Source organism: Hevea brasiliensis, chromosome 13 (assembly GCF_030052815.1).
Source record: "Hevea brasiliensis isolate MT/VB/25A 57/8 chromosome 13, ASM3005281v1, whole genome shotgun sequence".
Lineage (NCBI taxonomy): Eukaryota > Viridiplantae > Streptophyta > Magnoliopsida > Malpighiales > Euphorbiaceae > Hevea > Hevea brasiliensis.
In genome coordinates this window covers 90956443-91100621 of record NC_079505.1, presented here as the reverse complement: position 1 = coordinate 91100621, position 144179 = coordinate 90956443, and the positions used below count along the sequence as shown (strand labels likewise).

Below are 144179 nucleotides of genomic sequence, written 5' to 3'. Positions count from 1 at the left end.
GTGGCAGGAGAGGCTCTCCGAACATTTGTTTATCATGAAATTTTGGTTAGTTGGAAGTATATGTTCATCTTACTTTCTGTTACGAGTATACCAATGTTTAATTTGGTACTCTTACTGTCATTATTGACCTTTATGCCTGTTTCTGTTTTTAGATTGGATACCTTGAATACTGCAAGAAGAGAGGTTTTACAAGCTGTTATATATGGGCTTGCCCTCCATTAAAGGGTGAAGACTATATATTATATTGTCATCCAGAAATCCAGAAAACACCAAAATCTGACAAACTCCGGGAGTGGTGAGCCTAACATCTTTAAGCAGAGATCCATGTATTGTTTTACTATTGAAATTTTGTTTCTTTTCGTATCTGACTCTCTGTGGCTTGCCCTTTTTTTTTTTTTCAGGTATTTGTCAATGCTGAGAAAAGCTACTAAGGAAAATATTGTGGTTGAGCTAACTAATTTATATGATCATTTCTTTGTATCTACTGGTGAATGTAAAGCAAAGGTAACGGCAGCAAGGTTACCATACTTTGATGGTGACTATTGGCCTGGTGCTGCGGAGGATTTAATTTATCAGCTTAACCAAGAAGAAGATGGCAGAAAACAGAACAAGAAGGGAACTACCAAAAAGACCATAACAAAAAGGGCTCTAAAAGCATCTGGTCAGTCAGATCTTTCTGGCAACGCATCGAAGGATCTGCTGCTAATGCATAAAGTAATTTTTACCTCCTTTGTCTTGCAGTTTACAGTATTTCTTCCCCATCAATTTCTTTTAATAGCAATATTAGCATCATGCAATTTTTGCCTTCAGATCATTGGAGCTCTATCACACTAGTTCCTTTTGAAATTTGCATGATTATATTTATTTATTCTTATAAGTTACCTTTTTCTTCAGCTTGGTGAGACAATCTGCCCAATGAAGGAAGATTTTATCATGGTTCATTTACAGCATTGCTGCACCCACTGTTGTATTTTAATGGTATCTGGAAACCGCTGGGTTTGCAACCAGTGCAAAAATTTTCAGATTTGTGATAAGTAAGAATTCTAAAATCTTTACGTACAATATCTTTTAGTAAAGACGGTATGTATGCTATCAGATGAGATATTATATGCATGTTGGGTTTGTGTCATTTTTAAAATATTTTAGTAAAGCATTTTTTATGCTAGTGGACATGTTTTCAGTTGATGTTTAGAACTGAGACTTTTTGTCCTTTCTTTTTTCTACTTTAATGTGTCCAAACCATACTTATCTTAAACAAACTCTGCACAATCTTATCTTAATTCGTGTCACTTCCACAATTTTTTTTTTCTGGTTGTACTTTAATACATCCATTTCCCCTCCTCATTTTAAATAATTTTTTTTCATGGATACGTTATTTCTTTGTTTTCCAACTTCTGTGCCATGAAACATTGTTTACCTTGTCATTGACACTTGAAGGCTATTAAGATCAAATGATGCAATAACATTACCCTTTTCTTTGTGGCCATAATCTGTGTTGTATAAGTTTGTAGAGTATTATCATTCTCTTAGATTAAATAATAATAATAATAATAATAATAATAATAATAATAATAATAATAATAATAATAACCAACTAGACACTATTGTGTTGGTGAGAAAATTTGTTTGACAGTTATTCTTAATTGATACCAGGCAAAGCCACATCTAATGGTTCTGATGTCTTTGCTTCTATTTCTGAAGGTGTTACGAGGTTGAGCAGAAGCGTGAAGAAAGGGAGCAACATCCTGTCAATCAAAGGGAGAAACACGTACTGTATCCAGTAAGTTTTTCATCCTTGGATTATCTTGCAGAATCCCAGTTTCTACAATAAGTGTTGCTTTGAAACATTTTTTGTGATCTATCTTTTTCCCCTCCCTTCTCCCTTAAATGTAATAACTGAAAACGTCAATGCTAAAATTGAAGGTTGAAATCACTGATGTACCTGCTGATACAAAGGATAAAGATGAAATTCTTGAGAGTGAATTCTTTGACACAAGACAAGCATTTCTGAGTCTTTGTCAAGGAAATCATTATCAGTATGATACTCTACGCCGGGCTAAGCACTCCTCAATGATGGTCCTGTACCATCTCCATAATCCAACTGCTCCTGCTTTTGTTACGACATGCAATATATGTCATCTTGACATTGAAACGGGTCAAGGTTGGCGCTGTGAAGTTTGTCCTGATTATGATGTATGCAATGCTTGTTATCAAAAGGATGGGGGTATTGATCATCCTCATAAGTTGACGAATCATCCATCAATGGCTGATCGTGATGCCCAGAATAAAGAAGCCAGGCAACTAAGGGTCTTACAGGTAATTTTACTCCTATCCAATATGTTTATGGCACAAAGTAAGGGAAAAGAAAAGTCTATTTTTTGGGGTGAGTATCATCAATGATTGCAATTTCTGATTTTCCATATACATTCTAATTGCTTCCCTTGCCCATGAAATTACCTATCGTCAAAGCCAATGAGAAAGTGCCTTATTATGAAAAAGGCAGTTTTTATCTATATCTTTAGTTTGAAAATGTAAATTCAAACTGTTTTTTCATGATGTGTTATTTTCTCACTGGCTTGGTGCATTACATGTGGTGTGGGCAAGTTTTTCTCGGAAAGAATTTATGAAACTGATTAATGTTTAAGAATGAGTAATTGATTAAGATCCTTCATTGAATGTGAATAATTTATACAATATTACTTGTATCCATTTTATTGGGTCAGCACATTGAAGTGGAACTGGTAAAACCGTTTATATGACTACTTGTCATTTCTCCTCCAAAATGATCATTTTGCTGTGGGCCTAATCAAATTGCACATTTGAAATTGCAGCTTAGGAAAATGCTTGATCTTCTGGTGCATGCTTCACAGTGCCGTTCTCCACATTGCCAATATCCAAATTGTCGTAAGGTGAAGGGACTTTTCCGGCATGGGATTCAATGCAGGACACGTGCTTCTGGAGGTTGTGTTCTGTGCAAGAAAATGTGGTATCTCCTGCAACTTCATGCCCGGGCATGCAAAGAATCTGAATGCCACGTACCACGTTGCAGGTAAATGATTGAACCTTTCATGTTAAATCGACAAGTGCTGTTTTAGGCCACACCCGGACCCCCTGAATTTTGGTATTTGTATTTATAAATTATTGACATAAAATTGTATCTTCATGCAGAGATCTAAAAGACCATTTGAGAAGGCTGCAGCAGCAGTCTGATTCACGGCGTAGGGCTGCTGTGATGGAGATGATGAGACAGAGAGCTGCAGAGGTTGCTGGTAACTCTGGGTAACCATTTTTGTACATAATACTATGGTTGTTTTGGATGTAAGGCTTCCAGATAGAGAGGGAGGTAGACAATATGTTTATCTGCTGCTTCATTAGGCACTGCTTGAAATTAAGCAGTTTGGAAAAGTGGCGGGCATAGGTGTTCAGAAGGAGTAGGCATACAATAGTATAGCATATTGGTTTATGATCACGCTTGTTAGGGAACAATTTTTTTTCATTTGTGTCTCCACGGCTTATTTTCCCTACAAAGAAAACAAGTGAAATTCGTTGGCCACAGCAGCAGCTAACTATTTCCCTCAAGAGTATAGGATTACTGATGTGTGCTAGTCAGTGGCTTAATTTGGTGATTCTTTGATTTTATCCTCTTGTATCTGTTTAATGCCATCATTGGTGGCGAGTGTACTGTAATTGTTCTAATTTGTCTAAATGTTTACAAAAGAATGATGGAGGAAGGTTATCGTTGAATCCCTCTTTTTCACTTTAATTTCCTCTTTGCCCCCTTCGAATACCTGACCCATCTTTCGTGTTCTTGTATTTTTATCGATTCTGCGACAGAGGGTTTTTTTTTTTTAATTGAAAATATGCGATTTTGTGGGCAAGGCGGTTGACTGAAAGGGCGCAACTAATCTGCAATGCGGGCTTTAATTACAACTATTTTATCATTTATCCAGGAAGGGGTGACCAATCGCCTGTATTACTGGGTACTGGTGGCTGTCGGATACTTTGGATGAAGAGGTTCATTGGTGGCCTAACCACCACAAGCAAGTCATCAGCTGTAGTGGGCTACTTTTGCTCTTGTAATAATATATTACCAATATATGTATTTGGATTGAGGATGTATATGGGGTCTCCTAAAGTTGAAAAGCCTGCGTTTGTTAATGGCACTACTCGATAGCAAGTCTATAAGCTATTGACGGGAAATCACTGCTGCTCGGCTGGACGGATGAAATATGCGCGGCAGATTTGATGTCGATCACTACTTGTTTTTCTATTTCCATTTTAGTAAAGTAAATTATTTGAGAAAAAATGGTAATTTCAAGAAAATGTTAAAAATAAAATGAAATGATTGAGAACTTGTGGAAGTAATGAGTAGAGGTGAGTTATCGGTTGGTTGGTTGGACCAAATAAAGGATAAATTTGAATTAATTTAATTTGATTTAATTTTATTCTTCGGTTTTATAGCAAAATAAGTTCAGTAATAACAGGGGAAGAAGTACATACATTTCACAGCTTCAAACGTCACACGCTCAGGTAAGACAATTTATGGCAAATGCCGTAAAAAAAAAAATTGAGTCCTGCAGCATAATTTGTCTAATAAGAGGTGAAGTAGAAACAGGTGCAAGTTCATTTCACCAACTAGAGTAGTTGATTAGCAACGGGAGTCCGGCAACATCCTAGTTCTAGATAACATGTTAATGAAATGCTCTTTTCTAAGCTTTCAAACATGCTGCAGAATACTAAACCTTGCAACTGTGGCATACACATAATTTTGCTGATTTTCTTTGATTACGGCTTTTGTAGAATGCTCCAACTGGTTTCTTTCCTGCTTCACTCTTGTGATCGTCAACTTGTAGAACATGCAAATGTTGAGTTCGAAGAAATAAACAGAGAGTTAACAGTGTGAAATTGGGGCTTATTTATGTGTTTTTCTAAAACTTAAGGGCTTAAAGTGGCCCTTAAAAACGCAGTTCGCCAAATAACTATCATACCTCTCATTTTTTGTATATATTTGTCTTTTAAGTATTTTGCCCCACCAATTCCTTTTCATTTCATAAAGAAATGTCTTTCGGCTTTTTCTATTTTTATGTCCAAACGAGAAAATTGAGATTCTCTCTTCGTTTCGGTAAATCTTTTTCCTTTCTTTTCTCTGCTTCTTTCCTCCACCCAGTCAATTGTCTCTTTTTCTCCCTATTTCTCTATTTCTAAGGGCATTACAGGTCTGATATGGAATGGTTACACTCAACATGTATATGATTCTTGGGGTCTGAATGTCCCTTTGTATCACTGGAAGCTAAATTTGTTTGTTTTAGCGTTCATTTTAAGTTCTTACCCGTCTTCCTTGATGAACATTTCTGTGGTTGGATATGAAGGTCTGGTACTCTCTGTTGGAGGAAATGGAAGATCCTAAAGTTTGATTCTTGAAGCTTGGCCTTCGGCTGATATAACTCAAAGCGAATTGTGTTTTGCAAGGATTAGCACAAAAGTAGTATTTTGTAGGGTAAACATTTGTCATGCCTTGCTCAGAAAGCTTTGATTGTTTTGGTGCTACCGTTATAGTTGCCATCATTTTCTTCCATCTTGGGATGAAGATTTGATTGCGATTTTTATTGTTTGCACCTTTTTTCTGTAAATGGCTGGTCAGAGTGGCATTTTCTTCCTTCCGCCCTGTGAAACCAGATGATCCACCATTAGACTCATTCTTGTACACCCATTGACCATAGGCTTTGAGCATCGAAGGCAGGTTTGTCCTTCACTTGATCCTCGTTCTAATTTTGCTTAAATGAGTTGAATTGTTATGCCTGTGTTAGTTACATGAGTGAGATTCCGGTATAAATATAGAATTTGAGTTTTAATATAATCATTCAAGATTAATCAATTTAATTTCTCTCTCCCTCTCAGTCTCTCTCTCTCTCTCTCTCTTCTCCTTCTGCCCGTTCTTCTATTCTTCCCCCTTTCCTCTCTTCTTCTGTTTGGTTGTGACCAGGTCACAACAGATGCGTATCGCGATTAAGATTTCCTGAAACAGGCTTTATGTTGTATAAACATTTAGAATTAGTGGCTATAATTGTTTCAAAACATCTAACAATTATGAGCAAATGACTTTTCTCTTGTCCTCCCTTTCTTTTGACCTTTAAATAGGGGATGGGCTGTAGAATTCCTTTCTTAATAACTTTTTAACTCATTTTATTTATTATAAAAGCAATGGCTAAATGGAATTTCAAATTACTCTCTGAAGTGGAGACGATCTCATTTCAGAAATGTTACTCAGACCAATTATGAGTACAACTATAACAGTTTATGTTGCAGTTCTGCCAAATCACTGTTTATGACTTCTTTTTCAATCTCCTAAGAAACTGTTGATTTGCCTTTACCATTATCTGGGTATTAACATTTAAAGTGAGAATTTTTCTTGTGATAGCTTTCTGGTATATTTCCTTGCATTACTTGGATAATTTGGACTTGTAGAAAAGATGATTATAGAATTTTTAAGTCTAAAATTAAGAACAATTCCTGATGATATGGTTGACAACTTATTAGTTATGCACCTGATTGATTTGCAAATTCTTTTCGTTTAGTTTTGCTGGTTCTATTTGATATTCTTGCTGCAGAGACCTGTTGAAGCACCTGTACGAACAAAGCAAGATCTGAGAAGCTTTAAGCTAATTTTGGAATATATAAAACCTTTGCCTGTAAGTTCTGTTGCTTTTTTGCATAAATAACATTAGTTTTGGCTCTGGCCTAAACTTATGTCCATTGTATGCCAGGTTATACATACATCAAACAGGTTGGGAGAATGTTTTGTTTCTTTTGTCAATTGTCACCTTCACATAGTACACAATGTATGCAAGAGCCTAGCCCTAGATTAACATTCCGAATTCTCAAATGCAAGGTCACCTTGCGCTAATTGCTGTGCTGACTCTGCCAGACAAGTGAAGAACACACCTATCAAATTAGTTGTTTGTCTTGAATTGTTTTCATGTGATTGACTTGAAATATTGATATGAAATCTTTAACAATGTCGAAAACGTGAATTTCCCATGTACAAAAGATAGTATTGCAAAACATTCTGTTGTACTTTTTTTTCTCTTTTCACGTATGCATTACTTTTAAAAGAATGAAAATTATATTGTGCAGACTGGGCAAGAAACAAACTCTGTCTTAGTCTCATGTACAGGTTTAGGAGTAGAACCTACCAGAAGGGAGCAAGTTCTGAAAGCCAAGAGGTTAGTCCTTTATTGCTTTAAATTTTTTTATGAACAGTTAACTATTTGTGATGCTTTTGCTCAGCTAAGCAGTTTCTGTTGTGCAGGCTGGGAAAGACTCATTGAGGAGGTGATGTAGAACAACTCAACTCAACTAAGCCTTTATCCCAAAAATTTGGGGTCAGCTGTATGGATTCGCTTTCTCCACTCTCCACTCTGAACGATTTTGGGTTAAATCCTCAGAAATGTGTAATGCTTCTAGGTCATGTTGTATTACTCTCCTCCAAGTCAATTTAGGTCTATCCCTTTTTTTCTTTCTATCCTCTAACCTAATGTGCTCTACTTGTCTAACTGGAGCCTCCGTATGTCTACGCTTCACATGACCAAACCACCTCAATCTCCCTTCTCTCAACTTATCTTCAATTGGCACCACTCCTACCTTTTCTCTAATACTCTCATTACGGACTTAATCTAGTCTAGTATGGCCACTCATCCACCTAAACATTCTCATCTCTGCAATTCTTATCTTAGATGCATACGACTCTTTCAGTGCCCAACACTCACTACCATATAACATAGCCGGTCGTATGGCTGTATGGTAAAATTTTCCTTTCAATTTATTGGGAATCTTACGATCACATAAAACTCCCGTGTTACGTCTCCACTTCAACCATCCGGCTTTAATCCTATGACTAACATCCTACTCACATCCCCCATCTACTTGAAGGACTGAGCCTAGATATTTAAAGTGATTACTTTGGGGCAGTATCACTCCATTCAAACTAACTCCTTCCCTATCACCAGTTTGGCATTCACTGAACTTGCAATGCATGTATTCTGTCTTCGTTCTACTTAACTTAAAACCCTTTGACTCTAGAGTACTTCTCCAAAGTTCTAGCTTTCTATTGACTCCTTCTCGTGTCTCACCTATCAGAACAATATCATCCGCAAACATCATGCACCAAGGAATACTCTCTTGTATATGTTTCGTCAGTTCATCTAAAACTAATGTAAAAAGGTAAGGGCATATGGCTGATCCTTGGTGTAATCCAATTGAGATCGGAAAATCTCGTGTCCCCTCCCACTGTGCGCATAATAGTAGTTGCTCCTTCATACATATCTTTCAATACTTGTATGTACCTAATAGATACTCTCTTTTGTTCTAACACATTCCATAAGACCTCTCTTGGAACACTATCATAAGCTTTCTTCAAATCAATAAAAACCATGTGTAGATCTTTCTTCACATCTCTATATTTCTTCATCAAGCTTCTAATGAGAAAGATCGCTTCCATAGTTGAACGACCGGGCATGAAACCAAATTGATTGAGAGAGATAGAATTATCATGACGTAGTCGATGCTCCACAACTCTCTCCCACAACTTCATAGTATGGCTCATGAGTTTAATTCCCCTATAGTTTGAGCAACTTTATATGTCTCCCTTATTTTTAAAAATAGGTACTAAAATACTCTTCCTCCATTCATCAGGCATTTTCTTTGAGTTTAGAATCTTATTAAATAATTTAGTTAACCATGCCACTCCTCTCCCAAATACTTCCACACTTCAATTGGTATTTCATCGGGTCCACAGGCTTTACCCACTTTCATTCTCTTAAGTGCTTCCTTTACTTCTAAAGATCTAATCCTTCTACTATAATTCACATTCTTTTCTATTGTTCTATAATCTATATTCACGCTATTACCATTTTGACTATTATTAAAGAGATCATTAAAATAATTTCTCCATCTTTCTTTAATGTCCTCATCTTTCACCAACACTTTTCTTTCTTTATCCTTAATGCACCTAACTTGATTGAGATATTGACATTTCCTTTCTCTTCTCCTTACTAATCTATAAATATCTTTCTCCCCTTTTTTAGTTCCAAGTTTCTCATATAACTTTTCAAAGGCCTGTGCTTTTGCTTGACTAACTGCCTTTTTTGCTTCTTTCTTTGCTATCTTGTACTGTTCATATGCCTCATTATTATCACATTTAGGTAATTTCTTATACCATTCCCTTTTTCTTCATCGCTTTTGTACTTCCTCATTCCACCACCATCTCTCTTTTGAGGGTGGTCCATGTCCTTTAGACTCTCCAAGTACTTTTCTAGCTACTTCTCTAATCTTTGATGCCATCTGTATCCACATATCATTGGCCTCCATATCTAGCTTCCATACTTCGGACTTAAGAAGCTCATTTTTCAACTTCACTTGCTTTACTCCTTTGAACTCCCACCGCTTTGTTCGAGCTACACTATTTCTTCTGACCTTACTTGAATTGTTCCTAAACTTGACATCCAAGACCACCAACCGATGTTGACTTGTTAAAGCCTCTCCTGGAATGACCTTGCAATCCTTGCATAGAGCTCTATTTGTCTTCCTAGTTAAGAGGTAGTCGATTTGGCTTCTATGTTGCCCACTTTTGAAAGTCACTAAATGTGACTCTCTTTTTATAAAGTAGGTATTTGCTAATATTAGGTCGTATGCCATAGTAAAATCCAAGATGCTTTTTCCCTCCTCATTTCGACTGCCAAAATCAAAACCTTCATGAACATTCTCATAACCTTGTCTATCACTTCCTACATGCCCATTCAAATCTCCACCAATGAAAACATTCTCTTCATTTGGTATGCTTTGCATTAAATCGTCCATATCTTCCCAAAACCTCTGTTTACTCTCACTGTCTAGTCCTATTTGTGGGGCATAAGCACTAACTATATTTATTGTTTCTCCTTCTAGTACTAGCTTTACTAGTATAATTTATCTCCTACTCTTTTCATAGCTATTACTGCGTCTTTCAATGTCCTGTCTATGATTATGCCTACTCCGTTCTTGTTTCTCTCCTTTCCAGTAAACTACAGTTTGTACCCTGAATTACCCACTTCCTTACTTTTCTCTCCTACCCATTTAGTCTCCTGAATGCAAGCAATATTCACCCTTCTCCTTTCCAAGGTATCCATAAGCTCCATTAATTTTTTTTGTAAGTGATCCAACATTCCAAGTACCAACCCTGATCCTCCTTCTATCCTGCTCCTTCCTAATTGGTCTCCTTCTATGATATCTTCTATTGTTTTCTATGTCTATCTTGTGTTCTGTTCCACTATTTATTCTACTATCTGTCCTATGGACTAACTTCTTTACCTACACTCGTCCATGATATGGGAACCCTTGCTCACTTAACACCACACCCGGGCGCTGGTATGGCGCGTCGCTTTTGGTGAACGCCCTACACCCTTGCATATTTCTCACTACACCCGGGCTCCAATGTAGCACGTCGTTAGCAGAGGACGCTTTAACGTTTATATCATTTGAATCCATATCATAGGGTGTGACGAAATTTTTACGCTGGTTGTCACCTACCGCAACCCTCCTCCTTTATTCGGACTTGGGACCGGCTAAGCGCAAACTACTTAGGCGGAGTTAGGTGATGTAGAACAAACAAGAATAAATAACAAAATAAGGACCAAATCTTTGGGAAAGATAACTAATTCTCAAAATTTTATTGATATCATAAAATTGTCATAACAAAACTTCTCTAATAACAATAGAAACCGTAGGTTTTATTTATAGAATTAGGAATCCCAATCAGATTAGAATTTTAGAACCCTAGTTCAATCCTAATTAGGAATACTAAATTAAACTAAAATAAACTAGGAAATAATAAAATTTCTAAATAATAGACCTAATAAAATAAAAATTCCTAAATAATAAAACTCTTAAATTTTCTAATTTTACAATGAGAATAATTCCTAAATTCTATCTTTCCACACTGCATTATCCTCCCCTGTTTAGAAAAAGCTCGTTCTTTAGTTTTGAAGTGTTGAAGGATCAAGAACCAAGTAAAGAGAACACACGGTATGATCTTTTTGGATGGTAGCAACAAGAATGACTTGAAGAAGTTTGCACTCTCTTTTGTATTCTTGGAAACATTTAGGCAAATAAAATCAATTAGAATAACAGTTGAGACTTGATTGACTTTTTTCTCTAAAATAGACTCTTCAATAGGTAAAGGCTCAACAACTACAATTTTGGATTCTTCAATTTCTATTATTGGCCTTGTAGGTTGACTGTCTTTAATTTCAAGTTGCTTTTCTTCAATTTCATCTTTAACTTGCTCTTTTTGTTCTTCAATTTCAAGCTGCTTTTCTTGCTCTTCTTGTAGTTTCCTTGCATTTTCAATACTTTTTGCTTTTATATTTTCAATACTTTTTCTTGTATCTAACTATTCTCTCAATTGAAACATATATGCTTCTTTTCATGCTTCAAACTCTTCAAATTCTTTCTTTTTAACTTGTTGATGAGTTTGTTAAACATGGTATTCATCCTTACATTCTTCAAGTGCTTTCTCTCTATATTGTAGGATTATTTGTATATCTTGATAATTATCAAATAAACCATAAGGAGTATAATTAGGATCACCATGTAAATCTATCAAATAAGATATTTCATCAAGCTGTTCATAATATCCATTAGTCTCAGTTTGTATTCCTTGATTCATATCCCATAATTCATCTAGTTGTACCGATGAATCATTAAAGTCTTTCTGTTGTCCATTATTAAACTACATTATGATTTCAATTTAAAGAAGCATATCTCATTGAAGAAAACTGAAATTTTAGCAATTTAGGAGTCATTTTCATTGAAAAAAAAAATTCAATAGATTCCTTGACCTGACCCACGGATTTTTGCAGCTGGGAAGTTAGATAGCAGTTTTGACAACAGAGATGGGCAGATCTGTGATTGGAGAAGGGCTGGAGAGGGTCAGATGCCAGAGAAATCTAGAAAACTTGTAAGTCTAGATTCAGGTCAAGATCTAACCCGGTCAGGTCTTCTTTTCCGAGAAGTTGTAGGCGATTGGAAAGGTGCTGGAAGGGTTGCCTAGATGCCGCTGGTGGATTGACGGTGGCAGTGCTTGGGTTTGATGGCCGGAAGGTGGTGTATGTTGAGGGGTGGGAGTGCGCTGCTAGGTAGGGCTGTTTCTCAAAGCTTTCTATTTTCTATTGGGAAAATTTTGGGAGCACAATGGAAGGATCGAAAGTTTGCGGAAGCTTATGGAAATTTGGATTGAATTTAGGCCATCTTTCCATACTGCATTAGGAGGTCAGGCCTTGGATGCACAATCATTCTCCCTGGTTAGTGTCCTGTCCAAGGTTTTCTGGGTTTGTAAATATAAAGTTCAATGGTCATTCAGTTAGGTGGGAGATAATGAAGCAATAGGAAAGCTGTATGAAAGTTTATTCTTATTACTAAGAAGCTGATATTCTGTGACTGGGTAATGGGAAAATGATTTAGGTGTATAGCATGTATAATATTGTTGTACCTAGAGTGCACCAAGCCTCTTCTCTTTTGGCATGTGGGCTTGCATATAACACTTGAAATATCTTTTTGCCAATGGCGGGCTTCTAGTCAAATACCTCCATGTCCCACATCATTAATAATTAGGAGGTTGTAGACGAAGTTGCCCCGAGTAAAATCTTTAGTGAGAGCTACTTGTTGTAAATAGAAATTAATTGGCAGCTGATAGATGTTTCAACTGTCAAATGTGAATCCATGAACATAATTAAAGATTCCTTGTGCAGGAAGAGCCTTGCGGCCAACGTGCACTCATATTTGACCAAGGAAACAGGATTTCTGAGTTGAAAATTTAATTTTTTTTGGACAGAGAGAGAAAATAATTGTACTTTACTCAAATCCTGATAAATGTTGTTTATTTAGGGCATTAGCTGTATTGGTATAATTGAGAGTTTGTTTGTTCCCGCCAAAAGATTAGTTAAGTTATTGTTAGCTTCTTTTATGTTCATTGACAGCTCATGTGAGCAATACTTTGTTAACTCTAGTTAGCTTCTCCTATAAGATTTGTTCACTCACACGCCAAAATCCATTTGTTTACCTAATGGCCAAGTTACTGAAATTAACCAAACAGGCACTGTTTACTTGCGTAATAGCCTTTCTCTATACAGTGTGCTCTTAGTTCCTTCATTTAAATTGAATTTACTTTCAGTTACCAAGCTTCTTAAAACCTAAACTTATTGTTTTACCCTTTCTGTTGCCTATTTCAGGACCAGAAGACTAAAGTAGTGGTCATGAAGGACTTTACATTCTGGATAAGTCTAGTTTTCTTTCATCCACCATTTAGTTTTATCTTTCTAAAGTGAAACATTTGCTTGATACCCTTGCTTTGAACTCTGTAAATACCAGCTTCTCTAATGTGAATATTTATAAAGAGAATTTTCAGTTGTCCAATTCTGCTCAAACTTTAGACTTTGCTATACTTAATGCTAGATTAGGACATTCATCACTTCAGAAATTACAAAACATTACTCCCTTCAAACTTCACATTGATTGTCATTATAAATGTCCTTTATGTCCTTTAGCTAAACAAGCCAGAATTCCTTTTCCTGATAGTGAGATAAAAACATAATACCCTTTGGAATTGTTACATGTTACGGGGTCCTTATGCCAGACCTTCTATTTGTGGAGATAGATTCTTTGTGACTATTGTAGATGACAAGTCCAAAGCAACTTGGACTTACATGATTAGACATAAAGACCAATGTAGCTATGTTCTTACTATGTTTCTCAATTATGTGGAAACCCAATTCAATGTCAAAGTGAGAATAGTAAGGACAGATAATGGGATGAAGTTTGTGAATCATCAATGTTTACAATTGTTTCAGTCTAGGGGGATTATTCATCAAAAAAGTTGTCCATATACCCCTAAACAGAATGGCATAGTTGAGCGAAAACATAGACATCTCTTGGATATTACTAGAGCTTTGAGATTGCAAGCCCATTAACCAAAAAGATTCTGGTCCGAGTGTATTTTGACTGCTAAATACCTTATTAATAGATTGCCCACCAAATTCCTTTCTTGGAAAACTCCTTATTAATTATTATTTCATAAACCACCCACTTATGACCATTTAAGAGTGTTTGGTTGCCTCTGTTTCACTGTTAACCTTCACCCACATAGAGACAAGTTTGATGATAGATCACATAAGTGTCTGTTTCTTGGGTATCCACCTACACAAAAGGGCTGTAAAGTCATGGATTTGCAAACCAATAAAGTTTATGTAAGCAGGGATGTAATTTTCTTTGACACAAGTTTTCCTTTCAATAATACAACATTATCTTCTGTTGAGTCTTCCACACCAATTCTTCCTTTTCCTATTTCTTCACCTACATCACACCATACTGACACTCTCCTCTCTACTCTAGTTCCTGAACTTCATTCTTGTGAATCTTTCCACACCAATAACTGAACCTTCTCAACCTACATCATTAACACCCCAATTGTCTCTTTCTCTTGCTTCAGTCCTACCACCATTAAGAAGAAGTACTAGACTTCATCAGCAACCTTCACGGTTAAAAGATTTTGTTGTTGCCTCTCTTTCTTATGCTACTACCTCTGTGGCAGTCTTCTATTCCTCACCAGGTACACCTTTTATTTTCTCACCTTGCCACTATACCTTTGTTACTTTAGTATCTAAAACTCAAGAGCCTGTTACTTATCTTCAAGCAATAACTAACACCAATTGGATTGAGGTTATGAATCAAGAATTGCAGGCTTTGGAGAAAAATGGCACTTGGGAACTTTGTGAGTTACCTAAAAGGAAGAAGGCTATTGGTTCAAAGTGGGTTTTTAAAGTCAAATACAAACCAGATGGAGAGGTTGAAAGATATAAGGCCCTCTTAGTTGCTAGAGGGTACGGAGGGACTTGATTTTAAGGAGCGATTTAGTCCTGTGGCCAACATAGTCACTGTTAGAATTTTTATTGCCCTCGCAACTGTTCAGAAATGGCCTATATATCAGTTAGACATTAATAATGCTTTTTTGCATGGTTGCTTGGATGAGGAAGTGTATATGAGGGCACCAGATGGGTACACCAAGGCATTACCAGGGCAGGTCTGTTTACTGAAACGGTGCCTTTATGGTTTAAAACAGGCTTCCAGACAATGGAACCTTGAATTTACTTCCTTTTTGCAATCTTTGGGTTTTAAACAATCAGTACATGATCATTGTCTCTTTACCTGAACAAATTCAGATGCTCTTCTAGCTCTTTTAATCTATGTGGATGAAGTCATCATAACTGGAACCAATTCACAAGCCATTGACTAAGTCAAATCTGCCCTGCATGGTAAATTCACTATCAAAGACCTTAGTTTCATGAAATATTTCCTTGGTTTGGAGGTAGCTCAATCAGAAACTGGTACCCTTATCAGCCAAAAGAAATTTATCTTAGATGTTCTGAAGGAGACTGGCATGACAGCAGCTAAAGCAGTGTCTATGTCTCTTCTTAAGGGTCTTCATTTGGCACCGGATGATGGAGAGTTATTGACAGATCCTGATAAGTTTCGAAGTCTCATTGGGAGACTTTTATATGTGAACATCACCAGGCCTGATATTACTTACTCTGTGCAACATTTGAGTCAGTTCATGGGTGCTCCTGGGAAGCCCCATTGGGATGCAGCATTACATTTGCTTCGTTATTTCAAGTCTTGTCCTTCTAAGGGACTTTATTTCCCTGTGCATTCTGATCTTAAGCTCAGCGCATTTTGCAATGCAGATTGGGTTCCTGTGTTTTTTCTCGCAAATCATTTGTAGGGTTTGCTTTTTTTTTTGGAGATGCTTGGATTAGTTGGAAAACAAAGAAGCAGAACACTGTTTTTAAAAGTTCTGCTGAAGCTGAATACCGCAGCATGGCTGCTACTGTTTGTGAATTGTTGTGGGTTTCTTATATTCTTGATGATTTGCGGGTCATTGTTCAGCTTCCTATCTCCTTGAAGTGTGATAATGAAGCAGCTATTCATAATAACCCTATTTTTCATGAAAGGGCTAAGCATTTGGACATTGATTGTCAGTTGGTTAGGGAACAATTGCAGTGTGGTTTTATTTTGCCTTCTCATGTTTCTTCTGTTCAGCAGCTTGTAGATTTGTTTACAAAGCCTTTACTTGCTGCTTCTTATCATTCTTTAGTATCCAAGTTGGGTCTTGTGAACCTTTCCCATGATCCAACTTGAGGGGGGATATTGGTATAATTGAGAGTTTGTTTGTTCCCCCAAAAGGATTAGTTAAGTTATTGTTAGCTTCTTTTATGTTCATTGACAGCTCATGTGAGCACTACTTTGCTAACTCTAGTTAGCTTTTCCAATAAGATTTGTTTTGTATATAAACTCTTGTACATTTCATTCAAGATAATGAGAAATACAGTTTCTCTTTCAATTCTCTGTTTTGATATTAAAGTTCATAAGCTGTGTGACATTGCACAATCCAACAGTTTTAAGGGAACATTCTGTTTGGCTTTGGTATTAGTTTTAAGTGAGATGCAATTTACTTAATTTTTAATCACATGCAGGTTTGTCGTGAATGCGCTGCTGGGCAAGGGAGGGAGCTCTATAAGCTGGTATGGAACGTAATAAAATCTTTTTAATGTTGAAAGATGAAACACTGTATTGCTTACAAAGGAAGATAATTTTTTATTTTTAAGAAAAAGAAGAATAAATCTTTATTTTGGCTGACCACAGATGTTTTTCCTTTCTTGCAGGTGCCACATCTACCCTGGCAAAGCGAACAAATATTTGACACCTGCATTATCTGTTTTAGAAAAAAACACTTGACCATCCTTCAAGGACCTTCTCTTTCACCAAGAAACACCGCTGAGGCATGGTGGTTGGAAGAAATACAACAAAAAGGAGGGGGTGTGGGTGTTGGTGTGTGGTGGGGTGTTGGGGGTTGTTGTTGTTGGTGTTAAGAAACAAATATTTTGTTCTGTTGTGAATTTGTGATCAGCGGTTATGACTATATATGGCTCAAGGTGTTCTCCTGTTTGTATATTCATATGCAGATGACATGTTGTCAACACTCGTATGGGGATATTTTGAAGTAGAGAACTCTGTCTGTAGGTAAATGGATTTTCTGTTTGCATAAATATAAATCTTGAACATAGGAAGATTTTGTTTACATAAAAAAGTCCAAATTCAAAAATTTTAAAAAACTTTATTGTGATTTGAATTTATTTTTCCTTTTAGCTAAGAATTCATTGATTCAAACAAGAAAGGTTACTATTTGCCAAATCAGAATTGACTGGATGCAGGGGGCAGAACGCTGCACCCAATTTGCAACGCAATTATCTTACATTATGAGGCCCACATCTTCGGTTATTTTTTCTGGTACATGAATAGAATCGACTATGGACATCATATCCTTACGTGTAACAAGTGCATATCCAAAATTCGAGTGGCTGGCAGAACATTATACCGTAAGCAACTAAAAGTCTTTCTTTTTCCTGGCCAAGAATGTGGATGCCACGAAGATATGAAAAAGGATATATATGTAGAATGCACTCTCGACCATTCACCTCTGAATGGTGATGGCCTAATGGGACCACTTTCTTTTATCTGTTTGAATTTTGTAACCCAATAGATGAGGAGGAACTGAATTCTGAAACAAGCTTCTAGCATTTAGCATCAGTTTCCCTTAATTTGGTTGGACTGCTTCTGAAAATGAAGAAAAATAGAATCTGAGGAATATCAGAATATATAAACATTACTCATAATGCTTATCCATTCTCCGGGTAATCCAGCTCGCTTTAGTAAAGGAACAACCTCATCACATGTTGAAGCTGTCAAAACCCATAAAACCATCATAAACAACAAGAGTCGTGCGTATCTTGCCAAAGCCAGCAGCCGCTGCTGCTTGACCATTGCAAGCTTTTTTGCAGCTTATTGCACTTTTGTAGCCTCCGCCGCAGGGGCAATAGATGCACCCCAACAAGCTGCTGAGACTCTACTCAACGTTCCTCAAACACTGTCCGGCGACTGTGCATCATCAGCCAAGGATTGCAAAAAGGCTAGAATCCAACGGCCCAAGTCACGGAAGGCAGAGACATGCACTGTCAAGTGTGTCAACACTTGCATCCGGGGCGGTGAAGGATCACCTGGGGAAGGCCCTCTCAATATTAGAAGGTACAAACTTATAAATTTTACTCTTCTATTCAACATTAGAAGGTACAAACTTATAAATTCCGTTGGACAACATTACTCTTATCTCTTTTATCACATTTTGTCTAGGGTATAGCTAGTTGGCATTCATGGGTACTCTCGAGTTTAACAAGTACATACACTAATTTTAGAGTTTTAGATAGTATATATTAAGAATAACAATGGCTCAGATTTTTTTGCAGGTACCGATTTGATTGAATATTAATAAAATGGATATAGGTAGTATATAATGTTTGGAATGGGTTCTAATTTGAAAAATAATACTAACAACGGATTCAGATTTTACATCCTATAAAATAGAATTTAAATATTTTATAAAATTATTAAATTTTTAAAATGTAAATTATTAATAAAAAATAATTTTTTTATATAAATTATTAAATAAAATATATGAAATTAAATAAATTTAAATATCTTTCGGATAATAATAATAATAATTAAGTTTATAATAAATTCAAATAATTAAAAATAAATTTCAATCATAAATTTAGTTTTAAAAATATTAATTAAATTTGAATATAGTAATTCGATTACCGCACCCATTATCCCTAGTATATGTTCTTTATACACTAATATTGCCTCTTCCAAAATAATTGAAAAAAAAAACTCTCAATATCTTTTTTTTTTTTAAAATTAAAAGTACCTTGTGCTTTACTTCTTTTTAAATTGTCATTGGTTAATAATTCTTCAATTTCATAAGGAAGATTATTTTTTTAAAAATTATATATCATTTTTTATTTATTAATTTACTAATATACTTATTTTTAGAATAAAATAGTTAATACTTTTTAATCTTTTCAAAATTATAAATAATTATGGACAAAACAGTTTTTAAAAAATGACAAATAAAAGTGTATAAAAGAAATAGTTTACTAATATGTTCCTATTTAATATATATTGAAAAAAATAAAATTATTAATTTTAAAAATAATTTAGTAGTATGAGTTATTTAATTTTTACAAAAACAATATAAATAAATAGTATATTAAGAAAAAAAAATTTATTGTTCTAACTATATATATATCAACTACATTTTCTTGTACTATGTAAAAATAAAAATAAATTTATCTTTATAAAATAAAAAATATATTTTTTTTAAAATTATATTAAAAAATAAAAATATGGATATTTTTATGGGACAGAAAGAATAAATGTTATTAAGACCTATGTGATTAGTTTGATGCTATTAATTCTAAATTCACATAATAGTAAGAGTATTAAAAAAAGGTATTAAAAAAAAAAGGAAAGAGAAAGAAGTTCATCCATTTCATTAGAAAGCACCAATTAATTGCGTCCGGTGAATAGGAAATATAGTAAATAGCCAAAAGAACAAGGGTTTTTTATTTTCTGCTTTTTGGGCTAGTAGACGAGGATTGATTTTATTATTATTTTTTCCCTATTTGTCTCATCTTTTGCAGACCTCTAGTGGTTTTCAAGCAAGGATTTCGAAGCCGTCAATACTGGTAAATTTATATTCCTTCTTATTTATGAAGCTTAGACAATTTACCACCAGTTCCGGTAGGCTGAAAGACAAAATGAAGCACTTAATAATCAAATATAATTTAAGACTTCTCGCAACAAGTCATGCCGGACTCTCAATTGCAGACTTATACTATTAAAAAAAGTTAATTAATTAAGTCCTATTTTAATTTAAGACTGTCTCAAACTTTCATTAAATTACAAGAATTTCTAGTAAAATAATTAAAATATTATTTATAATTTTAAATATTTAAAAAGTTAATTTCAAATCAATAAAAAATTAAATAATATTCCGTTTCTAAAATTATAAAATCCCAACCCTAAATTTTAATCAAAATCGGTTATAATATACATTGAACTCATCTTCGTCTATATAAACTCAATAAACTATCGCAGCTCCATCCTCATTCCTGCACTGCATCTTACGAAAATGTGATTCACCAGCATCTATCTCTTTCTCCATTTTTGCCTTACTCAAAAACTCTCGTTAATGGAAAGCCGTAATCCAAAAGCGTGCCCATCTCCATCTTATGGCGCAGCTGCAACCATTATCAACACCTTCCAAGTAACAGCACCACTCTCATTAATGGAAAGCATGCCCGCCCTTTGATCATTGCGATGGCAATACCCTCAAGATCTGTTACACCTCTATCCTTGTTCAGTTTTACGACAGTGGCAAGCCATCTTAGGGTTTATGCAGTTTAATCGTTAGATTTAGTTGATAGCTTATAACTGATAGATAGATGATATAATTATTAGTGGTAGTTGATAGCTTTTTTTAACAACACCTGTAGGAGGTGAAACCCAAAATTCACAACTTCTACTTGAATCAGCTGGGGTAAGCAGAGAATGTTGTTGAAGAAATGCTAAGTGTTGCACCTCTTCAAAATCATTATGAGCTATTCTCATAGATAAAATAGGATCAGGATGCTTACCATAAAAAATAGCTGCCATATTTGCCAACAGATAAAAGCAACCAATCTCAATTGCTGAGGATCATTCTTGAATACAAAATTATGCATCTGAAACCACCAATTTGCGAAAGAACCAAATCCTTGAGAGATAGGCCGAAAGCTCAAAGAAGAAGCAAACCATGTAGCAGTTGCATGAGGACAAAAAAATAAATGATGCTCAAGAGATTCCACATGAGATCCACAAATTCGACAAGAAGGAGAGCTAGAGCAGTTTCTTCTAAATAAATTTTCTCTAGTGGCTAAAGAGTTATTTGCAGCTCCCCAAACAAAGTTTTTAATCTTGGGCAGGACATCCAGTTTCCATATACTTTTCCAGAACACATTAGATAAAGAGAATGAAGTGGAAGGATTTTGGAGGGTGTTACTCGTTTTGAGCCTTTTAAAAATGAAATAAGCAGATTTAACAGTTAATCTCCCATCTTTCGAAAAATGCCAAATTCTTTGAGCTTCTCTGCCAATACCACCCAAAGGGATTTTCAAAATGGCCTTGCAATCTTCAAAATAAAAATTTGACAATAAAAGTGGCGTATTCCATTGATTAGAAGATGCATCAATAAGGTCTGCCACATAGATAATAGGGCTATCTGGTGGTCCTCCCAAACATTAACAAAAGATGGACCAATTATATTCCATTTTAACCCTATTTGTAGAGTTTTCCTCCCTTCCAATAAGTTTTTCCAACCCCAAGAGGGCTTATTACCCAACTTAGCATCCATAAAATCAGAATAAGGAAAGTAAATCCCTTTTAAAATCCTAACCCAAAGAGCTTCTGGATTTGAGACTACCCTCCAAGCTTGCTTTGCTAACAAGGCAATATTAAAAAAATTTAAGTGTTTGAAACCAATACCTCCCTTCTGTTTGCTCTTTGATAAAATGTTCCAATTAATCCAATGGATGTTGCGTTTGTCTATGGAGTGACTCCAGCAAAATTTTTTTATGAGCCTCTGGAAATTAGCTAAAAGACCACATGGCAACTTAAATAAAGACATCACATAAGAGGGAATTGATTGAACGATCAATTTAATGAGAATTTCTTTCTCTGCTTGAGAAAGCAATCTACTCTTCCATCCCTGTAGCTTGCCAATTAGTCTCTCTCTAAGGAAGGACAAAGCTTGAATTTTTTACTTCCCCCATGAAACTGGTAATCCCAAGTATTTTAAGAGAGAACCTGAATTGCGAATATGAAATAAGATAGAAATAGCTTCTTGAAGAGTAGTCAGAGTATTCCTACTAAGAGTGATGTCTGATTTAACAAAATTAATTTGCTGGCCTGAGATGGAGCTATAAGAATCCAGTAACTCCTTAATCCTTGAAGCTTCTTCCATTAATGCTTCTCTAAAAAGAATTATATCATCCGCAAAAAGAAGGTGTGTTAGGGGTGGACAAGCTCTAGAAATTTTGTAACCATGAATAATCCCATCAGATTGAGCTTCAGAGAACATCTTGGATAATAAATCCAAAACTAAGGGAAAGAGGTAAGGGGAAATTGGGTCCCCTTGTCTCAGACCTCTTGATGGAGAGAAGCTAGATGAATTGGAACCATTTATCATAACAGAGTAATTAACAGTGGAAATACATTGCTCTATCCATTTTATCCATCTGTCACAAAAACCCAACCTACACATGATAGACAGCAATAAATTCCAATGGACACTATCATAAGCTTTATTTATGTCTGCTTTTATAGCCATAGTGCCCCCCTTCTTCCTATATTGATGCCGAAGGCCATGGAAGGTTTCATGAGCAATTACCAAGTTATCTTGAATGCTTCTATGGGGAACAAAAGCAGATTGCAAGGGAGAAATGAGATCATTCAGCCAAAGTTTAAGCCTATTTGCAAGTGTCTTTGACATAATTTTATAAGAGAAATTGCACAAGCTTATGGGGTGAAATTCTGCGAAGGAATTAGGACTGCTATTCTTGGGAATTAGAGCAATAGTTGTGTCATTTATATGGGCTGGCACAACACCAGATTGAAAGAAGTCTCGGACCATTTTGATAACAGAATTCTTCACATCAGGCTAGTATTTTTGAAAGAAAAACCCCTGAAAACTGTCTGGCCCTGGTGCCTTATATGCGCCCATACTAAAGACTACAACTTTAATCTCCTCGTCAGTAACTGGGGCACACAAAAAATCATTCATCTCATATGAAACAAGGTGAGGAATAAGATGAAAAAAATTACTGTTATCTGGACTTTGTTCTGCTGTAAACAAAGATTTGAAATAATTAAAAGCTTCTTCTTTAATTGCCCCCTCTTCTTGAATCCAGTTACCATACTTATCGCGGATTTTGACTATCTGGTTTCTTTGTCTTCGCTGAGTTGTGGAAGAATGAAAAAACTGAGTATTTTTATCTCCACATGAAAGCCATTTGATTCTTGATTTTTGAAACCAGTAGACTTCTTCCAACTTATAATGAAAACTCAACTCAGCTTTGATTTGAGAAACTTCTTCTTGTGAAACAGAACAAAAAGGAGAAGATTGAATTATTTCAAGAGTTCTTGATAACTCCTGAATTCTCTTTTGAGAATTTCTGACATTCCTTCTGCTCCAGGACAACAAAGCTTCTTTGCAAGATTCCAAGTTTCCCAACAGATTATCTGAGGTAGGATGGTCTAAATTCCACACATTCTTGATAATATCATCACAATCAGAAAAAGAAGACTACCGCAAATCAAAATTAAAATTACGTCTCACCTTCTTTGGTCTTCGATTAAGAAATAGAATCAAAGAACGATGATCCGAGCCTTTGAATTTTCCATGTATTAGTTGGCTAGAAGGAAACAGAAGATGCCATTATGGATTACTAATAGCCTTGTTGATTCGCTCCATGACTCTAGCTTGTCCCGATTGCATATTAGACCAGGTATACCTATTCCCTTTGAACTCTAATTCTTCTAGCAACCCATCAAACAAGAAATTATGGTATTGATTTGTAATATGCCTGTTAATTGAGTGATGACCCCACTTATCCTCATGCTGACTACAAATATTAATATCCCCAATAATTAACCAAGGTTCTCCATCATGAAGATTCAAGGACCTAAGATCCTTGAGAAAAGAAATTCTTTTTGCTCCACTGGCTCCCCGTAAACAAAAGTAACGTGCCAGGTGGTGGAACGGCTGCGAGATACATCTATCCAACGAGAAGAGGCACCCAAAATCTGCAAAGAAAAAGAATTATCCCACCAAAGAGCTAATCCCCTTAATGACCCTGATGGTTCCACATAGAAAGAGTGAATAAAACCAAACTTCAATTTCCATCGATCCATAAAATTGCGCTTCTTTTTAGTCTCCGAAAGGAAAACTAATCCGGGCTTATTTGTTGTTATTTGCTCTCTTAGAGCTCACATTGTTAGGGGTTGCCCGTCCCCCTGACAATTCCAACACAAGAGACTCATGGCGATTTTGGTGGCTTCTGGCCAGCCACCTTAGCCTCAGAGATGGAAGAACCATTTTCCTTTTCAACGTTGTGTTGCCCTTCCAGGATGAAGGTTGTTAGTTTGATAACTAATAGATGATAATAGTTCATTTACATTAATTGTTTAATAAAATTATGTTTAATTGTTATTATTAATATATAAAATGATTAATAAGAAGATACATGATATAATTTATCTTATTATTAATAATATAAATATATAATAATTAATTTATTAATTCATATTATTTATTTTATTATTAAAATATATTAAAATATATGCGAAGTACTATGCGTTAATAATGTTCAATTGATCCTTAATTGTTGTTTAATAATCACATATACCATAAAATATGCATTTTCCCATGAAAATTTAATCAATCTTGTTAGTTATAACTTAAAAACACTATTGCTATATCACTGTTTGAGGGAATTACGCTCCACTCAACTCTATTTATGCATTTCGAAATAATAGATGAAAGACTAATTAATAAACTATTTTGCGTCATTGCTAGTTATTTTGTACTCCCAAACATTTATTAAATGTATTTAGCAATTTAATAATTATGTTTTAAGAAAAAAAATTAATAATTATTTATTTTCAAGAGTTAATGCATACTTTTTTCTATTTCGGTTTAAAAAAATAAATAATTTACATTTAATCTGAAAATTAAAAATAATATTATATAAAGGAATTAGCAAAATCTCACTACCAAAATTTTTCTTTTCTCAAGGAAATGACACGCAAACTTTTTTGAAAAGTTTGTCACGAGTCACCTTTCATAAATACTCACATTTACACTAATTATTATTTTTTTCTTTTCTAATTATCATTATTATTTACAATAATAACTTAATATTTATGATTTAAATTATTATTTTCTTTAAAATTTAATTTTTAAAAATTAAGATATTTTATAATTAAATATAATATTTAAAAATTATTTATATTATTTTATAAATACTAAATTATTATTTAATTTTTTCTTCTTAAGTCCTTTTATGATTAAATACAATATTTAAAAATTATTTATATTATTTTTTTTTAAAATTCATTTATACAAAAATATTATTTACCACATTTTACCCTTCATAATAATAATAATAATAATAATAATAATAATAATAATAATAATAATAATAAAAGTTATTGATGATCATTAGTTTAAAGAAAATCGATAATTAATTTGTGATCTCATAATCAAAGATAAATACTCTCCTTTATACTAATTATTATTTAATTTTTTTATTTCTCTTTTAATTATCATTATTATTTATAATACCACCTTAACATTTATTATTTAAATTATTATTTTTATTAAAATTTAATTTTTAAAAACTAAGATATTTTATAATTAAATGTAATATTTAAAAATTATTTATATTATTTTATAAATACTAATTATTATTTAATTTTTTAAATTTCTCTTTTAATTATTATTATTATTTACAATTCTACCTTAACATTTATTATTTAAATTACTATTTTGTTTAAAATTTGATTTTTAAAAATTAAGACCTTTTATGATTAAATGTAATTGAAAGATAAATACACCAAGGGGTGCAAAATTGGCAATTTAAAAATTTTCCATTCCTAGTATTTGATGCAACATATAAACTTTTATCCTATTGCAAAACACATGTTTTGATTACAATAAATTGTAACTCAATTACTAACAATCCTAATTGGCATTATGAAACTTAATCCTTAAAATAATAAGATTAAAGTCAAGGAATTTACCCCAAAGACACAGAATCAAATTCAAACATCTAATTTAGGTAGAGTAGATCACCAAGTGTTGATCCTCTAATTTGTGCTCACAAACAAGATGACCAAAGCTTCCTTTCTCAACTCAAAACCCCTTTTGTGCTTCCTCTTGAAGTAGCTAAAGCTTGCACAAAAAATGGAGTTTAGGGTTTTCTAGGTTTTAACTTTATAGAGATACAATTTCTCTACCTTTATTTCAAGAGTTACAACTTTAAGATTCTCTTGAATTAAACACACAAGGAAGAAGATGAAAGTTTTGGCTTGAGAGTAGGGGTGAGTAGATTTCAGTTTAAACTGAAAAATCAAATTGAACCGAATCAATTCGATTTAATCGGTTCGATTTTAAATTTTAATTGGTTCTGTTCGATTTATATTATAAAAATTTTGGTTATCTCGGTTCGATTCATTTTGAAAAGAAAAAAATCGATTAAACCGAACCCAACTGAATAGTAATTTTATATATTCAAATCAAATCGAATCGATTTTGAATTGATTTATTTTTATGGGAAATTTATGAATTATATTTAATTATATATATATATATATATATTGTTTAATTTCATTGATTAATGGTTATTAGGTTCAAACCAAAGTTAAAATTAGATCAAATAACTTGAAAATTAAGTCTAAATTAAAAAATCAATTAAAAATCAAAACTGATCAGTTTGAACTGAACTGAATAGAAATAGAGCAAGTTGGTTCAATTCGATTTTTTATCCATTTCGGTTTGATTTGATTTTTTATCTATTTCAGTTTGATTTGATTTCTAAAATATGTAATTTAGTTTTCATAATTTAATTCGGTTCGGTTTGGTTCGATTCGATTCGATTTGAACCGAATACTCACCCCTACTTGAGAGAGAGAGTTGACGGCAAGAAGAAGAAGAAGAAGATAAAATTATTAATTCATTTCTTTCTCTAACTCCTACAGATATTTTAATTTCCCTAATGATAATTAACCTTTATAAGTGTCCACATCTAATTTCCTAGTTAGATGTGTTTTCTAATTCTTATTAGGCCACTTGTCAGGTTAAGTTAATTAGGGAAATAAAACATTAATTAATTAGTATTATGTAAAATACCAGTTAACCACCACATTCTCTCTTCTTTGACTTCTCAAGTCTAATTAACCAAATTAATATCTCACCTTATAATTAATTAATCAAGTTTACATTTAAATACTTTAAATATTAACTTGATTACTTTCATTGAAAATTTTAGTTTCAAGTCATGCTAGGGACTTTGCAATCTAATTGCAAACTAAAAACATTAATTTGATTAATTTATTAAACTATTTAATCAATCAATCAAATTAATTTTACTTTGATCATGTTGTTCTTTATGTGTGTGACTTCCTAAGTTCATTACTAATTGACAATAAGAATAATATTAACTCTTTAATATTATTGAAAGTATTCCATACTTAAAGTGAAATTCCCTTTTCACTTTTAGTTCTCATAAATTATGTTGACACCTAGCTAGTATAGTGTGTCATAACTACCAAATTAGTTATGAATTAATCCTTAACTCATGAACATTGATCATATATGCCATGCACTAGAATCTCTCCTTTACAAAATTTCGATTATAGCTAGAGTTATGGTTTATGTCAAACTCTTATTGCTTAGAATCATAAATCCTTATTTTAATTCTAATTCTTGATTAATAAAACTTTCCAATCAGAAATACTTTTCTGACTAAGTCTATCTATCTTGACCAATAACTTAACTTATCAAGAATAATTTAAACGGACATAGGATATTATCCCTATTTACTTAGGGTAACGGATCCCATTTTGACTAAACACCTATCTCCATATATAACAAGTCGGAGCTAACATATGCTCGTATACTCATACTTAGTATAAGCATGAAATCAGTATCAAACTCAAATAACTTATATGCAAGATAACTGTGTTATCTCAGGTCAATGAATTATATGTACTATTATGATCAAGATGATTATGTATTGACAAGAGTAAACTCTATATACATGTTATCTTATGTCATTGGTTTGGCCTACTTATTATATAAGTGCCTACTTTGTTTATTACATGGCATGAGACTCACCATTTCATATCATTAGTATCTGATACTAATCAATGGGAACAAACAAATATGACGGTCTATATAGATAAATCTTCTCCTCTCTAGTATCCAAAACTGTAATCTGTAATTTATAGTACTTGTACTAGAATGCTCTGTCACTCATATTCTTAACACTTTAAGAATGAAATATCTAATAAGTTACTAAATGATATTTTCAATTAAATTTAAATAATTTAAAGTTAAAAGAAAAAAAAAATATGCCATTAAAAGGTAATAACCATTTACAAGTTATAAATTTCACTATATGCTATAGGGCATACCACTAACAGTAATATTTAAAAATTATTTATATTATTTTTTATAAAATTATTTATGTAAAATATTATTTGTCACATGTTACCCTCTATAATAATAATAATAATAATAATAAAAGGTCATTGATGGCATTAGTTTAAAAAAAACTGACAATTAGTTTGTGATTTCATAATCAACTACCATATAATTTAATCAACCTTAAATTATTTCATATTTTTAATAAATATTTTTATTACATTATTATATTTTTTATTATTTTTATTATGAAATCTTTGTTAAAAAATTTGAGAGACAAAAATTATAGTGTACATAAAAAGTTATAAAAATAAAATATAAAAATTTGACTTACTTATAATTAGTATGTATTATTTTTTATGTTAATAATTTAATATTTTTTTATTTCACTTTTCTAAAATTAATTAATGCTTAGTATTATTATTATTATGGTAAACTTATGGCTATTTAATTAAAATAATCAAGTAAACATGAAACATTTTACTATTATAAAAATTGAATTTGAATGCTTTTGTTAAAGTTTTTCAATTAAATAATATTTAATTATAAATTAATTTTTATTTAAATGATTTTTTATTTATTTGTCTATATATAGTATGTTATATAAAACATTTGATACTTATCGAATACTCTCCTTTTACCAAGTATTTTCATTTCACATAAATTTTCTCAAATCTTTTTTTGATTTGCACTATTTTTTTATTATTTCTTTTAAAAAATTATTAGTTATCATTCTAAAAAAATTATTCATTTAAAAATATTTAATTAATATTTATTTAATTATTAATTTTTTATAAATTTCTTATTTAATATTTCTTAAACTTTTGAATATTTTATTTCATTATAATTATATATTGGAAGTCTGAACTAAGTCACTCCGACGCAAGTTATTAAATGCCAAGAGATAGCACATACTAGCAAATAGTAAAGAATAGAATAACATACCTTGAATACTGATGTAAACCATATTTATAGAGCAGATGACAATAATTTTTCCGCTTTAATCGGGATTTCATACTAGCTCATTTCCCTTTGCAGAAATATCTCCTAATATGTCATATATTCCAAGCAATAATATAGGACATGCTTTCCTTATGTAACTGACTCATACCCAATTACTCTTCTATCTAGTCGGAATACATCTGTCCTTGACCAAGCACTCATTTTATCTAAACACTTTGTGAACTGTCCGAACACTTGATGTCTTATCTGAACATTTGATATCTTATCCGAACACCTACTATGTCCGAACATCCTCTTTTCAAGGCCTTTTATCTTTTTCCGGACTCGAGATCTGAATCATTTACTATTTGATTTAAAAATCGTGTCATACTATATCAAATATATAGATAGAATATTCCTATACAAATGTTGTTTATGTAACACTAAAATTTAAGTAAATAAAATAAAATTTTATATAAATCTCAATAATTAGTTAAGATTATAATGACTAATTTAAAAATTAAGATGCAAAAAATATTGAAATATAACTCTAAAAATATGATAAAATAATATGAAGACCAAGTCAATCCATTATTGAATTACATCCCAACATATTTTTTCCCCTTAAAAAAAGTTAAATGTGATGAGTACTGCTTGATCTTGATCTAATGTTATGATTCTTCGATTATAAAGCTGTTTAATATTGCACAAGTTTATTTACTGAGAATGATCCCTTTTTGTTTGGTAACAGTTTGGTAGAATGTTCGGATATCTGTAATTTGATTGGAGATGGAGATGATGGACCTTAAATCGTGAATTAATTTTCAATTTATCATTTTAATCAAGCTGATTTGTAAAATTTAATCAACGCTAGCCACTTGATCTTTTTGTTTCTTCCTGTTCTCTTTCGATTTTAATTTATTTCAATTTCACTTAATTTTCATAATTTTAAACATTAAAAAAAATTAATTTTGTGAAATAATTTCTCCAGCATCGTTAAATTTGAGGAAAAACAATTGTGAAAAGTAACGTGGAAATTTGCGTCGTGAATACTTAATAGCATTCATCGAGAAAAAATTGGAAAATGTTACTTGAGAAGGCAGGCATGCATCAAGCCGTAAATTGAGACTTGATGGAGAGCTTTTTGGAAAACCGAAGAATTGAATGTGCTAATGGACTCCAGCCTCCCCACTACAATTTTATATTTTTATTGTATAGCAAATGCAAAGCGGCTGATGATTGCAAGAAGACTGATGCAGTGTAGCAGTAGCACGCTGTTTGCCAGCCTAAGAAAACGCAATAACTCATAAGCCTAAACTTTGACTAATTAATTTGTAAGAATTTTAAATTTACTCAAATATTAAAATTATTTTAAATAATAAAACATAATTATAACTAATTTGAAGAATGGAGGATATTTTTAGCAAAAGCAATATTTTCCCTCTTCTCACATTTATATATAGTATAGATTAAGAAAATAGAAGATAAATCTTTCATTAAATGAAGACAAAAGTGAAAAAATTTCACACTACTAAATTTTGTATAAAAAAAAATATAAATTACTTATACAAAATATAATAACAATTATAATTGTGTTAACAGAATATTGAGCTGGCCATTTGATGGGAAATACACTCTACTTATTACTATTCAACTTCATAATTTTTTTTATGAAAATCTTCAAACTTTTATATCCTCGTAAAGGGACAATTTGTATTCATTATCATTGCACTTCTACCTAAATAATAAAACAAAAAAACCTAACAATTCTATGATAAAAAAAAAAAATCCTTGCAATGGAGATATAGCAAATCCTCGCCAAGGCGGAGATACCAAAACCACTGATGCTGAAATTCAATTTAGAGAGATTCAATTAAAATATAGTTTTAACTTTTATGAACAGTATTAGCTTGTTAAAAATTAAATAGAATTACTATTAATTAAAAAATACAATGAAGGTTTAATAATATGAATTATTAAACTTAAAATATATTAATGACCTAAACTTAAAAGGCTTATCTGATTAATTTGTCTCAAATCTAATTATTTCAGAACAATAATAAAAAATAAATTCAATTAAAAATATGAAGTAAATAAAATAAATAACATGATTCTAACTTCTAACATATTATGGAAGAAAAAACTTTTTTAACCTTAAGTACAAAGAAATTCAAGCAAGAAGAATATTCAATAATAATAATAATAATAATAAAGAGATTACCAAAATCTATGTAATAAAAATATTGGGTGCATCAAAATCTGGTAACTAATAGTAGAAATTATTATTTCCTAAGAAATTATCATTATACCATAAAAAAATTTTAAATCCCCGGGAAGCTTAATGTCCCGCCTTACCTCTTAACCGGATTCATTCCCGTTCTCATATAAGAAAGACGTCAAATCATTCTAAGGAGGAGATAAAAACTTATATCTATTAATAAAAATATATATGAGAATAAACAAATGTATTTAAAAAAGATATAAATCTAGATATTATTAAAAAAACACAATATTTAAAGGTAATAAATAAATTTTAACACAATAGTATTAAAGTTGAATATATATAAAAGATTTAAATGTCCCTATAAAGTAAATATATTTTTAATACGCCCAATATATTAAAAGGAGAAAATTATAAAAAAAGTATTTTGTGATATCAAACCTTTTTTATTTTAGGGTTTAAGGTTTATTTTGTGATAAAATGAATCCTATGATTATGTACTGTTAGCAAATAAAGGTTTGTTTACTCCAACACTGTTAATACTCACAGATGCGGCATTGATTATTTAATTGAAAAAAAATTTAATCATATGCTTGCTAGTTAACTCAAGGTAAGGGCTTAACTCTAGCCGGTGGGTAATGTTGGTTCAGGGTTTTCTAATATGCTTACACTAACTATTGAGAACCCAGAAGCTGCAAGTAGCAACATATTCAATTGTGCAAGCAACCGTATTGTGATAGATGGAATGGCCAAACTATGTGCACAAGCTGCAGGTCTACCTGCTGAATATCATGCACTATGATCCAAAAAGCCGTTGGAATTGATGCAAAGAAAGCTTTTCCTTTCCAATATATATATATATATATATATATATATATAAAGTGTAAATGTATTTTTAAGAAGATGTCATGTGACATTTTTTTTATAGAGCTTGTCACGTGTTACCCTTTATAAATAATTTTTTTTATAATTTAATTTTTTTTAATTTCACTTTTAATTATTATAATTTAAATTATTATTTTTTTAAAATTTAATTTAAAAATTAAGATAATTTGTGATTAAATATAATATTTAAAAAATTATTTATATTATTTTTTTAATAAATTTCATATATCACCCTCCATAATAATAATAATAATAATAATAATAATAATAATAATAATAAAAGGTTACTGATGACCATTAATTTAAAAAACATTATATAATTTAATTAGCCTTAAATTATTTCATATCTTTAATATATATTTTTATTATATTGTTATATTTTTTATTATTTTTATTATGAAATTTTTATTAAAAATATAGTCTATATAAAAGTTATAAAAACAAATTATAGAAATTTAATTTATTTATAATTAGCATGTATTTTTTATATTAATAATTTAATATTCTTTTTATTTTATTTTTTAAGATTAATTATTATTATTATTATTATTATTATTATTATTATTATTATTATTATTACCAACTTATAGCTTTTGAATTGAAACGGTCAAGTAAATAAGAAATATTTTACTATTATAAAAATTGAATTTGAATGCTTTTATTATAATTTTTCAATTAAAATATATTGTAACTTATATTATAATAATAACTATTTATTATAGTATTAAGAGAATAACTATTAAATAATTTGTATCTTACATATACATAATTAAAAAATTAATAACTTAATTATAATTTAAAACAATTGAATAATAATTAATGAAAAATAAAGAAAATTTAATAAAATTAAAGAAGTTGTATTTTATAAGTAAAATGCGAATATATATATATATATATGAACATTAAATAAAAAAATTATTATTTTTACATAAAAAATCTTGCTACAAGTAAAAATATTAAAAAAAAAAATTAAAGTTATAATATTAAAATTACGAGATCTATTTTTTGAAAAATAACATGTAATTTTAGCATTTATTGTATTAATAGAAAATGATGAAATTTTGAAATTTTAATTTTTTTATGAAATTTATTTATTTTATATAATAAATTTAGGTAAAGTAATAACTATTTTTGTGAAAAAATTATTTTATAAAAAAATATATCAGATTAACAAAAAAAATTTGCACTTTATAAAAATTTAGTATTTTTAAAATATAATATAATAAAATATTATTTTTAATTAATAATAATATTATATGTTTTCATTATTATTAAAATTAAATAATTTAATTCATTATTAGTGATTTAATATATTTTTTATTATATTAATAATAAAAATATTATATTTATATATTTTTAAAATAACATATTTTCTTATTAGTCTAATATATTTTTCGTAATCTAAAAAAATAAATATTATAAATTATGAGATAAAATATAAAAATTTCATGAAATCTAAATTACTTTTTGAATAAAGAAATTTTATTACATTTGAAAAGAAATAACTATGGAAACTATTATTAATATATGTATAAAAAGAATTAAATAAATATTTTAATTAATTATACTATAAATTAATTAAAATATATTATTATAAAATGTGAAAAATTTATTTAAATTAAATTAAATAAGAGAGAAATTTTAGTTGAAAATTAATTTAATAGTAATAATTTATGTAATTAAAAATTAAATTAAAAAAAATTATAAATTATCCATGCATAGCATGCGCATTATGCTAATATATATATATAGTTCACAAATGATTTTGAAACACATATATAGTGATTAATGTAGGAGCTTTTTTCTTGTGATAATAAGGTAGTTCCAAATATTATGCTATATCTTGTTTCGAATTAATCTTGAGCTTAACTATAGCTTGAGGAAATTAAGGAGCATTAAAAATTGTAATATTGTAAATACTCAACTCAACTCAATTAAGCTTTTATCCCAAAAATTTAGGGTTGGCTATGTGGATTCTCTTTCTCCACTCTAAACGATTTTGGGTTAAATCCTCGGAAATGTGTAATGCTTCTAGGTCATGCTGTACTACTCTCCTCCAAGTCAGTTTAAGTCAATCTCTTCTTTTCTTTCTATCCTCTAACCTAATGTGCTCTACTTGTCTAACTGGAGCCTCCGTATGTCTACACTTCACATAACCAAACCACCTCAATCTCCATTCTCTCAACTTATCCTCAATTGGCACCACTCCTCTCTTTTCTCTAATACTCTTATTACAGACTTTATCTAGTCTAGTATGGCCACTCATCCACCTTAACATTCTCATCTCTGCAACTCTTATCTTAGACACATACGACTCCTTCAGTGCCCAATACTCACTACCATATAACATGGCCGGTTGTATGGCTGTACGGTAAAATTTTCCTTTTAACTTATTAGGAATCTTGCGATCACATAAAAATCTCGTGGCACGTCTCCACTTCAACCATCTGACTTTAATCCTATGACTAATATCCTCCTCACATCTCCCATCTACTTGAAGGATTGAGTTGAGATATTTAAAGTGATTACTTTGGGGCAGTATAACTCCATCTAAACTAACTCCTTCCCTATCATCAGTTTCGCCTTCACTGAACTTGCAATGCATGTATTTTGTCTTCGTTCTACTTAACTTAAAGCCCTTTAATTTTAGAGTACTTCTCCAAAGCTCTAGCTTTCTATTGACTCCTTCTCGCGTCTCATCTATTAGAACTATATTATCCGCAAACATCATGTACTAAGGGATACTCTCTTGTATATATTTTGTCAATTCATCTAAAATTAATGTAAAAATGTAAAGGCAAACAGTTGAACCTTGGTGCAATCCAACTGAGATAGGAAAATCTCTTGTGTCCCCTCCCACTGTGTGCACAATAGTAGTTGCTCCTTCATACATAGCTTTCAACACTTGTATGTATCTAATAGATACCCTCTTTTGTTCTAACACTCTCCACAAGGCATCTCTTGGAATACTATCATAAGCCTTCTCCAAATCGATAAAAATCATGTGTAGATCTTTCTTCACATCTCTATATTTCTCCACTAAGCTTCTAATGAGAAAGATTGCTTCCATAGTTGAACGACCTGGCATGAAGCCAAATTGATTGAGAGAGATAGAAGTGTCATGACATAATCGATGTTCCACAACTCTTTCCACAACTTTATAGTATGGCTCATGAGTTTAATTCTCCTATAGTTTGAGCAACTCTGTATGTCTCCCTTATTTTTAAAAATAGGTACTAAAATACTCCTTCATTCATCAGGCATTTTCTTTGAGTTTAAAATCTTATTAAACAATTTAGTTAACTATGTGTAACGGCCTGGCCCACTAGTGATATTGTCCGCTCTGGGCTGAACCCTCACGGTTTTAAAATGCGTCACTAGGGGTTACGAACCACCAACTTATAAACCCAGCATCTCTCCCGTGTTTTGCCGATGTGGGATTTGCTTAGGGTGTTACAATCCACCCCCCTTATGGGACTCAGCATCCTCGCTGAGGTTTGCCCCACCATCGCTCAAGGTTGCACGCTGAGTGGCTCTGATACCACAAATGTAATGGCTCGGCTCACTAGTGATATTGTCCGCTCTGGGCCAAAGCCCTCACAGTTTTAAAACGCGTTACTAGGGGTTACGAACTATCAACTTATAAGCCCAGCATCTCTCTCGTGTTTTGCCTATGTGGGATTTGCCTAGGGTGTTACACTATGCCACTCCCATATCTCCTAAACACTTTCACACTTCAATTGGTATTCCATCAGGTCCGCAGGCTTTATCCACTTTCATTCTCTTAAGTGCTTTCTTTACTTCTAAAGATCTAATTCTTTTAGTATAATTCACATTCTTTTCTATTACTCTATAGTCTATATTCACGTTATTGCCATTTTGACTATTATTAAAGAGATCATCAAAATAATTTCTCCATCTTTCTTTAATGTACTCATCTTTTACCAATACTTTTCCTTCTTTATCCTTAATGCGCCTAACTTGATTGAGATCTTGACATTTCTTTTCTCTCGTCCTTGCTAATCTGTAAATATCTTTCTTCCCTTATTTAGTTTCAAGTTTCTCATATAACTTTTCAAAGGCTTTCTCTCTTGCTTGACTAACTGCCTTTTTTTGCCTCTTTTTTTGCTATCTTGTACTGTTCATATGCTTTATTATTATCACACTTAGATAATTTCTTATACGATTCCCTCTTTCTCTTCACTGCCTTTTGTACTTCCTCATTCCACCACCATCTCTCTTTTGAGGGTGGTCCATTTCCTCTAGACTCTCAAAGTACTTTTTTAGCTACTTCTCTAATCTTTGATGCCATATGTATCCACATACCATTGGCCTCCACATCTAACTTCTATGCTTCGGACTCGAGAAGCTCATTTTTGAACTTCACTTGCTTGACTCCTTTGAACTCCCACCACTTTGTTCGGGCTACACTATTTTTTCTAACTTTAATTGAATTGTTCCTAAACTTGACATCCAAAATCACTAACCGATATTGACTTGTTAAAGCCTCTCCTGGAATGACCTTGCAATCCTTATATAGGGCTCTATTTATCTTCCTGGTTAAGAAGAAGTCAATTTGGCTTCTATGTTGCCCACTTTTGAAAATCACTAAATGTGACTCTCTTTTTATAAAGTAGGTATTTGCTAGTATTAGGTCATATGCCATAGCAAAATCTAAGATGCTTTTTCCCTCTTCATTTCGGTTGCCAAAACCAAAACCTCCATGAATATTCTCATAACATTGCCTATCACTTCCTACATGTCCATTCAAATCTCCACTGATAAAAACATTCTCTTCATTTGATATGTTTTGCATTAGATCATCCATATCTTCCCAAAAACTTTGTTTACTCTCACTATCTAGTCCTATTTGTGAGGCATAAGCACTAACTATATTTATTGTTTCTCTTTCTAATACTAGCTTTACCAGTATAATTCTATCTTCTATTTTTTTCACAGCTATTACAATATCTTTCAATGTCCTGTTTATGATTATGCCCACTCCATTCTTATTCCTCTCCTTTCTGATAAACTACAGTTTGTACCTTGAATTACTGCAAACCCTTATTTTGTGATGAGTATGGCATTGAGGCTGTGAAAAATTCGATGATGAAAAATTATATGACTGTAAAATATAATTGGAGACATGGAGTTGAATAATTAATTTCGTGGCATGATCTCGAAAAAAAAATAATAAATGTTTTTTTTTTTGAAATTAATTTAATTAAATTTAAATAAAATTTTGTTTTATTTAAAATTAATATGGGTAGTTCTTAAATAGACCTAATTAAGTTTAATTGGGCCCCATGGGCTTAAGAAAGCCTAGTTAGAAATTTTAAATAGGACTTATTTAATTTATTTTCTGAAAATTAAATAAAAAAATTTTTTTTATCCCTCTCCCATACAAACTCTCTCTCCCCCTTGGCCCCACTCTCTTCCTCACTTCCTATTTGTGCCGCCCCCTTTCTCTCTCTTCCTATTAGTTGGAACACCTCACCCATATCCCAATCTGACCCAAATTCTGTAATCTCAGTTGTTTAAGTTATCTAAAACTTATCACCTTAGGACTCCAAACCCTATCACACCTCTCTCCCAAAACTCTATAAATACCCTACTAGGGAAGAAGAAAAGAGAGGAAAGATTCAGAAATATTTAGGGCTATTTAGAGATACCTTAGAGCTATAGAAAATTTAGAGATTTTTAGAAACTCTTTTAGTTCTTTCTTATTTCTTTTCTTTTCTTTTCTTCAAGAAGATTTTCATGCAAGATTTTTTGAAGGTTGGCTTTTATTATTTTCTTTTCAAGATCTATGCCATGTAATATTTAATTTTATGCTCTTTGTCTTTTAATTTATCTTGTATGTTCATTTGGATCATGTAATCATGTTTAATTTGAGGGGATGCACAACTCTGTACATATTCAGTTTTTTGTCTCTCATGTTTTTATTATTTTTTATTATTTCATGAATCTGTAAAAATTTTAGTAAAATTATATTCGTATTCTTCACGATATTTTATTAATTTTAGGCTCAAGAATCACTGAAAAAGCTTATGTATTTTATAAGTTATGACTGTTTGAAATTAGGGTTCCTGCAAAATCTAATTTGCAGTATATCCAATTTGTAAAGCCCATATCTTCCTTATTTCTTAATAATTTTGTATAAATTTGGTGTCTAAAATTAATTTCAGAATATTATGAATATTTTCCAATTGGTTTTGCATTCACATCTATTGTGGTTAATGAGTTATGAATTTTAAAAAAAAGCATTACGATTCTGTCACTTAGAAAAGTTATGCTTTATGTAGACCATTTGGCTAGAGTTTTGTTTGGTTTATAAATTTTATGATCTTGTGTGATGTGTTGACTGTCTTTTAGAAATTTTTCATGATTTTTAGGCATTTCTAACTATTTTTCAAAAATTAAATTTCTTACAACTATCAATCTGCCAAAATCTGAAAAAATTGTATTTTTATGCATGTTCTTATATGTTCTTGAGTTTTAATTAATATTTGATCTATTTTTCTATGTTCTTTTAATTTAAGAGGTGCTATGAAGTGTTTGGATCATGTTAGAAGACTTAGACCATTAGTTAGTTGTAGTTGATTAGAAATTTTAACCCCTTTAGGAGACTAGAGTTAGAATCCAATGTGAATTGTTATTAGTATTTTCTTATTTTTTTTATTTTCTTTAGTTTCTTTATTTTTTTTATTATAAACAAAATTGTTAAGTAGCCCTAAGGTAAGTACCAAAGAGGGCATTTGCGTGGAGCTTACATGGAGCTAAACGGAAGTAAGCCAGGAATATCATTGCCAAACTAGAAGAAAAGAACCTTTTTTAAGGGTTGCTTGCCCCAATGATAACTGCAATTACTAACAAGTAAGTCCTAAATTCCTAGAATAACTATTGGCATGAAATTGTAGTAATAATAGGATTTTTATTTGGTAAATTAAACTAACTTTGTTTTTAATTTAATTGACTTTTGTATGTAATTAATTTAAATAAATACTTTGTAAATTAAAATTAATCTTGTTTGTAAATTAAACTAACCTTAGCATGTAAAATAAATTTACATATTAGAAATCTTTATTAAGTTGTGATTGTTTGAGCCTTATGTGATATTAGAATAAATTACACATGTACATAATTAATTTAGTTTAATTATCCTTAGATTAACTTGGTGAAAAATTAATTAATTAGGTTAAATAGAAACTTAGGGTTATTTCAAATTGAATTTGTTTGTAAATTAAATTCTCAATAATAAATTAATTTTAGTCATCTGGTAAATATCATTTAAATAATTAGCAACCCCATAGATAGGAGTTACTTGTGCATGAAAATTGTTTGTAAATAACAACCCTTTTGTAAATTACTTGCGTGTGTAGGATTAGAATTACATTTTTATGATAAAGTTTAATAAAGGAATAATAAAGAAGACTTCTAGAAACATTAGTAGAGGATTGACACTCAAATTAATGAGGTTAGACCAGGCGTAAGGGGTGTCTAACACCTTCCCCTTACGTATCCGCTATCTCAAACCTAGACATCAGGCTACAGTAATGACGGTTGTGGAAACTCTGCAAGGAGTAAGTTGCCATTCATGACCCTCATAAGAAACACTGAATATGTCCTGGTTATTACTCGAGTGGCGACTCTTGTCTATCTATGCCTTTGTGGCATAAATCTTTAGTACCGTGGTAGTGTTATGAGAAGATGGTACTTACCAATGGTTTAATTCTATTAGGATTGTATGAAGTTCATGTCTAGGAAATGCTGTCTACGAAAGCGGTACTTGAGTGAGACCATTGTGACTCCATCATCTTTTCTGGGCATTACCTGGTGCATTTTATATAATTTTAGTGGATGGTATTTCACCTCACACCTCCACCTTACAATTACCCACTTCCTTACTTTTCTCTCCTACCTATTTAGTCTCTTGAATGCAAGCAATATTCACCCTTCTCCTTTTCAAGGTATCCACAAGCTCCATTAATTTTTTTATAAGTGATCCAACATTCTAAGTACCAACCCTGATTCTCCTCCTATCTTATTCCTTCCTAATTGATTTCCTTCTATGATATCTTCTATTGTTCTCCATGCCTGTCTTGTGTTCTATTCCACTATCTGTTCTACTATCTGTCATATGGACTAACTTCTTTACCCACACTTGCTCATTTAACACTACACCTGAGCTCCGGCATGGCCCGTCACTTTCAGTGAATGCCCTACACCCTTGCATATTTCTCACTACACCTAGGCTCTGATGTAGTGCATCGTAAGTAGAGGACTTCCCAATGTTTATATCATTTGAATCCATATCATGAGATGTGACGAACTGGATAACTGATGAAGAAAAAAAAAAACATAGGCAATAAAGTTCATCACATGTGTATATTGGGCATTTTTAATATTTGGACATTCTTTTCCATTACACTGCCAAAAAATGAAGAAAACAATCAATTAAAACATACAACACATACATTTGTCTAGATATGGAAAGACTAACTTAGTGATAAGTGCATAATTTATTAATTTTACTCCCATCACATTTAGTGTTTCTAGTGTGTTTTTATGCATAATTCAGTTGATTAAAGTATATTATCATTTAGGTATATCTTTTGTTGAAATTAATTATGTTAAATGGAGAAATTTTTAGTATTTGACATCTGCTATATTTTTCAGGTGCTTCTAAAGTTATGGGTCTCCAAATTGAGTGTTGTTTAATCCATTGAAAATCTAAGATAGAACACTACAAATGATAAAGAGGGACCAAAGCCCAAATCAGTCTCCAAGGTTGAGAAAATGAGCTATGGGTCTATTGCAAAAGCCCAGAATTGATGTGTCATGACCAGTTTCAGTATTTATTTTGTATCTGGAGTTCCAGACATCCAAATGAAGCAAGCTTAAGCCCAATTGAACCTTAAGAGCTACCTCTACAACTTCTATGAGGGGCTAGACGAGAGATGAGGCCATTTTAATTGTGAAAAATGGCAATGAAGTCGTTACTATGGACTGGACCGTCTGTCTGAACCAGTCCCGATTTTTGAGCCATAACTTAGGCTGTAGACCTCAGATTTTGTGAATGAGTACCCGTTGGAAAGCTAAGAAATAGGGCTACAACTTTCCTGAAGAGGGCAGAGACAGATTCGGAAAGGAAGTCACTGAAAATTGACCTCGATTTCAGAGACATGAATGCAGGCTGAAAATCTCTCTTTTGAATTTCAAAACTTTTCCTAGTTTGGTTCCTATCTTCGGGATTAGGTTTTTTATTATAAATATGTCTTTAGGCAGCAGCTAAAACACATCCAATTCAGACATTCGTTCTCCATAGAAGACCTTCGTTCTCCATTCTCTTTTTAGATTTCTTCTTTATTTTTCTTTATTTTTCTGTAAGCCACGAACATGAGTGGCTAAGTTTTTAATTTAGTTCAAGAGATTCAAGTTCTTATATATGATTTGTGAGACCAGATTCTTAATTTAATTTATTTCTTTTTGAATATCTATTATTTTTTGATTTAATTATTTTTGATCTATTGAATGATTTGCTAAAAAGGCCTATTAGTTAATTGTTTGATTCGATCAATCACTAATTCATCTTCATAATTCGTAATTATTGTGTAAGATTGAACATGAGTAGCAATTAGGTTTTATTGATTATGATCTAAGTTTTCAATAATAACCTAAGGAAACAATAGGGTGGATTAAATGATTTATGCTTCATAAATTATTGTTCAGCTTAACTACTTCCTTTTCTTAAAGCAGTTATTAATTTGATGAGGATTGCTTAATACCAACTCAGTTAATAATTAGAATCAATAAGAGTGCTGGGCTCAAATTGATGAGTATAAGGAAGTCAGGGGTTTACCTCGCTGTTTAGTAAATCTACGTTAAGTATTCAATAAGATATAATTGTATTTTTTTTTGTCTATGATCGAATCAATGCATTGGAATGAGAAATATCTTGGACTGAAGTTTGTTTAATTTGAGAGTTTCTTATTTAATTTTAGATCTTAATTTTTGATTTCTTTTTTGGATTGTGAATTACACCCCCCTCCCAACCTTTGTTTCTTTTTCCATTACACAAGTGCACAAAATCTAATAATTCAGTCTATAGGGTTCGACCTGGACTTACCACTTATTGCAAAAAAATATTTCACAACTGGTAATTTCAGTTAATTAAATTTCTGGTGGATTCGACAACCATCAAGAATTTTGGCTCTGTTGCCGGGGACTGAAGTTTATTGGATTTCGTGTTTTTAGTGTTTGAATATTCTGTTATAACCTTTTTTTGTGAAGTGTTGCTATTTTCAGATTTTTGGAAAAAAATTACGGTGTTAGTATTCATCGACAGATTTTTGGTTGAATTAGGAGGGCGGCCCATACCTATTTTGAAGGAAATGATGCTATGATCAAGACCAATCAATCCATAGGATTTATTGGCCCCACCCTCTTGAGGGTAAATTCGATTATTTTCTAGGGTTTAGAGGCATTTTTCTGTTTTTACTTTGATTTTTTTTGTTTATGACAAGAACTTCTCAATCTGGTGAGTTGTTCTATGATCCAGAAGTAGAAAAAACAGCTAAACGGTTGAAAAAATTGGCTAAGCAAGCTAGGCAGATTCCGAGTACATCTGAAGGAGTCCAATCTCCAAGGGAGTTAAGTTCGGATTTGGATTTGGATTCAAATTCTAAAAACGAAACCATGGCTGCCAGGACTTTGAAAGAGTTGGCTGCTCTTGATTTAAACCAACAGCCTTTGTGTATTCAATACCCTGCTTTAAATGTTGCTTTTGAGTTAAAATCTGGACTAATCTATTTGTTGCCTAAATTTCATGGTTTTGCAGGTGAGGATCCATATAAGCATCTAAAGAAATTTCATGTTGTGTGTTCCAGCATGAAGCCTCAAGGAGTTTCAGAGGATCAGATTAAGCTTCGGGCTTTCTCTTTCTCACTGGACAGCACAACTAAGGATTAGTTGTATTACCTTCCTTCTGGATCTGTTAACTCATGGAATGGAATGAAACATATATTTTTGGAGAAGTATTTTCCTGCTTCCCGTGTTGCCAACATAAGAAAAGAAATTTATGGCATCCAACAGTACAATGGAGAGAGCTTGTATGAGTACTGGGAGCAATTTAAAAAGTTGTGTGCAAGCTGTCCCCATCATCAAAAGTGAGCAGCTGTTAATTCAGTATTTCTATGAGGGATTTCTACCAATGGACCATAGTATGATAGATGCTGCTAGTGGAGGCGCTTTGGTTGACAAGACACCAGAAGAGGAAAGGAGGCTGATTGCTAACATAATAGCAAATTCTCAGCAGTTTGAAATGAGAATAGATCACATACCTATGAAGGTTAATGAGGTAAGTACATCTAACCTTGAGAAACAAATTTCTGATTTAACTTTTTTGGTGAGGCAGTTGGCTGTAGGGAATATGCAAACTGTTAAGGTATGTGGAATTTGTTCGGGTTCGGGTCATGCTACTGACATGTGTCCTGCGTTACAAGAGGATGAATCAATGCAACATGCTAATGCAGTAGGACATTATTGACAACCACAACGCAGGTATGATCCCTTTTCTAATACTTATAATCCAGGATGGCGAGATCATCCCAATTTGAGTTATGGGAATCAACCGGTGCAAAATCGATACCAGCAACAAAGACCACAAGTGAATCAACCACCACCACCTCCACCTCCACCTCCCTCAAATCAAGATATGTCACTTGATGAAATTGTTAAGGCTTTGGCTAACAATACCCAATAGTTTCAATAGGAGACCAGAAATAGCATTCAAAATATAGAGCGGCAGATTGGTCAGTTAGCTTCATCTGTGAGTAAGCTGGAAGCTCAAGGTTCTGGAAAGCTTCCATCACAAACAGTCATGAATCCTAGAGAAAATGCAAGTACTATATTGTTGCAAAGTGGGAAAGAAGTTGATAATTAGACTCCACATGAGTCAATAAAAAAGAAGAAGCAAGGAGCAACAAAGTCTGAAGTTCCTGAAGTTGAGGTAAATACTGAACCTAAACTGAATAAGGTTAATAATTCTGTTCTTCCTCCATTCCCCTGTAGGTTGGCCATGACGAAGAAAGAAGAACAAGAGAAAGAAATTTTGGAGACTTTTAGGAAGGTAGAGGTTAATATACCTTTACTTGATGCGATCAAACAAATTCCTAGGTATGCCAAATTCCTTAAGGAACTATGCACTTCAAAGTGCAAGCTGAGGAATAATGATGGTTGTTGAATCCACCAGAAATTTAATTAACTAAAATTACCAGTTGTGAAATATTTTTTACAATAAGTGGTAAGTCCAGGTCGAACCCTAGAGACTGAATTATTAAATTTCATGCACTTGTATAATGGAAAAAGAAACAAAGGTTGGGGGGGGGGGGGTGTAATTTGCAATCCAAAGAAGAAATCAAAAATAAAAAATTAAGATCTAAAATTGAATAAAAAACTCTCAAATTAAACAAACTTCAGTCGAAGGTAATTCACATTCCAATGCATTGATTTGATCATAGACAAAAGAAATACAATTATCTCTTATTGAATACTTAACGTAGATTTACCAAACAGCGAGGTAAACCCCTGACTTCCCTATACTCATCAATTCGAGCCCAACACTCTTGTTGACTCTAATTATTAGCTGAATTGGTATTAAGCAATCTTCATCAAATTAATAACTGCTTTAAGAATAGGAAGTAGTTAAGCTGAACAACAATTGATAAAGCATAAATCATTTAATTTACCCTATTATTTTCTTAGGTTATTATCGAAAACTGGGATTATAATCAATAAAACTTAATTGCTACTCATGTTCAATCTTACACAACAATTACGGATTATGAAGATAAACTAGCAATTGATCACATCAAACAATTAACTAATAGGCCTTTTTAGCAAATTATTCAACAGATCAAAAATAATTAAATCAGAAAATAATAGATATTCAAAAAGACATAAATTAAATTAAGAACCTGGTCTCACAAATCAAGCAAAAGAACTTGAATCCCTTGAACTGGATTAAAAACTTAGCTATTCATGTTCATGGCTTACAGAAAAATTAAAGAAGAAAATTAAAGAAATCTAGAATGTGAATAGAGAACGAAAGTCTAATTCTCCCTTTTCGAGAGGCTGCTGAATGTCTTCTATGTCCGCTGCTGGCTTTTCTATTTATAATAAATGGTCTAGGGTTAGGTTTTTTAGAGTCTCTGTCAAAAACTGCAACCAGAGGAAAATCAGGAAATTGATTGTCGACGGATACACGGCCCGTGTATCACTACACAGCCCAGGGCCATGTAACTTACTGGAGCTGAATGGATATGTCTTGCACTGGCACAGAAGGTTACATGGGTCTCCAGGATTTACACGGGTCAAGTTACACGGCCCATGTACTTTGTTTCTTCCTCAGTTCTCTGGATTTCTTCTGGCAGAATGTTACACGGGTCCATGGTTGTGCTTACACGACCCGTGTACTTTTTATTAACAACGCTTCTCAATTCTTCGACCTTTCCAAGTTTCCTTCCATACTTCTATGTTCTGGGACTTCACCAAAACCCTGAAAAATACTGCAAGAGTCAAATTAATGCAAATACTGAAAATTTCTCCATTTAACACAATTATTTCAACAACTCTCTAAACATATGCCTAATAGATAATTATACTTTAATCAACTGAATTAAGCATAAAGATACCCTAGAAACATTAAATGTGATGGAAGTAAAATTAATAAATTATGCACTTATCAAATTTCCCCACACTTATTTCATGCTTGTCTTCAAGCATGACTTAAATTCTCAATCAACTCCACTTAAAAGTTCCTTAACTTCACCCTATCACAACATTCTCTAAAAAAAGATTAAAAGTTTGAAAGAAGAGGCAAGTAAGGTAATAACCATCATAATAAATTCCATCAACACCATACCACTATATCAACAATTCTCCAACACAAAACAAAAGGCTTGAAATCAATTAAGCTCACACAATTAAAGTTCTATAAAATTTTAAATTAATACATACCAAAACACAAGGCTAATTTATCAAGGCATAATAATTATAGCTCTTTGCAAATCTTAGGGGAGATAGAAATACCCTTTTTTTTATATATATTTGAAATTGGTACTTCTCTCTTGTCACAGTTTTTTTTTATTTTATTTCAACCGTCACCTTCAGAAAAGTACCTTTCTCATATCCTAGCTAGCTTTTGGCCTGATAATCGACATGGGGTTCATGAAGACCCCTGGTTAGTTTGCTTAACTAAAATAGCAAAGCAATTTTCAAGTTCAACCTTTTATTTCCCCCAATATATGCATCTACATATTATAAAGTGCCCTAATAGATTAAACAAAGTTCTGAAATATGCATGACACTAGTTTAAAGCACACATAACTAATCATTTCACCATTAAATCAAGCCTAAATGATTTATGCAGAAAAAAAAATTGCTCTATGGTATGGAAAAGAGGGAAAATCTATCATTAAAGTTACTATTATCTTGCCTAAAATCTCAAAAATTCAATCTAAAATAGAAAAGTTATTCAAGGACAAAGCACTTCTCTCTGAGAGTTAATATAGAATTATGAATCAAGCTTATGAGAACGATTTTTTTTTAAAATTTTTTTAAAGCAACAAATTTCTCCTCCCCCACACTTAAAACTTACATTGTCCTCAATGTAAAGCCCAAATTCAAAAGAAAAGAAGAAAAGAATGCTAGAAAATAAAATGAGATAAGGGAAAGAAAACAAATCTGATTGTGGCTAACAAGCCACCCATGGGTTGTCTCCTAAGAAGCGCTTTTATTTATTTTCGTTAGCTCGACATGGCAAAGCTCCTTAATCCTCATAAATTGGGTTACTGAATTTGAGCTCCTCCATTGTATGCTCATGATTCATAAAATGGCTTGAGTCTATGACTGTTGACCTTGAACACCTTATTAGTTCCTAAACTTTGAATTTAACTGTACCATAAGGAAACAAATTAGCAACAACAAAGGGTCCAATCCAATGAGAACGCAACTTACCAGGCATTAGCTTTAATCTGGAATTATATAATAAAACTTTTTGTCCAACCATAAACTGCTTCCTTAGAATTAGTTTGTCATGGAATGCTTTGGACTTTTCTTTATAGATCTTAGAGTTCTCATAAGCCTCAAGTCAAATTTCCTCTAATTCTTGCAATTGTAATTTTCTTTCCACACCAGCAGTATCCAAATTCAAATTACATTGTCTAACAGCTCAATAAGCCTTATGTTCTAACTCTACAGGAAGGTGACACAACTTACCAAATACCAATCTGTAGGGGGACATACCTATGGGTGTCTTGTAAGTAGTCTTATAAGCCCACGATGCATCACCAAGTCTAAGGCTCTAATCTTTTCTATTTGGCTTCACTGTTTTTTCCAAAATAGACTTGATCTCTCTATTAGACACCTCTGCTTGCCCACTTGTTTGAGGATGATAAGCTATAGATACTCTATGGAAAATACCATATCTTCTCAACAATGCCTCAATAGTTCTATTACAAAAATGTGTGCCCCAGTCACTGATTATAGCTCTAGGAACTCCAAACTTGCTAAAAATGTTTGACTTGATAAAACCTACAACAGCTTTAGAATCATCAGTCCTGGTGAATTTGGCTTCCACCCATTTTGAAACATAATCGACAGCAAGTAATATAAAAACAAAGCTAAAAGAAGAAGGAAATGGACCCATAAAATCAATACCCCACACATCAAAAATCTCACAAACAAGTATTGGATTCTGAATCATCTCATTCCTATGAGTTAAACTTCCTGTTCTTTGACATTGTTCACAATTTTTGCAAATCAAATATGAATCATGCAATATAGTGGGCTAGTAAAAATCATAATCTAATATTTTTCTACCTGTTCTCTTGGGTCCAAAATGACCTCCATATGCATAAGCATGACAAAATGCAAGAATAGATTGAATCTCATTATCAGGAACACATCTCCTAATAATTTGATTTGAATAAAATTTCCATAAATATGGGTCATCTCACACATAATACTTAGCCTCACTTTTCAATTTTTTTTTCTTAGCTCTACTCAAATCAAAAGGCACAACCTTAGTAACCAAATAATTCACCAAATCAGTATACCAAGGGATCATACCTTACAATTTAAATAACTACTCATCAGGAAAAATTTCCTGCAAGGGAAGTGGATCTTCTTGTGTCACTAACTTGCTCAAATGACCTGCTACTAGGTTCTCAGCTCCTTTCTTATCCTTGATTTGAAGATCAAATTCTTGCAGTAGAAGGATCCATCTAATCAACCTTGGTTTTGCTTCCTTCTTTGCTAAGAGATACTTCAACGCTGCATGATTAGAGAAGATAATTATTTTAGAACCTAGCAAATATGACCGAAATTTATCTACAGCAAAAACTATAGCAAAAAACTCTTTTTCAGTCATAGAGTAATTGCACTGAGCTGAATTGAGTGTTTTGGATGCATAATAAATCACATGAAAGAGCTTTCCAACACGCTGCCCTAAAACTGCTCCCACTACATAATTACTCACGTCACATGTAACACCCCCATTTGTATAGCCTGGTATATTTCACTGTTCCGGTGACCGGTGTCTGTCCGGACAATTAAGGGGATTAGAACTACATCTAAGACAACTAGAGAAGCCATAAACACAAACAATTAGTAATGTTCAATTAGTTAAGTATAAATAAGAAAAACAGAATATAAGAAGTTAAACGAGCCGAGAGTCACAGCGATGGGTGACCTTCTCAGGAATGACTGCGAAGTCATTTTAAACTTAAATTTCGAACCGTAAAATGTGACGCCGCGATCCTTAGGACCCTTATAAACACAGTGGAAAAGAGAAAATCATAAAAAAAACTGTTAAGCCAGTCAAATAATTAGGTCAGGGAGCCAGAAGAAATATGGAATTAATTACAAACCAGGATGAACCAGCGAGGGGCAATTTGGTCAATTGACCCCGAAACTGGACTCCTGACCTAACTGTCAAATAAAATCGGAGAAAAGAAAACTTCGGGATTGAGAATTAAATTAAAGAACTAATAGGAAAATAAATAAAAAAAAAGAAAATGGAAAAGTGAAAAAGGTGATGACATCATGCATGAGCTCATGCATGATGCAATAGATATATAATTAATAAATTTAATTAAATTGATTTTTTGGTCTTTCATAAGACTAAAAACAAAGAAAAGAAAAAAAAAATCATCTCATTTCTTCTTCTTCTTGGACGTCCCATATCTCTCTCCCTCACCACCATGTGTAACCACCATTGATGAATGCATCAAGCTTCCATAACTTGATTTTAGCCTTTCAAAATAAACCCTAAACCCTAAAAAGCTTCCATTCTACACTAGAAAAGAAGATTGAGGGAGAAGAAGAAAGAAGAAAGTGAAAGAATTGGTGGATTGTAAATCAAAGAATTAAGGTTAGTGTTCTTCTTCATTTTCTCTTTGAATCTATGTTTAAGTAGTTAAGTTATACTTGGAAATATGCTTAAATGAAAAGAAAATTGTTATTGAAGGACCAAACTGAAATTTCAACCAGCATGGTAAGGAGTGTGATTTGCATGGTTTGATTGATTTGAATGGGTGTATGAACCTCAATTAGTTGAGTGATTATGGTTAAAGACTTTGAACTAGCTAAATGCAATAATTTAGTGTGGTTAGGGTTTTGGACATTAGGATTTAGAGACAAAAAATGTGAAGAAGTGCTAAATGATGTCTTTGACATAGTTTAAGGAGAGAAATGGTCATTTGTGACCTAATTAAGTGTATTAGAAGTGTTTGAATCAAAGCTAAATTCGGATTGGGTATGCACCATGACTAAAAGTCAACTTTGAGGGACCAAAAATGGAATTTTACAAGTCCAATTGGTATGAGACCAATCGAGAATGAAAATAAGCACTAAATGACACAATTTTCATTTAGGAAGCATGCCCAAAAAGTGAATAAAACCTAGTGAACAAATTGACCAAAGTTGAGAAATCACAGTCTGCCTCTGCACAAACTGACCAAATGAATAGTGTTTGTTCATTTAGTCATAACTTGAGCTAGGCAGGTCAAAATGACCTGAAATTTTACCTGTGGTTAGATGGAATATAGACCTAAAACTTTCATGAAGAATACTAACCCAAATTATGCCATTAAGAAAATCAAATTACTGAGCAAAGTTGGTGACCTGAACCTACAAAACTGCAGATTTACCATATAAACAGTAAAGTTTCAATGGCTATAACTCTCTCTAGAAAACTCCAATTTAGGTGATTCTTGAACCGATGGAAACCTAAGACATAGTAGAACATTTCTTATGAAGAAAATCAGACCAAATTATGGACTTAACTTGATCAAATTGCTGAACGAAGTTGGATCAATAAATCTGCAGAACCAAATTCTGCAGCATGAATAGTAATTGTAATTTGAGTATAACTTAAGCTACAAAACTCCAATTGGAGTGATTCAAAAAGGAGAATAAACTTAAGACAATATGGAACATTTTCTATGAAGAAAGTTTTGCCAAATTCCAACAGTAAAAGGACCAATGAACAGTGCAACTTAGGACTCCAAAACTGAAAATTGGCAATTTTGCCTAAAAGACCTAAGTTTTGAGAAAATGACCAAAACCAATAAATTTAGTGATCAAAATGTGGTATGTGGGTGAAGTTGGAGTTCCCATACCTATTAAGCCTTAGAAAGTCAACATTTTGACTTGAATAGTATAATGAATAGTAACCCGAAACACAAAATTTCAAGAACGTCGAGTTTAACACGTTAGAGCTAGGTAAAAGTAAAGTTAAATTTATTTTTAGATTTATGCCAAGTTATGGTACTGAAACACTGTGAAATTGTGTGTTTCAGTGGAAAAGAATATCAGGACAGAACCCGAGGAGTCGAGTCAAGGCCAACAGGCGACTCGTTTGAGGTTTGTGCGCAACATCGCTATGCTTTAAAATTCATTGATAAAGTGAATGAAATATGCATTTTACTTTTGCTTTGAATTGTTGAAAGTTTATTGTGACCTTATTTATGATGTTTTGATTTAAATTGTGAAAGTTATTGTGTAAATTTGAAATGACAATGTTTAGCAAATTGTTAAGATAACTTTTGAAACCACAGTGTCATGACCATATATTTGAACACCTCACTAGCACGACTAGTGGGGGTAATTGGTTTCGAATTTTGATTCCTTCTCTGGAGAACTGTTAAGGTATGCCAGTAGAAGAGGATGTGAATGGATATCCATATATTTGAGCTAGCTAGCTTTGTGATGTGATTTCTCTTTAGCCTCTGGCTATTGAGATTCTATTTGTTTCGAATGGCATGATCTAACTGTGGGTTTTATGAAATGTGTTTTGATACTTTGAAATGAACTTGGTTTGCATTAAAATCTCATAATTCATGTTTTGTGTTTAATGCTCATGTTTAGTCAAATTTTTGAATAAATGTGATTTATATTTTGCATAAAGTTTATTTTAGTATGTTGTGCACCACTGAGTCCTAGTACTCAGCGATAGCTTCTATTCTTTATCATGCAGATCTGAGAGACTAGAGGAGCAGATCGAAATCACAAGGATTAAAGATCATTCAGCTTGAAGTTATCGGGTATAATTTATACCATAATTATGAATATTTCTTTTGATGTATGTATTGCATATAAAAGTATGGACATGTAAATGGGTCTTGAGCAGCTTGTACAAAGTTTGTATGAAGTTTATAATAAAGTTTAGTTTGTATTTCTTTTGATGTAAATTTTATAAGGATGTATATAAATTGTTTTGTCACTAATGAAAAATGAGTGGAACTATTTTATTTAGTTTGAATGAAATGTATTGCTAGTATTTTGAGGATTATTGAATTTTGAACTTGAGAAATTGATTGAAATGATTGTGGAGTTATTGAAATGGATTGTACAAAGTTTGTATGAAGTTTATAATAAAGTTTAGTTTGTATTTCTTTTGATGTAAATTTTATAAGGATGTATATAAATTGTTTTGTCACTAATGAAAAATGAGTGGAACTATTTTATTTAGTTTGAATGAAATGTATTGCTAGTATTTTGAGGATTATTGAATTTTGAACTTGAGAAATTGATTGAAATGATTGTGGAGTTATTGAAATGGATTGAGTTTGATTGTGAAATTGAAGTAGTTGTTGAGAAAAAATTTTTAGAAGTGCTTTTTTATAGGTATTTGAAGAACTATTTTCTCAAAGTATAAACGAAACTCTGTCAAAATTTTTATAAAATTTACTGAAAAATAAAATGGGCCAAAAGTTTTAACTAGTTTTTAATTTCAATTAAATGTTTTAAATACCTATTAGAAAACGCTCACCACTTATCAAAAATAAGAAAATTGTTTTAAAATTCCTTATAGGGTACTTAATGAGTTATCGGTAGATGAAGTGCGGTAGTTCATTAGGTATTCTATGGGATCATGTTATGCCTTACAGAGGGGTAAGGTGTGACATCACACATAATTTCAAACGATATAGTCCAATCAGGAGCCTGGATAATAAGGGGTGATGTCAATGCAGATTTTAATTTGTCAAAATCACTGAACTCAAAAGAAACATCTTTTTGCAAGAGTCTAGACAAAGGCAATTCTATCTTAGAGAAATCCTTAATAAATCTGTGATAAAAAGCTGCATGATCAAGAAAAGAGCGTACTTCCCTCACAGTTGTGAGGTAGGGTAAGTTCACAATTAGATCAATTTTAGATTTATCCACCTCAATACCCCTATTAGAGACAACATGACCCAAAACAATCCCCTGTTCCACCATAAAATGACACTTCTCATAATTTAAAACAAGATTTTTCTCAATGCATCTCTCAAGAACAGAAGTTAAATGATGTAAACATGCATCAAATGAATCACCATACACAGTAAAATCATCCATGAACACCTCAATGCAAGTATCAATATAATATGAAAATATGCTCATCATGCATCTCTGAAATGTGGCAGGTGCATTACAATGCCTGAAGGGCATCATTCTAAAAGCAAAAGTTCCAAAAGGGCAAGTGAAGGTAGTCTTCTCTTGATCCTTCGGTGCAATCACAATTTGATTATATCCAGAAAAGCCATTTAAAAAATAGAAATAAGACTTACCTATTAACCGCTCAAGCATCTGATCAATGAATGGCAGTGGGAAGTGGTCCTTCCTTGTTGTTGAATTCAGCTTGCAGTAGTCTATGCACATTCGCCATCCACTCTGAATCCTTATTGGAACAAGTTCATTATCTTGATTTGCTACCACAGTGACTCCTGATTTTTTTAGCACTACTTGGACTGGACTTACCCATTTGTTGTCTGAAATTAGGTAAATAACTCCTGCATCCAGTAGCTTTATAATCTCCTTCTTCACAACCTCTATCATCTGTGGGTTCAACCTCATTTGAGCTTCTCTACTTGGCTTAGCCTCATCCTCCAGTAAAATCCTGTGTACGCACACTGATGGGCTTATACCTTTGATGTCAGCTATTGTCCATCCAATTGCTTCCTTGTATACTCTCAGAACCCTAATCAATCTATCTTCTTGAATCTTTGTTAAATTACTTGAGATGATAATTGGAAGTGTCTCATTGTCTCCAAAGTAAACATACTTCAAATGCTCAGGTATAGGCTTGAGTTCAAGAACTGGTGCCTGCACCACAGAAGGTAATAATTTTGTGTAAGATACAGGTAAGTCGATCTTTGATACTCCATACCTTTTTTGAACAGGAGATAATGACTGTAATGCCATTACTTCATCTTTAACCTCTACACTTAATGGTTGATTGGTATTGATTTCTTGAATTCCTTGACTAATCACCACTTCCAACTCATCCTCCATGCTTAACTCAAAAACATCCTGCACAATTGTATCAACAACATCAATAGAAAAAACAGAATGGTCATCAGCAAGATACTTCATGGCATCAAAGATGTTAAATTTAACAGTCTCTCCATCAAACTCCATAGTTAAGGTACCCTCATCCACATCAATTTTTGTCTTTACAGTTTTTAGGAAAGGTCTTCCAAACAAAATCAAAGCTGACTTTAATGTGGGAACACTATCCTCCATATCCAGAATGTAAAAATCTGCAGGAAAAATCAATTCTCCAACCTGTACCAACACATCCTCAACTACGCCTAATGGATAAGCATTAGAACGATCAGCTAACTGAATAATGATACTGGTTTCTTTCAAAGGACCCAAATTTAAAGTTTGAAAAATTGAATTTGACATAACATTAATAGATGCTCCTAAATCTGCCATTGCACGTTCAAATTTAGAATCACCTATTCTACAGGGAATAGAAAACGAACCTAGATCCTTACACTTAGGGGGTAATTTTTGCTGAATTAATGCAGACACATTTTCCCCTACACTGATCTTCTCATTATCCCTCAACTCGCGCTTTGTATTGCATAGTTCCTTAAGGAATTTAACATACCTGAGAACTTGTTTGATCGCATTTAGTAAAGGCATATTGACCTCTACCTTCCTGAAAGTCTCCAAAATTTCTTTCTCTTGTTCTTCTTTCTTTATCTTGGCCAACCTGCATGGGAATGGAGGAAGAACATAATTATTAACCTTATTCAATTTAGGTTCAGTATTTACCTCAACTTCAGGAACTTCAGACTCTTTTTCTCCTTCCTTTCTCTTTTTCATTGACTCATGTGGAGTCTGATTATCAACTTCTTTCCCACTTCGCAACAGTATCGCACTAGCATTTTCTCCAGGGTTCATGACTGTTTGTGATAGAAGCTTTCCAGAACCTTGAGCTTCCAGCTTACTCACATATGAGGCTAACTAACCAATCTGCCTCTCTATGTTTTGAATGTTATTTCTGGTCTCTTGTTGAAACTGTTGTGTATTGTTAGCCAATGCCTTAACAATTTCATCAAGTGACATACCTTGATTTGAGGGAGTTGGAAGTGGTTGATTTACTCGTGGTCTTTGCTGCTAGTATCGGTTTTGCACCGGTTAATTCCCATAACTCAGATTGGGATGATCTCACCATCCTGGATTATAAGTATTCTAATAGGGATCATACCTCCATTGCGGCTGTCCATAATGTCCTACTGCGTTAGCATGTTGCATTGATTCATCCTCTTGTAACGCAGGACACATGTCAGTAGCATGACCCGAACACGAACAAATTCCACATACCTTAATAGTTTGCATGTTCCCTACAGCTAACTGCCTCACGAAAGAAGTTAAATCAGAAATCTATTTCTCAAGGTTAGATGTACTTACCTCATTAACCTTCATAGCTGTGTGATCCATTCTCATTCCAAACTGCTGAGAATTTGTTGCCATGTTAACAATCAACCTCCTTGCCTCTTCTGGTGTCTTGTCAACCAAAGCTCCTCCACTAGCAGCATTTATTATACTGTGGTCCATTGGTAGAATTCCCTCAAAGAAATACTGAATCAAAAGCTACTCTTATTTTATGATGGGGACAGTTTGCACACAGTTTCTTAAATCGCTCCCAGTACTCAAACAAGCTCTCTCTATTGTACTGCCGGATGCCACAAATTTCTTTTCTTATATTGGCAGCACGGGAAGTAGGAAAATACTTCTCCAAAAATATCTGCTTCATCCCATTCCATGAGTTGACAGATCCAGACGGAAGGTAATATAACTTGTAACATCCCCACTGTATGTATTCTGTACGTTCTATTGCTCCAGTGGCCAAATAACAATCCAGGCAAGTCAGGATGTCTAGAACTACACTTCGGTGATATTGAACAGACATATAATGACAAAATAAATAATAATAAAATACAAAAAAAATCAAAGAAAAATGAAAGAGAGAAAATGTGACTAAGTTAAACGAGCCAAACTCGTAGCGATGGGTGACCGCACCGGGAAGTTACGGCGAGGATCGTTGACTAAACCTGAATGCGGGGAACCCCGAGAAATATTTTCGGGACATAATTAAAGGTTTACTGAGGTGTAATTGACATTGAAAATGTCTAAGAAAAATTAGAAAGTTAGTATAAATGAAAAATAAAAATTAAAGAAATCGGCGGTACAAGGAGTAAATCGGTGTTACCGAAAAAGTCCGAACTTGACCTGAAGAGGGGCATTTTGGTCAATTGACACCTAGAGTTGACTTTTGACTTAAATGTCCATGAAAAATAAGTGGTATTATATTTTAAAAATCCCATGAAAAATGAAATTCAAGATAACATGTAATTTAAGGGAATTGGAGGACATAATTATAATTAAAGGAAATCATGAATTAATGTAATTTTTAATTGTGATTAGTGGGGCATTAGTGGAGTATATAAGGACCACTAGGACAGATTTTTCCACTATTCATCTTCTTCCTCATTATTCTTCTTTTCCGAATTGAAATTTCTCCAAACTTCATCCATGGCCGCCCCATATACAAGCCTTCATGCACCATTGATCAAGCCATGATTCCATGAAAGTATCTTCATTAAACTTGGTCTACACATCATGGGCAACATGTAGGAAGCAAGAAAGAGGAGTTTTGGTGAAGTTTAATCAAGCCTAAGTTGAGGTTAGTGCTTAATCTCCCCATTTTCTTTCATTAGATCTTGTTTTGAGCTTTGGGTGAGTTGATTTGTGAAGAAATTGAGTAAATTAATGTATATTTGGTGAGCCCTTCATTTTGGTAGCCAAGACATTCATGGGATTTTGATGTGTTTAAATGATGTAGATGAGTTTAAAGATGATGTTTGATATGGGTATATGTATGGGAAGTGATAGGACTTGAATTGATTGAAATTGAGAAATTTAAATTATGGTTTGAAACAATTATTGGAGATTTGTGTTGTTGCTTCATTTTGGGCAGCCGTGAACCCTTGTTGAGCTTGAGTTGTTTTTACTTCTAATGAATGAAAATGAAGGTTGATTAATTCAAATGAAAGTTGTAGTAAGTTTGTATTTAAGTATGTGCATGTAGTGTTTAAATTAAGGGTGTGAAATGGAACCTTGATGCCTTGAGCAAACTGCCATGTTTGGCAGCCCCTAATAGCATGAATTTGTGTGTGAACATGTGATTATTAATGGTATATGCTAATGTTAAATTGTGGGCAGCAAGTGTAAGTGACATTGAAGTATGAATATGTTGAAGTGTATGTGTAATATTGACGTTGAAGTGTATGTTGAATTTTGGTGGAAGTGAATGTTGAACTTAATGATGAATTGTGTGCATTGAGCACTTGAACATTCTGCCCAGAATTGTTGCTGGAATTGTGTACAATAGATGTATGGAAGTGTTGTTGATTGAATATTGTAGTAATGAGGAGGAGAAGGAACATTAAATTGGGAGTGTATAAGCTTTGTGCAGGTTGTGTATTGAAGGCAGCACATAAATGAGGCCATAAGTGCCAAACTATGAACCCAATTGGTTTGAGGCCAATATGGGGTGAAACTAGACACCAAATAGGCCAACTTTCATGTAGAAATGTTGCCAAAATTCTGCCTAGAAACTGACCTTAAAAAGTGACCAAATCCGGATTAGTGCATTTAAGGCCTGAAAACTGACCATTTGGGCAGTAGTTAGTGTTTAAGCCATAACTCACTCAAAACAGGTCCAATTGACCTGAAATTTTTACCATGGTTACTTTAGACATAGATCTACAATTCATATGAAGACACCAAAGCCCAGAAATTTCCAGAACTAAGTCAAATAGCTTGCACAAGTTCAGGTACCAAAACTGCCAGAACTAAAATTGACCAAAATTTGCACTAAAGGTGCAATCTGTCCAACTTTAGTAAATTGACCATATCTTGGTCTATACAACTCAGAATGACCTGAAATTTTGCACAGAGTGCAATAAGACATAGAGCTACAATTCTTATGAAGACACCAAAACCCATAAATGGCCAGAACCAAGTCAAATGGCTTGCACAAGTTCGGGTACAAAAACTGCCGAACCAAAAGTGACCTAAAATTTACCAAATTTTGCACTAAAGGTGCAATCTGTCCAGCATTGGTAAATTGACCATATCTTGGTCTACACAACTCAGAATGACCTGAAATTTTGCCCCGCGTGCAATAAGACATAGACCTACAAGTTTGCAGTTTGGACCGAAACCCAAAAACCGAGGAAACTAGGTCGTCCGGCTAGGTCAAAATGGTACACCGAAATCAGGTAAATTGCAATAAAATGTAATACACTTGGAAATGAAATTGGTAACATATAGCAACACTAAAGGGCTATAAAATGTGACATATTGGTAACATTAGAATTGACTCACGTAGAGTGCATCAAGGGTCAACATTATAGGTTGACTAATAAAATGAATTGAAGGGAATAGTACCAAGAGAAATAGGACTTTAAGCTAGACAAATCTAGTACACAAAAATTGAGAAATTGACCAAATTTTGCACCAAAGGTGCAATCTGTCCAATTTTAGTAAATTGACCATAACTTGGTCTATACAACTTGGAATGACCTGAAATTTTACCCCGCGTGCAAAGAGACATAGAGCTATAATTTTGCTTCTTTGACCAGAAGCTAAAAACCAAGAGAAATAGGATTTTAAGCTAGACCAATGTAGCACACAAAAATTGAGAATTTGACATTTACATACAATGATGCTTGAAGCAATTTGGCAATGAATGCCAACTTGTAAAAAAGGGTAAATTGCACTATATTGGCAGCATATTGAAATGCAAATTGTGACATGTTGATACTAGAATCAACTTATCCATGATGTATAAAAAGGTCAATATTTTCATTGACTAGTGAATTGTATAATGACCAGTAAACCCTGAAAATAAAGAAATAAATATTTAATCTTGTAATATGCCATAGTTTGCCTAGTTGACTAGTTTTGATAGGTTGGCATGCCAATAGGATTCTGACAGCTGTTCTGTAAATAACTTTACGTCATACTGTGTTCTATGGCTTATTATGCCATACTATGATTTTAATAGCCTATGGCTATACAATTTTTGTTATTATACTCAGCTTAATGTCTGATTGATTATATGGCTTTTTAGTCATACTGTTTGCACACCGGGAGATACTTTGTGACCGATGGTGTGACGGCCCGAGGTACTAGGTACCCAGTGCTAGTATATCCGTTTATCCATCCGTCGATTATACGTGCTATATGGCGATCATTTAAAACATTATTCAATTCAGGAAGCTAAGTTAAGTTAAGTATAATGAAATTTCAGTACAATTAAATTAAGTATTGAATGAATGAGTAAAAGAAATTAGCAAAAGAAACATAATAAAAATATAAATTGCAGAACCGTAGAGACTTGAAATACAATACAGTTAGAATAATTTATATACTAGCTAGTATTACTGAAAAGTTATAAATTAAGCACTAGTATATAAGATCGTTGATACTAGAAATACCATACCAAATTAAATTGATTCCTGGATATTCGAAATGATGATTTATTTCTTTCTTTACTTGTATATATTATTTCTTGTTATATTATTGCACCACTAAGCAGAAATGCTTAGCGCGATGGAATTGCTTCCTCGCGCAGGTACTGAAGGTAAAACCAGTAGATTGTCGACTGAGATTTTTGGAGTCTAGATCTGCAGAAGTGTCAGAAGAGTTCAAGATTGTCACCTCCTCAGCAATGCATGTAGATAGGGCTCATATTTATACATGTTATGTATTTTGTTCATTCTAAGTATAATGTAAATTATTTGTACATCCTGTACTTGACAAATTTATGTAATTAGTGGGCAAATTATGCAAAATAATAAAATGTAAGAATTTTGATATATGAGTTAAGTATCTGATCATGATGATTCTGATTGAGATTGAGTATGAAAAATTTTGAGACTGATTCTGAGTTGTGAATTTGAGTATATATTGAAATTGTTTTTGGCAGGTTCAGAAGAACTGTTAGTCCAAATTACTGCCAGCACTCTGCTGGATTATCATTGAAATTTTTGAATTTTCCAAATTAGTCAGATTTTGATAAAAGTAAAAAATAACTTAAACCTCAGATAAAGTTTTTGAACAAGTAAATCTAGAACTATAATGAAATCAGATAAGATCAGGTGCTCTGGCACGCCGTGTAGCACGTCTTGCTCGGCTACACTGTAGACGGGTGAGGGGTGTTACATAACTAATCCTTAGTTGTGCCCTCCAGTGAGAAAGGGAAAGCTCGAAGCTTGATCTGATCCTCTAAAACTCCTTGAGGTTTCATGCTGGAACACATAACATGAAATTCTTTTAGATGATTATGTGGATCCTCACCTGCAAGACCATGAAACTTAGGCAATAAATGGATTAGCCCAGATTTCAACTCAAAAGCAACATTTAAAGTAGGGTATTGAATACACAAAGGTTGTTGGTTTAGATCAGGAGTAGCCAACTCTTTCAAAGTTCTAGCAGCCATGGTTTCGTTTTTGAAATTTGAATATGAATCCGAATATGAACTTAACTCCTTTAGAGATTGGACTCCTTTAGATGTACTCGGAATCTACTTAGCCTGCTTAGCCAATTTTCTCAACTGTTTAGCTGTGTTTTCTACTTCTGGATCAAAGATCAACTCACTAGATTGAGAAGTTCTTGTCATAAATAAAGAGAAATCAAAGTAAAAAAAGAAAATGCCTCAAAATCCTAGAAAGCAATCGAATTTGGCCTCAAGAGGGTGGGGCCAAAGAATCCTATGGATTGATTGGTCTTGATCAGAACGTCATTTCCTTCAAAATAGGTATGGGCCGCCCTCCAAATTCAACCAAAAATTTGTCAATGAATAGTAACACCGTAATTTTTTCCAAAAACCTGAAAATAGCAATACTTCACAAATAAAATTAATAATAGAATACCCTAACACTAAAAACACGAAACATGAAATCCAATGAATTTCAGTCCCCAGCAACGGTGCCAAAATTCTTGATGGTTGTCAAATCCACCAGAAATTTAATTAACTAAAATTACTAGTTGTGAAATATTTTCTACAATAAGTGATAAGTCTAGGTCAAACCCTAGAGACTGAATTATTAAATTTCGTGCACTTGTGTAATAGAAAAAGAAACAAAGGTTGGGGGTAATTAAACAAAAATAAAAAATAAAAAATTAAGATCTAAAATTAAATAAGAAACTCTCAAATTAAACAAACTTTAGTCCAAGGTAATTCGCATTCCAATGCATTGATTTGATCATAGACAAAAGAAATACAATCATCTCTTATTGAATATTTAACGTAGATTTATCAAACAGCGAGGTAAACCTCTGACTTTCCTATACTCATCAATTCGAGCCCAGCACTCTTGTTAACACTAATTATTAACTGAATTGGTATTAAGCAATTCTCATCAAATTAATAACTGCTTTAAGAATAGGAAGTAGTTAAGATGAACAACAATTAATGAAACATAAATCATTTAATTCACCCTATTGTTTCCTTAGGTTATTATCAAAAACTAGGATCATAATCAATAAAACCTAATTGCTACTCATGTTCAATCTTACATAATAATTACGGATTATGAATATGAACTAGCAATTAATCACATCAAACAATTAACTAATAAGCCTTTTTAGCTAATCATTAACAGATCAAAAATAATTAAATAAAAAAATAATAGATATTAAAAAAGACATAAATTAAATTAAGAACCTAGTCTCACAAATTAAGCAAAAGAACTTGATCCCTTGAACTGAATTAAAAACTTAGCCACTCATGTTCATGGCTTATAGAAAAATTAAAGAAGAAAATTAAAGAAATCTAGAATGTGAATAGAGAACGAAAGTCTAATTCTCCCTTTTCGAGAGGCTACTGAATGCCTTCTGTGTCGGCTGCTACCTCTTCTATTTATAATAAATGGTCTAGGGTTAGGTTTTTTAGAGTTTCTGTGAAAAACTGCAACTGGAGCAAAATCAGGAAACTGATTATCAACGGATACACGGCCAGTGTATCACTATAAGGCCTAAGGCCATGTAACTTACTGGAGCTGAATGGGTATGTCTTGCACTGGTATAGAAGGTTACACAGGTCTCTAGGATTTACACGGGTCAAGTTACATGGCTTGTGTTTCTTCCTCATTTCTCTGGATTTCTTCTGGCAGAATGTTACACTGGTCCATGGTTGTGCTTACACGACCCGTGTACTTTTTATCAACAACGCTTCTCAATCCTTCGACCTTTCCAAGTTTCCTTCCACACTTCTATGTTTTGGGACTTCACCAAAACCCTGAAAAATACAGCAAGAGTCAAATTAATGCAAATGCTAAAAATTTCTCCATTTAACATAATTATTTTAATAACTCTCTAAACATATGCCTAATAGATAATTATACTTTAATCAACTGAATTAAGCATAAAGATACCCTAGAAACATTAAATGTGATGGAAGTAAAATTAATAAATTATGCACTTATCAGTAGAGGTTAATATACCTTTACTTGATGCGATCAAACAAATTCCCAGGTATGCCAAATTCCTTAAGGAACTATGCACTATAAAGCGCAAGTTGAGGAATAATGAGAAGATCAGTGTGGGGGAAAATGTGTCGGCATTAATTCAGCAAAAATTACCCCCTAAGTGTAAAGATCCAAGTTCGTTTTCTATTCCCTGCAGAATAGGTGATTCTAAATTTGAAAATGCAATGGCAGATTTAGGAGCATCTATTAATGTCATGTCATATTCATTTTTCCAGACTTTGAATTTGGGTCCTTTGAAAGAAACCAGTGTCATTATTCAGTTAGCTGATCATTCTAATGCTTACCCATTAGGAGTAGTTGAGGATGTTTTGGTGCAGGTTGGAGAGTTGATTTTTCCTGCAGATTTTTACATTCTGGACATGGAGGATAGTGTTCCCACATCAAAGTCAGCTTTGATTTTGTTTGGAAGACCTTTCCTAAAAACTGCCAAGACAAAAATTGATGTGGATGAGGGTACCTTAACCATGGATTTTGATAGAGAGACTATCAAATTTAATATCTTTGATTCCATGAGGTATCCTGCTGATGATCATTCTGTCTTTTCTGTGTTTTCTATTGATATTGTTGATACATTTGTGTAGGATATTTTTGAGTTAAGCATGGAGGATGAGTTAGAAAGAAAATCACAATTGCATGAATTAGAGGAAATTCGCCTTAAGGCTTATGAGAATTCTAGGATCTATAAAGAAAAGACAAAGGCATTCTATGACAAACTAAGAAAGTAGTTTATGATTGGGCAAAAAGTTTTATTGTATAATTCCATATTAAAGCTGATGCATGGTAAGTTGCGTTCTCGTTGGATTGGACCCTTTATTGTTACTAATGTGTTTCCTTATGGTGTAGTTGAAATTCAAAGTTTAGAAACTAACAAAGTGTTCAAGGTCAACGGTCATGAACTCAAGTCATTTTATGAGGGATTTTAGGAGCATTCAGTGGATTAAGGAGCTTTACCATGTCGAGCTAACGACGTTAAATAAAGGCGCTACTTGGGAGGCAACCCATGGGTGACTTATTAGCCATAATCAGATTTGTTTTCTTTCCCTTATTTTATTTTATTTTCTAGCATTTTTTTCCTTTTCTTTTGCATTTGGGCTTTACATTGGGGACAATGTAAGTTTTAAGTGTGGGGGAGGAGAAATTTGTTGTTGTAATCTTTTTAACTATTTTAAAAAAATAATAATAATAAAATTAAAAATAAAATAAAATAAAATTCATTCTCATAAGCTTGGTTCATGATTCTATATTAACTCTCGGAGAGAAGTGCTTTGTCCTTGAAATGACTTTTCTATTTTAAATTGAATTTTTGAGATTTTAAGCAAGATAATAGTAACTTTAATGATGGATTTTCCTTCTTCTCCATACCATAGAGCAATTTTTTGCTCTGCATAAATCATTTAGGCTTGATTTAATGGTGAAATGATTAGTTATGTGTGCTTTAAACTAATGTCATGCATATTTCAGAACTTTGTTTAATCTATCAGGGCACTTTATAATATGTAGATGCATAAATTGGGGGGAAATAAAAGGTTGAACTTAAAAATTGCTCCCGCTATTTTAGTTAAGCAAACTAACCAGGGGTCTTCATGAATCCCATGTTGATTCTCAGGCCAAAAGCTAGCTAGAATATGGGCAAAGTACTTTTCTGAAGGTGACGGTTGAAATAAAAAAAAAGGTAACTGTGACGAGAGAGAAGTACCAATTTCAAAAAAAAAAAGTCATTTCTATCTCCCTTAAGATTTGCAAAGAGCTATAATTACTGTGCCTTAATAAATTAGCCTTCTGTTTTGGTATGTATTGATTTAAAATTTTATGGAACTTTAATTGTGTGAGCTTAATTGATTTTAAGCCTTTTGTTTTGTGTTGGAGAATTATTGATATATTGATATGGTGTTGATGAATTTTTTGTGATGGTTATTACCTTACTTACCTCTTCTTTCAAACTTTTAATCTTTTGTTAGAAAATGTTGTGATAGGGTGAAGTTAAGGGACTTCTAAGTAGAGTTGATTGAGAATTTAAGTCATGCTTGAGAACAAGCGTGGAATAAGTGTGGGGAAATTTGATAAGTGTATAATTTAATAATTTTACTCCCATCACATTTAGTGTTTCTAGTGTGCTTTTATGCATAATTCAGTTGATTAAATTATATTTATCATTTAGGCATATTTTTAGATAGTTATTGGAATAATTATGTTAAATGGAAAAATTTTCAGTATTTGACATTTGTTGTATTTTTCAGATATTTCTAAAGTTGTGGGTCTCCAAATTGAGTACTGTTTAATCCATTGAAAAGCTAAGATAGAGCACTATAAATGATAAAGAGGGACCAAAGCCCAAATCAGTCTCCAAGGTTGACAAAATGAGCTATGGATCTATTGTAAAAGCTTAGAATTAATGTGTCACGACCAGTTTCAGTATTTGTTTTGTATCTGGAGTTCCAGATGTCCAAATGAAGCAAGCCCAAGCCCAATTGAACTTTAAGAGCTACCTCTGCAACTTCTATGAAGGGCTAAACGCGAGATGAGGTCATTTTAATTGTGAAAAACGACAATGAAGTCGTCACTATGGGCTGAACCGTCTGTCTGAACCAGTCCCGGTTTTTGGGCCATAACTTGGGCTGTAGACCTCACATTTGGGCGAATGAGCACCCATTGGAAAGCTAAGAAATTTGGTCTTATCCAGAAATTCTAGACAGAATTTGGTTCTGCTAGATTTAGTATCCTAAATTGGGTTAGAAATTTCAATTGGTTAGGTTCAAAATTTAAGTTTGTGTTCTTCATAAAAGTTGTTATAATTGTCTAAGCTTTTCATTGATATAAATTTCAGGTCAATTGGACAATTCTACAGTGAGTTATGACCAAATAAATGAATACTGTTCATTTGGTCATTTTGCCCAGGTAGAATGTGTGTTACCCGGATTTAGTCAATTTTTAGGGCATCCTAAATTTGTTTTCTGGACAGGGTTACTTCATCAAAGTTGTGCCATTATGTGTCTAATTTCATGTTCAATTAGCCTTATACTAATTGAACCTACATAACCCAAGTTATAACTGCCCAAACTTGCTGGACTCACATCCAGCCCTGCAGGTCACTCAAGGCAACACACCCAACCTCAATTCTAAAGCCATAATTCACTTCATTTCCTTATCATACACAGCCAAATGGTCACTAATTTGACCATTAAAACTTCCATTTACCAACACATTAGCAAACCCTAGGTTTTCCCCAAACCCTAACTCTATAATTTTAATTTGCTCAAACAACAAACATTCAAGTGTTTTAATCATCAAAACCATGTTTAATAACATCAATACACAATTATAATTCACTTGAATTATGGAGACCCTATAGTATCTTAGGGCTGCTGAAATTTAGTGTGGCTATAACATGCATATTTTGCTTTCTTTTTCCAAAATTCTTAGTTGAATTTGATGTCTTAGCATGAAACAATAAGAAGGAGAGAGAGATATGGCACTAACCTCTTGAGTGTAGAATTTTTCTAAGGTATAACTTCACTTTTTCCTCTTCAAATTGCTGCCCAAATATTGTGCTAATGGTAAGGATCAATTTTCGTGAAGAGATGATAGGGTTTTATGGTGAAATGGTGGGGGAAATCAAGCTCACAATGGAGCTTTAATGGAGGTTGAGAGAGAGAAGGAGAGGGCTGCCGATTTTGGGAGAAAAGAGACTAAAAAATTATTTTATTTTTAACCTATTTTTCCATTTTTTAATGACTTTTAATTGTGTTATTAAATGATGATTGGTGGAGAGCTCACTAATGACATCATGTGATGTCATATTTCTAATTTTCTTTCATTTTCTTTTCTTTTATTTATTACCCATTTTCAATTCAAGTTTTAGCAATATTTATTCACATTTTATGTCATGTAAATTATTTATTTAACTGGAGAAGTTGGCTAAAAATCATCTCTAAAGACGAAATGACCAAAATGCCCTCCATTTGGCTTATTGAGCCAAAATTGTCTATACCGATCTAAAAATTTTTCTAAGCATTGTCTTGGCAGTATAATGCTATCAAAACCTTAATGACTCTTCTCTGGAGTCCCAAAAATTATTTCATGGATTTTCTTCCAGGTTTAGGGCTCTTAGCTGGGAAGACCGCAATTTCCCACTAGGTTACCTATCACTAGGGCACCTTCTCATTTAACTTAGTTGTATTTTATTTCTAAAATTTTTCTTTAATTTTTCTTATACTTATTTGAATTATTTATGACTCTTCACTCTAGTCTAAATACAATTTCAGACATTCTAGCTGTCTGGTCAGGCATTGGTCACCGGAACAGTCGAATGCATGGACTAGCTAAAGTGAGGGTGTTACAATTCTTCCCCTCTAACAAAAATTTCGTACTCGAAATTTACCCGGTGTAAATAGTTGAGGAGCTGCTACTTCCTTATTTCTTCACCTTACCAGAGAAAACGGATCTGCATTAGTGTCACCTTGACTCATATGAATGCAATGCATGTTATGCACACTATTCCTTTCCATCTATCGATGCCTAGGAACGCCTAAACCGTGCTCTGATACCAATAAATGTGACACCACGTGCCGGAGCACGCTATTTATCTTACTTTATTCCTTTAAAAATTTTGTTCTCGTTATATTTTAATATCAATTATCTTTCTATGAAGAAACCAGCGGAGTTTCCCCTGTTTCTATTACCATTTGGTGTATTTCACTATTCATCTGTTTGAAATTCAATAATATTTTCAAAATAAAATCTCATATTTCAATATCATCCATGTATTTAAATTCTCATATTCATTTCCATCAACTTTCCTTCATACTCTATTCACATATCAAAATTCTCATATTTCCATTAATTTACATAATTTGTAAACTAATTGAATAAATTTATAATTTACATGATATACAAATTAATTACATATGAACTAATCAATTTATTAATTTACATTACATAAATATTACTTACAAATTCTTAGTTTACATTACAATATACAAAATATTTATAATATACAAAATACATAAAATAACTTATATGGGCCCTATCTACATGTATTGCTGAGGAGGTGACAACCTTGAACCCTTCTGACACTTCTGCAGATATGGACTTCAAAATCCTAGTCTAATATCCATTGGGTTTTGCCTTCAGTATCTGCGCGAAGGAAACAAATCCATCGCACTAAGCATTTCTGCTTAGTGGTACAATAATATAATAAGAAATAATGTATACAAATAAAGAAAGAATCAAGCATTCTAAATATTCAAGTATCAATTTGATTTAAAATGACATTTCTAGTATTAACTATCTTATATGCTAATTCGTTCCTCTTTGGAAGTACTGAGTTTATAGCCTTACAGTAATAATATTCAATATACATTTTATTCTAAGAGTATTGTATTTGAGGTCTCTCTATGATTCTACAAATTGTATTTTTGTTATGTTTCTATTGCTAATCTCTTTTTCACATTTTATTTAATACTTTTTAATGTTTTTAATTGCTAATATGCTTAAATAATTTCAATAATTTACACTGCCCAGGTAACCTATACAGGCTGACTAAACTGGATAACGGGTCGTTGGCACTGGACTCCGCGGTGCCTCAGGCCATCATACCATGGGACACAGAACGTCAACCACGTATGCAATCAGTATGGCTAAAAAGCCATGATAACACATAATCGGGCATAAAAGCCATGAGTGCGGGCATAAAGCCATGAGTGCGAGCATAAAGCCTTTTACAGTACTGCTAAAATAATACCCTATTGGCATGTAAATCTATCTAATCTGACACACATGTCTAGGCAATACATGGGCACATAGTACCATTAAATGTTAATAAATTGTATTTTATGACTTTATTATTTCATGACAATTTCGATAATTTATAAATTCATTTGATAATTCACATGATCACAATTCTCATAAATAGTTCTCATGCACCATTATACTTAAAAAATTCTTCTATGTTTTAGGGTCACTCAAATTCAAAAATCACAATTCACTAATCATATTATATATTATCAATCATAATGGCTTCTTTAAATTCTTTTATTATTTCTTATGTTTTTGGGGTTACAATTCACACATTACTATTCACTCAATTTGTTAACTTTTTAATGCATAATATGTATACAAATTATAGATCCATAATTAAACCACATTTTGGGTTCTAGATTTGTTGGTATTAATTACCAATATCATTTCAAAGTTTATTTTATGTTATTCAAAATTTTCAGATTTCATGCCTTAAGTTTATTGTTCCATTGGTCATTGTTACAGTAGAATTTTGACAAAACTTTTATCATGAAAGTTGTTCCTTTATATGTCTTATTTAATTTCCTTTTTGAATCACTCCATTTGGAGTTTTGTAGCTCAACTTATGGCCTAAATACAATAATTGGCTGGATTGGTCTTGTCCAGAAATTCTGGATAGAATTTGGTTATGCTAGCTTTAGTGTCCTACATTGGGCTAGAAAGTTCAATTGGTTAGGTTCAAAATTTAAGTTTGTGTTCTTCATAAAAGTTGTTATAAATTGTCTAAGCTTTCCATTGATATAAATTTTAGGTCAATTGGACAATTCTACAGTGAGTTATGACCAAATGAATGAAGACTGTTCATTTGGTCATTTTGCCCAGGCAGAATGTGTGTTACCCAGATTTGATCAATTTTTAGAGCATCCTAAGTTTGTTTTCTGGATAGGGTTTCTTCATCAAAGTTGTGCCATTATGTGTCTAATTTCATGTCCAATTAGCCTTACACCAATTGAACCTACATAACTCAAGTTATAACTGCCCAAACTTGCTGGACTGACATCTAGCCCTGCAGGTCACTCAAGGAAGCACACCTAACCTTAATTCCAAAGCCATAATTCACTTCATTTCCTCATCATACACAGCCAAATGGTCACTAATTTGACCATTAAAACTTCCATTCACCAACACATAAGTAAACCCTAGGTTTTCCCCAAACCCTAACTCCACAATTTTAATTTGCTCAAACAACAAACATTCAAGTGTTCTAATTATCAAAACCATGTTCAATGACATCAATACACAATTATAATTCACTTGAATCATGGAAACCCTATAGTACCTTAGGGCTGCCGAAATGTAGTGTGGCTATAACATGCAGATTTTGCTTTCTTTTTCCAAAATTCTTAGTTGAATTTGATGTCTTAGCATGAAACAATAAGAGGGAGAGAGAGAAATGGCACTAACCTCTTGAGTGTAGAATTTTTCCAAGGTATAACTTCACTTTTTTCTCTTCAAATTGCTGCCCAAATATTGTGCTAATGGTAAGGATCAATTTTTGCGAAGGGATGTAGGGTTTTATGGTGAAATGGTGGGGGAAATCAAGCTCACAAGGGAGCTTTAATGGAGGTTGAGAGAGAGAAGGAGAGGGAAGCTGATTTTGGGAGAGAAGAGACCAGAAAATTGTTTTATTTTTAACCCATTTCCCCCCTTTTTAATGACTTTTAATTGTGTTATTAAATGGTGATTGGTGGGAGCTCACTAATGACATCATGTGATATCATATTTCTAATTTTCTTTCATTTTTTTTCTTATCTTTACTACCCATTTTCAATTCAAGTTTTAGCAATATTTATTCATATTTTATGTCATATAAATTATTTATTTAATTGGACAAGTTGGCAAAAAATCATCGCTGAAGACGAAATGACCAAAATGCCCTTCGTTTGGCTTATTGAGTCAAAATCGTCTGTACCAATCTAAAAATTTTTCTAAGCATTGTCTTGGCAGTCTAATACCATCAAAACCTCAATGACTCTTTTTTGGAGTCCCAAAAGTTATTTCATGAATTTTCTCCCGGGTTTAGGGCTCCTAGCTGTGAAGACTGCAACTTCCCACTAGGTTACCTATTGCTAGGGCACCGACTCATTTAACTTTATTTTATTTTATTTCTAAATTTTTTTTTAATTTTTCTTACACTTATTTGAATTATTTATGACTCCTCACTCTAGTTTAAATACAATTCCAGACATTCTAGCTGTTCGGTCAGACATTGATCATCGGAACAGTAGAATTCACAGACTAGCTAAAGTGAGGGTGTTACAAGATTTCTTCTTTATTTTTCTGTAAGCCATGAACATGAGAGGGTAAGTTTTTAATTTAGTTCAAGGGATTCAAGTTCTTATGCGTAATTTGTGAGACCAGATTCTTAATTTAATTTGTCTTTTTGAATATCTATTGTTTTCTGATTTAATTGTTTTTTATTTGTTGAATGATTTGCTAAAAAGGCCTATTAGTTAATTGTTTGATTTGATCAATTGCTAGTTCATCTTCATAATCCGCAATTATTGTGTAAGATTGAACATGATTAGCAATTAGTTTTATTGATTATGATCCAAGTTTTCGATAATAACCTAAGGAAATAATATGGTGGATTAAATGATTTATGCTTCATAAATTGTTGTTCAGCTTAACTACTTCATTTTCTTAAAGCAGTTATTAATTTGATGAAGATTGCTTAATACCAACTCAGTTAATAATTAGAGTCAATAAGAGTGCTGAGCTCGAATTGTTGAGTATAGAGAAGTCAGGGGTTTACTTCGCTATTTGGTAAATCTATGTTAAGTATTCAATAAGATATAATTGTATTTCTTTTGTCTATGATCGAATCAATGCATTGGAATGAGAATTACCTTGGACTGAAGTTTGTTTAATTTGAGAGTTTCTTATTTAATTTTAGATCTTAATTTTTTATTTTTTATTTCTTCTTTGGATTGCGAATTAGCCCCCCCAACCTTTGTTTCTTTTTCCATTACACAAGTGCACGAAATTTAATAATTCAGTCTCTAGGGTTCGACCTGGACTTACCACTTATTACAGAAAATATTTCACAATTGGTAATTTCAGTTAATTAAATTTCTGGTGGATTCGACAATAATCACTTAGGTAGAACATGTAACCTACCACCCAAACAAAAGCCTGCAGCTCCAATTGCAGATAAACCTTCACCCTTTGAGCTTCAACAACAGGTGTGGCATCTTCAAATCCCTTTGTTAATGGATGAATGAGGTGTGAAAATATTTTCTAATTATACTATGTTTTTTTATGAGAAATACATGGTAAAAGAGAGTGATACGTACAAATATTGTTATCCAATACTCAACTCATGTTATGTTATGTGGCAAAAGTAAATTCTTAGCATTGAAACTAGAGTAGCTATCACTACACATAATTCTTGTGAATTTGTTTGTATAGCCGTTCACATGAAAATGCGTAAACTCAATCCTTTGTTCCCCAGAGATATATAGCTTCTAATGAGAGTATGAACGAAGAGTATCCATGTGCCAAGCTACATTTAGTAGATCTTGTTGGATCAGAGTGAGCTAAAAGAACAAGTTCTGATGGTTTGCGTTTTAAAGAAGGTTGGTGGCATTGGTTATAACTTGTGGCACTAAAATCTTATAAAGGAGGTCCATGTAATGACCGAGTCGAGGTGGTTAAAATCTTTTGCTATAAATCAAAAGGAGGCTTAAAAGATTTAAATCAACCAACAGTTCATTGTGCTACAATTTAGGGAATAAGGATTTCATATTAGAAATAGGGAAGAGAATTCCTTTTCCTCTTATCATATATGGTTCACAACTTAGTTCATTATTGTTTTCTTTGTTGGTTTTCTTCGTTCTGCATGGTTTCATTGGCTGTCTCTTGCCCTTTCCGAGTGGGGGATGGCTCTCCTTCTCTCTACCTAGATGTGAGTTCCCTTCCCTCCTCTAGGTGGGCCAAGGTTGTGTATATTTTTTTGGGTTTGTTGTGTTTCTGGTTTAGATTGAGAGGGTCCAAGAACAACCTGCGATGACTGTGGTTCTTTTGATAAAGGCAGTGGATGTGAAGCTTTTTAGCTGTGGCTGTGGTTCTGTTTTAGTTGGCTCTTTTGGTTTTAGTGGGTATGGCACCTTTGGGGACTTTTTCTATGCTACTTGATAGTCTTTTGTCCTTTGAGGGCTTAAATGTCGAAGAGCTTTACCATACTGACCCTAGAAGCTATTGAGTTTGGTCCCTGGTTAAGCATATGAAGCTAGGTAACATCGACTCAAAATTTTGGGGATTTGCTTATGTCACCTTACCTAGATTTCGGCTCATTTATCATCTATTAGTGTGAGGTGTTGGTCATCCATAGCGCTTCTCAAGTTATGTTTTAAGAGTCTTGGCGTTGGTCTTTTATTGCTTTGGTTTCAATTGTTGGCGAATAGGGCTCCATACAAGTCGTGTGAAGAAGATGGTGCTTGGATCTTATTCATCTAGGTCGAGTTTCAGTGTAAGGCCTTAGGTAACAGGCGATAAGCTTGTTTTGTTGGGTTGTGTTGCTTTACTATGGGGCATTCTTTATATTTGGGCTTGGCCGAGCTTTAATTGTAATATTTTCTTTAATTGTAATGTTTTCTTAGGCCAAATTTATACTTCAATTATTTAATAAAATCTTTTTTACTTTTGGAAAAAAAAAGGAGAGAAGCAAAGGCTGCAAAGCATCCATTCTCTGGCGTAGTAAAAAAGTTCTAAAATCTTTTTTTTTCTTTTTTTCTTAAAGTTTTAATGGTAGTGAGTGTTTGTCACTGCAGAAGTCGTATGTGTCTAAGATAAGAGTTACAGAGATGAGAATGTTAAGGTGGATGAGTAGCCATACTAGGCTAGATAAAGTCCGTAATAAGAGTATTAGAAAAAAGAAAGGAGTTGTGGCAATTGAGGATAAGTTGAGAGAAGGGAGATTGAGGTGGTTTGGTCATGTGAAGCATAGACATACAGAGGCTCCAGTAAGACAAGTAGAGCACATTAGGTTAGAGGATAAAAAGAAAAGTAGGGGTAGACTTAAACTGACTTGGATGTGAGTAGTACAACATGACTTAAAAGCATTACACATTTTCGAAGACTTAATCCAAAATCGTTTAGAGTGGAGAAAGAGAATCCATATAGCCAACTCCAAATATTTAAGATAAAGGTTTAATTGAGTTGAGTTAAAGTTTTAATTATTAAAAATGATTAAAAATACTTAAAAAATATAATTTTTATGTCATATGAACGAAAACAAGTTATGTTTATCAAAATGTTGCTATTTGCTAATGGCATGTAATATAAAGTACCACTTTATCATAAAATAAATATTATATCTTAAAATGAAAATGTGTGAAATTATAAGATACCATTTTGTAATTTTCCCTGTAAAAAGACTAATTTCAAATAAAATCATGAAAATGATTTAAGATTTGATCAGTATAACTACATTGTGGAAGTTTTTCAATTTACCATTAAGTCAATAATTAACTTTAAAACTTATATATTTCAAAAAAAAATAAAAAAATTAAAAGGTATAAATTAAAAAAAAACTTTAAAAGTTATAAAAAGGAGTGAAGTATCAAAATAACGGTTATACGTAAATTAATGATAGAATGTTATACTGTTAAAGAATAAATAGATTTTTAAATCATAGGGTGTTTGGTTAAACTATTTATAAGTAGAAATTTATAAATAAAACACTTCATACTTATGACTTATCTACTTATTTTAAAACTATTATTTTACCAAGTAAATAACTATATTTATTATTATAATAGTTTTTAAAAATATCCAAATTATTCTCATTTTAATAATTACAATACTCAATCATATATTTTTTGTGACACCCCTCACCCATCTACAGTGTCATACCTTACCCTCTGTAAGGTATAACATGATCCCGTAGAATACTTAATGAACTACCGAACTTCACCTACCGATAACTCATTAAGTACCCTACAAGGGATTTTAAAACAATTTTCTTACATTTTGGAAGTGGTAAGCATTTTGGCAGGAATTAAAAATCATTTATTTAAAGTTTAAATATTAGTAAAAATTTTTGTCTATTTAAATTTTACCGCAAATTTTATACAAATTTTGACAGAGTTCCGTTTGTAATTAGAGAAAAAAGTTCTTCAAATACCTGAGAAAAACACTTCCAAAATTTTTTCGCAACTCCCAACCTCCAATAAACCTCAAATCAACTCAATTCAATTCACTTCAAAATAATTCCATAATCCAATCAAAATTTATCATCACAAAATATTTAATAACTTCATTCATAAGACATAAAGTATGAAATTCACAAGTACAAATATTAATTTATAGAAGGAAATTCAAAAATAATATTATTACAATTTATTACAACTGCTCAACTTTACATTGATACATACAACATTACTATATTTACATCAAAAATAACTACAAGGGTATAAAATAATACCCGTACAAAAAGACCAGTGTAGTCCTCAATTCGATAGCAGGTCAATTCTTTTTCCTTGCTCTTATCTGCGACAGCAAAATAAGCTATCGCTGAGTATAAAAATACTCAGTGGTGCACAATAAAAATTTGAAATGCAATACATAAATCATTCATTGATGAAACACAATTTAAATATTTCTCAAATTATCTAAGTTCATAATAACACAATTTAGTCAAATAATTTCATAAACACAGTGTTGCCAAAATCATACACAACTTAAGCCATGACACAAAATTTCCGATCAATGCCGTGTTGTACACCACGACAAAGCAATCTACAACCCCATTAATCGAAATCAATGAGGGAGGTGACTAGCTAGCTAATGAGTACTCATCCGATCTCAACCTCAACTGGCAAGCCAGAGAGGGAGGAAAATAAACGATCTCAACCCCATAAATGGAGGAGGAATAATGTGATACTGTCATGCTAAGTGTGAACACAAAAATCTATTCAAAACAATTTATTCAAATAATTTATTGGAAATCTGGTAAATTTCTCAAAGTCATATCCACAATCATAAATGGCAACACAATTCATATTTAACTCAAAAAAATCAAATTTTCAAGAATCATATATTTAAAAAAAAAATTACTGTGCACAGACCTGACGTGAGTCGCCTCTAGGCCTTGACTCAGTCTCTCCGAGCTTCCAAGTCTTTTTCAGCTGAAACACACAGTTTCATAGTGTTTCAGCACCATATCTTAGCATAAATCCAAAAATAAATTTAACTTCACTTTTACCTAGCTTTATTGTGCTAAACTCGACGTTCTCGAAATTTTTGTGTTTCGGATTACTATTCATTATACTATTCAAGTCAAATTATTGACTTTCTAAAGCTTAATAGGTATGGTGTCACGACCCAACCTATGGGCCAGACCGGCACTAGGACCTGAGCCAGCTTAAAGCCCCCGAGGCCCGTAGTAAGCCTAACTATTCCTCCAATCCATAACCAGGCCCACAATTTAGGCCCAATATGCATATAAAATAATTTAAATTAAACTATTATAATTATATTTGAGCCAACTTAACCCAGAAATTTTCAGAAAACTAAAATCAGGGGAGCCCAGCTCAACCCTGTTACCTCATTTACAAACTTGTTAAATACCATACAAATCTTCCTTTATTAATTTCAAAAATTTAAATTAACACAATTTCTAACAAGGTCCACACTATTACTAACACATGCGGAGTTCTAGATTTTAAATTTATAAAAAATAGTAAAACAATTAAATAATCGACGCTAAACCTGCGAGGAATGAAACAGGTTGCTCTATAAAATAACTCCTCCTGTGGCCTGGAAAAATATTGAACAGGAGTGAGCGTTCGACTCAGAGAGTAAAATATCAATTTTAACCATAATCTCTATAACTATCTAAAACTAATGCACCCTGTAGAGTGAAATGCAACATCGGCAATACTTTCACATCATAACAGCAAAAAGGTAATTTGGAGCACTCACGCACCCAGTAATATCAATCATAATATATATGGGGTGATCCCTATCTGACTCTCTTAATTCCAATCGTGCGTGAAGAACTCAGCTCGGACTTCCACTTAATAACCAAATCGGGGTCCCAGCGAAGAACTCAAGCTGTGTCTACCCCGAAGGACCGGGTCCCAGCGAAGATCTCAAGCCGTGTCTACCCGTCCTATCCATAGTCCACACCACATCACACGCACACCAACGCACGCACACTGCTCCAAATTACCACAATAACATACATGGTACTTTCACAGTTATGAATGTAACATAAAACGTGCCTAGAGTTTAACTACATAGATACATACATATAAGTGATGCATGGGCATGCCTGAACATATAATAATATCGAAATTACAATTAAAATTAATATTTTACTCACAGTACACCGATGACTATTAAAAATAGCTGACCTCGATCACCTAATAATTAAATTATAAATTTATTAGTACTAAGTTAAGATAAAACTCTAAAGAGGCAATAAACAGCCTAATTCATGCCGAAAATCCGACAGAGTTTCCCCTATGCCTGGGACCTATCCAACCTGCAAAAAGGCTCAAATAACACTTATAAATTCTCAATTTCCACAATCACATCTCATCAATATCACATGGCCCCTCCTGGGCCCTCCAAATCAGACAATACTCAAAATCTTAAAAATTATGTTTTAGTCCCTATAATTGACATTTTATAAAAATCCACTCAAACAAGCTCTAAAAATTCTAAAATTTCGCCCCTTGGTCCTTAATAATATTACAAGACTATTGCAAAAGAAATTATAATTTTTCGATCATCCAAGAATATTTTATGAATTTTATTCTAAATCGATATTAGCCGAAAATGAGTGACTTGGAGTTCGGGTTTACCTGTGCCAATTCTGACACCTGGAATGCGTCCAGAATGTCTGAAAATGCTAGGATTGGCTGTAATATTGACCACGTTCTGAGACGGGTCGCCAGGCAGCCTGATCTGGCTGAAAATGCAGTCCTGGCACCGGTGAGCCATCCTAGATCCGATCGCACCTAAATAAAGTCCAAATTTTGTTAATAATTATCCTAAAATTATTTTTAAATTTTGGGAATTGAAAAAGTTTGAAAATCTCACCAACCGATCTGGACCGTTCGATTATCGCCTTTTTCAAACGGTGTCCGATCAGAGCCGGACCAGTCCTATCTCGAAGATCTCGTCATCCTGAGTCCATCGGTGGCCTCGGATTTCCGATCCGATGGTCAGATCACCGGAAAAGTGATCGGAAACAGAGAAATCCATATGATTTTCTTCCAACTTTCCCTCGCCGGTTCTCTTTCCTCCGGCCACCAAACGGGGTGCCACTGGTCTCATCTGAAAGTTCATCATCTTGGGAGTCCGTGACACTTGGAATCACCGAAAATGGCCGCCGGAGTCGGCCGGGGCGACGCCGCGAAGTCGAGCCCCTGCTGCGCGCTCTCCCTCTCTCCTCTCTTTCCTCTCTCCTTCTCTCTCTTTCTGCTGCTTCCTGCTCGGTGCTGCCGCCGTCTGGTGGTTGCTCCGACACGGGGGGAGGCCGACGGTACCTCGCCGGCACTGATGCTGGCCGGCCGGACGAAAAAAGGGAGGGAGAAAGTGAGGGGGAGAGTGGAGTCGGGGAGAGAGAAATGGGGTGGGGGAGTGCTGCATTTTTTTTTAAGTTTCTGCAGTCTTTTTTTTTATTATTTTTTATATGGGTTGTTACATATGGGAACTCCAACTTCACCCACATACCACATTTTGGTCATTAAATTTGTTGATTTTGGTCATTTTCTCAAAGCTTAAGTCCTTTAGGCAAAATTGTCAAATTTTCAGTTTTGGTGCTCCTAGTTGCACTGTTCCATTGGTCATTCTACTGTTGGAATTTGGCAAAACTTCCTTCATAGAAAATGTTCCTTATTGTCTTAAGTTTATTCTCATTTTTAGATCACCCCAATTGGAGTTTTGTAGCTCAAGTTATGGCCATTTGAACCATGGCTGCCGGATTGGAAACAACCCAGATTTTCTGGGCAATTTTGGTACTGGTAGTTTTGGGTTTGTGTTCTTCATGGAAGTTTTAGGTCTATATCTCATCTAACCACTGGTAAAATTTCAGATCATTTGGACCTGCCTAGCTCGAGTTATGACTAAATGAAAAAACACTGTACATTTGGTCAGTTTGTACAGGGCAGCCTGCACTGATCCAAATTTGGTCAATTTGTTCACTAGGTTTTGGTCACTTTTTGGGCATGGTTCCTAAATGAAAATTGTGTCATTTTATGTCTATTTTTATCCCCAATTGGTGCCATATCAATTGGACTTGTAAAATTTCATTTTTGGTCCTTCAAAGTTGACTTGGTCATCTTTGCCACGAAGATGACCACACTCCCTCCGAATTTAGTTTTAATTCCAATCATTCCAACACAACTCATTTAGTCATAAATGACCATTTTTCACTTCAAAATAGGTCAAAGACACCATTTACTCATTTCTTACATTTTTGGTTCATAAACTCTAATATTCAAACCCTAAGTTTGTCTAATCTTCACAATTCATGTAATCTAATTATACAATTCACATATATAACATCTATTCACCAATATTTAATGTTTAACCTAACTAAATACCATTAAAACCTTAGGTTTCTATGGCTGCCACATTCTTTCTTCCCTTATTTAAGCATAATTTCCTTTATTTCTAATGCAATCTCATCACACATAAACTTAAATTCATGAATTCCATAAGAATCCAAACTTGAAATTGCACTTACCTCAATTTGTAGATTTCCTAATTCTTCAATTCTTCAAGTTTTCTTTTCCTTCTTGCTCCCAAAGTGTTTATCTAGGTCTAGGGATAAGATTTAATGTTGGGATTTAGAGGATTTATGGAAAGGAACCAAAGAATCCCAAGCTTTTCTTGCATAAAAATGGTGGAGTAAATGAGAAAGAAAGGAGAGAGACTTGGACGGCAATATGGAGAAGAAGATAACTTTTGTTTTATTTTTTTTTTCTTTTCTTTTCTTTTATTTACTTATGGAAGACCCAAAAAAAATCTTATTAATTAACTATATTAATTATTACTTTTATGACATCATGCATGATGTCATGCATGATGTCATCTCCCTACACTTTATCTTTTTCTCTTTTTTTTTTATTCGCTCTTTAATTTAATTCTCGATTCCGAAATTTTCTTTTCTCCGATTTTATTTGACAGTTAGGTCAGGAGTCAGCTCTCGGGGTCAATTGACCAAATTGCCCCTCGCCAGTTCATCCTGGTTTGCAAATAATTCAATATTTCTTCCGGCTCCCTGACCTAATTATTTGACTGACTTAACATTTCTTTTTTGTGATTTTCTCTTTTCCACTGTGTTCATGAGAGTCCTAACAACTGCAGCGTCACATTTTACGGTTCGAAATTTGAGTTTAAAATGACTTCGCAGTCCGTCCCGAGAAGGTCACCCATCGCTGTGACTCTCGGCTCGTTTAACCTCTTATGTTCTGTTTTTCTTATTTATACTTAACTAATTGAACATTACTAATTATTTGTGTTTATGGCTTCTCTAATTGACTTAAGTGTGGTTCTAATCCCCTTAATTGTCCGGACCGACTCTGGTCACCGGAACAGTGAAATATACCAGGCTATACCAATAGGGGTGTTACATACAGTGTAGCCGAGCAAGATATGCCATACAGTGTATCGGAATACCATATTTTATCTCAATTATTTTTATCCTTTCTTGATTTATTTCTTCATGGTTATGAAGTGCAATTTGTGAAAATTTAACTCATTTAAGTCATTTATTAAAATTTTAAATTCAGTTGAGGTTTTGAAAATTTTATAGAAAATTCGGCAGAGTACCGGCTAAAAATGGAGAAAACAGTTCTTCGAAACCTGTGAAAAACACCTCCAATAGTCATTCTATTCCACAACTCTCAATTATCACATCAATTTTCAACAATTTCTCAATAATTCTTCCATTTGTCATTCATTCATTTAACATCATAATCATGTACATTTCATTTATAAACACAAATTTATAAATACTGACATTCATACCAAATTATATTACATAAGTTTCAATTTATACATGAGAAAATAAAAGTTTAATTACAAACAGTAGAAAATACAAAAATGGGACCTAGTGTCCTACCAATGCACTGTAGCCTGTGAAGTGACACAGACACTATATAGAACTGTGAATGGCCTCACCCAGTCTGTAGTCTACTGGGCTCTCTATCCAAATCTTCAGTACCTACGCATTGCAAAAGCGACGCACTAAGCATAAAGCTTAGTGGTGCCAATAATACAAGAAAATATAATATGCAAATAAAAGTAAAAATTTCCTAGTTATTGTGTTTATAAGAAATAAATATTTACTAACTTATTGTTTAGTCAAAGGCTAATTACATTTTATGATATTAACTCGTTCTAGCATTTTATTAATCGTTTTCTTGATGATTTTGAGCTTCTTTTTATTGTAATCATTCTTGTTCTTTATCTTAATATTTAATTTCCTTACTTCCTTTAATAATCAATTCAATTACATTTATACTTTTTCATGCCCAAGTAACCTACACAAATTGACCAGACTAGATAAATAAGTAAACTAGCACTGGGTACCAGGTACCTCGGGCCGTCACACTATCGGTCACAATGTGTCTCTCGGTGTGCAAACAGAATGGCTAATAAGCCATAAATGCAATGAGGCATAAAGCCAAGTATAACATCATAATCAATATAGCCATAGGCTATCATATCACAAAATGGCATGGAGCCATATATCATACGCAATACTGCTATCAGAAACCTATTGGCATACCAACCTATCCAAACCAATCACAGTAGGCCTACTAGGGTATATTACAAAGTTATTTCTTGAATATTTGTACTTAACATGTAATGTTACTATTCATTTGGTCATTTAAGTCAAAATATTGACTTTCTCATATATAATAGTTACATGAGTTTTAATCACATAGATTTACCACATTTTGGTTCCAAAAAGTGTTGGCATTAGTTGCCAATCCATACTTCTAACCAATGGAAAATAAATCAAAAATTTCAGTTTTGGGTGTTAGAGTTTACTGTTCCATTAGGCTATTCTACAGTGAGAATTTGGCCAGATGTTCTTCATCAAAGTTGTTCCTTATTGTGTCTAGTTACATTTATTTTTTTGAATCACTCCATTTGGAGTTTTGTAGCTCAAGTTATGACCTAAATACCATAACTAGCCGGATTACAATTTTTCCAGAATTTCTGGGCAGAATCAATTCTGCAGTTTTTATACACTGATTGTAGGTCAGCTTTTGGACATATTATAGTCAAAATTTGGGTTTGTTTTCTTCATGAAAGTTGTAGGGCTGTGTCTCAGCTTTCTACTGGTAAAAAATTTAGGTCAATTGAACCTTTATACACTGAGTTATGACCAAATGAATAAATACTATTCATTTGGTCATTTTCCAGGGAGTGCATATTGGTCACTCGGATTAGGTCAATTTTTAGAGCCACTTAGGTTAGTTTTCTGGGACAGTTTTCTTCATCAAAGTTGTTGCATTTTGTGTTTAGTTTAACCTCCAATTAGCCTTGCACAAATTGGAGTAACTTAACTCAAGTTATAATCTTAGGAACATACTGGACTCAAGTCTAGTATTCTGGTACCTTGAGAGGCAGCATACCAATACACTTCTTAATACCACAACTCACTCCAATTTAAATTCAATTCACCATAAATGGTCACTAATTGACCATTAAAACACTAATTTACCCTCAAAGCACAAATCTCTTAATTTAGTTCAAGAGCCCTAATTCTCAAATTTCAATTCATGCACATACATCAATTAAACATACTAATTCACTGTCAATTTTATATCAATACCTCAAACACCATTTCCAACCCATTTTGAATCCATCAAAACCATCAAAACTACTACACCCATGGGACTGCTGAATTTCATCCATACCTCTACACAAATGTTTTATTCAATTTCTTATAATTTTCTTACTCAATTTAAGTCCCTAACACGAAAAGAAAGAGAGAGATGTGAAAATAAGCACTAACCTCTCTTGTGACCTAACTTGGACTTGCCCAATTTAAAAATTTCCTCAAATTTCTGCTGCCTTATGCTTCCTCAAGGTTTAGGGATAATTTTTTGTAAAGGAAGTTTAGGGTTTTGGGGTGGAAAGCTTAGGGAAAATAAAGCTTGAGCAAGAGCTTTCATGGAGGTCTTTTGTTCTCTCTCTCTCTCTCTTGGTTCAGCTCGTATGAAGAAGAAGCTGCTGGTTTCTTTTGTTTTTTTATGTCATTTTAAGTTCATTTTTATCTCTTTTTATTAGTTTGTCAAATGGTGATTAGGTGGAAACTTTTTATTACATCATGTGTGCATCATGCATATGTCATAATTCCCAATTTAACTTCTTTTTCTTTCTTTTTTTTCTACCAAATTTCAATTAAATTTTTAGTAATATTTATTCACATTTTATGTCATAATAATTATTTACTTAATTGGACAAGTCGGTCAAAAATTTCAAGAGTTTTATATGATCGTAAAATTCCCAATAAGTTGAAAGGAAAATTTTACCGTACAACTATACGACCGGCTATGTTATATGGTAGTAAGTGTTGGGTACTAAAAGAGTCGTATGCGTCTAAGATAAGAGTTGCAGAGATGAGAATGTTAAGGTGGATGAGTGGCCATACTAGACTAGATAAAGTCCGTAATGAGAGTATTAGAGAAAAGATAGGAGTGGCGTCAATTGAAGATAAGTTGAGAGAAGGGAGATTGAGATGGTTTGGTCATGTGAAGCGCAGGCATACGGAGGCTCCAGTTAGACAAGTAGAGCACATTAGGTTAGAGGATAGAAAGAAAAAAAGAGGTAGACCTAAATTGACTTGGAGGAGAGTAGTACAACATGACCTAGAAGCATTACACATTTCTGAGGATTTAATCCAAAATCATTTAAATTGGAGAAAGCGAATCCATATAGCCGACCCCAAATCTTTGGGATAAAGGCTTAGTTGAGTTGAGTTGGACAAGTTGGTCAAAAATCATCTCTGAAGACGAAATAACCAAAATGCTCTTCGTTTGGCTTATTAAGCCAAAATCGTCTGTACCGATCTAAAAATTTTTCTAAGCCTTTTCTTAGCATTCTAATGCCATAGAAACCTCAATGAATCTTCTCTGGAGTCTCAAAAATTATTTCATAAATTTTCCCCTGGGTTTAGGGCTTCTAGCTGCGAGGACCGCAACTTCCCACTGGGTTACCCATCGCTAGGGCAACGACTCATTTAACTTAGTTGAAATTTATTTTTAAAATTTTTTCTTAATTTTTCTTATTAATATTTGAGTTAATTATGGCTCCTCACTTTAGTCTAAATATTTTTTCAGATGTTCTAGCTGTTCGGACCGACACCAGTCACTGAAACAGTAGAATGTACAGAATTGCTATAGTGAGGGTATTACATTTTTTTTTATCATTTTGATAAATTAAGTTAATTTTAAGTATCTTTTAAAGAGTGTTTGATTTAACTTATAAGTGAAAAACCTACTTATAAGCAGCAAGTAATAAATATAGTAGTGTTTAATTTAGCTTGTAAATTCAAAAACCCATTTAAAATAAGTTAGAAATTATAAATAAAGTAAAAAAATTTATTATCCTAATAATTTGTTAAAAAATATCAATATTGTCCTCATTTAATAATCAAAATACTTAATTATTTATCTATTTTGGTTATTTTAATAAATTAACTTATTTTGAAGTACTTTTCAACTAAATACTTAAACTATTTAAAATTTATTTTTAAATAATTTTATTAAATAATTATCAATTATTTTTAAATTAATTTATAAGTTAAAAAATATATTTTATGTCAAAAATTACAAGTAAATAGTCAAACCAAACCGTTTCAATTTTTTTTTTATCAGCACCATATTAAGGAAAATTAACAGCCAATCTCCTAAATCATAGTCATTCAATTATACAATCCCATTTTAGAGGAATTCTGTTGTAGCGTTTCCATGTATACAAGGATTTGATTTTAGCAAGTTAATCATTGTAATCTGTATATATTTGTTGACAGTGGCAATCAAAGGTGTGAGCCAATTACAAATCATCTGTGCATCTTTTTATGGTATCAGAGCAGCAAATCACAGTTTAAACACCTTTTTTTTTTTTTAATCCTCACCATGGCCACCAATTCATCAGCTTCTTCTTCTTTGTCTCTTATGCCTCAAATAACAATCAAACTCACTTCTACCAATTACCTTCTTTGGAAAAATTCCACTTCTTTGCGGGCAGCAATTGATTCACCACATTGATGGCTCCAAACTGACTCCCCCTAAAAAAATTGACAATGCTCTGAACCCAGAATATACAACCTAGTATATCAAGGACCAAACAGTGCTAAGTTGGATTCTTAGCTCCCTTTCTGAATCTGTTCTCTCCCAAGTTGTTGGGGCCACCACCACCTATGCTGCCTGGTCTCCACTGTAAACCATTTATGCTTCAGGTTCTCGAACTCAAATTCGCACTCTTAAAAATGCTCTTCATGTCTTGTCTAGGGACAATGATTGCATTGCAACCTACATGGATTGTGTCAAACACATATTTAATCAACTTGTTGCACTTGATGCTGCCATCTCCGAAGATGATCTCATTGATCATATCTTGCATGGTCTTGGTCTAGATTACAAACCATTCACATGCAATATTGAAGCAAGGTTAACCTCGATCTCCTTTGATGATTTATTTGGCTTACTTCTTTCTGAAGAAATGCAACTTAAAAATTCCAATGACTCTCTCAACACTCATGCTGTTGCTCACTATACCACTTGCCAAAACACCGTTGGTGGATACTCCAATTGATGAGTCAACCTTCATGCTTAACTTATCCATTTTTCTCGTCAAAGCATCAAATTTAGCATTGAACATACTCATGGCATCTAATTCATATACACCAACTGGTGGCTTTTTCATTTCATTTCTTTCACAGCTCCATTGATAATTGTTGTAAGCAATTTTATCCAATGCTGAATAAGCTTCATCTTCTAACTTCTCCATAAGATTGCCTCCTAAAGATACATTAATTATACTTCTAATTGCTGGAGAAACACCATTGTAGAAATGTTGAACCAGCATCCATCTAGGGATTCCATGATGTGGACATCTCCTTTGAAGATCCTTATATCTCTCCCAAGCTTCATAGAGACTCTCATCATCACTTGGTCTGAAAGAAGGTAATTCATTTCTCAATTTTGTAGTCTTGCTAGGAGGAAAGTATTGAGCTAAGAAAACTTATGACAACTCATCCCAAGTAGTTATTGAGCCCGGAGGTAATGAATGCGACCACTCCCTAGCACGATCCTTCAAAGAAAAAGGAAATAATCTCAGTCGAATGTCATCATCTGACACTCCATTTATCTTCAGCATGTCACTAATTTCAAGAAAATGTGCAAGGTGCACATGTGGACTCTCAGTAGGACCTCCCTCAAACTATGATTGTTGAACCATTTGACAAAGTGAGGGCTTCAACTCAAAGTTGTTTGCTTCCACTCAAGGCCTTGTAATACTCTGTCTAAAATCTCCAAAATTAGGAAAAGCATGATCCTTAATTGATCAGTTATTGTTGTTTGCCATAGCTTCTATCACTTGTTGCTCTTGATGTTGCTCTTGCTATCTTTGAATTCTGAGTTCAGCTTTTCTTCTTTTAGATTCTGCTCTTAAAGCTTTAGCTGTCTTTTCAATCTCAGGATCAAAAATTAAATCAATTTCTGCACTTTTTATTCTTCTCATATAAAAGATATGTACCTAAAAAACCAAAATAAGAAAAATCTCAAAGTATAATGATAAAGAAGAGAAATTAAAATAAAAAACAAAAAGCCCAAATTAACTAAACAATCCATCGCCTAATATCAAACAAAACAACTCCTCGGCAACAGTGCTAAAAACTTGTTTGCGTACTCCGCAAGTATACAGGTCATTCAAGTAGTAAACAAAAGATATCATCCCACAGAGATTTTTTGTTTAAGTACCAAACTATAAAAGTTATGATTATTTGGGCTATCGATAATTTGTGCCAAAAATAGAGTAAGAGATGCAGCAAATTAAATTGGGAAAAATAAGGAAATTATAATGAATTAAGTAATTAAAATTCTAAGTACTATACTAATTTACTAAAATTTCAGCAAGTAACAAAAGATTTAATTAATTAGTGGTAAAAATTGATTACAGAGTTGAGGTTTATGAAGTAAATTTCATTGGGATTTGGATAGGTAAAGCTAAGATCAATGAAAATATAAGTTTGAAGGAAGTTGATTCTGATTTCCTTTAATTTCTATTTCAAGCAAACTAAAGAGAGTTTTTGTCACACCTTACCCCTCTGTAAGGCATAACATGATCCCGTAGAATACCTAATGAACTATCGAACTTCACCTACCGATAATTCATTAAGTACCCTACAAGGGATTTTAAAACAATTTTCTTATCTTTGACAAGTGGTGAGCATTTCTAATAAGTATTAGAAACATTTAGTTGAAATTAAAACTAATTAATATTTTTGGCCATTTTAGTTTTCCGTAAATTTTATAAAAATTTTGACAGAGTTTTCTCTGTATTTTGAGAAAACCGTTCTTCGAATACCTGTAAAAAGCACTTCTAAAAGTTTTTCTCAACCACTACTTCAGTTTCACAATCAAACTCAGTCAATTTCTCAAAATTCACAAGTTCAATAGTTCTCAAAATACTGTCAATCAATATCATTCATATTCATACTTTTTTTTTTAAAGATAAAAAATTTATGTATTCATCATACAAAAATTTACATTAAGAAAATCCAAACTAAAGTTTATTACAAATTTTATACAGATTTTGTACAAGCTGCTCAAAACCCATCTTCACATGTCCATACATTTCTGTGCATTACATACATCAAAATAATATTTATGATCAGGGTATAAATTATACCCGATAGCTTCAAAGCAGAACGATCCTCAATCCTCAAGAATTTCGCTTGTCGCTCCTCTAGTCTCTCAGATTCTGTGACAAAGAATAGAAGCTATCGCTGAGTACTAGGACTCAGTGGTGCACAACATACTAAAATAATCTTTATGCAAAACTTAAATCATATTTATTCAAAAATTTGACTAAACATGAGCATTAAACACAAAACATAAATTATGAGATTTTAATGCAAACCAGGTTCATTTCAAAGTATCAAAACACATTTCATAAAACCCACAGTTAGATCATGCCATTCGAAACAAATAGAATCTCAATAGCCAGAGGCTAAAGAGAAATCACATCACAAGGCTAGCTAGCTCAAATATATGGATAACCATTCACATCCTCTTCTACTGGCACACCTCAATACTTCTCCAGAGAAGGAATCAAAATTCGAAACTAATTACCCCCACTAGTCGTGCTAGTGAGGTGTTCAAATATATGGTCATGACACTGCGGTTTCAAAACTTATCTTAACAATTTGCTAAACATTGCCATTTCAAACATACACAATAACTTTCAACAATTTCGATCAAAGCATCATAAATAATGTCTCATTTCACTTTTTCAAACCATTCAAAACAATATGCAGCAAATAATTTACAGAAATTATACGTTGTGCACAAACCTCAAACGAGTCGTCCCTTAGCCTCGACTCGGTTCCTCGGGTTCCTTCCCGATATTCTTTTCAACTGAAACACACAATTTTACAATGTTTCAGTACTAGAACTTAACATAAATCCAAAATAAATTTAGCTTCACATTTACTTAGCTCTAACGTGCTAAATTCGACGTTCTTTAAATTTTGTGTTTCGGGTTACTATTCACTATACTATTCAAGTCAAATAGTTGACTTTCTAAGGCTTAATAGGTATGGGAACTCCAACTTCACCCACATACCACATTTTGGTCATTAAACTTGTTGGTTTTGGTCATTTTCTCAAAGCTTAGGTCATTTTGGCAAAATTGCAAATTTTCGGTTTTGGTTCTCCGAAGTTGCACTATTCTATTGGTCGATCTACTGTTGGAATTTAACAAAACTTCCTTCATAGAAAATGTTCCTTATTGTCTTAAGTGTATTCTCATTTTTGGATCACCTCAATCGGAGTTTTGTAGCTCAAGTTATGGCCAAAATAAGTTTACTGTTAAAGTGTACTGTTCATACTGGTATTTTGGGTTCTGGCAGATTTTGATCCAACTTTGGTCAGTAATTTGATTAAGTTAAGTTCATAATTTGGTCTAACTTTATTCATATGAAATGTTATACTATGTCTTAGGTTTCCATCGGTTCAAGAATCGCCTAAATCCGAGTTTTCTAGAGGGAATTATAGCCATCCAAACATTGCTGCTCACTGAAAATTCTGCAGAGTTGCAGGTTTAGTAACCTAACTTTACTCAATAATTTGAATGGGTTAATGGAATAATTTGGGGTGATGTTCTACATGAAAGTTTTAGATCTATATGCCCTCTAACCCCTGGCCAAATTTCAGGTCAATTTGACCTGTCTAACTCGAGTTATGACCAAATGAACAGTTACTGTTCATTTGGTCAGTTTAGTGCAGTGGCAGCCTGCAATCAATTCATTTTGGTCAATTGTTTCACCAAGTTTTGGTCAGTTTTTGGCCATGGTTCCTTAATGAAAATTGTGCTCTTTTATGTCTATTTTCATCTCCAATTGGTGGCATATCAATTGGACTTGTAAAATTTGAGTTTTGGTCCTTCAAAGTGGGTTTGGTCATGCTGCCAGCAGCATGACCATTAACCTACGAATTTGGTTTGATTTCCTACCATTCTCACACAATCCATTTGGTCATAATTGACCATTATTTCACTTCACAATAGGTCAAACATGCCATTTATGCATTTCTCCAAATTTTGGTTCATAAACCCTAGCTTCCAAACCCTAATTACACTAAAATGTTGTATTTATTCACATTTAAGCATTTCAATCTTACTATCACTTTCATACAAACTTACTAACACATTTAATTCATTCAAAATACATCAAACTCTCCCACATCCATGGCTGGCTGAAATTCCCTTTGGTCCTCTACAAATGTTTTCTTTTGATTTTAATTAAATTTCTAGATTACTCAAATCACAAAGATAACCAATAAACTAAAATTTGCAATTTAGCTTGCTTACCTCACTTGAAATTCCTCTTCCTCAATTTTCTTCTTTTTTTTCCTTTCCTAATCTTGCTCAAACTTCCTTTCAAGGGAAATCAACAAGGTTTAAGGTTGGTAAATAAAATTTCTAGGTTGGGATTTAGAGGATTTATGGAAAGAAACCAAGAATTCCAAGCTTTTCTTGCTTAAAAATGGTGGAACAAAATAAGAAGAGAGGGAGAAGAGAGAGCTACGGGAAAAGCAAAAGAAGAAGCAAAAAAAATGTTTTTGAATTTTTATTTTTATCCATTTTTGAAGACCAAAATTCCCAAATTAATAAAATAATTTAATTAATCTTTTATGACATCATCTTTGACTTTTCTAACTTCTTTCTTTTCTTTTTCTTTTTTTTTCTCTATTTATTTTTTTCTATTAGTTTTTTTAATTTAATTCTTGATTCAAAAATTTTTATTTCTCCGATTTTATTTAACAGTTAGGTCAGGAGTCAGCTCTCGGGGTCAATTGACCAATTTGCCCCTCGCCGGTTCATCCTGGTTTGCAATTAATCCAATATTTCTTCCGACTCCCTGACCTAATTATTTGACTGGCTTAACAGTTCTTTTTCGTGATTTTCTCTTTTCCACTGTGTTCATAAGGGTCCTAAGGACCGCAGCATCACTTTTTACGGTTCGAAATTTGAGTTTAAAATGACTTTGCAGTCGTTCCCGAGGAGGTCACTCATCGCTGTGACTCTCGGCTCGTTTAACTTCTTATGTTCTGTTTTTCTTATTTATAGTCAACTAATTAAACATTACTAATTATTTGTGTTTATGGCTTCTTAAGTTGTCTTAAGTGTGGTCCTAATCCCCTTAATTGTCCGGACCAACACGAGTCACCGGAACAGTGAAATCTACCAGGCTATGCAAACGGGGGTGTTACAATTCTCCCCCCCCCCCCCTTAAATAAATTTCGTCTCAAAATTTTACCTGGTATCAATCTCTGAACAGTTGTGGGTGTTGTCTCTTCATGTCCTCCTCTCGTTCCCAAGTAGCTTCTTGGCCCGAATGATGGTTCCACAGCACTTTTACCAATGGTATCTGCTTGTTCCGTAGCTGCTTCACCTCATAAGCCAGAATCTCTATGGGTTCTTCTTCATATGTGAGGTCTGGATTTAGTTCAATTTCCTCCACTGGTAGTACATGAGATGGGTCTGATCGATACCTCCTCAACATAGACACATGAAAGACATTATGTATCTTCTCCAACTCTGGAGGTAGTGCCAACCGATATGCCAAAGGACCCACTCTTTCCAGAACCTCATATGGCCCAATGAAACGAGGACTCAGTTTCCCCTTTCTGCCGAATGTCATAATTCTCTTCCAAGGAGAAACTTTGAGGAAAACTTTCTCACCCACTGCATACTCAATATCCCTTCTCTTCAGATCAATGTAGGACTTCTGACGGTCTGATGCAGCTTTAAGTCGATCTCTGATCACCCTAATTTTCTCTTCAGTCTGTTGAACAATTTCGGGTCCGATCATCTTTCTTTCACCCACGTCATCCCAACACAACGGGGTTCTACATTTTCTGCCATACAAAGCTTCATATGGAGGCATTCCAACGCTTGATTGGTAGATGTTGTTGTAAGCAAACTCAATCAAAGGCAAGTGTGTATCCCAACTGCCCTCAAACTCAATCACACAAGCCCGTAGCATGTCCTCCAAGATCTGAATTACCCTCTCGGTGGCCATGCATGCGTGGGTGGAATCCGTCTTGAAGTTCAATCTAGTTCCTAGGGCTCTCTGAAGACTACCCTGAATCTAGAAGTGAACCTAGGATCTCTCATGCGATACAATGGATACCGGCACTCCATGCGCCTCACAATCTCATCGATGTATAACTTGGCCAATCTTTCTAAACTGTAGTCCATCCGGACTGGCAGAAAATGAGCAGATTTAGTGAGTCTGTCAATAATGACCCAAACTGCATCATGACTCTTCTGTGTCCGCAGAAGTCCCATTACAAAATCCATTGTTATTCTTTCCCATTTCCATTCCGGCACTGGTAGTGGATGTAACAACCCAGTGGGTACTTGATGCTCTGCCTTTACTTGCTGACAAGTTAGGCATTTGGATACAAACTCGCCACGTCTCTTTTAAACCCATCCACAAGAATGCTCCTTTAGCCCTCTATACATTTTTGTACCACCGTGGTGCATGGCAAAGGAGACTCATGTGCTTCCTTCAAAATGATTTGCTTCAAATCCACATTATTAGGAACACATATTCTACCTTGGTAGTGATGAGACCATCATCTCCGATTGAGAATTCGGTTTCTTGCCTGTAGGACTTCTTCTAACGACTTCCGATACCTTTCATCATTACGAGACCATTACGATCGATCAATTAACACCGGTGTACATGCCATGAAATCTGTCGCCTCATCCTTAATCTCTAAACTGGCATGTAATGATCTCAACTCATGTACCAAAGACAAAGGAGTAACTCATAGACTTGCCATAGTCTTGCGACTTAAGGCGTCAGCCACAACATTAGCTTTCCCTGGCTGATAGTCTATCAGACAATCATAGTCTTTTATCAACTCTAACCATCTCCTCTGTCTCAAATTCAGCTCTTTCTGGGTGCCCAAATACTTCAAACTCTTATGATCTGTATAGATGTAACACTTTTCCCCATACAAATAGTGTCTCCAGATCTTAAGAGCAAACACAATAGCTGCAAGCTCCAAATCATGTGTTGGATAGTTCCTCTCATGCGGTTTTAGCTGGCGTGATGCATAGGCAATAACATTTCGATCTTGCATCAATACACAGCCTAACCCATTGTGAGAAGCATCACTATATACTGTGTATTCTTTACCCGGAGTAGGTAAAGTCAGGACTGGAGCTTCAGTCAAACATCTCTTCAATTCGTCAAAACTCTGTTGGCATTTATCCGTCCACTGAAATTTTACATCTTTTCTAAGCAGCTTGGTCAATGGAGATGCCAACATGGAGAATCCCTTCACAAATCTACGGTAGTATCCAGCTAAACCCAGAAAACTGCGAATCTCTGTGACATTTCTGGGTGGCCTCCAATTAAGGACAGCTTCAATCTTACTTGGATCTACCTTGATACCCTCTTCTGATACTACATGCCCCAAGAAAGATATCTCCTTCAGCCAAAATTCACACTTCGATAATTTGGCATATAGCTGTTTTTCCCTCAAAGTTTGCAGTACAATCCGCAGATGTCTATCATGCTCTTCTGCATTCCTCGAATAGACCAATATATCATCAATGAATACCACAACAAACTGGTCGAGGTATGGTATGAAGATAGTGTTCATCAGATCCATAAAGCGTATGAGCATTAGTTAACCGAATGGCATGACTAGGAATTCATAATGGCCATAGTGGGTTACAAGGCGCTTTAGAAATACTCTGCTCTTGTACTTTCAGCTGATAATAACCTGATCTCAGGTCAATTTTGGAGAACACAGCTGCACCCCTCAACTGATCAAACAAGTCATCAATGCGGGGTAATGGATATCTATTCTTTATTGTCACCTTATTCAACTGCCGATAATCAATACACAAGCGGAGAGTGCCGTCTTTCTTCTTTACAAACAACACTGGCGCTCCCCAAGGTGACACACTAGGGCGGATAAAGCCCTTGTCAAGCAATTCTTGCAACTGCAGTTTCAATTCTTTCAATTCTGCAGGTGCCATTCTATATGGCGTTATGGAGATTGGATCCACACCAGGCATAACATCAATTTCAAACTGCACCTCTCTTTCTGGAGGTAATCCTGGCAATTCATCAGGAAACACATCCGGAAAGTCACATACCGTAGGGATGTCCCTTAGTGCTGGACTCCCCACCTGGGTGTCTATCACATGTGCCAAGTATGCTTCACACCCCTTTCTGATCATCCTTCTGGCTAGTGCAGCCGAAATGATGTTTGATGGCAGTAAATGCCTCTCCCCGTGTATTACCACATCACCGTATAAAGGGAGACCAAAAGTGACTATCTTCAGTCTACAGTCAATCATGGCGTGATGCCTGGCTAACCAATCCATGCCTAAGATAATATCATACTCTCTGAAGGGCATTTCAATCAAGTCTGACAGGAAAACATGTCCTTGGATTACCAAAGGACAGTCTCTATAGATTCTGTTGACCTGGATCTCTTGTCCTAAAGGACTAGTTACTAGCACTTCAAAACCCATTTGCACACATGGAACAGCAAGTGAACTGACTATGCTAGCACTAACATATGAATGAGTTGAACCCGGATCAAACAATACAAATACTTTTTGATCAGAGATAGAGAATGTACCAGCTACCACATCAGAAGTCTCAGCCTCTTCATTGTCTCATTGTGTAGATTCTGTTGAAGCACTTCCTTGTCTGGATCGACCAATCGTGCCTTGATCGCTGAAGGTGCTTCTACCTTTGCCTCTTCCTCCCTTGGCCCGTGAACCTCGAGAGCGGGACTCAATAGATCCTCCTCGGAGTAGGAGCTGGACTATATCTTGGAGCACTAGTACAGTCTTTAGCTATATGGCCCTTGCCTCCGCAGTTAAAGCAGGCTCCAGTGGCCCAATAACACTCCCCCCCATGAATCTTGCCACAAGTCTCATAGGGGCGGGTAGAATGTGAACCCCTGCTTGACTGCTGACCAAACCTAGGGGGTCTCTGACCAGAAAATCGGCCCCTACCAAATCTTCCACCTCGACCCCTGCTGGGTCCACTAAACTTCTTTCTCTTTCCAGAGGTAGCACCAGAATTTTGTTCAACTGATTTTTCCCCCTTGTCTTTTTCTAATTTCTCAACTTTTTCTGATTTTTCTTTCCTTGGGGTTGCTTCTGATTCAATTCTCTCCAGTTCAAGTGCTTAAGACATAAGCTCTGAGAAGTTGCTGTGTTGGAATCCCACAACTTGCATCCTTATGCTAGGCTTCAAACCCGTCTCAAATCTCTTGCACCTTGCTTTGCTGGTAGTAAGGAGACTCCCCGCATAGTGACTCAGGCGGGAGAACTCCCTCTCATACTCTGCCACTGATCGATTTCCTTGTTTTAAGCTCAAAAATTCTTGCGCTTCGATCAACATATGCATCCGGGATGTATTTTGCCTAAACTCTCTCGATGAAGTCATCCTGTGTCAAGATCGTGGTTCAAATAAGCCGTGGGGATGGTCTTCCACCAATCATACGCATCCCCTTGCAGTAACGACACCGAATATTCAAACTTCAGCTCATCTGTGCAGTGCAATTTCTTAAACACACTGTCCATTCTCTCAAGCCATTGCTCTGCCTCTAAAGGGTCCACTGTACCCTTAAATTTTGCAGCCCCATACTTCAATAACTTATCGTCTTTATCGGTGAAGGCGGTGGTTGTGCCAATTGGTTGGGGTGGAGCTTGAGCAGCATACCCCGGACATTTGTCAAACATCGCGACCATCTCTGCGTGCGATTGTGCAGGGAACTGCGGCATTTGTGGGGCTGGTGTTATTGACCCGCTAACATTCGGTAAAGCTGGGGCTTTCCCTTGTGCCTCAGCTTCAACAGACTGCTCAACTGAGCGATCCCCTTCTTCCATAACAGTCTAGAGTAGGGTATCTCCTGAATAAGTAACACATGGAGATTTCCCTCTGTTAGTTCATATTCATGATGTAATGCACTGTATGTAACAATTATGGACATTGAGCAGTTGTACTTAACAAAGAAATACACAAATTCACAATTTAAAACGTACTTCAAAAACTTGCTCTGATACCACTAAAACATGTCACACCTTACCCCTCTGTAAGGCATAACATGATCCCGTAGAATACCTAATGAACTACCGAACTTCACCTACCGATAATTCATTAAGTACCCTACAAGGGATTTTAAAACAATTTTCTTATCTTTGACAAGTGGTGAGCATTTCTAATAAGTATTAGAAACATTTAGTTGAAATTAAAACTAATTAATATTTTTGGCCATTTTAGTTTTCCGCAAATTTTATAAAAATTTTGACAGAGTTTCCTCTGTATTTTGAGAAAACCGTTCTTCGAATACCTGTAAAAAGCACTTCTAAAAGTTTTTCTCAACCACTACTTCGATTTCACAATCAAACTCAGTCAATTTCTCAAAATTCACAAGTTCAATAGTTCTCAAAATACTATCAATCAATATCATTCATATTCATATATTTTTTTTTAAAGATAAACAATTTATGTATTCATCATACAAAAATTTACATTAAGAAAATCCAAACTAAAGTTTATTACAAATTTTATACAGATTTTGTACAAGCTGCTCAAAACCCATCTTCACATGTCCATACATTTCTGTGCATTACATACATCAAAATAATATTTAAGATCAGGGTATAAATTATACCCGATAGCTTCAAAGCAGAACGATCCTCAATCCTCAGCAGCTCAGTCTGCTGCTCCTCTAGTCTCTGTATCTGCGACAGCAATAGAAGCTGTCGCTGAGTACTAGGACTCAGTGGTGCACAACATACTAAAATAATCTTTATGCAAAACTTAAATCATATTTATTCAAAAATTTGACTAAACATGAGCATTAAACACAAAACATAAATTATGAGATTTTAATGCAAACCAGGTTCATTTCAAAGTATCAAAACACATTTCATAAAACCCACAGTTAGATCATGCCATTCGAAACAAATAGAATCTCAATAGCCAGAGGCTAAAGAGAAATCACATCACAAGGCTAGCTAGCTCAAATATATGGATATCCATTCACATCCTTTTCTACTGGCACACCTCAACACTTCTCCAGAGAAGGAATCAAAATTCGAAACTAATTACCCCCACTAGTCGTGCTAGTGAGGTGTTCAAATATATGGTCATGACACTGCGGTTTCAAAACTTATCTTAACAATTTGCTAAACATTGCCATTTCAAACATACACAATAACTTTCAACAATTTCGATCAAAGCATCATAAATAATGTCTCATTTCACTTTTTCAAACCATTCAAAACAATATGCAGCAAATAATTTACAGAAATTATACGTTGTGCACAAACCTCAAACGAGTCGTCCCTTAGCCTCGACTCGGTTCCTCGGGTTCCTTCCGATATTCTTTTCAACTGAAACATACAATTTTACAATGTTTCAGTACTATAACTTAACATAAATCCAAAATAAATTTAGTTTCACATTTACCTAGCTCTAACGTGCTAAATTCGACGTTCTTTAAATTTTGTGTTTAGGGTTACTATTCACTATACTATTCAAGTCAAATAGTTGACTTTCTAAGGCTTAATAGGTATGGGAACTCCAACTTCACCCACATACCACATTTTGGTCATTAAACTTGTTGGTTTTGGTCATTTTCTCAAAGCTTAGGTCATTTTGGCAAAATTGCAAATTTTCGGTTTTGGTTCTCCGAAGTTGCACTATTCCATTGGTCAATCTACTGTTGGAATTTAACAAAACTTCCTTCATAGAAAATTTTCCTTATTGTCTTAAGTGTATTCTCATTTTTGGATCACCTCAATCGGAGTTTTGTAGCTCAAGTTATGGCCAAAATAAGTTTACTGTTCACGTGTACTGTTCATACTAGTATTTTGGGTTCTGGCAGATTTTGATCCAACTTTGGTCAGTAATTTGATTAAGTTAAGTTCATAATTTGGTCTAACTTTCTTCATATGAAATGTTATACTATGTCTTAGGTTTCCATCGGTTCAAGAATCGCCTAAATCCGAGTTTTCTAGAGGGAATTATAGCCATCCAAACATTGCTGCTCACTGAAAATTCTGCAGAGTTGCAGGTTTAGTAACCTAACTTTACTCAATAATTTGAATGGGTTAATGGAATAATTTGGGGTGATGTTCTTCATGAAAGTTTTAGATCTATATGCCCTCTAACCCCTGGCCAAATTTCAGGTCAATTTGACCTGTCTAACTCGAGTTATGACCAAATGAACAGTTACTGTTTATTTGGTCAGTTTAGTGCAGTGGCAGCCTGCAATCAATTCACTTTGGTCAATTGTTTCACCAAGTTTTGGTCAGTTTTTGGCCATGGTTCCTTAATGAAAATTGTGCTCTTTTATGTCTATTTTTATCTCCAATTGGTGGCATATCAATTGGACTTGTAAAATTTGAGTTTTGGTCCTTCAAAGTGGGTTTGGTCATACTGCCAGCAGCATGACCATTAACCTACGAATTTGGTTTGATTTCCTACCATTCTCACACAATCCATTTGCAGCATGACCATTAACCTACGAATTTGGTTTGATTTCCTACCATTATCACACAATCCATTTGGTCATAACTGACCATTATTTCACTTCACAATAGGTCAAACATGCCATTTATGCATTTCTCCAAATTTTGGTTCATAAACCCTAGCTTCCAAACCCTAATTACACTAAAATGTTGTATTTATTCACATTTAAGCATTTCTATCTTACTATCACTTTCATACAAACTTACTAACACATTTAATTCATTCAAAATACATCAAACTCTCCCACATCCATAGCTGGCTGAAATTCCCTTTGGTCCTCTACAAATGTTTTCTTTTGATTTTAATTAAATTTCTAGATTACTCAAACCACAAAGATAACCAATAAACTAAAATTTGCAATTTAGCTTGCTTACCTCACTTGAAATTCCTCTTCCTCAATTTTCTTCTTTTTTTTCCTTTCCTAATCTTGCTCAAACTTCCTTTCAAGGGAAATCAACAAGGTTTAAGGTTGGTAAATAAAATTTCTAGGTTGGGATTTAGAGGATTTATGGAAAGGAACCAAGAATTCCAAGCTTTTCTTGCTTAAAAATGGTGGAACAAAATAAGAAGAGAGGGAGAGGAGAGAGCTACGGGAAAAGTAAAAGAAGAAGCAAAAAAAATGTTTTTGAATTTTTATTTTTATCCATTTTTGAAGACCAAAATTCCCAAATTAATAAAATAATTTAATTAATCTTTTATGACATCGTCTTTGACTTTTCTAACTTCTTTCTTTTCTTTTTCTTTTTTTTTTCTCTATTTATTTTTTCTATTATTTTTTTAATTTAATTCTTGATTCAAAAATTTTTATTTCTCCGATTTTATTTGACAGTTAGGTCAGGAGTCAGCTCTCGGGGTCAATTGACCAATTTGCCCCTCGCCGGTTCATCCCGGTTTGCAATTAATCCAATATTTCTTCCTCCTCGACCTAATTATTTGACTGGCTTACAGTTCTTTTCGTGATTTTCTCTTTCCATCGTGTTCATAAGGGTCCTAAGGACCGCAGCGTCACTTTTACGGTTGAAATTTGAGTTTAAAACGACTTGCGATGCGTTCAGGAGGTCACTCATCACTGTGACTCTCGGCTCGTTTAACTTCTTATGTTCTGTTTTTCTTATTTATAGTCAACTAATTAAACATTACTAATTATTTGTGTTTATGGCTTCTTAAGTTGTCTTAAGTGTGGTCCTAATCCCCTTAATTGTCCGGACCGACACCGGTCACCGGAACAGTGAAATCTACCAGGCTATGCAAACGGGGGTGTTACAGTTTTAAAGGAAACTAACCCATTCTCATGCGATGTTTAATTACCCGAAACCCTTTAAGTATTTTAATCAACTTGAAATTCCTCTTAACCCACTAGTTTATTTCTAACACTAGGTGATTAAATTCATTATCTTGATTATCTATCATAGATTTTCACCTCTCGGTACTTCAATCTAAGATTAAGAACAAAACCCAAAGGGTACCAACAATGGGTATATAAATAAGCACATAAGATAAGAATCAAAGCTTATATATACTAAAAATCTAGTTAAAACTAGTCCAAATCCACAAATAAAACTTAAATCATTACACCCAACTTTGAAATCTTAAGTATCTACTTACTCATGCTTGTATTTATAAGTAAAAAATATGAAATAGAGCAAGAAAACTTGAAAATAAGACTAAAAATAAAAGAACCTAGAAGAAGAAGATCCAAATCTCAGAAAATGAAAGCTAAAAAACGTCACTATTCAGGTGTTCTTACTCCAAAAATGGCGTGATTCCCTCTTTCCTTTCTCTTTTGATTTTTCTGTCCCTTTCTCCTTATGGTAAAAATGAGAATATGATGCTTTTATATCCTCTCAAGGGTTGCCCTAAAAATAGTCTCTAAAGGGATAAGGACAAAAGGTGTAAAAGGTATGAATAGAGAAAATTTTTCCATGTCAGCAAATCTGCCAGCGCCATCCCACATGCCTCATGTTGATTTAAGCTGTTTTTCACATACCTCATGTTGATTCAGAGAAGGAGCCTTTAGATTCTGCACGACCAGCTACACGGGGCATGTGGGAGTCTCTAAAAGTCTCGGCGTGTTTTCGCCAAAATCTCTGTTTACACGACCCGCCACACAGGGCATGTGGAGGCCTATGAAACTTTCGGCGTGTTTTGTTTCGAAGTCTCTATTTACATGACCCAGTGTGAATTTACATGCCTCATGTTGATTTCTGATGGGTAACTCTTATCTTCACATGACCTTCAACACGGGGCATGTGGAGGTCCTTGAAAGTCTCAGCTGGTCTTCTCCTTTAAGCAAATTTTCTTCACTTTTCACTCTACTTTAAGCTTCCAAATTACTTTGAATTTCTTCTATATGGACCTTTTTGCCTTTAAACCTTATTAAAACCTATAAAAAACATTAAAATTCCAAAAATCAAATATAATGAAACTAAAATTAACAAATTAACTAAATAAGTATTAAAAGCATAAAATTAATAAACTAAAAAGACAAAATGGATGCAAAATTGTCCTAAAATACTTATATAAAATGAGTTTATCATGGAGGTCACTTGGCTAAAGACTGGACTTCAACTCTCCCAATCCAAGTATATTTGGGATCTTTAAGGTGTGCAAATATGCATGAGGCTACTTCTGTCTCCACGCCATCTTCTCCACAAGCAATATTAGATAATGATTCTTCCAACAACTTTGAAGGCGTGCAAATATGCATGAGGCTACTTCTGTCTCCACGCCATCTTCTCCACAAGCAATATTAGATAATGATTCTTCCAACAACTTTGAAAATCCTTCCTTATTTCTGCAAGTAGTGGGCTCTCTACAATATTTAGCACTTACTCGATCCGACATCACCATGACAGTCAATAAAACAACTCAATTCATTCACTCACCCTCCGTTAACCATTGGCAAGCTGTGAAATGCATACTCTGATATTTAAGAGGAATAATAGACCACAGTCTTCTTCTCAAATCTTCATAATCTCCATGTCTTTTTGCTTTCTCTGATGCGGATTGGGGAGGTGACAAACTTGACCACAAAAGTACCTCAGCTTATGCCGTATTCCATGGTTCCAATCTCATCTCATGGTGTTCGAAGAAACAAAAAATAGTGGCTCGGTCAAGCACTGATTCAGAGTATCGAGCTTTAGCATCGGCAGCCTCTGAAGTTTACTGGTTAAAATGCCTTCTTCGAGAACTCTAGCAACCACTTACTGCTATACCGAAAATCTGGTGAGATAATGTCTCGGCCACATTTTTAGCAGCCAACCCAGTCTTTCACTCTCGGTCCAAACACCTTGAACTTGATTTTCATTTCGTTAGAGATCAAATTCGACATAAAAATCTTCAGGTATCTTACATTCCCACTGATGATCAGATCGCCGATGTCTTAACTAAACCTCTATCCAAGCAACAGTTTCTTGACTTAAAGGGCAAACTGATGGTAGTTCCTCCCATCCGTTTGCGGGGGGATATTAAGGAAAGTTGACAGTCAATCTCCAAAATCATAGGCATTCAATTATACAATCCCATTTTAGAGGAATTCTGTTGTAACGTTTCCATGTATACAGGGATTTGATTTTAGTAAGTTAATCATTCTGTATATATTTGTTGACAATGGCAATCAAAGGTGTGAGCCAATTACAAATCATCTGTGCATCTTTTTACACCAATCCCCTTCAATTTAAACTACTTAAAAAATTACTTTTAAATAATTTTATCAAATTAGCTATTTATTTTTAAATTGATTTATAATTAAAATTATATTTTAAATTAAAAGTTAAAAGTAACTAATTCAAATACCCAATAAATCATATTTCTAAAATGTTATACATTTTTGTTAATTATATAAAATAATATTTTTAATATATATATATATATATATAAATTGCACGTATAAATTTAATTCTTTTGAAAAGCACGTCTAAATTTTATGTTAAATAAAATATATAATATTAAATTAATACTACAGGAAAAGATATATTAACAGTATCTTACAATTTAAAATTTTTAGTGTTTTCCTTTTAAATTTGGCAAGAACATGATACAAGTTTAAAAGGGATAATCGACAAAATTAAAAGATTTGCCTCATTGCATTAATACTTCATTAACTGGATTTTTTTTTTCATTAACTTCAACTCGGAGATTCGCAGCAGACAATATCTGCACATGTAGTTTAATGACAATCTCCTCACCCTGTTGTTCTTACATATAAGAAAATCTCCATTATATTATCCCAAGAAATTTAAGAAACTGTTGCCAAAAATACGAGGATTCATCAGAGCCTTGAAAATGGTTTTGGCGAAGCAAATAAAGTGGAAGTTGGTGATACATATGGGGCCTTATTAGGACTAGTTTTACTTGAATGATTGCCTCTCTCTTCTTCTTCCTCTTTCTCTTCACATTCTTTCTCTCCATTAACCTCCTTTGCTGCATCATCGACCATCTATTGTTCAAATTTGTAAATTCAGCAGTTAGTAACAATAGAATCATGCAAGTTAATGTGTCAATATTCACTGTGAGATTCAAGAAGCCAGATATTTTGAATTAATTACTTCTGAAAATTAAATATTAACAAAGTACGAGTTTTATTTATTTTTCCTTTGCGGCAAGCGATCATCAGGATGGTCGACTACCTTCACTTAGCTTTAAGTTCGATATTATTCAAACTACTAAATTACTAATTCCCACTATATATATAAGAATTGGTTTTGACAAATGTGAATACCATCTAAAATTCAAGAATGATTTGGTGAGATAAATATCTAGGTTAATTCACACGGAGAAAACGATTATTCATTAAGATACATAGAAATAGCAAACGGATTTCATAATCCCTAATTTATTAAAAATTCAAAGAAAATTTTTAGTTTATATATATATATATATATATATATATATATATATATATATATATTAGTTTTTTTTGACATGTGCGCTTATCTTTTTTAATATGTTTTTAAAATCTAATTTTTTATTTAAAAATTTATTTTTAATTTATTCAAATTTATAATCTAATTGTGAAAATAATAAATAATAATAAATTTTAAATAATTAATTACAAACCGATTTAAATGAGAAATATTACACCAAAAATCATATTCAACATAAAAATATATAGAGTTTATAAAAAAAAGCATTAAAATAATATATTAATACCTTCTTTTAAAATAAATAAATTATAATGCGTAAAAAATTCTATTAAATTAAGAATCTCAACAAATAGAATGAGGCAAAACTCTTATATATATATGTGATTATATAAATAAAAATTATATATAGAGATTTTAAAAAATACACCATGTGTGGTTTATCGCTCAATTGTTTAAGAGAGAAAATTTTTATTTTCACTAAATAAATATGTTGATGTTTTATACAGTTAAATTATCTTCATATCAATTAGCATAATGCTAACATGATAATTTTTTTTATTTCAATTAATGTTATTGTCATTTTATTTTTATAATAAATAATATATGTGTCACGACCTAGCCTATGGGCCGGACTGGCACAAGGACCTGGGCTAGCCTAAAACTTCCGAGGCCCGTATTAAGCCTAACTATTCCTCAACCCATGACTAGGCCCACAATTTAGGCTTAATATGCATATAAAATAATTTAAATTAAACTGTTATGATTTTATTTCAAGCCAACTTAGTCCAGTAATTATCAGAAACTAAAATTAGGAGAGCCCAACTCAACCCTGTTACATCATTTATAAACTATTTAAAACTCATAAAATTTTTTCATTTATTAATTCAAAAACTTAAATTCATGCAGTCCTTGACAAGATTAATGCTACTACTAGTACATGCGGAGTTCTAGATTACAAATTTAGATAATAATAACACAGTTAAGAAATTTTTATTTTCATAACCTACGAGGAAAGGAACAGGTTATTCTGAAAAATGTCTTCTCCTATAGCCTGGAAAAATATGCTGAACAGGAGTGAGCGTTCGACTCAGAGAGTAAAATATCAATTTTAACCATAATCTCTATAGCTATTTAAAGCTAATGCACCCTATGAAGTGAAATGCAACATCGTCATAAATTTCATACAAATCACATCAAAAAGGCAATTTGGAGCACTCACACACCCGAGAGTGTCAAACAATACATATATGACAGCTGATCCCCTATACAACCCTCTTAATCCAACCTCTGCCAGCGAAGATCTCAAGTCAGACTTTCGCTTAATGAACCAAATACGGGGTCCCAGCAAAGAACTCAAGCCATGTCTACCCCGAAGGACCGGGTTCCAACGAAGATCTCAAGCCGTGTCTACCCGTCCTGTCCATATCCAACACTATACCACAAGCACGCACATTGCTTCAAATTATCACAAACAACATCCATGACACTTTAACAGTTATGAATGCAACATAAAACGTGCCTAGAGTTTAACCACATAGATATATACATATGAGTGATGCATGGGCATGCTTGAACATATAATAATATCGAAATTATAATTAAAATTAATATTTTACTCACAGTACACCGAGAACTATTGTGGCTGCTTGATGGAGGAGAATAGCTAACATCGATCACCTAATAATTAAATTATAAATTTATTAGTACTAAGTCAAAATAAAACTCTAAAGAGGCAACAGATAGCCTAATTTATGCCAGAATCCGGCAGATTTTTCCCTATACTTGGGACCTACTCAACCTGCAAAAGGCTTCAAAATACAATTCTATATCTGCCAATCACACAATCACAACTCAATCACATCACAAGGCCCCTCCTGGGCCCATCCAAACAGTCAACAAGCACAATATAAAAAATTACAGTTTAGTCCTTATAATTTAACCCTTTTGCAAAAACTACCCAAACGAGTTCTAAAAATTCCAAAACTTTGCCCCGCGGTCCTTAGCAATATTACTAAGCTAATGCAAAAGGAATTATAATTTTCTAAGCTATCACGAATATTTTATTCAAGAATATTACTCAATTCTATAAGTTTCCAACAGCTAACATATTCTTAATTCAACCCAATTCAGTATTCACATATTTAAACCTCCATCCTCAAGCTTCAACTAATCATATAAAATTTAAATATCATAATTTCAAATAATTTTATATGCTCATATGCTAAAAATCTAACTAAAGTCCATCTATATTTTTCAAAAATATTCTACAATTACTCAAAAATTCAATAAACACCATAGAATATCTCCAAATAATTTTACTTTCATCATATATTTTTCTTAAAATTTTTTTTCAATTTTTCCTGTTTAAGAAACACTGCATTTATGCTCCACAGACAGAGAAATAATGAAAATAATCTTACCCGAAGCTTGTCTGTGTCTCAAAAATTCCAAAAATGTATGAGGAAGCCTCTGGAAGTTGAATCATCTCCAAAGCTCACCGGAGCCACCGCCGGAACCACCGAGCACGATGGCCGGCCGCCGGTCACCGGTGATATTTGTCGGATCTGATCATACTATCATGTTTCTTTCCTCTCCCTCAGTCCATAAGTGGTCTCGGATCGTCAATCCAACGGTCGGATCATCCTAGATCTAACCCAAAATCTTGAAAAACCTGAAACTTCTCTCCTCCATATCTCACTCATCCGACCTCCATTTGCTGCAAAATGGGTATCAAAAGAAAGCTCTCGGAACAAGCTTTCCAACGCCACCTGAATCACCTCGATCGGACGTCGGATGATGCCGGAATTACATCGAGAAGTTTTTGCCCACTGTGCACGCGTTAAGGAGGAAAACTCTTCCATTTGCGCCACTGCCAGCGCTGCTCCGGCTAGCTGGCAGCTTGCCGGTGTGGCCCAAGGTGGGGGGACGCCTTGCCGACCGGCCATGGTGGTTGGAGGCTTACCAGTCGGAAGAAAAAGGAAGGGAGAGGGAGAGTTTAAAGGGGGGGGGGGCTGCTGGTTTTGGCTTTTTTTTTTTTTTTTGGGAATGAATCTGGACAGAAATGTTGTCCAGAATCATTCTTGAAAAAATTTTAAATTTAATGTTTAATTTAATTTAATTTTTTTTTTGTTACATTTTTCCCCCCTTAAGAAAAATTTATCCTCGAATTTTCGAATAAACAAGAGGTAAGGAAAAGAAGATTATTAGAACAAGTGCAATCATTACTCCTCGTATATTATATATAACATTATACTGCTTTCTGATTCTACTATAGTGTCCTAACTGTCATCATCTCTTCCTAGAGATGCTCTTATCTCTTGGCTATTCATTGACCATTTTTCTGACATCTCAAGTATTCATTATAACTCCACTACTCTCGACTTGATAACTGATAACTTTAATCAACTTTGGCGCTTACCTCACTTTTATTACGCCCTAATGTGTCTCTTGGTGACTTTAGTCTTCATTCCTTTGTTTCAATAATCTCTGTTTTCCCAAAACATGACATATGTTCCTTATCCTAAGGCATCCTATGAGTAGCTTTCCTGTAGCACTTATCATATAAATCTCGTTCGAAACCTTTACTTATCCTTTGACCTTAACGGTTAGTACCAATGCTTCTTCTTATTTTCATGATACTTCAAATTTCCAATCTATTTGTGTCATCACTAAGGTACTTAGACCAACCTCTGTCTATCTTAGGTAACTAGTTAGGTAGAATTCCATCCAAGGGCTAAGTGTACCATTTATCAACATTGGAAAGCAAACTGGGTCTCTTCTCTTATATGACAAAAGTATTTATATTCCTTGACAACTCAGTCCATGCGACTTTATTGTTTCTCACTCCTCCTCTGGAATGAGAATATCCTGACTTCTTTATAAAGCTTCTTATTATATGGCCTACTTCTGATGCATTTGCACTTAGATCAAGGCTCCACTGCTCCTTTAATCTATCATCTCATAATAACTTGTTTTAAATATCTCTTAGTGTGTTCCTAGCATACATAGTCCTTCTTATCCTCATCATTATAACTAGCTTTACCAAGCTTTCTTTCTGTCCTTTGGATCTTATCCACTTCCTTTTCCTGTTTCTACTATTGTTGATATCTTTCCAACCTACTGTACTTATTCTTTAACCTTTATTTTCTCTCATTCTTATACTTTTTCCTTCAAGGATGTCCATCCCATCATCAACTTTAACTTTCTTTTTATTTCTTAGTCCTATCTTGATTACTAATTCCATTACTTCGGGAATTCTAACCTTATGATTTACTCCTACCAGCACATTCTTCACCTTATGTAACACTTGTAATTAACCATGGAAAATTCTTTTTGTATCCCCTTTTTTCAACTTAACTATCAGAACATTATCATTCCCTACCAGCCTTAGTAGGAAATCGCTCATCCTGGATGGATAGGATGTAACACCCCTGTTTGCATAGCCTGGTAGATTTCACTGTTCCAATGACCGGTATTGGTCCGAAAAATTAAGAGGATTAGAACCACACTTAAGTCAATTAGAGAAGCCATAAATACAAATAATAAGTAATGTTCAATTAGTTAAGTATAAATAAGAAAAACAGAACATAAGAGGTTAAACGAGCCGAGAGTCACAGCGATGGGTGACCTTCTCGGGAATGACTGCGAAGTCATTTTAAACTCAAATTTCGAACCGTAAAAAGTGACGCTGCGATCCTTAGGACCCTTATAAACACAATGGAAAAGAGAAAATCACGAAAAATAACTGTTAAGCCAGTCAAATAATTAGGTAAGGAAGCAGGAAGAAATATGGAATTAATTGCAAACTGGGATGAACCGGCGAGGGGCAATTTGGTCAATTGACCCCGAGAGCTGACTCCTGACCTAACTATCAAATAAAATCGGAGAAAAGAAAATTTCAGAGTCAGGAATTAAATTAAAGAACTAGTAGAAAAATAAATTAAAAAAAAATAAAAAGAAAAAGTGTAGGGAGATGACATCATGCATGACATCATGCATGATGTCATAAGAGTAATAATTAATAAATTAATTAAATTGATTTTTTTTTGGGTCTTCCATAAGCTAAAATACATTAAAGAAATAAAAAGAAAAAAAAAATATCATTTTGGTCATCTTTTTCCCATTGTTGCCGCCTCACCCTTTTCCTCTCATTTCCATGAATGGCCCTCCATTAAAGCTTGCACTCAAGCTTTAATTTCTTTACTTAATCTTAATAACTCTCATAAAAACCTTACAAGAGCTTGTTATCTCAACTTAAAAACAAGAAAGAAAGAAGAAAAGAAGAGAAAAATTGAAGATTGGATATTAAAGTTGAGGTAAGCACATCAATTTGAAAGTTTGTGATTATTTGTTGTGTTTTTAGTATGAATTAGCTTGCAATATGCTTAAAATAAAAAAAAAATAGTGAGGGACCATTACTGAAATTTCGGACAGCAGGTGATGGGAGTATGATTTGCATGGTTTGATGGATTTAAATGAGTTTGGAAACTTTATTTAGTTGAATGGTTAGGATTAAAAGCATTAAATGTGGTTAAATACAACAATTTAGTAAGTTAGGGTTTTGGGACTTAGGGTTTATGAACCAAAAATGTAAGAAATGAGTAAATGGTGTCTTGGACCTATTGTGAAGTAAAAAATGGTCATTTGTGACCAAATGAGTTATGTTGTAATGGTTAGAGTGAAAGTCAAATTCGGAGGGAGTGTGGTCATGCTGCTGGCAGCATGACCAAGTCAACTTTGAGGGACCAAAAATGAAATTTTACAAGTCCAATTGATATGGGACCAATTGGGGATGAAAATAGACATAAAATGACACAATTTTCATTTAGGAACCATGCCCAAAAAGTGACCAAAACCTAGTGAACAAATTGACCAAAGTTGGAAAAGTGCAGGCTGCCCTGCACAAACTGACTAAATGAACAGTGTTTGTTTATTTAGTCATAACTCGAGCTAGGCAGGTCCAAATGACTTGAAATTTTACCAGTAGTTAGATGAGATATAGAACTAAAACTTTTATGAAGAACAAAAACCCAAATTCTGCCAAAAACCAAGTCATTTGGCCACCCCAAGTTGGTGACCCAAAACTGCCAGCACCAAATTTGCCTAGAAAATCTGGGTTGTTTCCAATCCGGCAGCTATGGTTCAAATGGCCATAACTTGAGCTACAAAACTCCAATTGGGATGATCCAAAAATGATAATAAACTTAGGATAATAAGGAACATTTTCTATGAAGGAAGTTTTGCCAAATTCTAACAGTAAAATTACCAATGGAACAGTGCAACTAGGAGCACTAAAACTGAAAATTTGACAATTTTGCCAAAAGGACTTAAGCTTTGAGAAAATGACCAAAACCAACAAATTTAATGACCAAAATGTGGTATGTGGGTGAAGTTGGAATTCTCATACCTATTAAGCCTTAGAAAGTCAACAAATTGACTTGAATAGTGTAGTGAATAGTAACCCGAAGCACAAAATTTCAAGAACGACGAGTTTAGCACGTTAGAGCTAGGTAAAAATGAGGCTAAATTTATTTTGGATTTATGTTAAGTTCTAGTACTAAAACATTGTAAAATTGTGTGTTTCAGTTGAAAAGAATATCGGGAAGGAACCCGAGGAACCGAGTCGAGGCTAAGGGGCGACTCGCTTGAGGTTTGCGCACAACGTATACTTTTTATAATTATCTTCTGCATACTGTTTTGAATAATGTGAAATATTGAATTATGACATTCTTATGATGTTTGATTTTAGATTGTGAAAGTTATTGTGTATATTTTAAATGACAACGTTTAGCAAATTGTTAAGATAAGTTTTGAAACCACAGTGTCATGACCATATATTTGAACACCTCACTAGCACGACTAGTGGGGATAATTAGTTTCGAATTTTGATTCCTTCTCTGGAGAAGTGTTGAGGTGTGCCAGTAGAAGAGGATGTGAATGGATATCCATATATTTGAGCTAGCTAGCCTTGTGATGTGATTTCTCTTTAGCCTCTGGCTATTGAGATTCTATTTGTTTTGAATGGCATGATCTAACTGTGGGTTTTATGAAATGTGTTTTGATACTTTGAAATGAACTTGGTTTGCATTTAAAATCTCATAATGCATGATTTGTACTTAATTCTCATGTTCAGCCAAATTTTTGAATAAATGTGATTTAAGTTTTGCATAAAGATTATTTTAGTATGTTGTGCACCACTGAGTCCTAGTACTCAGCGATAGCTTCTATTGCTGTCGCAGATATAGAGACTAGAGAAGCAGCAGATTGAGTTGCTGAGGTGTGAGGAGCTATCAGCTTAAAGTCTTCGGGTATAATTTATACCCTAACTGTAAATATTTCTTTTGATGTATGTATTGCATATAAATGTATGGACATGTAAATGGGTCTTGAGCAGCTTGTACAAAAATTTGTATGAAATTTGTAATAAAGTTTAGTTTGTGTTTCTTTTGATATAAATTTGTAAGGATGTGTATAAATTGTTTTGTCTTTAATGAAATATGAGTGGAACTATTTTATTTAATTTGAATAAAATTTATTGTTAGTATTTTGAGGATTATTGAATTTTGAACTTGAGAAATTGATTGAAATGAATTGAGTTTGATTGTGAAATTGAAGTAGTTGTTGAGAAAAATTTTTAGAAGTGCTTTTTACAGGTATTTGAAGAACTGGTTTTTCAAAATACAGACATAACTCTGTCAAAATTTTTATAAAATTTGTGAAAAAACAAAATGGACCAAAAATATTAACTAGATTTACTTTTGATCATATGTTTTAAATACCTATTAGAAAATGCTCACCACTTGTCAAAAGTAAGAAAATTGTTTAAAATCCCTTGTAGGGTACTTAATGAGTTATCAGTAGGTGAAGTTTAGTAGTTTATTAGGTATTCTAGGGGATCATATTATGCCTTACAGAGGGGTAAGGTGTGACATAGGAGCCCCTGAAACTATAAGTTCCATCTGAACTAACACGGCTGTAGGAAATATATGCCATGCCTCAATTCCAAATAAAATACTTCACGTGTTCATTGTCCTTAATATAATCACATATACTGCCTATAGCTTTCCAAACTTCAGCCTCAACTTTTCCCATTAGCAATAATTTCATCTATTGAAACTCATCTACAATTAGTATTTCCTCCAGCTCATAGTTTAAGACAGTTGCAAGCCTTAGTAGCTAACTCAACTTAACTCCTGTTATTACTCTGATCGTCCTTTCATACTTAACACTAGGTATGCACTTACTATCATTCTCATATCAGGAAATTGTGTATGAATTGGTGCCTACCAAACTCTCAAATAACTAGGTCTCCTTGATTCAGTCTCTGTTCCTTATATAACCCTCTAGAACCAAAAGCACGAGCTAAACTTGAAAAGAAAGAAAAATATCCTCTTATATTCAACTGCGCCTGATTGTCCATATAATAACGCTTAACCTATGTTTCTTGGTCTTTCTCTTTAAATTTCATCATCTCCTAGCACAATTGTGCTCTACCTATAAGGGATCATCTGCATGAACCCTTTACCATATTATTGTCCTTCCTGACATAATATTTTATAATTTATTAACTTTACTTATACTCGACCTATGATTCATATCTATCATCGTTTATATTGTGCCCTTAACTTTTGTTGAATCCTGAAAGATTTCTCTTACTAATAGATTCTTCCAACACTAATTCCACCTTTACCTATGGTTATTAATTTGATCCTTGAACTTTCTAGTGATTTATAACCACTCATACTTGTCACTTTTCATTCTACCCCTACTGTTGTTCTGTCATTATTGCTTCACTGCAAAGTGATTCTGTTGATCACACTGAAAACGTTTGCTTGACATTCATAATGAACCTCTAAATACCTTCTCACTATCTCAAAAGTCTAACCTAAAGCCTCTGTGTCATTATCTATCATTCTTTTCCTCTCATCATACCTATTTGATCCCTTAGATTGACTTTTATTCAACTTACTATTTACTAACTTCTTTTTTTCTGCCTAATTAGATAGTCCGCAATACCATCACACACCTTCTAGCTTTTTCCCATTATTATTGTATTCCTCGCCTAATCATCTTGATACTGTTAATAAGTTAAAAGAATCTTGCCCCATTGCTATTCACTTCACTTTAGGAATAGTGAATAGATAAAGTGTGATCCAATCATGTAACTCCAAGCTCTATATTTTAGCCCTTGGCACTACCTCAACTACATCATGCTATGAGTATCACATTACTAGATTCCACACCTCCATCACTATTCTCACTAATGTGGTCCCATTTTGGGTTCTCCATCCTTGTCATTCACCTTGCTAAGAATAATACTTAGCCTACCCTATATCTTAACTTTGTTCCTTTTATTATGCGCTCTTCAGGTTGTCCTTTCATTTATTTCCTTTGTCTTACCCAAAATAGAATTTGACTATTCTATCCCTGGTTCCATTCTTCTTCCTAACATGACAGTTGTACTTGCTAACTATATCTTTCAGAGTCTCTACCGCATTATCACATATCTGTGCTACTCAGATTTGGTCCTTTGACCACTCTAGTTAGTACTTCCACTGGCATTTAGATTATATTGCATCTGCAATCAATTGTCCAAACTTTCATTCTGCACTTTCTCTATCCATTGGCCTTCTGTGATTTATCATCACTAATTTATTACTCTTAACACTATTATAATTAGATTATACTATTGTTTTGAATAATATGAAGTTACAAAGGAACTCAGGAAATTGCAGTCATACTTTTATTGTATGATCTTTATTCTTATCCTTTAGCTTACATAATACCCTTACTACCTCGAGAACTGATTCTGTAGATATGGATGATTTAATGCAAAGCATACCAAATGAAGAGAATGTTTTCATTGGTGGAGATTTGAATGGACATATAAGAAGTGATAGACAAGTTTATGAGAATGTTCATGGAGGTTTTGGTTTTGGCAGTCGAAATGAAGAGGGAAAAAGTATCCTAGATTTTGCTATGGCATACAACCTAATACTAGCAAATACCTACTTTATAAAAAGAGAGTCACATTTAGTGACTTTCAAAAGTGGGCAACATAAAAGCCAAATCGACTTCCTCTTAACTAGGAAGACAAATAGAGCTTTATGTAAGGATTGCAAGGTCATGCCCAGTCATTCAACTATGGAAGCGATCTTTCTTATTAGAAGCTTGATGGAGAAATATAGAGATGTGAAGAAAGATCTACACATGGTTTTTATTGATTTAGAGAAGGCTTATGATAGTGTTCCAAGAGATGTCTTATGGAATGTGTTAGAACAAAAGAGGGTATCTATTAGGTATATATAAGTATTGAAAGATATGGATGAAGAAGCAACTACTATTGTGCGCATAGTGGGAGGGGACACAAGAGATTTTTCGATCTCAATTGGATTACACTAAGGATCAGCCATAAGGCCTTACCTTTTTACATTAGTTTTAGATGAATTGACGAAACATATACAAGAGTGTGTTCCTTGGTGCATATTGTTTGCAGATGATATTATTCTGATAGATGAGACACAAGAAGGAGTCAATAGAAAGCTAGAGCTTTGGAGTAGTACTCTAGAGTCAAAGGGTTTTAAGTTAAGTAGAACAAAGACAGAATACATGCATTGCAAATTCAGTGAAGGCCAAACAGGTGATAGGGAAGGAGTTAGTTTGAATGGAGTGGTACTGTCCCAAAGTAATCACTTTAAATATCTAGGCTCAGTCCTTCAAGTAGGTGGGGGATGTGAGAAGGATGTTAATCATAGGATTAAAGCCAGATGGTTGAAGTGGAGACGTGCCATGGGAGTTTTATGTGATCATAAAATTCCCAATAAGTTGAAAGGAAAATTTTACCGTACAGCCATACGACCGGTTATGTTATATGGTAGTGAGTGTTGGACACTGAAAGAGTCATACGCGTCTAAGATAAGAGTTGCAGAGATGAGAATGTTAAGGTGGATGAGTGGCCATACTAGACTAGATAAAGTCCGTAATGAGAGTATTAGAGAAAAGGTAGGAGTGGTGTCAATTGAAGATGAGTTGAGAGAAGGGAGATTGAGATGGTTTGGTCATGTGAAGTGTAGACATACGGAGGCTCCAGTTAGACAAGTAGAGCACATTAGGTTAGAGGATAGAAATAAAAAAAGGGGTAGACCTAAATTAACTTGGAGGAGAGGAGTATAACATGACCTAGAAGCATTACACATTTCTAAGGATTTAACCCAAAATCGTTTAGAGTGGAGAAAGCGAATCCACATAGCTGACCCCAAATCTTTGGGATAAAGGCTTAGTTGAGTTGAGTTGAGTTGAGTTTTGTATTTACTCAATTAGCCAAAACTTAAGATACTGGGCACCCAAACCCGTCATCTAATTCAAAGGATTTACATCCTTCATGATCTAATAATATATAATTCCTATAATGGAACTTATATCAATCTCCAGAATACCCGAGCCAGCTACTCTCTACCACACTTTACAATCCCATCTGGGGCACTATTTTGTTGGTCACCATTATTAGTAATAAACCCCTATTCCTCTTGAAAGAATAAGACCACTTTCCATCATAATTGACTGCAAAAAAGGTACTACATCTTCCACCTTGCCAAAACCATGTCAAATTAATGACTCTCTTATCATATCATAACTCTGTAAATCATCAATTCATAGTTTCGACCTTCTCTGGGTAATAGGGTTGTACTTTACACCTTCCTGATACACACAAGGTATACTATTCTCACTAAGCTCTAAGTAAAATGTTTGTCGTACTACAAAAATGATCCAAATTTCCATACTAAAGACCAGATGGTCTCACTCTATAGGTGTCACCTTTACTTTGCAACTAATCCGAAACCTCTAGTCTGATGGCAACTCTTGAAGTAACTCTAGCTCATGATAGGGTAACCGAGTAGTTATCACCCAACTGTGACCTTTCAATATTCTAACTCTAGACCTCGAACCAGGAGTTCCCAACTCCTCTGCAGATATAAAAACTCTGTTCTAGCTTAACTATACCAAAACAGAGGTTATCCGCAAACACCCTCATTATGGAGCACCACGGGGATGCACGCAGCTCTACACAACAATCCCATGTCAGTGCTATAATCTGCAGCTTACAGAGCAGACATTGAGAGTATTGCATAGTTACTACGATACGTCCTGACAGACTAGGTCTCTTAATTTTTTATCTCTCTCGAATCTACTATTATCATAAACTTACTCTGACTGGGTCATCCACTGACGACTGCCAACAGTGGTATCCTCATCCTTATCTAGGGCAACTCTACTTTCAAGACTCACCTTTATGTACTCGTGCCTTGCATGAAATGGGTACACCATTTAAATCCATACAGACAGAAACATAGTGTTTTTTGGAGTACATATCCTCATGACAGACCTCAACATGTCTGCTAACTCTATTTCACATTTCTATGTACTCCACGAAAATCGAGACACTAACTGCAGCACTTTTATATTTCTCGAGGTATAATGCAGAATCTAGAAACAAAAAATTACAGAAAAAGACAAAATAGAATCCTATACTCTGCATGTAACATCCTAACAATACTCCTTTTACACTCCCAAGTATATTATTTCCCATGAATCTAGAGCCTAAGCTCTAATACCAACTTTATCAAGACCCAACCGATGGGCTGGACCGATACTAAGACCTGGGCCAGCATAAAGCCCCCGAGGCCCGTAGTAAGCCTAACTATTCCTCAACCCATGACTAGGCCCACAATTTAGGCCCAATATACATATAAAATAATTTAAATTAAACTGTTATGATTTTATTTAGGGCCAACTTAGCCCAGTAATTATCAGAAACTAAAATTAGGAGAGCCCAGCTCAACCCTGTTACATCATTTACAAACTATTTAAAACTCATAAAATTTTTTCATTTATTAATACAAAAACTTAAATTCATACCATCCCTGACAGGATTAATGCTACTACTAGTACATGCGGAGTTCTAAATTATAAATTTAGATAATAATAATACAGTTAAGAAATTTTTATTGTCATAACCAGTGAGGAAAGGAACAGGTTATTCTGAAAAAGGTCTTCTCTTGTAGCCTGGAAAAATATGGTGAACAGGAGTGAGTGTTCGACTCAGAGAGTAAAATATCAATTTTAACCATAATCTCTATAGCTATCTAAAGCTAATGCACCCTGTGAAGTGAAATGCAATATCGTCATAAATTTCATACAAATCACATCAAAAAGGCAATTTGGAGCACTCACACACCCGAGAGTGTCAAACAATACATATATGGGAGCTGATCCCCTATACAGCCCTCTTAATCCAACCTCTGCCAGTAAAGATCTCAAGCCGGACTTTCGCTTAATAAACCAAATACGGGGTCCCAGCGAAGAACTCAAGCCGTGTCTACCCCGAAGGACCGGGTCCCAGCAAAGATCTCAAGCCATGTCTACCCGTCCTGTCCATAACCAACACTATACCACACGCACGCACACTGCTCCAAATTACCACAAACAACATTCATGGCACTTTAACAGTTGTGAATGCAACAATAAAACGTGCCTAGAGTTTAACTACATAGATATATATATATATATATATATATAAGTGATGCATGAGCATGCTTGAACATATAATAATATTGAAATTACAATTAAAATTAATATTTTACTCACAGTATACCGAGGACTATTGTGGCTGTTGGATGGAGGAGAATAGCTGACATCGATCAGCTAATAATTAAATTATAAATTTATTAGTACTAAGTTAAAATAAAACTCTAAAGAGGCAACAAACAACCTAATTCATGCCGGAAATCCAGCAGAGTTTCCTCTATACCTGGGACCTACCCAACCTGCAAAAGGCTTCAAAATACACTTCTATATCTGCCAATCACACAATCACAACTCAATCACATCACAAGGCCCCTCCTGGGCCCATCCAAACAGTCAACAATCACAATATGAAAAATTATAGTTTAGTCCTTATAATTTAACCCTTTTGCAAAAACTACCCAAACGAGCTCTAAAAATTTCAAAACTTTGCCCCGCGGTCTTTAGCAATATTACTAAGCTAATGCAAAAGGAATTATAATTTTCTAAGCTACCACGAATATTTAATTCAAGAATATTACTCAATTCCACAAGTTTTCAACAGCTAGCATATTATTAATTCAATCCAATTCAATATTCACATATTTAAATGTCGCAAGGAGTTTTGCGGTCGCCTGGACAAACTCTCACCGAAGTGGGAAAGAGTGAGGAGTCACCACTTTAATTTTGAGGGAAATTAAAGAAAATCATTTGTGAAATGCAAATTAAAATAAAACCACTTCAAATACAGAGATTCTAGGTTCGGGGTCCGTAAACGGGTGGGGAAGGTGTTAGGCACCCCACCTCGTCCCTCAATGAGGGTGAGCAGATTTAACCTTACGTTCTTTATAAATTAGAATCGATAGTTAGGGGGGTTCGAATGGAAATGTTAATCCTTTTGATAAAAAGGAATATTTAATTTTTCACTAATTCGGATTACCCAGATACATAAGTAAATGAGACAACCTTAGTGAATTGGTGTTGTATTATGGTTTTCGTTTGTGGGATTACTTTGCATATTTGTTAGAATTCGATTTGAGAATCGGATAAGAACTCTCCTCCAATCCCTTTTAGATTAAATTTCGATTGGAGATCGGATAAGAACTCTCCTCCGATCTCTTTTAGATATTTATTAGAATTTTTTGGATTGAGAATCGGATAAGAACTCTCCTCCGATCTCTTTTAAATATTTATTAAAATTTGGATTGAGAATCGGATAAGAACTCTCCTCCGATCTCTTTTAAATATTTATTAAAATTTGGATTGAGAATCAGATAAGAACTCCCCTCCGATCTCTTTTAGATATTTATTAAGATTTTGGATTGAGAATCGGATAAGAACTCCCCTCCGATCTCTTTCAGATATTTATTAAGATTTTGGATTGAGAATCGGATAAGAACTCTCCTCCGATCTCTTTCAGATATTTATTAAAATTTTGGATTGAGAATCGGATAAGGATTTTTCCGACCTCTTAAAATTTGATTACAGCTACACATCATAAGAGCCTATGATTAAGGGTTCTGGCATCCGACGATGCCGGGAACCTGAATTAGGCCTCTTTTAACTCATTGGTACCTCATGACTAGATGGGGGACATCAGATTGAATTTGACCGACCCCCTATGTGATCGCCTTACTAATACCTTCCGGCAGGCAATATTTGCTTTATTTCATTTGTTAATTCTGAAACTCAATTTATTCCGACACTCTACCTGACCTAGTCATTTTCTCGAGCTAGTCTAGTGGTTCGACTTCATAACTCTTTGATTTATTATCCGAACGTTTATTAAGAAAAAAACTCTTATGTCCAAATACTGCTACCAACACTTTATCCAACTACCTATACGTTACCCGTAACCTGAACACCCGCATTGGGAGATAAATAAAAGACCAAGAATAAATAAATGACATGAACTATTGCATCAAAAGATAAACTCATGAGAATAACCACCTACGTGGGACCTTCTGACACAAGACAAACTTTAACGAAAATTATGTGCATAAATAAAAAGAAAATAAAGACGAGCACTGGATAAGACAACGGTTCAAACACTCACCTGCAGGGAGTTGAACCTATTGAACTAACTATGGAGTAACGAATGTTGCAGAGTTTCGGGCTGACAGTCTGGGAACTAATGCTTGCCTTGAAATGACGAATGCCTAGTTGGCATATAATCGAACCGGAATGATAATGAATGAGATTGAACTCAGAAAATAAAAGTGGATATGAAGGTGGTGAAAACAGAACTGAAAACTAAAAAAAAGGGTATCACAGAGCAATGAACAAATTGGAAATCAGGAGTTCCAGTGTCCAACACTTCTTCAAAGAAAATACTTGAGAAAACTGGTTTCTAAAGTCTTTCTAGTTAAAAATAGCAGAGTAGCGAAACTGAATTAATTTTTAGAGCTTTTCCACTATAATTACCACCCTTTTTTTCGTGTCCCCTTTGAACAGTTTTCATGCAGGTATTTATAGGGACCGGGTGCCCCCCCATGAAGGGTCAGGATTCATTTTGAGTGAGATGGAAGGTTTGGATTTTGAAGGACATGATTGGACGCTTGGGAATTAAAGAGAATCAAAATGAACGGCTGAGATCCTTTTCAGAAATTTTTGTCCTTTTTCTCTTCTAATCTGACGGTTTAAATTTTCTTGTCCAGGGCGATCCGAGGGCTGGGAATAAAAGGCGCCGGTCTTGTCGTCTTCTTCTTTGATCCAAGGGCTCCGGGCTCGTCCTTACAAGTAAGATCAACGGTGGAGATTGGGATGCACAGTACTATCATGACATACTCTGGCACCTGTCAGCAATGTGGGCGATTCTGAGGCGTGCGGTGGAGATTTCGTCTGCGACGCTTTAACTACCTTGGCTCTGATTATGACGACAGTTAGCTGAAGTTGTCTTATTCTCTTTATTTTTCGACCTCCCCTCCCTTCCGATCTTTCTAACACGATCCTTTTCCGATCTCTCATGTCGGGCTCTCCTCTTCCGACCTCTCCTACTTCGGTCTTCTCCTTTATCCGGTTCGATTCAGTCAAAGCATTTATTCCTTCGATTCTCAAGGCATCCGCTTCATTTTCTGCTCGCAATAAATGCTCAGACTTTCCCTATATATATACCTTCAACGGGAAAGCCCTTCGCATTTGATTTTCTCCTCTTTCTTCTCACATTTCCTGTTCTAACCACTCCGGCAATAATCCCGGCCATGATAGTTGCTTTTGATCTTTTTTCGATTGTCCTCTTTATTCCCCGACTGAAAATTTATGATCCTGGTGATCGGGGAATTATGACAACCTCATTTGATGACAGTGAGAGAACCGGACTAATTTGTCGACCTGGATCGAGGACCTCAATCGTGTTGATCTCGAATCGTTTGACCGATATGGTCGGCGAACTGATTTCGGGCGAGAAGACTGCTAATATTCCCCTTAACATCGGTGACTGCCTCTTGAAGTTCATTTGGCTCCTCACCACATTGGGCGTCCCGACTACAGCTCGGTTCTGGTCTATGACAGTAGAGATGACTCTCCATCCTCATGAGAGTCATAATCACCCCATCTGAGCTGTACGTCTATCCGCTATCTATGGCCGGACAAATCTTTTGATTCAGCCACGAGACTAGGCTTTGACATAGGCCTTTATTAGATAGGATATTCCACCGATCTCTAAAGATCGCCCCTATGATGTAATCAGACCTTTAATGTAATCCGATCTCTAGAGATCGCCCAAATGATGTAATCCGACTTTTAATGTAATCCATTCTCTAGAGATCGGCCAAATGATGTAATCTGACCTTTCGGAAATAAAGTTTTATTTTGACAACTATCATTTGCATTGATTATTTTCCGATCTCTGATGTGTTTATCCGATCCAGTTCCTAACTGAACAGCCCTTGACCGATCTGCACTTCCAAACATTCGCCTTAATTCACCTATCTCTAACTAGCCGATCTCTCCTTATAATGGGATTTCTGAAATATTCGTGAGACGTGTCAGAAAAAGCTGGCGAATCCAGCTAACCGATGCGCCTCTTGGGAGACAGTGAGCATTAAATGCTCAGACTAGTATAAATAGGGGATGAGTCTGCCAGTTGTTCCTTTATGTCATTTTCAGCCTTTCGCGAGCGATTCCAAAATCCTTTCATTTTTTCAAGTTCTTCCGACACCGATCACACTCCGGTAAGGGTTTTGATCTTTCTTTTATTTTAAATTTCTTCTTTTCTTTGAAAATGAGTGGTGCCGAGGGTCAGAGAGCGGCAAGCCCCCTTTCCATTTAGGTCTCGTGGTCGTCAGATGAGGTAGAGGTAGTCGGAACAAGCGGGGGATCTGATCCCCCTAGGACCTCCATTCCAGCCCGCGGTCAAGCAGCATCCTCGAGGCAAACACATTCTTCAGGGAGAGAAAACCTTCCCATGGACGAGCTGCCATCGATCCTTCAGGAAACTGACCTACAGTCGTTTAGCCAAGAGTATAACATTCAGCCTGATTCATACGAACTCATTAAGTGTCACGGCGATCTTCGAGCCGATCACTTCTTTGAAGAGAATGATATGATCATGGTATACGAAAAGCAACTAAAAGTCGGGCTGCGGTTCCCTCTCGACGACTTCTTCAAGGAAGTTTTAAAATTTTACCAAGTGTGCATAGCCCAAGTTCACCCGAACTCATGGCGGATCCTGGTGGCCTTCAGAGGCCTTTGCCAAGCCAAAGGACTCAGTCCAATGGTGAAGGTATTCGCCGAGCTACATAGGCTGACTCGCCGAAAGGACGATGAGTACTGGTTCTTTCAGGCGAAGCTACATTGCGGGCTCTTTACCGATCTGCCCTCCTCCCTGAAGAATTGGAAGAATCGCTTCTTTATTCTGAGGAGCAAAATTCCGAACGGCTTTAAGGGTTTCCCCCGTAGCTGGCTACACCAGGGCCCGTTAATTCCGAAGCGTATCACCTTGAATAGAGAAGAGGGCCTAATGGTGATGGAACTGAAAGATCAGGCGGCCAGACAGAAATTCTCTTATTTAGATGCAGTGACAGCCGAACTACATCATTGGACTATGCAGCTAGTCATCGGCCAAGAACGCGGGCTTCAACTCTCTGACCTCGGCTTCGGTACTTTCTACATCTCTGATCTTTGGGCCTTAGCGATCTCACTGACCTTTTCTTTGTGCAGGTATGGCGAGCGGCGAGGCTTCTAAAGAGAGCCGGAAGCGAAAAAGAAAGGTCTCCCAGAAAGTGCGGGAGATAAAGCAGGCCGAGCTGCTTCAGACGCCCAGGCATGATCCTGGGGAAATGCAAGGAGGCTCGTCTCAACCCTCGGGACAGCCGATCCCCGACATAGAAGTGGTTCGGTCTCCTCCTCGTCAAGAAGAGCCGCCACCACCACCCCCTCCAGTTGCTTCGAGTGCGGAAGGGGGTCCTTCCCAACCACCTGTGAGGACCCTTTCCCGCGGCGCCCAGATCTTGATCCACTCGCTGGAGAAGAACCGCATGGTTCAAGAGAACCCGGGTTTTGCTAAGGTCTTGGAGTCCTCCATCTGCCTTCGGGAGGATCGGGATAGGCTAACCTCGAACAGCCTCGACGATATCCTAATGCAAACCATGAGCCTGAGCGTGGAGAGTCTGGTGAACTAACATATTATCCGGGAGAAAGCTCACCGCTTGAGGCAGGATGTCGAGAAGGTGGGTTAGGATGCTGCTTCCCTCCAATCTCAACTTTCATCCGCCCAAAACTACATATCTGAAATTGAGGGGCGGATGAAATTTTACGAGGATAAGCTGGCCGAGCAGGCTCATGTTCTTGAAGAGATTCGAGCGCTCCGAGCTGCTGAAGTCGCTCGCCTCATTGAGGAGCTTAAAGCAAAAGAAGAAGAGGCAGTGACGAGGGAGGCCGGTGCTTATGTGAACGCTCATGGGGATCTCTTGGCCGAGTTCAGGAAGCGATATCCCGAGGAGGACTTCTCTTGGATGGTGGATCTGGCTCCCCAGGACGAAGGTGAAGATAGTGAGGAGGAGGTTGAAGGTGAGAGGGGAAGCGAACAAAATGTAGAACAGGCTGGGGGTGATCCTCCAGCCGAATGACTTATATAAATTTTAATTTGAAATGAAATGAAATTCCCTTTTTGTTCAATGAATGGATGGGATAGGAAAGTATCTGAATTGCATAAGCACTTGATTGTCTGAACATATCACAACAACTAAAAGTGATTATTAATCTAAGTGTAAGAGGTCGAAAAACACTATAAGCATGAGATCGGCTGAGAACAAATGCTAAACGGGACTTGATTAAAATTGGAAATTTAATTTGAACACTTAAGATCAGAATCATCATTAAACCATATTGGAACCTTAACTTTATCAGACGATTATTCTCAAACTTTTAAAAGGGAGATCGACAATAAGACTGGTGACATAAAGGTCTAGTGTTGGTTCAATTTCGTTTGACAAGAGAGATCGAAAATGTAATTGACTAGTCAGGAGACTTAACAATTAGTTTGAGAGATCGGTGAGGCTTTAAATGATATAGGGACTTAGTATTGATTCGATTCCTTTTGAGGAGAGATCGGAAATGTGATTGACTGGTTAGGAGACTTGACAATTGGTGAGGCTTTAGACTTAGTATTGATTCGATTCCTTTTGAGGAGAGATCGGAAATGTGATTGGCTGGCAAAGGGAGACTAAATACAGGGGATCGGTTTCAAAGTTTATTGATTTCGGGGATTGGCCAAAATATCGTGTCGACATTAAACCTCCATCCTCAAGTTTCAACTAATCATATAAAATTTAAATATCATAATTTCAAATAATCTTATATGCCCATATGCTAAAAATCTAACTAAAATCCATATATATTTTTCAAAAATATTCTACAATCACTTAGAAATTCAACAAACACAATAGAATATCTCCAAATAATTTTACTTTCATCATATATTTTTCTTAGAATTTTTCTCCAATTTTTACTATTTAAGAAACACTGCATTTATGCTCCACAGACAGAGAAATAATAAAAATAATCTTACCCGAAGCTTGTTTGTGTCTCAAAAATTCCAAAAATGTATGAGGAAGCCTCTGGAAGTTGAATCATCTCCAAAGCTTACTGGAGCCACCGTTGGAACCACCGCGCACAGTGGCCGGCCGCCGGTCACCAGCGACATTTGCCGGATCTAATCATACTATCATGTTCCTCTCCTCTCCCTCAGTCCATTAGTGTTCTCGGATCGTCAATCCAACGGTCGAATCGTCCTAGATCTGACCCAAAAGCTTAAACAATCCGAAACTTCTCTCCTCCATATCTCACTCATCCGACCTCCATTTGCTGCAAAATGGGTATCAAAAGAAATCTCTCGGAACAAGCTTTCCAACGCCACCTGAATCACCTAGATCGGACGTCGGATGAAGCCGGAATCGCGTCGGGAAGTTGCTGCCCACTGTGCGCATGTTGAGAAGGAAAACTCCTCCATTTGCGCTGCTGCTGGTGCTGCTCCGGCCAGCTGGCAGCTTGCCGACGTCGCCCAGGGTGGGGGGATGCCTCGTCGGCCGACCATGGTGGCTGGAGGCTTGCCGGCCGGAAGAAAAAGGAAGGGGGAGGGAGAGTAACAGGAGGGAGAGTTTAAAGGGGGGGGGGGGGGCGCTGCTGATTTTGGCTTTTTTTTTTTTTAATTTCTGGCAATGAATCTGGATAGACATATTATCCAGATTCATTCCTGGAAAAATTTTAAATTTAATGTTTAATTTAATTTATTTTTTTTTTGTTACAATATGGATAATAATAGTACGCTAGCATAAAATTTTAAGATATCAGTTTGATAAAATAAAAATTTTATCAATAGTGATAGCACAATAAATATCACATGATATATTTTTAAAATTATGTCTACCTTAAAATTTATTATTATTATTATTATTATTATTATTATTATTATTATTATATAAAGGTTAATAAAAGTGAGAAAAAATTATAAATTAGAGTGAATAGTAAAAAAGAATTTTATAATAAAAATTATATATAATATTTTTTTATTAATTACTTATATATATAATTAAATTTTTAATTATTTATATCTATTAAACTTTATTAATTTATTTGCTTAATTCTATATTTTTATTATTAATGTTGTGTGCAGGGATAGACCCACGTACCCATTTTTTTTAAATATTACTTTTCCTTTTTCTTTAAAAAATAAATATTATATATGAGGTTTTATAAATTTTATAATTATTTAAATTATTAAAAATTTTAATTTTAGTGACTAATTTTTTAATTTATCTCTAAAAATTTCTCTCAAAATTTAGAATAATAATTTTAACTAATTAGTCAATATTTAAAATTAGTTTTTCCATCAATTATGAAAATACATTAAATATTAAGAAAAAAAAATCTAATTTTTATGGTATAAAAATTTATCTCCATTCATTTATTCTCATAGAGTCAAAATTTTTAATTACAATTTATTATAACTTATTATTTTAAAACAAAAATAATTAAAAAATATATCTACACACAACTAAACTCTTAAACCTCAAATTTAGTTTTTCTATGATACTTTAAGTCTTTAATCCTCAAATTATAAATTAAATTTAAATATTAATGTCCTAATCGACAACTGAAAAAATATTATAATAAATATTAATTATAATTTATGGACCTTCTTTATTAATTTATTCTTAATTATTTAAAATAAATGTATATAGTTTATAAAACATCTTGATTATTGTTATTTGAACTTAAAAAATAAAATTTCTTTTATTTTTTTTATTTTACTATTGGCTCCAACCAGGAGTTAAAGCTCATTAATAATTTTCTTTAACTTTTCATCATTAATATTAGGTTAATGCTTACCGGATAATACAATTCAACTCAATTAAGCATTTATCCTAAAAATTTGGGGTCAGCTATATGGATTCTCTTTCTCCATTTTGAATAATTTTGGGTTATCCTCATAAATGTGTAATGCGGAAGAAGAGGAAGAAGAAAAATGCTTATCAGATAATAATGGCTATAAATTAATTAAGAGGAAAAAGAAAAATCTGTCAATTTTTTTTAATATAACTCTAACTAAGATTTAAATTTAAGATTGTATAGCTTTAGATATGATTCTAACTGATGTACTGAGTTAAAGCTTATATAGATAAAATTTTTATCATAAAATTTAACAGCATAGAGAAGTAATTAAAATGAGAGAGATCAGTGAGGAACCTTTCTAGTTATGGCTGGAAAGAGTGATGGCAGAATATCAACAAGACGAGTCTTAATGCGGTTCAAGGCATCTTTGGTGAGACCATGAGCAGCAAAAGTGACATCTTTAACCACGGTTTCTAAGAAGTGATGTGCAGTCTCCAAGGCATCGGCAGGGATGGCAGCAGCAGACAGCTTCTCCTTTATCACCCGCACATGTCTCCTTATCTCCTCCATCACCCCCATGCCTTAATTGCCTTGTTCTTCACTTGGATTGCCTTGTGTTGTCTCACATAGCTCCACTTCTTAATTTTGATAGTGATTTGGAAGATTGGGCTTAACTCCACCTTTAAAGAAATCTTATGGAGGAGAATTGTTTAAGTCATAAAAAGCATTTTATCAACTTAGGTAGTAGATGTGAGTAGGGCTGGCATGAAATTTGTAGAACTGGATATGTGCAACTGACCCAATATATTGGAATTAACTCCACCTCAAAAGACAATAACTTTTATGAGAAAAGAATTATTCAAAGCCTATTTTGGTAGAAAAATATATATATTTGGTAATTTTAGTGGTGTTCACTTCGAATCCCATGGGATCTATCCATCTAATCTAATATTTGTGGTCCTTTGACAAGGATCCTTGTAGTATTTTTTGTGAACCATAACAAGTGTCTATTTTGTTCTCTAAAAAACGCTGTAATTTGTAAGCACCACAGCTCTGTAGACACCACCCGTGTGCACCCGGTGTCCTCCCGTTGTAAGCAATTTTGGGACTCATTTTCATTTTGCAATAGACAGGTTCTTCGTTTTTATCTTGTGACGTCGCTACTCTTGATATATATGCTGATTGTCATAGTGTATAATAAAGACTACTTGCTACACACGAGAAACTGACTCAACTAGTTATCACAGCTGACTTCATAAAATAGAAAAAAGAAAGAAAGTGAAAGAAAACGAGATTAACCATTTTCTTTAACTCCTGCATCAGAAATTGGGAATGTTTTACTCACCTTAAAATTGGCATTGATGTTTAGATCTAAGAATGCAATACAATAATATAAGTTCAGTTCATAACTTAAATGGTATCAGAGCCATTATTAGCCATCCATGGCAGACTCCACTTCAGCCCTTGTTTTGTTTCTTCTTCTTCATCAATCCCGAATGTTTCTCAACTTCTTCGGTGAAGCTCACATCTTCAAATTATCTCCTCTGGAAAGGACAGATTCTTCCTCTCCTCAATGGGTACAATCTTGCTGCCAAGCAAAACTTTGGCTGATGGACAACCCAACCCCGAGTATCAACGTTGGTATTGTCAAGACCAACTCGTGCTATCATGGCTGTTTTCCTCAATTTCTGAACAGCTGCTGCCTCAGGTTGTTGGATCCTCCACTGCGAAGCAAGCATGGAATAAATTAGAAACTATTTTTTCAACTGGTGCTAGAACCCAGATTATTCAGCTACGAAAGCAGATGAAGCATCTTAAGAAAGATGCTGATTCAGTGGATTTGTATATGAGAAGGGCCAAAACAATTTTTGACCAACTGACTGTCCTTAATGAGCTTGTGTCTGAGGATACCCTAGTCACCGATATCCTTGATGGTCTTGGAACTGAGTACAGACCGTTTGCCGGAGCTATTGAAGCTCGAAATACCTCAATCATGCACCTTTGATGAATTGTACGCTCTCTTATTGAGCGAAGAAACCCAGCTGAAGACTTATTCAGAGTCGGTGGTTAATTACATGCCACCAACAGCACAGTTTGCTCATGCATCTGCTGTCACCAGCAATTCCCAACCACGTGGGAAAGCACGCTTCAACAATAGGAGTTCTTCTACCAATGGACCACTCATCTGTCACAATTGCAAGGGTCAAGGACATTTGGCCCGTCAATGTCCCAGTCCACGAAATCAGTTTTCCAACTCTCAAACTCGTCAACAACAGAACCGTGGCCCTCAAACCTATTATGCTGCATCCAACCCTCAATTGTGGACCATGGACAGTGGAGCAAATTACCATGTGACCTCAGCCAATGAAAAAATTACTCATCCCACCAATTTGCAAGGCACTGACACACTTACAATTGGCAATAGTAAAAATATTCCAGTAACTACCTCTGGTCATTCTCGCGCACTTGTTAATGATGTTTCTTTGCAATTGGACAATATTCTTTTTGCTCCTGACATTCATAAAAATTTGTTATCTGTTCATTCTTTGTGTTCTAACAATCATGTTTCCGTCCCGCACGAGTTAAATTCTCTATCGCGGCAGGAGTAAAGATGGCCTGTATTGTCTACCTCTACAAATTTCTTCGCCTGTATCTCCACAAGCTTATTCTGTCGAATTCAACATCTGGCGTGCGCGATTGGGCCACATATATTATCGCACAGTTTCTAATGTTTTAGCTTTGAATCATTTGTCTTGTTAGAATAAAAACAATAACTATCATTGTTCTGTTTGTAACATTAGTAAAATGCATAAATTATCATTTTCTAATGCTACAACTCTTGTTTCTCAACCGCTAGAATTAATTTGTTCAAATGTGTGGGGACTGTCGTCAGTTCCGTCCATTGATTGTTTTCTCTATTATGTTCTTTTTTATAATCATTTCAGTCACTATACTTAGATTTATTTTCTCAAGCATAAATCTAATGTATTGTCTATCTTCGTTCAGTTTTATATGTTAGTTGAAAAATATTTCACTACAAGAAAAAAGGAGATTTGAAACCGAATATTCGGTTTCAAATCAGTGAAAATCGGTTTCTAAATACATTTAGAAACCGATTTGAAACTGAAATATTCAGTTTTAAATCCGCAAGTTTCTAAATAAATTTGAAACGGAAAATGGCGTCCGTTTCAAATTCTGAATCTATTTTCAAACTACTATTCCGTTTCAAATTTAGAAACCACATATATTCTGTTTCAAATTCCGTTTTAATTTAAAAACTGATATTTCGGTTTCAATTTTTTTGAAACAGAAATTCCGTTTCAAATCGGTTTCTAAATTCTGAAACCGATCCTTGTGTTATTGGATTAGAAACGAAAAAATTCGTTTTTAATCCGTTTCAAATTACTAGTAGAAAATTTTTATTTTTTTATTTAATATATTATTTCCTGTATTGAAGCATATAATATAATATTAATTTTAAATGCTCAATATCATAATATTTATAATATCAGGCTATCAAATATCAAATATCACCAATATTATATATAAATATGACAATTAAGGGTTATGACAATAATATCTTGTATGGAAAAATAAAATATCATAATAACAAAAACAAGCTACTTGTCATCAACAAGATAATCACTCATCAACACTATCGGCCTCTCTACCATCATCTTGATGAGTCGCATGTGGAGTTGGGGTCAGCTGCACTCGCATCATTTGTGCCATCATGTTTTGCATCATTTGTTGCATGCGCTCATCCAGTGTCTGCTCACGTTGTCTATATCTCTCCTCTAGCATCAACTCGCGTTGTCGATCTCTCTCCTCCATTGCAACCAAACTATCCTTGAGCGTTGCAATAGTCTGATGCAATTGTTGAATCTCTTCCTCCATTGCCTCTGACTGAGCACAATAGGATGCAGTAGAAGATGATCCATGTGATGAGCTAGGGTAAAAAATTGATGCTTGAGATCCAATGCCATAAACCCTGTTCTTCTTCTCCCCCCCCACAACTTGATAATATAGTGCGACCTCATCTACAATAGGAGGGTCACTGCACCCCTCTTGTGGTTGAGACGACTGCTCCTTAAGAGCCAAAAATGCATCCTGCATAAGTCAATACACATATTTTAAATTTATTTTTCTTGGCAATTGAATAAACAAACTCACTTATTCATTTTTTTCATATAATTGAAAGACATAAAATACTTGTTCACTTACCTTAATTGATTGCGCTCGTGAATCAACCATATCGGAGGTGCCTTTCCTAGTGTGGGTCTTATGGAAAAGTTCATAAGGAAAAGGTCTTCAGCCAAGCTGGGCTTCCTGAAAAGATATAATGATTTTAGTGATGTGTATAATAATGTTCGATTATTTGCTACTAATATGTAGACAGACAATAACAAAACTAGTAAATATGAAATCATTACCATCCTATAGTAAATATGAAATCATTACCATTCTATCTGCGTGAGTAGCATGTGAAATCAACCCCTGTGTGTCTAGAGATGCTGCCCTAACTCCCCTATCTCACTACAAGTTAGCGGTGAATTGATGGCTCTTGGCTTTAAACTCAGGCTACTCCATGCCTCTTTCCATTTTTGCATTGTACTATTAGGCACGATGACCTTGGATTTTCCTTTCCGACATTGCACATTAGGGCCTTATAGCGCTCTGTGACCTTACGCCTCCAAGCTTCCTTTACTAGTGGAGTCACCTCTTGCCAATCAAATTATTTCTGGTATAAAATAAATAAAAATTAAGACAGTTGTATTAGTATGATAATATTTTAGAAAAAAATTGACAGCATTTCCCCTTAATTTTGGACAATCCAACCTAGTTATTAGGTATTAATTGCACCTGTTAAAAACACTTTATATATTCTCAACAATAAATAACATCCACCCCAACTACAACAACTCACAACAATATATATTTTCAATATCACACAAGCTGTACATATAGATCATTTAAGCATTAATATACTTCAATTGTGTTCTTTTACATTAATTCACAAATTCTCATCACTTAAATGATATTTGTTCATAACATTCTTTTTTGAGGTTTCATAAACTATGCAAATTAGTTATCTGATAGCTAATATTTAAATATTTATTTTATTACTTGAAATTCATCCCAGTAAAACTCTTTTGTTTCAGGCGTGATAGTTTTCCAACAGTGCCCCTCTGGGTCCATATTCTCCTTGAAGATATTCTTCATCTTCTTAGCACATTCCTCAGATGGATGTAACCTGTACAAAAGAAAGACAGCAAATATATTGATTTTATGTAAATGTAGAAACACAGTACTTCAATTCCCAATGATATGTAATACCAAATCATAGATAAAGTTAATTAATTTTAAATACTTACGTGCCATTAATGAGCTTTATTCTTTTCTTTCTTCCAAATGTAGTGAGTGATAGGCCATCCATCGATGATATTGGTGCTGCCCCAACTGAATGACCTTCATGACCAGAGGTTGATCCAATTGTAGGCTCAGAAGATGGGGTAATAGGTGGTGGCGGTGGAGGTGGAGGTGTAGCTCGATGCTGTGTTGAAGCAGTAGACCCCTCTGGATCTGGTGCCGACCTCCCGATGGATCGTGAAGGAACTGAGGCTGACCACTGTAGATTGGTCTAGTTGATCATTGGGCTCATCTCGCATGTAGCTTGCCTTGGTGAATGACCCAACAAACCTCCCCTGCGACCGTTGCCTCGCATCCTGCATAAATAATTGTATTAATTAGTTAGCTTCATTCAACTTATGATACATAATACAGATGAAATTAGTTAGAGTTTATACTTCAAGTTTAGAAATATAAATTCATTAAGAGAAATACCTAATTCTAATTAGTATCACTATCATATACATCATCGCATTCCTCATCACTTTCTGAGTCCAATTCAAGCTCTTCTTCATCTTCAACATCCTCTTCATTAATTTCAACTAGTACACCGATTTGATCATTCAAGTATTGTTGTTGATCATCATCATCGTCAATTTGAATCAAAGGGACTTCCATTTCATCTTCTTGAAATGGTTCTTCCCGTCTTGAGGGGTTGTGACATTCACTTGTTCAGAAGATCAATAACAGATCTCGCTTTGATTTTGAACACAGCCCACCAATCATCCTTGTCACGTTTTAAGCTTGGATATATGGAATAATTCACCTGAGCAGCTTGGATAGCAAGAACAAATGGTTCATACCTATTGAAGGATCTTTTATGATTAATATCCACAAGTTTATATTTTGGATGAATCTTTGTTCCACATTTGGTGTTGGATCAAACCAATCACATTTAAACAATACGTTCTTTTGATTGGTAATCCAGTACTCCAATCGTAGCACTTCAATTAATTGTCCATAGTAGTCACTTTCATTAGTACGTAATTAGTCCCTTGATACATACCCCACTGCTCATCGTTGCCCTATGCGAACCATAACCTTTAGTGTGAAATTTATAACCATTAACTACATAACTATTGTAGCACATAACACTTCTTAATGGACCCTTTGATAGATCCTTTAAAAAGCGGCTTGATATATTGTTGGAGGGATTGTGAACATATTTATTGAACCACTTATCAAATTCACGCTCTAGTTTCTCATCAACTTGTTTATCATTGATATTTGGATTGGCCATGTGTAACTCATTAACAAAAATGCTGCACACAATGAAAATAGTTAATTACATGTTTGGAATCAATAATGGCATTGCAACAATTATAATAATTGAATATTAGAAAAACTTACTCAATGTACGGTTTTACTTCTATACAATTCAACAAGATGTACATTTGTGCTGCTTGAAATTCTTGTTCTGTGAGATATCTAACCTTTCCTTTTCCCAGTGGCCTACCGGAATGAGTGAAAATTGATAGATTCCCTAGATGTTCATCCATATGTTCGACTGTATCATCATTGCGTGGAACCTTTCGATGCCTTGTGTTGACATGGGGTTCAAAATAATGAGCGCAGAATGACGATGCTTCTTCAACTAAATATGCATTGCATATGGAACCTTCCACTTTGGCTTTATTTTTCACATTATTTTTTAACTTCCTAAGGTACCTGTACCATTTACTATTTAGTCACAACAAATTTTCATTTTTCCATGTAATGATAGTATACAACAATACATTAAACTAGTTACCTCTCAAATGGATACATCCACCGATATTGCACAGGACCAGCAATCCATGCTTCATAAGCCAAATGCACTGGGAGGTGTTCCATGGAGTCAAAGAAACTTGGAGGGAATATACGCTCTAGTTTACATAATATAATAGGAATCTCTTCATTGAGCTGTAACATGGCTTCTTCTCTAAGTGTTGTTGAAGTTAACTCTCTAAAGAAATTGCTCAATTCGGTCAATGCTTGCCACACCTTTTTTGGAAGCAATTCCCTAAATGCTATTGGGAGTAATCTTTGCATAAAGACATGACAATCATGGCTTTTCATCCCAAACAACTTTAGTTTTCGCATGTCTATACACCTACCCATGTTTGACACATAACCATCTGGGAATCTAAGATTTTTAAGCCATTCACACAACACTGCTTTTGATTGTTTGTCTAATGTGTAACATGCTTTAGGATACTTTCCTGTTGCCATATCCCTCTCTAACTCAGGTCTGTGACAAAACTCTTTCAAATCTTCCCTTGATTTTGCATTGTCCTTCGTCTTCCCTTCAACATTCATCACAGTATTAAAAATATTTTCAAATACATTTTTCTCTATATGCATGACATCCAGGTTGTGGCGAAGCATGTTAGTACTCCAATATGGCAAATCCCAAAAAATGCTCCGTCTCTTCCAACCCGTGTTTTTTGCTTTGCAACTGTTATTCTCATCTGCACCCATATCTGTGACACACATTAATCCTAGATGTTCTATTTGTTCTAAAATTTCCTCACCAGATAGAATGGGGGGAGCACTTTTTGTAACTGTCTTGTTCTTTCTAAAAGCAATTTTATTCCGTCTGAAAGGATGGTTAGCTGGTAAGAATTTATGGTGATTGTCAAACCATGATTGTTTACCACCCTTTGTCAATGTGAATGCATCTGAATCGTCCCTACAATATGGACAAGCAGTCTTGCCTGCTGTGCTCCAACCGGATAACATTGAATATGCAGGGAAATCACTTATTGTCCATAATAACGCAACCCTCATATTAAAATTTTTCTTCTTTGATGCATCATATGTCTCAACTCCAACTTCCACAAGCTGTTTCAACTCTGCAATAAGGGGCTGTAAGTACACATCCAATTTGTCTTTTGGGTTTCTCGGACCAGGAACTATTACCGTTAGGAACATATACTCTTCCTTCATACATAACCAAGGAGGCAAATTGTAAGGAGTGACAATGACTGGCCAAGATGAATATTGTTGTCCAGACTGACCGAATGGTTGAAACCCATCGGTGCACAGTCCTAGCCTTACATTCCTAACCTCAGCAGCAAATGAAGGATGTGTTTTATTAAAATGCTTCCATGTAGTTGCATCTGAACAATGACACATTACCCCATCTTCATGGTCATGCTCAGCATGCCATCTCATTTCTTTTGCTGTTGCATTCGAAGCATATAATCTTTGCAATCTCTGTGTGAGAGGAAAGTAGTACATTTTCTTATGTGGCACATTGGTTTGAAAATTAGAAGAGCCTCGACTATGTCGTTTGAACCGTGGATGGTCACAAAATTTGCAATTCGTTAACTCACTATCTTCAGCCCAATATAACATACATCCATTAGTACAACAATGAATCTTCTCAACAGGTAGGCCAAATGCTTGGACCATCTTCTTTGTACAGTATAAGTTTTCATTCATTAAATTTTCATCCGGTAACACCTCTTTCATAAGTTGACAAATGTCATCAAAACACCTTTCTGACAAATGATGTTCTGCCTTGATGTTCAACATCCTTGCAACAACTGAGAGCTGCGAATGGCTTTCACAACCTGGCCACACCTCTTGATTAGCAGCTTGTAACATGTCATACAATTTTTGAGCTGATGGATTTGGAGGCTCCTCCATTACATCCTGAAAGAAATCAGGACCTGCTGCATCCATTACCATTTGCTCATAGGTATTGCTTGTGCTATTATCAACCTCTTGAACAGACTCCGCTATCATAACATTTATGTTTTGACTATCAATATCACTTGTGCGGGGTTCCCCATGTAGAATCCATTTATAATAATATGGCACAAATCCATGCTTCATCAAATGTAATCGAATTGTATTCTCATCAGCATAATTACGATTCTGACACTTTCGATGATTACATGGACACTTCAGTTTATCCCCATCCATCCACTCTGGATGTTGCTTAGCAAATGTTATGAATTGTTCAATACCTTCTATGAATTCTGAGGTCAATAGACCATCTTTTAACCTAGCATACATCCATCTCCGATCTGATCCCATTTTGCTAATAGCTGTGTAATAATTAAGTGAATATTAGTAATGATATGTCATATATCAGAATTACATCATATCCCCAATCATGCGTTGAAAGGTAAGGCCCTAACCCAATTAGAATTGTATCATCTCTACCAATAACAGACAGATAATGACATGTCATATATTTGTAAAAATTCCAGCAGGATCTCCCATTAGTTCTCCAAGTGCACAACATAAAATTTGCACCCAGAGAACAATGAGAGATGTTACAAAATTTCTACAAATAGAAAAAATTATCACCTCAAAAATTGATATGCATGCATCTACAAATTAAAACGCCATATTAAAATATTACTTACCTGTGTGATACTGAAAGCAACGGACAAAATAACGAGAGATAGTGACCAAAAGAGAATGAGACATAATGTAGTTCCAAAAAAAAAAAAAGAAATTATGTCAGTAAATTCTTGTATAAAATTTAACACCTCAAAGTAAATAAATAAATAAATATAGTGTAATTATAAATATAGTGTAATTTAAAATCACATGGAAGACTCACTTGTAAGCTAAGATACCTGAGAGGCCGGACCTAATAATTTTCACCCTCTGTTGTTTACTTAGCTGGGCACCACACCAATGCAGTTAGGATATCTAATCTAATCAATTGCCACCTTGTCTATCAATTAAGTAATTCATATTTAAGAGTATTTTCATTATTTTTCAGATAATTAATAATAAATTAAATTAAACATATAGATCATCAGTTTGATGGAGTCAAAACAAAACAATTGATGGTATATATGTTAATTTTGACATAATTTAAGAATGAAAAGTAATTTTTTTTTATAATTAAATTTAATTAAAATTTAAATTAAGATATAAATTTAGAGACAGCTCTATTATTATAAAATTAAATTTCATTGATAAAATATTTATTATATATTTTATTTCATATATATAATAGGAATCTATCCAAGTCGTTTATCATTAATTAATTCCCTTCTAGTTTATTAGATTAATGTAAATAATGAATTGATTCTCACAAATGTTGAATATATATATATATATATATATATATATATATATATATTTCCATGTTAATTACCCACATAGACATAGAATATGCAAAAAGGGTGGGATACAGGACATCAAGAAAAGATTGAAAAGAATGGTGAGAGAATCTACAATTCCAATCTTAGTGAGAGTAATAAAATGGTTAAATAAGACTAGCATGCACATTTGCTCATGTCCTTCGTGCTTTATGCAAAGGATATGAAGACCAAAAAAAAAAAGAAAAAACCTAATTTAACCTACCTAAATCCAAAGTACTCCATAATCTCTGTTTTCTGTTTTAAAGAAAATTATATTTTTTATTTTTTTATATGATTTGTATATTTAATTTTTTTTTATTTTTAAAATATACAAAAAAAAGAAATTTTTGAATTTAAAATATAATAAAAAATAATATTTTTATTCATTTAACTTAATTAAAATTAAAATTTCATAAATTTAGAAATGACCTCAATACTATCAAATTAAAATTTATTAATAATATGAGCATAGCAATTTTTATGGAGGAAAGAAAATTCATTACTTGCTGTTAAATATTGTTTGCTGTGTTAAAATGTCATGTAGAGCTTATTTTGAGATCCTTTGTTTTCACCCGCTTTGTTACCATTTCTTGTTCAAGAACTTACCATTAGGACATCCCTGCATGAAGCCAAAGTAACATTGGTAGTCCCAATTTACTGCCAATAGCCTTATCTAACATAGGAGGATCCCTTCCTTGGCTTCATGGTTCACAAAAGGAAGCTACTAAATACAAGATGTATGGTGTGACCCACATGTTTGTTATATATGAGTCTTTATGTTTGTATTTTGGGTCCATGATGGACCGAGTTTTACATTAGTCTCACATGTTTATATGAGACTTCTTTCCTGTGTTATCTTCTTTCCTGTGTTCATGAGTCTCGCATGGTTTTGGCGAGAATTGCTATTTTTTAAGATTTTTCCACCTAATTTTCACCAAAAACTCATCAACTCCAACAAAATTCCAAAAGAACAGTTGTTCAGAAGCAACAAATTCAACATCATAAATGAATCAAATGACTGAGGTAAAGTACCAAACTATTTTAAATGAAGCGTTTTGTTTGATTTACTATTGAGAAGCGCATGTGGGAAACTTAGATTTACCTCCATGTGAAGATACTGATTCGGCTGCAAACTATGCAAACAAATACAATGCCAGGAATTGTTTGTTAGCAAGGGGAAGATATTATCTTGGAACTATTAAAAATTGCATCTTCATAACTGTTTTACTTTGTAAGCAAGAGTGGAGATAATAAAATGCTTCTCACTTGACAATTTATAACTGAGAATGTAGTGCTTTTTCAGATTAATAACAACTGAGGTTCAATTTTAGGTTTGGGTGCGACTTGGAATGTTCTTGATATAGCTGAAGGATCAACCGTAGTCATTTTTGGTCTTGGAACTGTAGGCCTTTCTATAAGTATAGCATATAGAATCAGTTTTACAAAATTTTACCTGCATTATTATAATTTTTGACTTGTTTGATATTTTGAGATTAGGTTGCACAAGGTGCTAAACTCAGAGGGGCATCTCAAATAATTGGTGTTGACACTAACCATGAATATCATGAGAAAGGTTTGATTGGCATTCACTTTAATCAAATTTTTAAATTGTGTTAATAAGGTAAAGTAATGTCTATGGATCCTAATGGCGATTCTGTTGTGGGTGCAGCAAAGGTTTTGGAATAACACATTTTATTAACCCAAATGACTTTAAGGAAACTATTCCATAGGTATCATTAAACAAAACACTTGCAATTAGGACATTGTAGAGCTATTACATTATAGACATACTTTTAGATTGATATAAGGACATTTAAAAGACAGCATAATTAGAGCATTGTGGACATTGGGAGGGGAAAGCAAATACTAGTGCAGCTATTGATCAACATATTGCCTCTGACATACGCAATGGGAAAGCGTGAACATCAAAAGCAACGTTCATGTCATGTAGAATTCTAAGTTCTCTCTCAGCTAAAATAAATCAACACAATGAAAATCATATTATAAAATAGGAAATTGCTAAATTACCTTTGAAAAACTACATAAATTTACTCATTTAAATTTCCTACTAATAGAATGCTTAAAGGAAGAATAACAATAGCAAATAGGTTACTCTCTCCAAGAGGGCACTGGAACAAGATTAGAACTTGGGTCTATGCCTGAGGGAGGTATATACACTGTTTCACTATCATCCCATTATCTAAATTTTAATTTGTTTTCCGTGATCTTGAATTTTTCAGTTGTTAAGAGTATTACAAATGGAGGGGCAGATTACTCATTTGAATGTATTGGTGACACTGGAATGATTACAACAGCCTTACAATCTTGCTGTGATGTAAATGCTCTCTATTCGATGCTTGTATATATATATATATGAAGAAGTGGTTGTCTGACTTAAATTTTTTTTGTCTTTCCTTGTGTGCATTAGGGGTGTGGATTAACGGTAACACTTGGTGTACCAAAACTGAAACCTGAAATATCTGCTCACTATGGTGTAATAGTGCAATGAATTTGCTATTTTTTAAGATTAGTTTTTGAACATCTACTAATCAACCCACATGCCTCTTCTTTTATTTTAGCTCTCCTTCCATACTTCACCCTATTTCTTTAATTTTTGGATGCGTGTATTTTAATCCTAGTCTTGTAACAATTTAATTTTTTTTTTCTGTTTAAATAATAATTTGGGATTTTTTAAAATTAAATATAGGGAAATAAAATAAAAACCTTAAAAATTATAATATTGAGGAGAACATGCCTAGCATGGACATAGAATTAAGATGGCCATAATCAATAAATTTTCTCTAAAAGCAGGATAGGTTCTATTCATTAAAAGATCTAACTCTATAACCAGCACACATAGAATTAAGATGGCCATAATCAATAACCTGACCATCAAATTATAATTATGAGTAGGGCGGTAGCTCTTACCAAGAACATGTAGCAAGAACTACTCCAGTTATTAAAAAATGGAAAAGCAACACCGAAATAACTACAAAAACAGCATGTGCAGCATTGTGGTCGTACCTGAAATAAAAAGAAGAGACGAGGGAAAGATTTAATCAGCAAGAAACACTTAAACTCATGGACTGATACAGCGGATAAAAGAGTAATCTAACAGTGAAATAGAACATAGAGAATCATATAAATTAAAAAAAAAAAAAAAAGAAAGAAAATACAATTTTTTTACAGCTAAAGAAGCAGAATTCTGGTTCTTGAAAGCAAGGAGACATAAGGGAAGAAAATGCAGCAATCTGGTCACAATGGGTTTCCTGATTCCCATCCCAACCATCCTTGGTGTCATTTTCTTTTCATTTTCCCTCTTGTTTCTGCCTACTCAAAACGCTACCAGATCTAACACTACCTTATCTCAGCCTTCTGGTGCAAATAATGAGGTGAGAGACCTACCCACTTTACAAAATCACACTCAAAATAAAGCTGATTCTGTTAAACCCCTGGTTTTGGAAGCAAATCACCCGATAATGGTTCAATTGTCGGTGAGGTGCCATACACGCAAATAATCACACTCAAAATATGCAGAATTCTAATAAAGATCATGCATTGAAGCCAAATCAAACCACAATTTCAGCTCCAATAAGTACTCGGCTGCAAATCGAGTGCAAATTCATCCACGATTACAGTCTCACCTGTGTCGGCAAATCAGAATCCACAATCGTCCCCGAACTCTGTCTCTTCCGTGAAAGGAAATTCTGGGAAGCAAGAGAAAGGAGTTGCAGTGAAGAACGAAGCATCAAATAACACTGCTTCTCTGTTAAATAAACAGAGTAATGGGTCCAAACAGAAGAATAGAACTAATTCAGAGGCGTCAGGCAAGCAGGGGATCGAGAGCTTGTTGAATTGTGATTAATCAAAGACCAAAAACTAGATCAGAAGATGAAACACCCGAAACCAAATCAAGAAAAACAAACCTGACTGTTTCCAACTAAAAAAATTGTGATTTTTGCCCTAGTTTCCTTCATATATGATGAGATAACATTACATATCAACTAAAAGAAACAAAATGCCCATCAAATTAAATGGCAAACCTTAAGAGCAGATCCCACTCGTGCTTCAATCCACCGAATTGAGGAGATTTGTTCTAGAGAGCAAAGAAAGCTATTTGGGTATTTGGGAGAACAAGCATCGGCAACTGAGTGATATTAGATGAGAGTTTTTTTTTTCTTAAATAAATAAATGGCAATTAGAAACTGACTAAAATCGATTTCTAATCCAAGAGTTTTTTGAAACCGAAAATATTCGATTTCTAAATATACATAAGTATACATAAACTTTTGAAACCGCACAAATCGGTTTCTAATTATAACAAAATAAATTAGAAACCGATAAAACTTGGTTTCTAATTCCTTTTAAAATTTTAATAAATAAAATAAATAATAGATTAATTTTGAAACCAAAATTAATCGGTTTCAAAATATAAATAGAAGAATTAGAAACCGATATGAATCAGTTTCTAATTTGATTAAATTTGAAATCGAAAATAATTGATTTCTAAATAAAATTAAATAACACTTTAATTTTTGAAACCGAAAATAATCAGTTTCTAAAATTAACCAAAAGAATTAGAAACCGATGTGAATCGGTTCCTAATTTGACTTTAAATTTAATCGATTAGTTTGAAACCGAAAATAATCGGTTTCTAAATATTACTGGAAATAGAAACCGATAAAAATCAGTTTCTAAGTTGACTTTAAATATATTAAATAAAATACACAATTAGATAAATTTTGAAACAGAAAAATATCGGTTTCTAAATTTCAAAAAAGAAAATTAGAAACCGATAAAAATCGGTTTCTATTTTGACATTAAAATTCATAAAAAAGTAGAAATAATATTAATTTTGAAGCCAACAAAATCGGTTTCTAAATATACCTAATAGAAATAGAAACCGAAACAAATCGGTTTCTAAATTAACTTTAAAATTTATTAAATAAAATATACAATAAATAAATTTTGAAATTGAAAGTTATCGGTTTCTACAATAAACTAGAAATCGAAAATAATCGGTTTTTATTTTCACTTTAAAATTTAATAAATAGAATAGAAATTATATTAATTTTGAAACTGATAAAAATCGGTTTCTAAATATAAATAGAAAATATATTCATTGTGGAAACCGAATTCAATCGGTTTCTAAATTAAATTCAATGAATTAGAAACCGACGTTATTTGGTTTCTAATATGAACTAATACAATAGAACTAATTTTGAGCCTCCAAATTAGAAACAAAAATATGTCAGTTTTAGATTTCGATTTCTAATCAGTTTCTAAACTGATGCTAATTTAGCATTTTGAAACCGATGTTTTTCTGTTTCAAATCCGTTTCTAATCGGTTTTTGATAAATTTAACTAGTTCTACTCAATTTCCGTTGCAAAAGCCGTTTTAAATTATAAACCGATATAAATCCGTTTCTAAAGTCGGTTTCTGTTCCGATATTTTCTTGTAGTGTTTTTTATTGCCAATAAAAATTTTCCAGTTATATTTGAGAGAGGAATATCAAGCCTTATCACAATATTTGCGAGATAATGAAATTACTCAGACAGTGTCTTGCCCATACACACCACAATAAAATGGGTGTGCGGAGAGAAAATATAGACAACTTATAGAAAGTGGTAGAGCCCTTTTGCATCATGCTAGTGTCCCACTTAAATATTGGACCTACGCCTTTTACACAGCCGTATATACCATCAATCGTCTCCCATCTGTCCATACAAAGCCATCCAACCCTCATGAAATTTTATTTCATAGTCCACCTAATTATGATGCCTTACGAGTATTTGGGTCTCTGTGCTATCCTTGGCTACAACCTTATTCTTTGCATAAATTGGACACCAAATCTGCTCCATGTGTTTTTCTCGGATATAGCAAAATACATAAAGGCTATATTTGTTTAAATCTTGCTACCAAAAAGCACATCATCTCACGTCATGTTTTGTTTTTTGAGCAGATTTTCCCATTTGCAACATAAGGTACTGACGCTCCACTACTCAATGGTCCACTCCACTTTGCCAATGGGTTGCAACCGCCACCTGTGCTTCAAACTGAAGCTGGACTATTTGGCCCGCATCCAAACCCTTGTTCACATCCACCTAATAATCCCATTTCACAAATAAACCACCTAGGCCCACATCACCACACCAACCTACCCCAACCACAAACACTTCTCATCCTGGACCACCAAATGCAAGCCCACCACTATCAGTAAATGACCCAAGAACCACTTCACCAGTTATTCACTTGGATTCTTCCCCTGAACCACCACAAGAGCCCATTCGCACTCATAAAATGATAACAAGAGCTCAGATTGGCAGCTTGAAACCAAAGACTTACATGACCCAACTCTCATTAACCCAAGTCCCCACATGCTACTCCAAAGCTATAGCAACCAGAGAATGGCGAGAAGCAATGGAAAATGAAATAAATGCCCTACTTCGTACTGGAACGTGGGATCTTGTCCCACGAGATCAAGCTCAGAATGTCATTGGGTGTAAATAGATCTTCCATATAAAACAAAAAGCAGATGGGTCCATCAACAAATTTAAAGCTCGATTAGTTGCAAAATGGTTCACGCCCTGACATCGACTTTCATGAGACTTTTTCACCGGTCGTCAAGCCTGCCACATTCGCTTAATTCTGTCTTTGGCAATTTCAAATCAGTGGACTATTACGGCAATTAGATGTGTCAAATGCATTTTTGCATGGTGACTTAAACACACCAGTATTTATGGAATAATCTCTAGAGTTTAAATTATTGATAAAGATAACCCATTTTTTGTAAGTTACAACGATCTTTATATGGATTAAAACAGGTCCTGCGTTAGTGATACAAAAAATTAACAACCCTATTAGTAGGGGAGGGATTTCAAATTTCCACAGCTGATTCATCATTACTATATTATAATCATTCTGGAGTTCAAATGTTCTGCCTTGCTTATGTGGATGATTTAATTCTCAGTGGCTCCAGTAATCAGCATCTGCAACAACTGATTCTATCATTGGCACGACAAGTTATGATCAAAGACTTAGGACCTCCTGACTATTTTTTGGGTCTTGAAGTCGTTCACACCAACAGCGGCTTGCAACTGTCCCAAACTAAGTATATCGGTGAGCTACTAGCTAAAGCACAAATGTCCACATGCAATGTAATTGCCACTCCAGCTGTGCCATTGGAAAAGCTCCATCGTAATACTGGCGAACCTTTGGCTGATCCTACTTTATATAGAACATTGGTATGTGGCCTTCAATATCTCATGCTAACTCGACCAGACATCTCTTTTTCAGTCCATCAAGTAAAGCAGTTTTTGCATGAACCAACAACCGAGCACTGGAAAGCACTCAAACGGATCTTGCGCTATTTGAAATCCACACAAGATCATGGCTTGCTAATTCAATGCAGCTCCAACCCACAGCTGCATGTTCATTCTGATTCTGACTGGGCCTATGACAAGGATGACCGACGCTCTGTTACTGGTTATGCAATTTATCTCGGTCCTAACCTCATTTTGTGGGGAAATTGACTGTACAAGGGTAAGTTAAAAACAAAAATTACTAAAATTGAGTGCGGCGTGAAAAATTTACGACATCAGGTGAGAAAAGTCAATAGCCTAAAAACGCTAATAACAGTAATGTTTTAATGTCCAAAAAGTTATCAATAATAGCGTTCAAACAAAACGCTACTCTTAATAGCGTGCGGACAGAATCCAAATTAAAAAAAAGATAAGAAAAAAGCTGGACGCTACTATAAGTAGCGTCCAGCTTTTGATTTAATTTTTTTAATATTTTAAATAAAAATATATATATTATTTTAATAAATAATAGTATAATAATTAAAATTATATATTATAATATTTTTATTATAAAAAATTATCTTTAATTTAAAATTAAATTAAATTTTAATTAAATAAAAAATTAAAAATATAAAATATTATTATAATAAAAAAATTAAAAAAATTAAATGAAAACTTAGACGCTACTTCCAGCTTCTTATTAAATTTTTTAATTATTTTATTTTTACATTTTAAATAAAAATATAAATATTATTTTAATAAATAATAGTATAATAATTAAAATTATATATTATAATTTTTTATTATAAAAAATTATTTTATAATTTAAAATTAAATTAAAATTTAATAAAATAAAAAATTAAAATTAAAAAAAATAAATAATTAAAAAGTTTAAGAAGCGTCTAATTTTTTTTAATTTTTAATTATTTTATTTTATATTTTAAATAAAATATAAATATTATTTTAATAAATAAATTTATAATATTTAATATTATATATTATAATATTTTTATTATAAATATTATTTTTTAAATTTAAAATTAAATTAAAATTTAATGAAATAAAAAATTAAAATTAAAAAAAAAATAAATAATTAAAAAGTTTAAGAAAAGCGTCTAATTTTTTTTTTAATTTTTAATTATTTTATTTTATATTTTAAATAAAATATAAATATTATTTTAATAAATAAATTTATAATATTTAATAATATATATTATAATATTTTTATTATAAATATTATTTTTTTAATTTAAAATTAAATTAAAATTTAATGAAATAAAAAATTAAAATTAAAAAAAAAATAAATAATTAAAAAGTTTAAGAAAAGCGTCTAATTTTTTTTTTAATTTTTAATTATTTTA

General features: G+C 34.0%; 5 protein-coding genes, 1 long non-coding RNA gene and 3 other non-coding genes across 14 annotated transcripts in view; 5 read left to right on the top strand and 4 right to left on the bottom strand.

The window, feature by feature from the left end:
• Positions 1-16426, top strand: part of LOC110665733 (histone acetyltransferase HAC1) — a 24899-nt gene extending 8473 nt beyond the window's left edge. The window contains exons 10-22 of one of the 2 annotated variants that reach the window (XM_058132922.1): positions 1-45; positions 153-295; positions 402-714; positions 895-1034; positions 1702-1780; positions 1924-2316; positions 2832-3049; positions 3169-3269; positions 3951-5740; positions 6609-6689; positions 7135-7223; positions 7310-7451; positions 11895-16426. The exon at positions 1-45 is cut by the window's left edge and continues 156 nt beyond it. In XM_058132922.1, the coding sequence (XP_057988905.1) occupies positions 1-45; positions 153-295; positions 402-714; positions 895-1034; positions 1702-1780; positions 1924-2316; positions 2832-3049; positions 3169-3269; positions 3951-4174 (1656 nt within the window). In that variant the 3' untranslated portion in view covers positions 4175-5740; positions 6609-6689; positions 7135-7223; positions 7310-7451; positions 11895-16426. Of the gene's footprint in view, positions 46-152; positions 296-401; positions 715-894; positions 1035-1701; positions 1781-1923; positions 2317-2831; positions 3050-3168; positions 3745-3950; positions 5741-6608; positions 6690-7134; positions 7224-7309; positions 7452-11894 lie in introns of those variants that run through there. The other variant, XM_021825981.2, reaches the window with a different exon arrangement.
• Positions 14250-17110, top strand: LOC110665732 (uncharacterized). The gene is made up of 9 exons (XM_058133199.1): positions 14250-14439; positions 14519-14638; positions 14687-14874; positions 14999-15109; positions 15395-15699; positions 15771-16197; positions 16560-16616; positions 16749-16935; positions 17049-17110. Exons 1-9 carry the CDS (start codon positions 14250-14252, stop codon positions 17108-17110), a joined length of 1647 nt encoding a protein of 548 aa, XP_057989182.1.
• Positions 17111-17546: 436 nt separating this feature from the next.
• LOC110665730 (uncharacterized) lies at positions 17547-30160 on the top strand. 2 transcript variants are annotated; one of them, XM_021825978.2, is made up of 3 exons: positions 17547-18168; positions 19623-19667; positions 29919-30160. In XM_021825978.2, exons 1-3 carry the CDS (start codon positions 17759-17761, stop codon positions 29974-29976), a joined length of 513 nt encoding a protein of 170 aa, XP_021681670.1. In that variant the 5' UTR covers positions 17547-17758; the 3' UTR covers positions 29977-30160. The 2 variants fall into 2 exon arrangements, with proteins under 2 accessions (XP_021681670.1, XP_057988906.1); XM_058132923.1 differs by lacking the exon at positions 29919-30160 and adding an exon at positions 23125-23143 and having other exon boundaries at positions 17548-18168.
• A 13174-nt stretch (positions 30161-43334) lies between these two features.
• Positions 43335-43441, bottom strand: LOC131172347 (small nucleolar RNA R71). Its single transcript, XR_009142829.1, has one exon. It is a non-coding gene; the product is annotated as a small nucleolar RNA R71 (small nucleolar RNA).
• Positions 43442-55711: 12270 nt separating this feature from the next.
• On the top strand, positions 55712-55818 carry LOC131172282 (small nucleolar RNA R71). Its single transcript, XR_009142764.1, has one exon. It is a non-coding gene; the product is annotated as a small nucleolar RNA R71 (small nucleolar RNA).
• Positions 55819-85544: 29726 nt separating this feature from the next.
• On the top strand, positions 85545-85651 carry LOC131172447 (small nucleolar RNA R71). Its single transcript, XR_009142924.1, has one exon. It is a non-coding gene; the product is annotated as a small nucleolar RNA R71 (small nucleolar RNA).
• Positions 85652-101820: 16169 nt separating this feature from the next.
• On the bottom strand, positions 101821-125845 carry LOC110665729 (uncharacterized). 4 transcript variants are annotated; one of them, XM_021825975.2, is made up of 3 exons: positions 125369-125844; positions 104243-104299; positions 101821-102195 (listed from the first exon to the last, which is right to left on the bottom strand). In XM_021825975.2, exons 1-3 carry the CDS (start codon positions 125591-125593, stop codon positions 102028-102030), a joined length of 450 nt encoding a protein of 149 aa, XP_021681667.2. In that variant the 5' UTR covers positions 125594-125844; the 3' UTR covers positions 101821-102027. The 4 variants fall into 4 exon arrangements, with proteins under 4 accessions (XP_021681667.2, XP_021681668.2, XP_057988903.1 ...); XM_058132920.1 differs by lacking the exon at positions 101821-102195 and adding an exon at positions 103507-103673 and having other exon boundaries at positions 125369-125845; XM_058132921.1 differs by lacking the exon at positions 101821-102195 and adding an exon at positions 103681-104054.
• Positions 125846-132368: 6523 nt separating this feature from the next.
• LOC131172241 (uncharacterized) lies at positions 132369-134449 on the bottom strand. Its single transcript, XM_058133198.1, has 2 exons — positions 132520-134449; positions 132369-132406 (listed from the first exon to the last, which is right to left on the bottom strand). Exons 1-2 carry the CDS (start codon positions 134447-134449, stop codon positions 132369-132371), a joined length of 1968 nt encoding a protein of 655 aa, XP_057989181.1.
• Positions 134450-138412: 3963 nt separating this feature from the next.
• LOC131171754 (uncharacterized) lies at positions 138413-139662 on the bottom strand. Its single transcript, XR_009142395.1, has 3 exons — positions 139560-139662; positions 139161-139223; positions 138413-138540 (listed from the first exon to the last, which is right to left on the bottom strand). It is a non-coding gene; the product is annotated as an uncharacterized LOC131171754 (long non-coding RNA).
• Positions 139663-144179: the final 4517 nt, after the last annotated feature.

Coding starts and splice junctions, on each gene's coding strand:
- LOC110665732 (XM_058133199.1), top strand. CDS start 14,250: ATGGATTTGCAAACCAATAAAGTTTATGTAAGCAGGGATGTAATTTTC. Junction 14,440..14,518: donor AGTTCCTGAACTTCATTCTT/GTGAATCTTTCC, acceptor CTCTTGCTTCAG/TCCTACCACCATTAAGAAGA. Junction 16,936..17,048: donor TGTGTGGTGGGGTGTTGGGG/GTTGTTGTTGTT, acceptor ATTCATATGCAG/ATGACATGTTGTCAACACTC.
- LOC110665730 (XM_021825978.2), top strand. CDS start 17,759: ATGCTTATCCATTCTCCGGGTAATCCAGCTCGCTTTAGTAAAGGAACA. Junction 18,169..19,622: donor GGCCCTCTCAATATTAGAAG/GTACAAACTTAT, acceptor CATCTTTTGCAG/ACCTCTAGTGGTTTTCAAGC. Junction 19,668..29,918: donor TTTCGAAGCCGTCAATACTG/GTAAATTTATAT, acceptor GTTTGGTAACAG/TTTGGTAGAATGTTCGGATA.
- LOC110665729 (XM_021825975.2), bottom strand. CDS start 125,593: ATGGGGGTGATGGAGGAGATAAGGAGACATGTGCGGGTGATAAAGGAG. Junction 104,300..125,368: donor TTCCAGCCATAACTAGAAAG/GTTCCTCACTGA, acceptor TTTAATTATTAG/GTGATCGATGTTAGCTATTC. Junction 102,196..104,242: donor ACAATAGTTCTCGGTGTACT/GTGAGTAAAATA, acceptor TTTGAACAATAG/ATGGTCGATGATGCAGCAAA.
- LOC131172241 (XM_058133198.1), bottom strand. CDS start 134,449: ATGGGATCAGATCGGAGATGGATGTATGCTAGGTTAAAAGATGGTCTA. Junction 132,407..132,519: donor TGGTTATGTGTCAAACATGG/GTAGGTGTATAG, acceptor CTTCCAAAAAAG/GTGTGGCAAGCATTGACCGA.